Here is a 134,679-nt window from a genome sequence, read left to right as displayed (position 1 = left end):
CCAAAGGGCACGGCTGTGCCTTATTTTGAAGGTGTTACGGATGTCAGTGGGTGCTGGTCACTACTCGAAGAAGTGCCTACGCAAGATCCAGGTCCCGTACTTGACGTCAGCACTGCTTTGTCGCCGCACGAACGAGAACGGCTTTTTACGCTACTGACCAAATTTAGCGACTGGTTTGCGTCGACGTCCAGCGTCGGTCGGACACCTCTAACAAAGCACCTAATAAGTACAGAGGATACGGCAAGACAAATTCACCAAAATCCTTATCGTGTTTTCTCACTGTTAGGTATGGCCGGACGCCACGGGCGATACGTCATCCCCCTACATTCTACTTGGTCGGACACCACGGGTGGTACGTCATCCCCCTAACTTCTACTTGGTCGGACACCACGGGCGGTACGTCATCGCCTTACCTTCTACTTGGCCGGACCCCACGGCGCCGAAGAGGTCATTCACCCGACCTTCTCCCAGGATTCGTCGAAAAGAGGATTGACTTTTCCTTCCCGTGCAAGCTAATGCAGGAGGAGGAGCCCTCTCTCTGTGCCTGTCACGTGTCATCGACGGAAGCAAGATCCCGCCCACACTTGTAGAGAGGCAATTTAAGGGGCTCCGAAATGTTTTTTTGAGATACTTCATACGTCATGCTCTTCTTATTTCCTTTCAAATACCTTTGAATAAACAGTGCAAGTTCCGCACTAGCAAATCGTCTCGCCCTTGCTCGGTCGCCATGGTCTACCGGATGCGTGCAGCCCGTCGACAAAGCCATGTTACCCAATAAGTAATTTCGGTCGAGCTTCGATAGGCAGTCGCCGCTACTTCTCGGCAGCAGTACGGTACGCTACCCTGGAGTACGCAACAAACTGGTTGCTAGCGGTGGGATCACCTACAAATGCAACAAACTGGTTGCTAACGGTGGGATCGCTACAAACGCAACAAACTGGTGGCAGCGGTGGGATACGGAATCCTGGAGACCCCAACTTTGACGACAACTACGAGATCGTAGCCTCTTCGTCCTGGCAACAACGTTCGGAAGGAAGATGTTTGGATCATGACTGCATATGTTGAGTGCACGGCTTTTCTTCACTGAGATATCACTTGGCCTTTACGTATTTTTTGGAATGTACATAGCAGTGATGTTTCTTTAAACCGTTGACGGAAGTTTGAGTACGTCAAGGTTGTATAGAGTGAAGGTTTAGCAGCACTAAGGGAAGCCATGAATTTGAAGGCAATAAAGAAGCCGGAATTCTTGAGCTTGGCCAAAAAATTGGCCAAGGAACTACAGAGGACTGTAGAGACAGCTAGGCCAGCTGGGAATAAATTGACACAGTTACCGCGCGTGTGCGTCGCATCTCATGGTAGCGAGGTCGTTAGTGAGGTACAGAATACTGCGTACTTGACAGACACGAGCACCCATGTCGAGTCAGATCTGCGTGCCGAAGTGAGGTGCCAGATGGACGATGCAGTTGAGAGTAGTTCTCGGTATGGCGAGTTCCGTAGTTCACGAGAGGACAACTGCATTCTCCAGGGATCGGTGCGGCTCTCCGCCAGTCTAGGTAGCCTAGAGATGGATAAATTAATTAGGAATCATTCGGACTGTGTACGTGACGCAGCGCTCGAGACCGACAGGCTGTGTGTCGATGCACAGCGTAAGCTGGGCAATGCAGTAGAGGGCTGTTCGCAAGAGTGCGAGTTGCTTAACTCGAGTAAAGCCTGCTGTATTGTGCCAGAGTCGGTTGAGCTGTCCGCCAGTCGAGGCAAAGATAGAGTCGATTTAAATGATAATCACTCAGACTGTGCGGGCAGAGACCGATCCGGGCCGATGAGATGTGTAACGGCCAGTGCGAGGCGCCAGAAGGCGATGTGAAGGAGAATTCAAAGAGAAAGCGCCGCAGAAAGAAGCGCCGTAAGGATCGGAATGCGGTGGGCTAAAGTAGCGAAGCCAGAAGGCGACATGAAGGAGATTATAAAGAGAAAGCGCCGCAGAAAGAAGCGCCGTAAGGGTCGGAATGTGGTGGCTAAAGTAGCGAAGTCAGAAGGCGGCATGAAGGAGAATTCAAAGAGAAAGTGCCGAAGAAAGAAGCGACGTAAGGATCGGAATGCGGTGGCTAAAGTAGCGAAGCCAGAAGGCGACATGAAGGAGAATTCAAAGAGAAAGCGCCGCAGAAAGAAGCACCGTAAGGATCGGAATGCGATGGCTAAAGTAGCGAAGCCAAAGACGGCAACAGGCGCGATAAGGCAGGGCGCAGCGAAAAGAAAGGTGCGGTCGTCACGCACGATGTTGACGCATCAAACACGTTCGAGCCACCGGTCAAACGGGGACCGAGAAGCATGTTCTGCACGGACGCGGATAAAGGGCACGGGGCAGTTGACTTCCTCGTCGTTGCGTCGTTCTTTCGAAGCTCAGCGTGCAGCACAAAGAAGCGCAAGGTGGCAAGACGAAACCAGGTGGGGAGTAGCGACGCGGTCAATCGAGGTCATGCTGAAAGCGGGGCGCCAGGACGCAAATTGGCAGGGGACTCTAACGTCTCGGGGGAGCTGTTAGTGAGTCAGCCCTTTTGTTGTTCCTCCGTAGCCAGAGTAGCTTTCGGTCCGCGACCCCCTCGAGTACGGCTCAAAGTATGAGTCAGTCAAAAACGTTTGAAACGGGAGACCAAGGGAGCTTCCGTAGAAAGGAAGTGTTTTGTTTTATTTTTGAACATTTGGAAAATTTCGCGATTTGAGACTAGAGTTTCGTTCAATATGTAAGGTATGAGCTCTGTTTGTGTTTTGCTAGAGAAGCTCGAGGTTTGAAAGACACGGTTTCTTGTAAACATGTAGTATCGCGAGGTGTTCATTAATAATTAGATAGGCTTTCATTTTTTGTGTGTAAGTAACCTGAGTGTCAAGGTTATTGTTGAGAGGCCTATGGTAACGCGTGTGTGTTTTAGTTAACCTTCTTCTTTTTATGCGTTTTTATTTTCTAAGGTTAACCGCGTAGGTTTTCAGTGAGTGCATGATTTACACTGAGAAGCGTCGTTAGTTCCGTTAGCCTCTGTCCTGTGTGGACGGAAGGAAGCAGAATTATGACTGGGTTGCTCGTGTGTGTTGAGGGCAGCCGTATTCTGACTTCTTTAGTGAGCGTGCGTAGAACGAGTTGTTAGCAGACGCAATTTTTTAAGGGTTCTGCGGAGTGTGTAAGTTACGCAAGTTTAGTTGCTCGTTTAAGCTACGTGTCCTGTAGGGACTAAAGGAAGAAACGTGAGTAGGCGTAATGAAAAGTTTGCCTACGACGCAAGTACGCGTTCTGAATAGGGACCACAAGGCTAGCGCGCTTGTGATTACGTACTTGTGAAGATGGCCAGACTGTTCAGCGGCACCAACACGTGTGATAAGTACGCCACTGCGATAGGTTGGAAACATGCGGTGCGTGTAGTTTGGGCGGTGCAGAAGCTAGCTATCTATATCGCTACAAGAAGGGTAAGCTTAACGGCAATGCCGACGGTTTAAGTCGTTGCCCCTAGAGTATCGAAAGCCTCATTCTCATCCGTGTTTCCGTGGCATTTTTTTTTCGTTCATTCATATGTTTTTCCGAAGTGAAGCCGGTTGTTAGCTGATTTTAATAACCACGTCCTGAAGCTTTCAAGAAATGGCTGGTTTTAGTGTTGAAGGGGGGAGGACGCGCGTAGGGAATGGGAAGGTGTAGCGGGTTTTCTTCTTTCTTTTAAAGCCGGGTGTGTCTTGGAGGAGAGCGGCCTTGTGCTCGCTGTTTTGTGCTTGTGGGTCTGGCACTGTTCTGGTGTGGTTGATTGCCCACGCAGGAGACGGAGACCTGCTTGCAAGACCAATTTCACCGGACTGGACCATTGAGAAAAGTCACAAGAGCGCCACGAGGACGGATGACCACTCCCAGGAATCAACCTGCTACGAATTAAGGGTTCGTGACCTCTACGGGGAATTCTGATACCGAAACGCCGATCCCTCGCACAGCGGCTGCTGGCCCCTACACGTCGGGATCTTCCTCCCCCGCTGGCGATGCTGTTAGGTATGGCCGGACGCCACGGGCGATACGTCATCCCACTACATTCTACTTGGTCGGACACTACGGGTGGTACGTCATCCCCTTGCTTTCTACTTGGCCGGACACCACGGCGCCGAAGAGCTCATTCACCCGACCTTCTCCCAGGATTAGTCGAAAAGAGGATCGACTTCTCCTTCCCGTGCTTGGTAATGCAGGAGGAGCGGCCCTCTCTCTCTGCCTGTCACGTGTCATCGACGGAAGCAAGATACCGCCCACACTTGTAGAAAGCCTATTTAAGGGGCTCCGAAATGTACTTTTGAGATACTTCATACTCCATACTTCATGCTCTTCTTATTTCCGTTCAACTGCCTTTGAATAAACAGTGCAAGTTTCGCACTAGCAAATCGTCTCGCCCTTGCTCGGTCGCCATGGTCTACCGGATGCCTGCAGCCCGCTGACAACGCCACGCTACCCAATAAGTAATGTCGGTCTAGCTTCGATAGGCAAGCGCCGCTACTTCTCGGCAGCAGTACGGTACGCTACCCTGGAGTACGCAAGAAACTGGTTGCTAGCGGTGGGATCGCCTACAAATGCAACAAACTGGTTGCTAACGGTGGGAACGCCTACAAACGCGACATCACAGAGAATGTGAAGCCATGCAACAAGTGACAAAAATGCTTGAAGATGACGTCATCCAACCATCAATAGTCCCTGGGCATCTCCGGTAGCTTTAGTCAAGAAAAAAGAAGGCAGATTGCGTTTCTGCGTATAGTACCGAAAACTAAATCAGGTGACAAAGACATGTACCCGTTCCCCGTACAGACGATTCACTCAACAGGCTTCGACACGCACGTTACTTCTTTTCAATGGATTTAAAAAGCGGATATTGGCAAATCGAGGTAGACCCGAGAGACCGTAAAAAACTGCTTTTGTGACACCAGTCCTCCTTTACGAATTTAAGAGGAAGCTTTAGCTCGGGCCCAACTCCGGCGTTGCCTATTCAAATACATATAAAACGTAAAAACGTTTTTCTGAGATAACCCCAGTACCAATTTTAATGAAGTTTGTTGCATTTGAGAGAGAAAGTTAAATTCTAGTGACTGCTCGAAACAGAATTTCTATTTAGGGCTTCAAATTTGTTGAAACGACTTTCAAAAATTTGAACGTACGAAAAACAATAGAAGCGTCAAGTTTACAAACAGCTCTGCTTCAAGAACATATCTCGCGTTTCTGTAAGCGCATCCATTAGATCATTCAAAGTGGACAAATTATATTTGTCAATTTATAGCTTACGTGAATTTGTTACGTTGTGAACAAGGGTTCGTCAAAAGCTGTATTTCCGTATAACTAAACTTTTTGAGATTCACGAGTAACATCACTTTTGGCCGCTTTAGATGTACTATTAAATTCAATTAACATAATTGTGATATCGCTTTGCGTTGCTGAGTTACTGAGTTGTAAACTTGCTAAATGTGTTTTCTTAAAATGATCAATTTTTGCCAATCTTTAATAACAAATTAACAATCTAAATCGGAAATTCAAAAGAAACAGTGCTTAGCTTTTAAGTGTTTCTTTTAAATGCAACAAACCTCGTCAAATTTGGTGCAGTGGTTGCCGAGAATAACGATTTCTTCTTTTGCATGTATTTAGATAGGAGCACTCGAGCTAAAGCTTCCTCTTAAGGTCTTGCCTTTCGGCTTGTGCTCTGGCCCTGCTACGTTCCAACGCCTCATGGACACTGCGCTTTCAGGCCCGAAGTGGAAAACCTGCTTAGTATACCTGGACGACGTCATCGTTTTCTCCGCAACATTTCAAGAACACCTCGAACGGCTTGAAGTGGTTCTGCAGTCGATCCTGTCCGCCGTCTTTACCTTGAATCCAGAGAAGGGCCACTTTGGCTTTGCGGAAGTACTATTTCTTGGTCACATCGTCAGCCACGCAGGTGTCCGCCCGGATTCTGAAAAAGATTGCCGCCGTCGCATAGTTTCCCGTACCATCCGATAAAAAGGCTGTCAGGCGCTTCCTCGGGCTCTGTGCCTATTACCGGCGGTTTATTGCGGACTTTGCTCGCATTGCGTCGCCCTTAACTCGCCTCACGAGAGACAACGTTGCTTTTGTATGGGGCGACGAAGAGCAAGGTGCATTCAAAGACTTGCGGCAACGTCTCCAGGCACCTCCAGTGCTTGCTCACTTTGATGAGACCGCTCATACATTGCTACACACTGATGCCAGCAATGTCGGCTTGGGAGCTGTCCTATGTGAGAGCATTCTCGCACACAGAGGCTAATTACTCCACAACTGAGAAAGAATGCCTCGCCGTGGTGTGGCCGGTTGTGAAATTTCGCCCATATTTGTATGGCCGCCACTTTATACTTATCAGCGACCATCATTCACTTTGCTGGTTGACAAACCTTCATGGTCCTTCTCGACGACTGGCGCGTTGGAGCCTAAGGCTGCAAGAGTTTGACATGACTGTCAAGCAGAAGTCGGGGAAAAGGCATACGAATGCTGACTACCTGTCTCGATCGCCAATAGAGTCACCTGCTTCACCTGAAGAAGACTTAGCATTTCTTTTGTGTTCTGGACACATGAGCCATCACACAACAACAACGGGATGACCCTGAGTTGCTTGAACTCATCAATTACATAGAGAACAGATCTGCGAAACCCCCTAGAATTTTCGCAAGAGGACTGTTGTCATTTTGTTTGCGAGCCAAAGTCCTTTGCAAAAGAAACTTTTCTTCGACCGGCTCCCCCTATCTGCTCGTCATTCCTGCAGCTCTTCGCATGGAAGTACTTCAAGCCTGTCACAACTAGGTGAGTACTGGTCCCTTAGGCTACACGAGAACGTTGGCCAGAGTGCAGCAAATGGACTGCTGGCCGAGGCATACCACCGTCGTGAAACATCACGTTCGCACTCGCAGCCAGCCTCCTACAGCCCGTCCACCTTCCTCAAAGACCATTTGATCAAATAAGAATGGATATTTTGGGCCCACTTCCTAGCTGTACTGCAGACATCTCAGATGTTACGCTGAAACAAAGGCAATCCAGAGAAGCACAGCAGCCGAGGTGGCGCGCTTTTTTGTTGGGCATGTCGTGTTGCGGCACGGCCGCGCACCAACCGTCGTTGCTTCTAAGTGGAACGGCTCATCGGTAGTCAACCGCCTACCATTCACAAACCAATGCATTAACACAGCGCCTAAACAAAACAATTGAAGACATGCTCTGAATGTACGTGGACGTTGAACATAAAAATTTGGACGACATCCTACCTTAGATTCAGGCAGATCAAGGGTCAGTATTCACGAGCGCACTGACTTCCACATTCTTGCAGAAGTGCGGGGTAAAGATCATACACAGTTCTGTCTATCACCCTCAGTCCAACAGTGTAGAGAGGTGGCATTCGGTGCTTAAGCGAGTTTTGCGTGCGCTCTGTTACGAGCATAAGGAGGTCTGGGAGAACTGTCAGCCGGGAACTTTGTTTGCTTTGCGAACGGTTCCCCATGAAGCGACGGGCTTCTCACCAGCAGAACTAGTGTATGGGAGGACACTCCGTTCTCCACTGAGAATGTTAAGAGAGATGTGGGAGGAAAGAGGGGAAGGTCCAACAGTGGTTGAATACCTGCTAAATTTACTGGAACGGCTAAGTGCAACCCAAGAACTAGTCGGAAAAAACATGGGAGTAGCTCAAAAGAACGCCAAATTCTATTACGACAAGAATGCGAGGCTTCGTACGTTTAACGCCGGAGACCGGGTAATGATCCTCAAACATTCAAGAAAGAACAAGCTTGAAGTTCACTGGGACGGGCCCGTTAAAGTGTTGCACAAACTTTCAGATACTAACTATGCTTTGAGAATGCCCGGTCGCAGGAAGGAAGTGAGGATATATCACTGTAATTTGATGAAGCCGTATGTAGAGCGGAGCGGAGTCGTTAACTATATCATCAAAGAGCCAGATGGCACTAGTACCAAGTTTGAGTATAGGGCGACCTCCAACTCTGAAATCGGCCTAGAAGAAGTAGTAGAACACTCTGTAAGCTCGCACGCTCTAAGAACCCAGCAGCTAGATGAGCTAAAAGAGGTGTTAGGGGAATATCTCGACAGATTCAGCGATCGGCCGGGTAGAACCGAACTGATAACGCATGAAATTGAGCTGACATCAACCGAACCAGTAAGATCAAAGGCTTACAGGGTGTCTCCAAGACAGAGAGAGATTATGGAGGCAGAGATACAGCGCATGCTAGAGTTGGGAGTTATTGAGCCGGCTGAGAGTGACTACAGGTCACCGCTAATACTCGTAGAAACCCCTAACAAGGACCCTCGTCCGTGTGTTGACTACAGCAAGTTAAGTGCCATAACTAGGGATCAGCTGTACCCGATACCCAACATTGAGGAACGAATTGAAAGAGTTAGCGCTGCTAAATACATTTCAACTATAGATCTCGTGCGGGGGTACTGGCAAGTTCCCCTTTCAGAAAGTGCCAGCCGCTATGCCGCATTCATCTCACCTGTAGGCACTTTTCGCCCTCTCGCACTCAGCTTCGGGCTGAAGAACGCGCCGTTTAGCTTCTCTAAATTAATGGATATTGTCCTAAAAGACTTGCAGGAGTTCGCCTTGCCTTATCTTGATGATGTGGCCATTTTTTCGGACAGCTGGGAACAACACGTATCGCACCTCAAACAGGTGTTCTCACGGTTGAGGGAAGCCGGCTTAACGATGAAAGCGGAAAAGTGTAGGTTTGGTTGTTCGCAGGTTACTTATCTGGGCCATGTTGTCGGTCAGGGCATAAGACGGCCGGCTGAGCTGAAAATAGCTACGATTGGAGAATTTTCTCAGCCGCGCACGAAAACGGACCTTCGTTCATTTTTGGGACTTGTGGGGTACTATCAACGGTACATTCGGAATTACTCGCAATTGGCAAGTCCATTAACAGATGCCCTCCGAAAGGGAGCACCGAGTAACGTACACTGGGATAAGGACAAAGAGAACGCTTTCCAAAGTTTGAAAACGTTATTGGTTTCTCGTCCTGTGCTTCGCGCGCCAGACTACACAAAGGAATTCATAGTTCAAGGCGACGTAAGCGACAGAGGTATGGGCGTGGTACTTAGTCAGGTCGGCGACGATAACGAGGAGCATCCTATCCTCTATGCCAGCCGTAAACTAAATGTAAGGGAGGAAGCCTACGGCGCTTCAGATAAGGAATGTGCTTGTTTAGTTTGGGCCGCCCAGAAGTTGTCGTGTTACTTGTACGGAGCGAAGTTCATCTTCGAGACCGCCCACTGTCCTCTGACGTGGCTCAATCAAATGTCACACAAAAATGGTCGCTTGCTCCGATGGAGCCTCACTCCCCAAGAGTACAACTTCTCCGTTAGATACAAGAAGGGAAAGTTGCATAGCAATGCGGATGGTTTGAGCAGGCTAATTTGAATTCTGCGTCTGAGGGTCCCGCCTAAATTTTAGGGTTACTAGTGTTAATATTATTCAGCGAAGAAGATCCCCTCTCATTTAGCAGGATTCCCACCATGATTGCTGAATTTGTCAGCAGGAATTTGCTTCAGAAATTGGCATAGCGAAATGCAGCATTTTTATTGTTTCTGCACTTATGTAGTTGTTTTTTTGGAAGCCTAGCGGGTCTAAAGTGAGAGCCCATGCACGTCATCTCGGCGCAGAGCCGTGTTGTGGGGTTCATCTTGCAGTTGCCTGTCCTTGTTGGATGTTTTGGGGCGGTGACACCAACACACAAGTGGTCGCTGCGAGCCAAGACATCAATCCCCCCCTGACCACCAGCCGTTCTCTTCCTGCCTAGCGGTTGTCAGCGCTAGACAGTCGAGATTTTTCGGGCCATGGAGGCGCTGTTAAGAATGGCGAGTTGCATTGCAAGATTGCCACCCAGTTACGACCGGGGAACAAGACACGCATCCCCCACTCTCCGTCACTTCAGCTAGGATGCGTTCGATGAAGCAGGCTGATCCTCCAGCCCCATCGCCGTTGTGACGAAACGAGTTCGGCGGGCGAACTATTGTGCCCCAGCTCTCCAGCGCGGACCTGATCTGCTACGCATGAACGGGCTGCCGCGGGAAAGCCGTTTTTTGTTGCTTCCCACGCCCCGATCGGGACGCAAGACAACGAGCTACCCACCATTGGCTCCGAGTTTCCCGGAACGGCGCCCCTCGCACGTCGGCACCCGGACATCGGAATGTGTGTGCCTATGTGTGCGTAAACTGTTCTGCGCAACGGCGCCCCTCTGACATCGGCGCCGGACATAGGAATGTGTGTGTCTATGTGTGCGTAAACTGTTCTGCGGGGCGGCGGCAAGTTGACAATGAGTAAACGAACGTTCGCGTCACCTTGTATCGCGGGAGGACCGAGTGTATAAAAACTGCTGTGGTGCGAATGCTGGACACACTTCTCTTGAGCAGTCATGTTAGACTGATTTAAATACTGTAAATAAACCCATATTCCTCGTTCTCGATGAGAACCAGTTCTTCCCTTCATCAACGTACTCAGCGTGGATAAGTTGGACGACGGCATGGGCCAGCTACCTTCGAATTCATGCCGGACTCCAATCTTGACAAAGGACCACGAGCGCTGGGATTGAGCCCCCAATCCTGACAACCCCGCAGCGGCTTCCGAGAGCGAGATGGCCGCACGCGCTCGTCACGTGACTGCCCCGCTGACGACAACCCGTTTCGCCCCGCGGCGTCCGGTCGTCACATCTGCTTCGTCGAGACGCGCTGGTGCCGGCGTCGCGGCTATGCCCTCTCCCCTCGCGCAACACCTGGCGCGGAAACGCTGCAGCACGTGTTTCCGTTTCGGCCGCTCTGCTCTGCCGAGGCGCGCATGTGACGTGGCGTCACAGACTCTGGAAAGTTAGGTGCCGTTTCGCTGCTATAGGCACCTGCTTTTCCCCCCAATGGCCCGTTTGATGCTTTCGCATCATTACGATCGTGCACTTACGGGCGTCACACCGCAGCTTTCAATAGCATGCGATCTCGATCGGGCTCGACCGTGATCGAAACCACACCGCAAGACACTCGTATTGTATTTAGGTTCACGGTAATGTACACGACCTCAAGATGAATATCGAGCCCCAGTGCTACGGCGACTTCCATAACCCCCTTTGCAGTTTGCGGACAGTAAACCTGACATTTGAAAAAAAAAATCTTCTAAATATGCTCTACCCGTACGCAGTTGAATAAGGGTGCTTCCTAGGTAGTGGATTTACTGCTCCGGGGTTCTTGTGTGGCTGTTAGTACTAAAGGCTGATCAGCTGACATTGTTCTGTGCTCACAAGGGAGAAGCATCGAAAAAATATCAAGTGCCTGTGTTGCACACGCAGCAGCGTATGCAGAATGAGCGGCTCCATAGGAGTTCCATCTTCGGCAACTCCAAGTAGAGGGTCTTCGCAGCGAAGTCTCTTTGCATCGTTATCACGAGAACGACCCAAACGGTCCGCCCAGCGCCGATGGCGAGTTGCGGCTTGTGCTGCTCTCAGCACAGCGGCCTGCCAAGTCCGCCGTTGCCTGGTTGCGTTGGCTCTACGACTCGCTTGTTCTGCAGTGGTTCGTACATTGCGAGGAATCGCCATAACGTGTTCGAAAAAGAAAACACAGATATCCAGACTACGCGGCGCACATGTCACGTCCCTTAACCAGTAGGATGATTCGATGATGTCAATGACGATAATGATGATCATTTATTTACATCTCTTCGGGTACGGGGCGGGGAGAAATAGACACCTAGCCTGCTTGAGTTGGCGAGGTCCAGCTGCATGCCGCAGCTAGATGTCGGGACACCTGGGGCCTTATTCTCAAACGATCCACTTCGGCGATACTATCGCCTCGGTGATAGTGCGCCGTGAGGCGTGCGCTGATCGGTTGCTTTAGCAAAATGTGATTTTGCTAAATCATCCAATCAGCGCACATTTGACGGCGAACTATCGCCGAAGTGGATCGTGTCAGAATACGGCCGCTGGTAGAATATAACATAACTGCAATGCAAAGTTTTCACGTATCTACGCGACACGGTGCCTTTGTCACATCACGTGACAATTGGCAGGATTCGATGCTGTTGACGCTGATGATGATGACTTGTTGGCTTCCCCTTTAAAACAGGATGGTGACAAACAGCCACCTAGCCTGCTTGATCTAATCAGGGGGGCGGGGGGGGGGGCGGTGTTCTCGAAGAGACCAGCTAGCCGTTTCGGCCGTTGCTGATTGTATGCAGCTGTACGAGAGGAGAGTAGCGGCCCTAGCTAACCATCAATGGCCGAAATTGACAGTCCACTGAATGGACTCTTACACAGTACCCCCCGCAGGTTTGCTAAACATGTTTTTTTCTTCATTCTAGCATTTTTGTATACATATCCTTAATCTTCTTTTTCATCTTGAAAACAATGCATCGATTTCTTGGCCAATCCTCCATAGTGGGCAGAAGCCACATACTTGATAGGAAAGAGAAACTACCTCGTACCGCTATCTGTGCATCTTCTACAAGGTGTGCCACCTGCTGTATTAATATGCAACTGCAATGCAAACTGAGCACGTATCGACGCTACGAGGCGCGCATCTGAAATCGCTTGCGAAGGGGCAGTATGCGATGATGGTAATGATGACGATTATTGTTATTTTGATTAATTTGTCATCCACATTGAAGTGGGTGGCTACAAACCGTCACCTAGCCTGCTTTTTTTTAATCCGGTATGCCATACATGTTGTTCATTCTAACATTTTCTCTACATATTCTTCTTCTTTTTCTTCTCCACGACAATCCAACAATTTCTTGGCCAATCCCCCATAGTGAGTAAGAGCCTGGTGATAGCTGCGACACACACCAGTGGTGGGGGCGGACAACATAGCCAACGAAAACACCTTTTATTTATTAATTTATTTATTTACTTATTTATTTATTATTACCCTCAGGGCTTACAAGAAGCATTATTGAGGGGAGGGGCTTTAGTATATCAGTACATATAAAATAAATTGAGCTTGAGAGAATTGAGTTTATCACTCTCAGTGAATTTATCACTGTTTAATGGCGTTGTGCTCACTTTGAATTAGTGTAGCTACAATCCTCACAGGTTTCTTCGTCCTTGTTTCGCAATGTGATAAAGCCGGGTTCAGCTGTAGAACTATCACCATGAAGTGCCACCAGGAACGCTGGAATCGCTTCATTTCTGCGCAATGTAACTACTTCAAAGGTGACAGTGTTTCAATGCAGATAAGTAAAAAGTTTCTTCGGAACAGACTCAGTCTCGAACCTTTTTGATGCCACCTTGTTTATAGTATCCTTTAGCATACTCATATTTCGTCAGGATGATGTTTAAGCTAGCCATTTTATTGAATTTATTGTTTTGCCATTTTCACAGCAGACAATGGTTCTTAAGGAAAAGAAGTAGGTGGTCGTGATTTTAAGGCTAGGGGCCATCGGCACGCTGCAGCTTGCAGTAAGTGGGTTTTCATGTGTAGTAACGCGAGTTTCGCAAGTGTCAATGTGAGTTCTGACAGGTGATAGGTACTGCAGAAGAGACCATCTACTACCGAGAAATAGAGCTCGTAGGCGGAGAAAGGGACGACCATAGGCTCATTACAAATTACAAAAACAGGCCACGTTTGTGTAGGCGTGCCTGAACGTTCACTTTATGAAAGCGGTATATTTTGCCCTGCTGAAGGACTCTCCAGCCCTTGTCGAGGCTCTAGAACTCCGTCAGTTTTTCAATTCTAGCCTATTTTCTCCTCGAGAACGTAATCGGAGCAGCCGCACAAGATCTATAACGCTGAGTACCTTCACGGAGGCCGCAGGCCCCTCCTTCGACAGCAATGAAATTTTTTTTTACACCAAATTTGCCTGGCGCAGGTACGTGACATAGAACAAAAACGCTGAACAGAAAACTGGCCCTGTTAACATACATACATAATTACATACATACATACATACATACATACATACATACATACATACATACATACATACATACATACATACACGCATACATACATACATACATACATACATACATACATACATACATACATACATACATACATACATACATACATACATACATACATACATACATACATACATAGCGTAGAAATTCAGGTGCAGACATTTGCGTTCGAAAATAGATAGGAATACAGTCACACTGCACACATAACAAAATAGGATCACTTCATAAGCCCCCATTTACTTGCACAACCCTATCGTTGCTTTAAACTTTTTCTGCATTGCTTCAACTTGTTCTCGTTCGGAATTGTTCGCGCTGCTATGAAATGCTTGATGTGGTATAGCGTCGTTATATAATGTCTGAGCCACGCCGTCCGTACGAACCATCTTTGCCTGGTGCTCAATATCGTAAACATGTGAACACGTGCATACGTGTAAACGAATCTACAGTCTAAGACAAATGTTTGCAAAGGTATGAATGGGAGCTAAAGAGCATTGAAATTCCGAGCATTTTGCAACCCTAGTCAGTGAAGCCATCACACAGAATGTTGTCCGCATAAGCTGCCACAGGCTGCAAATCGGAATACTAGGCGACATAGACATTATATTTTTTCAGATACCCATGTTTGTGAAAATTTAGTGCCAACTGTAACAGTGACGAAGGTGTCACCGACCACCAACCAGCGTTATCACTCGGTTTCTTCTAATTTTGTTTTTGACGCTGTACAGGCACATGGTGTAACGACAATCTTGACACCGGATGTGGCATTCGCTCAGATGGAGAAACAGGGAAAGTGCTGCCCAGCTGTGTCGATGCTGCAAACGGATGCCTTCCTATGCGAAGAGTAAGCAGGGTTCTAGTATCTCGAATATTTAGTGCTACTAGGGACTGTGTTTTTGTGTGTTGCTGTCGTGCTGCATAATAATAAAGAGGTTTTGTAGAATGAAAATTCCTTCACAGCAGATGTCACAAATCAATTGCTCAAAAAAATTTAAAATGCGTACCTTCGTCAATAAAAAATTCATCGACGATTACGATACTGCGAAATTTGAGCGCAGCTCTATACGTGTTTTCATTTGCCGATTCATTGGCTGGCGCGGACAACTTTTCTCATGCGGCGCGTTGCAAATGATGCGAAGTGCGGTGCGACTGCACCGTCACTCTGGAGAGCCGACGCCGACAGACCTACGTGCGCTACTCTGGCGCCATCTCGTAGCCACTGTCGCCACACTACGCTTTTCTTCGCTTGCTTTCGCAATGCCCTCCTCCGCTTTCCAGCTCGCGGTTCTGCTGCGCCCTCGTCTCCGCTTTCCTCCTCGCGTCTTTCATCACGTGCTGTGCTCCGATTTTGATTTTATCTTTCGTGGTGCTCGTTGGCTCGATTAGGCCGGGCTACGACGCCGAGGCACGCAGACACTCGCCGCAGGTACGAGCGCCTAAAGGCCAGAATACATGGAGCGAATATGCGACGAATAGTCGGCGTTCGACCGGTTCGACGCCCGGCGGCGTACGCGCGACGCGCGGCGGCGGAGAAATCGTCGTTCGCCGCCGATCCAGCTGGCGCAGAAAAGTTCGTCGGGCGGCGACGATACCGGAAGCGGCAAACGAGCGGCGCCCCAAAGCGAGCCAATCAGGTCTCACTATCCGCCCCGACTTCCAGTATAGGCTTCCCCGCTTGTCCGTGTATCCCGATCTCGCTCTATCGTTCACGCCGGTCTCCTGCTTTTCGTACTCATGGCATCCAAAGCGGTTAATAAGTTAATAACAGCCATGGTTAGACAAGCTCACGTGCGCTACTTTCGGGTCTGCTTGCTTCGGCCGCGCGCGCGTTGAGCCTCAGTACAGAGCCGCGGAGTTGGAGGTGCCGAAAGTTGTTTACCCGCCAAGTGTTGCCACAACGCATATATATAGCATCGCCGCTTTCTTTAAACTACATCGGCACATGAATCTCTCAAACACATAAAAAACACTAGAAATCATTTCTAAACAAAATTTTACGCGTTTTTAGAGTGTTCCGCAATTCAAAAGCGATAATAGTTGTCGTTAAAGTTCTTTTTTGGTGTCATGTGTTTCACTACAGCGCATTTGCCTCGTCTATATTTGAAGTAGTGGCTTAGCTCGAATCAAACTGCCTAGCCAAACCGATAACAACGCAGTGACTCACCGGCGGCGGCCGCCGTGTCTTCGCTCTATGTAGCGCAGCCCGACGAACATACGGAGTCGCGGAGCGGCAGATTTTCTGCCGCCCGAACTTCGTCGTGAAAGTTCGCTCCATGTATTCTGGCCTTAAGAGCTGCGCTCTAGAAAAGTTCACCGGGACTACTAATAACTAACAGCCCTGGAATAAAACTTGCAATACTTCTGTCCACTCCATGGTCGTACCACTGCTCAGGCTACCACATTCATGGTCAACGTCATGGCAAAGGCTGTCTGATAGTTTGAACTGTGTTTAAATGTAAGAGCACATACGTTATGTGGTCCCGTTTTTAACGCGTCTAAGTTATCAAATAAATGTATTCCATGCCACGTGATCCCAACACAAATCCCTTGCAGCTCAACATATCCTATGCACTTCAGCCTCTAATCTCCATAACGCCACTACATAAAAATCCCTAACCGCGAATCCTCCTCATGGTCGCCGTTATTTCCATTCAAACTAAGCCAGAAAACTGTCCGGAGAGGTCGAAAAGTGACAACGGCGTTTTCCTGCCGAGCAAGAGATCGCGGGCTTGACACTGCCACGGCTACCATCTTTTCATAGAAGGAAAGGGAGCAACGCTCATTTAGTTAGATTTAGGGGCACGTTAATGAAAACCAGTTGGTCTAAAACAAATCCGTGGTTCCCTGGTGCGGCGTGCCTCATAATGAGGTCGTCGCTATCACACGTAAGAATTCAAATTTATTTTTAAAGGCCAGAAACCATTTAATGCAATGTACGGCGCACGATCGAAGACCTCAGAGCCATGTGATTAAAATGATTCACATTATTTACATTCATACTGTCACGTTGCAGCGACTCTGAAGAAGCCAACATTGACTAAAGTGTGAATTAAGCATCGAACTCCTTATTGACAGGCAGATCTTGTTTCCAATAAAACAAGCAACCTTCAAAGCACAATTCATGCAGCAAGAGCAGTAGTCGCTGGTCTACATATGATACCATAGGTGAAGCGCCGTACGATATTTCCACACTACTCGTAATATCTTCCAGCGTAGTCGCTTGTACTCGCATACGCACGATAATGTGCAACACTACTCGCGTCGCGCGTGTATCTAATTTCACAAAAACCCTTTTTTTTTCTTACATTCGGTGACAATATTCACAAAATTTCGGTGAAGTAGGAGCGCTTTGCGCCGAGTGGTGACTTGGTAAGAGCGGTTAACCGGTGAAAAAATGACCACCAGCAGAAAGCAAAACACCGTACGCGTGATAATATGCTGTAATGCTGACCCTACATTGAAAGTGACTCCGTTTAGTTCGTGATGTTCCGCCAGGGCGTTCGCGGCTGTGTCGCCCTTGGCGACGTCATTCAGGTGCTGTGTTGTGTCATTCACGTGTTGTGTTCCGTCGATCAGGTGTTCTGTGCTTGTTCGTTGTACTACAGCTGCAAAACATTAAGGGTATGCATGCGAAACACCTTTTAGAGCATGTGGGGAACTTCGTCTGTAGCTTACTACGTCGCACTAAGAAAATCACTGCGGGTACCTGCCAGCAATAAGAACGGTGCCTATACAACGAAGCGATCAGCAGTGGTTGAACAATGCATTTGACTCAAGCGAACGTTCCGACAAGGAAAATTTATCGCCCTACTCAATACGCTAGCTCACAACCTATAAAGACAGTCATTATCATTATCGAATTATTTGTATCGATGTTAGAATAAAACAGAATAATATTGTTACGGTGAACTGAAGGAAGAAGATGAATTGGACTAGAGGAAGACGAAGTCTGGCAGTTGCCTCAAGGCCATATACCTTAGTCGTAAATATACATTATTTTACACTCATAGGCCTGCTTTCTTTCTGCAATATTTTGGTGGAGGTGTGGGGTACAATCATGGAACTTCGCAGCGGACGTTATCTACCTGCCGCCGCAATGGCAAATCATATGACACAAGCGACAACGCCTCAGCAGCCCGTGCCAACGGTCATCCTCACTCATCCGCGGGACCCAGGGACATTTTGTGGCACGGACAACGCCGACGTCTAGGACTGGCTTACGATGTAGGAGCGAGTGTGCGAAAACAACAGGTGGGATCCAACAATGATGCTAGCAAACGTGATATTTTATCTAAGAGGAACTGCGAAGCAATGGTACGATACACACGAAGCTGACCTAACGAGCTGGGATGTCTGCAAAGAAAAATGCCAGACCAGTTTGGCAGACCAGTCGGTCGTCAGCTGGCAGCAAAAAAAAAAAGTACTTGGGTGCCGCGCTCGGACGTCCACAGAATCCTATGTCATGTAGATGCAGGATGTGCTGGCCCTCTGTCGCAAAGCTAATAACATTACCGAGGCAGACAAGATTGGTCACATACTGAAAGGTATTGCTGACGATGCCTTCAATCACCTGATGTGTAAGCATTGGGCCCCTGTGGATGCACTTATAAAGGGGTGCTTCAAACAAGCGAAGGGCCGCCGCGTCGCTCAAACTTTCGACCGATTGCCCGATACCGCCGCGACTTCTTCTTGCGAAGACCCGCCGCGGTTCGTTCAGCCCACAGGACCAGAAGATATCACGCGCATCGTTCGCCGTGAGCTTGAGGCCATGGCTCCGGCTTCAGTTCGTCCCGACTGTCGGGAAAGCTTGCCCGCTATTTCCCTTATACAAGCGGCCGCTCTGGAGGAAATAGCGAGTTTGAGCATTCCATCTCTCTGCTCGGTCGACCATACAAACACCTACCAGATTTCTCCAGCCACTCGCTCCCAGACGCAAAGCTTTCGGCCACTCCGTCGCAACCCAGTTGACTGGCACACAGCGTATGATAAACCAATCTGTTTTAATTGTTCCGGTATTCGACACATCGCCCGTTGTTGCCGCAACCACTGGTCGTCGCCCCCTCGGTGGTCGTTTGCGAGTCACTACCGCCAAGTACCAGACAATCGTACTTTCTCGCCCTATACGCCGACTAGGAACATCAACGCCGACAGTGCTCCACCAAGATCCAGCCACTCCCAGTCTCCGCAAGGTCGTAGGTCCCGTTCGCCTCTCGTTCACCGCTCTTCGTCCCCTTCTGCAACCGGTCGCTTCGCTTCGGGAAACTAGGCGGTGTAGCTCCCGGAGGTGAAGCTGCAACTCCGACACGGCCCACAAATCCTATGTTGACCCTGCCTGCAAGTGGAAAACTACTGGACATTGAAGTTGATGACGTTACTGTTAGATCACTCGTTGATACAGGAGTGCAGCTTTAAGTTATGAGCGCTGCTCTCCGCCGAAGGCTCAAAAAGGTTCTGACACTCGCCTTACCGGGCATTGTGCAGGTCGCCGATGGGAGTATTTCACCTGTCCTTGGAATGTGCACAGCACGTGTGACCATTGGGGGCCATTATACCGTTGTTAGATTTATCGTCCTTGAACACTGTCCGCACGACCTAATTCTCGGCCTCGACTTCCTTTCGAAGCACTCTGCCCAAATTGACTGCTCCGTAGGTGTTGTACAGTTAGATCTGCCGCTTCCTGCCGACGCAACAACTTCTGCTTCACACCGCTTATGTTCTGCTGAGTTTGCAAGCCTGTCTCCACAAGCGGTTACAAATGTCCTCTTGACGCCCTGTGCTCCAGTACTTGATGGCGAGTACGTCGTGTCGCCGCTTATCGACGTGGTTTTGTCGCGCAATATTGCCCTGCCGAGCACCTTAATCCGTATCCGCGAAAACTGCACTCGCGTGCCCATCCTCAATTTTGGATTTTCGTCGCATGTGCTGCCACTCGGTATCGCCATAACGCATATCACTTTGGAAGAATTTGAGGTTGTTTCTTTGGCCTCTTAATCCTTCCTCAGTACCAACGGACCTTTGTCACCCACTCCTCCGTTCTCGATGCATGCAGACGATGTTTCTAAGATGATTGCCCCTGACCTTCCTTCCGAGCAAACAGCAGTCTTCGTCACCTCCTGTCATCTTATCGGGACATCTTTGATTTGGACGACCGTCCACTTGTCCAGACATCTGTTCTCACGCATCGCATCAATAGCAGTGACGCCAGCCCCATTCATAGGCAGCCATATCGTCTCTCCACAACAGAAAGGGCCATCATACTGGAAGAGGTAGACAGGATGATGGACAAGGACATCATTGAACCTTCCAGTAGCCCGTCGACATCACCGGTTGTCTTAGTAAAGAAAAAAGACAACTCGTGGCGCTTCTGCGTTGACTACCGTCACCTCAACAGGATAACAAAGAAGGATGTTTATCCCCTGCCTCGCATTGATGACACTCTTGACTGCCTTCACGGGTCCCAATAGTTTTCATCAATTGACCTCCGCTCCGGCTATTGGCAGATTAGCGTCGATGAGAAGGACCGCGAGGAAACCGCCTTCGTCACACCGGTCGGTCTGTACCAATTTAACGTCACGCCCTTTGGAATATGCAATGCGCCAGCTACATTCCAGCGCATAATGGCCTCTCTTGCGCGGCTTTAAGTTGTCTACATGCCTCTGTTACCTCGACGATGTCACTGCTTTTTCGCCGAACTTTGAGAGCCATCTGCGGCGCCTCACAACCGCACTCACCGTGTTTCGCAGGGCTGGCTTTCAGCTAAACTCCTCCAAGTGCCATTTCGGTCGCCGTGAAATTAACATGCTCGGCCATCTAGTGAACGCCGCCGGAATCCAACCTGATGCGCAGAAAGTTCACGCGGTGCAAAATTTTTCTGTACCTTGTTCAATAAACGATGTCCGTAGTTTTCTGTGCTTATGCTCTTATTTCCGGCGATTTGTGAAACATTTTGCCGACATCACTCACCCTCTCACTGACCTTCTCAGAAAGACGCCTCTTTCTCTTGTGGGCCACTGCAGGAGAAAGCCTTCACTACCAAGATTGAGCGGCTTACAACTTCCCCGATTCTATCACACTTTGACTCTTCTGCGCCCACTGAAGTACGAACTGACGCGAGTGGTCACGGCATCGGCGCTGTCCTCGCTCAGCCTCAATAGGACCAAGACCGCGTCATCGCTTACGCTAGGCGCCTTCTTTCCACGCCCGAGCGAAATTACTCCATTACTGAGAGAAAATGTCTCGCGCTCGTATGGAGGGTCGCGAAATTTCGGCCGTACCTTTTCGGTCGGAGGTTCTGCGTCGTAACCGATCATCACGCCCTCTGCTGGCTCTGCTCTTTGAAGGACCCAACTGGACCACTTGCACGTTGGGCATTGCGTCTACAAGAATATACATCTTCTATTATGTATAAGTCAGGGCACCTACGTAAAGACGCGGACTGCTTGTCCCGCAATCCTGTGGATCAACCGGACGATACCGATGCAGACTCGGACATCAGTGTTCTATCCCTCTCCGGCTTCCTCCGTATCGGCGACGAGCGGCGCAAAGATCCTGTTCTTCGAACACTTATGCAACGCCTAAGCTCCTCGCCCAATGACCCGTCCCTCCGGATGTTCACCTTGCGCGATGGAACTTTATACCGTCGTAGCGTTCGTCCTGACGGCCCGAAGCTCCTCCTAGTCGTTCCCAAGCACCTTCGGCTCGCCGTGCTTCAGCAACTTCACAACGCTCCTACTGCTGGACATCTGGGCATCACTCGTATATACGACCGCCTGCGGCGCCGCTTCTCCTGGCCAGGCATTTATCGCTCTGTGTGCCGTTATGTCGCTTCATGCGATCTGTGTCAGCGCTGTAAGACGCCTGCTATGCCTCCCGCTGGTTTGCTGACACAAATTCATATCTCTACAGAGCCTTTCTTCTGTGTGGGCCTTGACCTCCTTGGCCCTTTCCAATGTGCATCAAAGGAAACAAATGGATTGCTGTAGCAACGGATTATGCCACGAGATATGCCATCGCACGAGCGCTACCAACGAGCTGCGCTACAGAGGTCGCCGACTTCATACTATACGACGTCATCCTGCACCACGGCGCCCGTCACCAGTTGCTAAGGGATCGTGGCCGCTGCTTTCTATCGAAGGTTGTCGATGATCTGCTCCGCTCCTGTTCTACAGAACACCAGATTTCTACCGCGTCTCACACTCAAACGAACGGCCTCATCGAGCGGCTCAACCGCACGCTAAGTGAAATGCTCGCCATGTACGTCTCCGACGATCACCGCGACTGGGACGTCGCTTTACCATACATCACTTTCGCATACAACTCGTCCCGCCACGACCCTGCCGGATTTTCACCATTTTACCTGTCTCATGACAGCGACCCCACCATGACCTTTGACACGTTGCTACCTTCCGTAGTACAATCTCCCAGCACTGGTAGCGCTCGCGATGCTCGCCCGTCATCACCTCACAGTCTGGCAAGCTTCTCAAAAGCGACGCTACGACCTTCGGCACAGAGACTCCCATTTTTCACCTGATTCACTTGTCCTTCTCTGGACACCTTCACGTCACGTCGGGTTGCCGGAAAAACTACTTTCTCGTTATTCTGGTCCGCACCAGATCTTATGCCAACTGTCCGACGTGACATACGAGATCGCCCCAGTCGGTCAGCCTTGAGTGCCTCCCAACATCACCTGCGATGTTGTTCACGTCACCAGGCTCAAGCCCTATGTCTCCCCATTAAGTGAGGCTCTATAATTTGCACCGGGCGGAGCTACCCCGCCGGGACAGTGATGTTAATGAAGAAGCTAAATTGAACAAGAGGAAGACGAAACCTGGCAGTTGCCTGAACGCGATATACCTCAGTCGTAATTATACATTATTTTACACTTGCGGGCCTGCTTTCTTTCTGCAACAATATGTATTCATCAGAGAGGTAAAAACTTAAGTGTACACCAGGTTTTTCCGCAAATAAAAAATTATTTACTTTGCACTGATTTTTGTCACCTCATATTTGTACTGGCTTCACATTATTCTGAGCGAGAATTATGCAGGCGTTAGGAACCGTCAATACAAAATTGCAATCCTCACACAAAAACCACACATAAGAGAGCAAGGAAGCAGTCATTGCTTGTTACACAGGTTTACATAAATATTCAGTGAATGTTAGCGTAATTGTAAGTGCGGGGTTAGTAGAGGTTTTTGTTGTAGAAAATGCATGATACAAGTTCTGACGAAACATCACAGGCACCAGCAATTTCGAGCATCAAAACTTCAATTCTTGCGTGCGTACTGATATGCTCTGGCAGTGTCCTGCATTATGGGATACGGCACTCACCAGCGAACAGGACTGGGACGAGGCCACCTCAAGTACCGAACTCAGCATCCAGTCCGCGGCCGTCCAGAGGGCCTGTGAAAGAGCGGAGAGGCTTGGCCTACCTATTACGACATGGGAGCAGCCAGCAGCGAGTCGGGGACCCCGGCGGGTCTCTGCCGGCTTGTCCCTCAGGATCTCAATAAAGTTCTTTGTCTGCCTGTCTCTCTTGCGTGAGTACCGTACTTATAGTTATACGAAAGGACATTATTTATTACACCATTAGGCATAGCTGAAACTTTAACATGAACCATAATCGAGACAAGTACTCACATACCTTGTTCTCGTCAGTGATATAACTTTCTGGCAGCGACCTGATGTACAGCCATTAAATGCCTGATGAAAGCAGTCGCAATGAAACATGCAGCTTTACATGCCTAGTGATCACAAGCTGTGCACTGTTTTCAGTTTCCGTCGCGATGATAAAACTCGTTACAGACCTAGCCAAGTTTGCACGGTCTAATGGTTGCAGCATCGGACTTCATGTCCTGAAAGAACCGTGTTCGAAACAAACTGCTAGGCAAGCATGACTCACTCAATGCGCCATGCAGGGCATGTTCCGCTCTTCAAGGAACATCTGTGACACAAACTTGAGTCATTGGCTATGTGGCACAGGATATGTACCGCTCTTCAGTGAACGTCTTTGACGCCAACTTGAGTCACTCGGTATGTACTACTGTGTACATGCCGCTCTTCAATTAACGAATCTTGCTCGAAATCGAGTCACTGAGTTTGAGTCAGTGGGTATGGGCAGTCTCTAGCTTCGGTGAGAAAAAAAAACTACTATAAAATTTCTCCGCTGCTTGGCGATATGAAACCCACGTCATATACAGTATGCCCAGAGAGTCACGCCTCAATATATTGTGAGTCAGGCCCCCAGTGTGCACATAGTGTGCACATAGTGTGCACATCGTGGCGACAGGGCTAAAGAGCACGCCAAAGAATGCTTCCGAATTAAAAGCCAAGAGCACCTAAGCCCTACACATGGATTGTAAATGCGAAGTCGTGAATATCCAATCGAACGCCGCTGAGCGGTCCTGCGAGGTAGGAACTCCTCGCGAGCACGTTAAGACGCTTGGATACATAGCATAAAGCCAGTGCACTTCTATCTGTCACGTCATGCTACCTTGCCGGACTGGCCCATAATTTATTGGGAACACTCCTGAGTAAGTTGGGGTCATTTGGCATCTCCGCTGTCGTGACAGTGGGCTTGGCAATAGAACTTTCGGCCAGCGTAGCATGACTTCATAAAGCAGAGTGCTCAGGCCTGCTAGCTATGGCTTGGCGCGTTTTGATCTGGCGAGAGCGAGGGTGACTTGCGTCGCTGCGAAGCCCTCTCCCCTAAGGCAACACTTGGGACGCTGTTGCTGCAGTATGTGTTCCCTTTCGCCAGGTCTGCTCTGTCCAGGGGCGCTCACAGAAACTTATGTGGTGTTTTTCTCTTGTGCAGACGACATACGGCGGCTTTTGCGCTCAGTGGGCCGTTTGATTCCTCCGCATGAAAAAAACAAAACCTGTGCTCTCATTACATACTCTTAAACTCTATCTGCTCCTTTTGCACGACAGGCGGCACGTGCCAGTAGGCGTGTGTCGCTCTAAAATGACAGAAACGAAACCTTTAAATGTCTCCAATGCTGGCCTATATCGAAACCACGTCGCACGGGTTCGTCAAGGGCAGCAGCCCAACGTTTCAGTAGGCTACCCCGTAAATGCACTGGGTATAGGCCGCTTTTCAATGGACGTCTTTCATGCCAACGCTTTAGTGAGCTGCTCCATGAACGCTCCAGGTATGTGCCGGTCTTTAAAGAACCTCTCGCCAGCTTGGGTTACCGAGTATGTGCCATTGAGTAGACGGTGAGGGAAGAATTTATCTGCGCTCGCAACAACCAGCGCGGCACGCTTGTCGCCTCGGCTGCCACGCGCGGTCTTCGCGGCAGCGCCACTGCATGGCGGAGCATGCCCAGCAAGTAACGCCATAGGGGACCCCGGTTGCTACATGGCGCATTTCTCAGGCGCGGTACATTTTAGGGGTCACGCACAACCTTCGAGGTGCCGGCGCTAGATCACGCCGAGTATTCCTGGGGAAGCGCAAAAGAGGAGTCCCGCTTCACTACATGGATGGATGGATTTAATAACTTTAATGAAAGGTCCTGCGAGCTACAGGACGCAAGGTCCCATAGAGCGGGCTACTCCCCCGTGGGGACCGGGAGTTGTACACTCCCTGGCCCCATCGTGGGCTCGCTGGACGGCCCAGAGCTGCTCCGCCAGGCCCGTGCTGCGTAATGCTTCTTGTAGCCTGGCGGATACTTAATCCTTGTTTGCGTGGGCCCAACCACACGGCCAGAGCAAGTGATGTACGTCTAGTGTGCTATGGCAATTTTCGCAATATTGTGTTTTGTATAGGTCAGGCATGTAGTGATGTCTGTTCTGCGTGAGGTACGTGTTTGTTTGAAGCATTCTGAACGTGAGGGCTTGAGGCCTGGTGAGCTTATTGTGAGGTGTGCTCTATATTCTGAGGTCTAGATAAAGGTGCTTTGTTATCTCGTTATATGTGGAGGGAGGGTCCCGATTCTCGCTGGGATGGTCACGACCAGAATAGGTGGCGTCGCGGAGGGTTAGGTCTCGCGCGCTCCTGTGAGCCATCTCATCGAGATTGCGAGGGGCGTCCTCGATATCTCCGAGGTGTGCCGGGAACCAGCAGATGGTGTAGTGCGAAGCACTACACCATCTGCTGGTTCTAGCGAAGCACTACAAATAATCTGCTGAACCAGCAGATTATTTGTAGTGCTTCGCTTGCAACTGCTCCTTTCTGAAAGGCTTTGACGGCCGAGCGTGAATCGCTGTGGACGTGGGTGGTGGTCGGGTCTGTGAGCGCGAGTGCGATGGCGACCTGTTCTGCTATCTCGGACTTGTGGGTATTGACTGGGATAGCGTCTGTGACTTGACCTTGCTTATTGGTCGCGGTGGCAACGAAGGCCTTCCTGGTCGGGTACTGTGCCGCGTCTACGAAACAGGCTAAGATCTTACCAAGAATTTCGCGCGGGATGAACGATCCGCGTGCCAGCCTTCTGGGTTGATGGTGCGCGAGGTTCATGTCCCGCGGCAGTGGGCGAACCGTGTAGGTGTTGCGTGTGTCCGTCGGAACACTTTTATATAGATTCTCCATTACTGTGGTGTCATGACCTAGTTTGGCTAGGATTTCTCTACCTGGTTTGGTTCCAGAGAGTCTTGTCCATTGAGCCCGTTCTTGAGCTTCGGCGATTTCTTCAAGTGTGCTTGAAGAACCCCCATTTGCAGCGGGAGCTCTCTCTCGGTGTTCTTGGGCATTCACAGAGCTAGTTTGACTAGGTTCCTCAGTCGTACATTGAGTTTGTCCTTCTCCGCTACCTTCCATCTTTGCATGGCCGCCTCGGAGGTGAAGTGACATAGCGCAAAGGTGTGTGTTAGCTTGAGGAGATCTTCTTCCTTACGGCCGTGTTTTCTGTTTGCTACGCGTCGTATGAGATTCAAGGCATTATTCGATTTTGTCACGATCTTCTCCATTGTCGCGGCGTTAGAGCCGCTGCTCTCAATGAGCACCCCAAGGACACTGATTTTGCTGACGTGTGGAATGGTTCCTCCGTCTTTTCTTCTGAGAGTAATGGAGTGTGTGTCTGATTTCGTTCTTTAGCTTGGGACAGCTTCTCGATGGTTTGTAGAGGAGGAGCTCCGACTTCGTAGGCGAACACCGCAGGTCGGTGGGAGCGAGGTATTCCTCGATCGCGTCGATCGCTTGCTGCAGAGCGCTTTCAATTGATCCCAGGCTATCTCCGGGGACCCAGAGCGTTACGTCATCTGCGTATGTCGTGTACTTGACGTTCTCGATTTGATCCAGATTCTTGCCTAGTCCGGCTAGCGCAAGGTTAAAAAGCGTCGGAGAGATGACAGAACCTTGCGGTGTGCCCTTGTCGCTGAGTTTGTATTTCTAGGACTTGATTTCCCCTAGACGGAGGGTGGCCGTTATGTCGCTCAGGAGCAATTTTGTATAAGCGTACAGTCTCGTGCCGAGGTCGAGGTTGGAGATCGTGTCGAGTATGTAGTCATGTGATAAATTATCGAATGCCTTTTCGACGTCTAGCCCTAGGATTAATTTCGCGTCTCTCGTGTCTCCGTGAATATAATGCTTGAGGAGCTTCATGGCGTCTAGGGTGGATTGCCCGGGTCTAAAGCCGATCATTGCTGCGGGTTAGATATCTTTTTCTTCGAGATGCTTCGAGAGCCTGTTTAGGACCGCGTGCTCGGCTACCTTGCCGACGCAAGACGTCAGCGAGATAGGTCTGAGGTTATTTGTTGGACGTCTGGCCAGGCTTTGGGATGAGCACGATGAGGGCCGTTTTCAAGTCTTCGGGTAGTGCTCCGTTCCTCCAGATTTTGTCGATTTCCTCTGTGAAGGTTTCGATTAAGGTTTCGTTGAGGTTTCTAAGTGCCTTGTTAGTTACGCCGTCCGGCCCCGGCGCTGACCTGCTGTTTAGGTTCTGAAGCGCCGTGCGTATCTCTTCGGTTGAGAAGTCCCGATCTAGCTCTGGTTGGCTTTGCCGCGATATGCTTCGGCGGTGGTGCCTCTAGCATTTTTGACCAGCGGGAGGTACTTGTCGGCGAGACGGTCAATGAGCTCATTTTCCATGGTAATTTTGAGTTCCGCGTGCATGATCCTGTTCAGCGTACGACCCTGGTCCTCTTTGGTTCTGATTCTGTCTAAAAGATGTTTGAGCAGGTGCCACGTCGTCCCGCTGTTGATGCGGTCGGCCGCGGCGTCGCAAACCTCGTTCCATTGCTGGTTAGATAGTTCCGTGCAATATTCTGCAATCAGCCGGTTGAGGAAAGAAATTCTTTCCCTCAGCCGTCGATTGTGTCTTTGTTCTTTCCATCTCGTGGGGAGCGATTGTTTGGCTTCGAGCATGCGAGGCAGTCAGCTGTCCATGCTTTGAACGGGGAGATCTGTCTCTATTTTACTCCTGGCCGCCTTATTGTCGGCCTTTAGTGCCTCACACATCTCTCGTCTTCATGGTTGCAATACGTTGTGTCGATGGCGGCAAAACGTTGTCTGGCGATATTGATTGAGTACTACCCCGTTACCGCCGACGGTCATCGTGAGATGCGTTTGCCGCAATTTTTCGCTATATTAGACCCACTGCTAAACAACGCGTTCATATTATTATTCGTGTACTTGTAGGCATACGTTCTTCTAAATTAGTACTACAATGAAAAATATTTTTACCATAGTATTTTCATGATCACTTTTGCTAATACGCTCTAAAAAAGTTTACACCCTTCTGAGTGTATATTTGGCACAAAATAATATTTGTCATCTGCCTTGCCCGCATTTCCTTTCTTGAAAACGCTGCGCTCGTTACTTTCCTGTCGGGAATACTATGTCATGCTGATAATGCGCATGCCGTTCGTTACTGGAAAGTACCGGGCTCGCCGCGTTAAATAAAGCGAGTGCGGACAAGACAGATGATGATTATTGTTCTGTGGAAAATATACACCCCAAAACGTGCACTATGTTTGGAATGTATCAGCCCGTCAACAGCGCCTTTTTCTTCCTCTTCTATTAGCGCTTTTTCGCCAATGCGCCGTTGGGGGAATGTGTCATTTTCTGGTATTATTATCATCATGAGCATTTGCACTTGAAAGAAGAAGATCTACCTTGGACAAGCATAGGTTGTATTGCTGTGGTTCAAATAGGGGCGAAGCATTTTTCAGGAATGGTGGGCGCCATAACTTCAGACCAAGAACTGAACCCGGCGAAGACGTCGTCGTCCCTACCACGGCGTCAGGATTCCGCTCACGGATTATCCAGCCCAGAGCATGAACCATGCAGCCGAGCATCCGATCCGCGACGCCCAGCATCGGGGTTAAGCCCAGCGACCGGCCTACCCTGTAAGCTGTCTAACTTCGGGAACCCGGACACACTGGCAGCCCTTCAGGACAGCGTTTACCTCGTCCTGGACCATGGCCCGTACCAGCGCCGCATCCTATACTGCGGTATGCTGTGCGTTATCGTGGTGTTGATGCAAGAGTTGGCGCTACGCCTCATCGGCCAGCCTGTGGACCACTGGTGCCGGCCTCCCCCGGAGTACGGCCACCTCTCTGCAAACCAGTGGCGCAACCAGTCCATTCCCGTCGAAGTTGACGGCAGTTTCAGTGCGTGCACGGTGTACGATCCACCTGCACAGGTAGGTGCCGAATCCTCGTAGCGTGGCTCAACCGATAGACGCATTAGTGCCTGTTTTAGTGCGTTACCATTGTTTGGGTACCTCAGGTAGTTTTCGAGGGCTATCTGTCTAGGTTCGTATGTTTGTTTGCATGTATGCTTGTTTCTAACCGTTTCTCTACCTACCTGAGTCACTGGGTATTAGTGGCCGTACGGATAGCGCATGTGGCTGCTGCACAGAGGTAGCGGGGTTCGAAACCAACCATGCGACCCACATGGGTCACGGAGTAGGTGGTAGTGCGTGCATGCGTGCCGCTCTTCAACGAACCTCCTTAATGCCAACGTAAGTCACCGTAGAAGCCGAACTTGGTAGGTACCGCTGTTCGAAGGAACTCTTTGACGCCGACTTGGAATAGTGGGTATGGGCCCCTCGGTTTGTGCTGGTCTCCATTGAGCCTCTTCGATGCGAAGTCGGGTCCCTTGGTATGTGCCAATAGTTGTGTGCCGCTCTTCAGTGACCGCTTTCGACGCGATCTATGGTAACTACATATATGTCACTGGGAATGTGCAACACTGGGAATGTGCCGCTGCACACTGACATAAAAGCTTACCTAAACGGACACTAAAGGCAAATACTAAGTTGACGTGGGCTCTTAAAATACCATTCCAGAAACCTCGCTGTGCTTATTTCGTGCCAAGAAAATACTGGGTTTACGAGAAAACTGCGTCGCAGGGGGCCGCATACCTCTAGCGCATTTCAATTTGCCCGCCCCCGAGTGGGGGAGTGGTGACTTTGCATACATCATCACCGCCTTTTGCTTCCGTCGGTTAGTAAAACGGCGCCTGACAAATGGCGCTACAGTTTCTTGCTCAAAACGAAAACGCATGGCCTCGGAGAAACCGAGCCGAGATAAAGCGTTGTATTCGCCGCTGCAGATGCTCTCCGTCAAGCGGCATCACATGGGCTTGAAATTTTCTGGTACTTCCAGTTTGAGCTAGTTTCGCGAGGCAGGAAAACCAGAGCAGCACTACGCAATAACGAAACTACTGAAATGCGACAGAGCGGGAGGCACAAAGTGGAGGAAACGAAGCCTTTCGACTGTCGCGTCGTCGTCAGGGATAACGCCAATGAGTTATTTATATTTATAAAGATCAAATAGAACTGGAGAAGTAGCATTTTCTTCCGTTTTATACTGCAATACAATTATCTTTTTTTATTACGAGTGGTTGAGTACTAGTGACGGAACTATAATGAGGAGCGCCTTCGTCATCGGGCTAGTTGAATGTCCCTCGGTAGTCTCTAATCGAGTGGTGCACTTACCTAAATATCTCAATTGCTAACGCTGTGTTCACGATAATACTGGCGCCTTAGACAGTCTCTAGCACTAATTTGTCAGTTTATAGTGTGACCTAATATTTGCTTTTAGTATCCCTTTTAGTTTGTCCGCTCCTGAGCGGCATCAAACCAACGTCACAAGGTTTCATCAATAATATCAACCCGACGCGTTAGCACGCTGCGTCCCAAGCGCACTGGGTACGTGCTGATTTTCAATTAACGCTGTTTCCTCATTCCGATTTTCTCCCCTCCCTTGATTATTCAAGAACGTTTTTACGCGCAAGCGTACATACCCTGTCTGTGAAATCTGCGATACTGTTTGTCGCCGCGACGGAAGCGAGCACCGGAGGAGGAAGGCGCCTGAAAGTGGAAAAAATCGTACGGAGACGCTACGAACACGCACAACGAGCACAACGGCTACGGTACCGCGGCGTAAAAGCAGAAACCGAAAGGGCGCGAACGTGGTCGGTGCCCCTACATTGATTAGGGTAATTAGGGTACTTTGATGCGTGCGCCCCCCTCCGCCACCGTGCAGGGTGGAGTAAACCGTGTCTGCTACGGCGTCCGCGATTACGATGCCCACCCCGTAAAGCCAACGGGCCTTGTCAACCGCATGTAAAGTTTGTTGTGATAAAACTTGTGCTGCTTGAATGATATGGCGAGAACACAAAATTTTCGCATCGGTAGCGTGACGGTCACAAATTTATGTTGCGCGATGTTTATTTTTAAAGAGGAATTACCGACAGGACTAGCTGACAGCAGAAAACTACCGTCCACGCAAGCCGCGTAAAGACCTTAAGAGAACCTCTCGTTGGGCTAGTTGCAAACTGTTCATCCTGGTTAGAGGCGCGAAACACGCACAGACACGAGTCCAGTCACCTTTCGTTGTGTTTGTGTGTGCTACGTGTCTTGAACAAAATTGTAAAGACCGCTTCGCTGCTGGCTGAGAGATGAATCTGACTAGCAAACCGCGTGCCCTCACAAGACAAACGGAAAGCCGTCACCGCACACCCTACTTTTAAATCTTGTTTTCGAATCATTCATCATCTAGCCCGTTTACGTACTGAATTCTGGAAGGCGGAATAGAAGGCAATTATCTTTATTGTGAAATATTCACTCGGCGGTTGAAAAGAGGCCCTGTGTAAGTGACATTCTATTAATGTTTAATGGTTGTTCCCGAGGTCACGGAAACTGCAGGGAAGGCGGCAGTTTTTCGTTTGAGGCTACGTTACTTGCATTGTATGCTGATATTTAAGCGCGAAAGGTAACTTGGGATAGCTTAATAATTATTGGTGCACTTTAGGTATGAGGCAGGTTGCAAACACTTCTAACTTTTCTACTGTTCCCTAATAGCCCTACTCGATACTGGCGCTGGAACCCTGCACTGCTCACATTCGAGAATTTTTTTGACATCGGACATTTCAGCCAATATCACATTCCCGGCGCTTCGTGATCTCGCGATATGAGCTGTGACGGAGCCGTGGTGGAGGACATCGTAAATTTCCTCCAGCTGAGGTTTTAATAACGTGCGCCGATATCGCACTAGTACACGGCACCGTGTGTTTCACCTATGTCGAAACTCAGCCGCCGCAACTGGGTCGCAGCTGCGTCCTCAGGGTTAACAGTCGAGCGCAATAACCACCGGCCCAGTACATCCGGTGGCGCTTTTATTGTTTCATTGCAGTGCCAAGCGTAGTTTATATTTTCCTTTTTGTGGGACGTGGCACACTGCTACTACGAAATGAACCATTGCTGGCACAGTTTTATGTTAAGCTTCAGTATTAGTGGCGAGAATTTAGAGTGGCGCCCTCACGCGAGTGACTTCACAGGCAAGGGACCGCTTTCTCCCGCTCGGTCGGCTGTCGCGTGCACTCGTTCGCTTCGTGTATGCTTGGGGTATGGGTGGCTCGAGCCATACTTATTGAAGCATATGTGGGCTTCTTTCTGCTGCCATGCCTGAACCACAGTTTCTTCTTCAAAAGCGCGTCAGTCCAGAAAATTTGCTGCTTGAATATCACAAGCTATGTAGCGTTCAAGGGGGCTACTGGTATTGCGATGCCCATATGTGCCATGTCTGTCCATAAATGTTGAGTAAAAAGAATGTCTGCAAATTCAACACGCGAAGTTGAGTATGATGCTTCGATAAACTGTTAAAATTTCTTTAGTGCTTAGCCATGAGAGGCATTGCATTTTACACGGAAAAAGAACCTTGGTGTTTGTTGTCAACATGTTATCCGTGTTAGAAAGACACTGCCCAGGGAAGCTCTCATCATGATTCTTATTACTCTGGTGAGTTGTTCTGGTCAAATGTGGCCCCTTTGTCAATGCGTAAAAGAAAGAGTTAGGCGCGTATTTCGTATGAAAAAGTTTGCTGCTACTTTCACCGCTCTCTAAAACACGCCTCCAAAAAACGAATTGATCATTGCTGCTAACACGACGGCTCGTCATGTAGAGTATTTACATAGTTAATTCACAAATACCATAGCAGTAATCACCTGAAAGAAACGTTTAGTGGTCAAGATTGTGAGCCAATCAATTGCAAGCGATGAATTGATTCATGGTGGCCCTCAATAACCTTTATCAACTATATGGCGCACCGCCACGCAACCATAGCAAGAGACTGTAGTTATGGCGAGGTGCGCATTCTTCGCGATACCAGTTAGTTCACTAGAACTTCGAATTGAAACCATAAAGCAGGTTTTACAGTGCCAATTGCAGTTCCTAAAGTATACTCGTGGTACTATACTGCGGAGCTTAGGCTGCCTAGAAAAGCAAAATTCAAGCACCTTCTGTCTCATCACGTATCGATCCAGCGTTGTTTAATTATAGAAACGCAGAACTATTCGTTTCGTCAGTACATAAAAGAGAACCTCGTAAAGCTTCATAAGATACCACAAGCCTTTCATATGTCACTTGATTTTTGACCCACCATCGCGGAATTATATCTTCAATATGTCCCATACTATTATTGACTGACGCTTTGGCTAATTACTGGCTGCAGCCATACGGTATAAAAGGCATGTTTTGCTAAAATATTTGGGCGAGCAGCCTGTGTCACTTCGCCAAACAGATTCCTGTATATTCCTCAAGCAATAAGCCCAGGTAAATTGCTCAATTGAGTTGAACGTGTAGCACGGAAAAGGCAATATTGACACGTGTATTTATATTTATCGGGCGACCAGGTTTCACCGCCTAACAAATCTTATCGCGCAGCGCGGGACGCGCTTGCATGTATCCGAAGTTTCTGGAAAGTTATCGATGCTTCTATCCGCGTGTCTGTTGTCGCCGAACCTTGTGTTATCAGATTTCATCGCGTGACATGAATGGTGTAGAACTTTGTGGAAGACACGCGGGTCCCATCAGGTAATCTGGAACATTCGACGACTGATCTATAAAAGCCGACGCGCTTGACCCGCTGATCAGTTTTTCCGACGATCGCCGACCGTGTTCGCCCCTATCGTTGTGCTATAAGTGTAGCCTGTTTTTGTGGGCACAGGTTCGCCCAATAAAAGTTAGTTTTCTCGTTCACAGTATTGCTACTGTGTTATTGCTTCTTTCTTCACCGTCACTACCACGTGACATCTGGTGGAGGTGCTTTTCGTCCATGTACAGGACGCCCCCGACAAGCCGTGATCCCAGCCCAGACCGCGAACAGAACACCAACGTAATCCCGGACCACCGAGCAAGCCGCCGTCTTCAAGAGCTGCCCCCGGAGCACGGACTTCTACCTGAGAAGACCAAGAAGATTGTGGCCAAGGCAACCGCAATGGCAGCCCCAGCGTCCCCCATCGTCCTGCAACGCCAGACAAAGAACCACCGACCTTGACGTGCTTCTCGACGGCCACGCAGTCACTGCCTTAGTCGACACAGGGGCCGATTACTCCGTAATGAGTGGACGCATCGCCGCCCAGTTGAAGAAGGTTAAGACTGCATGGGAGGGCCCCCAAATTCGGACCGCTGGAGGGCACCTCATTACGCCGACTGGAATCTGCACGGCAAGAATTACCATTCATGACCGGACTTACCCTGCCACCTTCGTTATCCTGCAACAGTGTTCACGAGACGTCATTCTCGGCATGGACTTCCTGAACCAACACGGCGCCATCATCGACCTGAAGTCGCAGTCAATAACGCTGTCGGAAGATCAAGCGATACCATCGGAGCGCCCTTGTAGCCACCACGCCTTGAGTGTGCTCGAAGATCAAGTGAGCATCCCGCCTCGCTCCAGCATCGTTATTTCGGTCGGCACCGAAACACCCGCTGACGTAGAAGGCGTCATCGAAGGCTACGAACGTCTACTACTCGACCGTGAAATTTGCGTCGCAAGAGGGATCGCTCGACTGCCCGGAGGAAACACGAGAGTGTTGCTGACAAACTTCAGCCAGGAGTTCAAGCACATCAACAAGGGCACGACGATCGCATTCATCGAGGAAATACAGGAAACCAGCGATGCCTTCGTCCTCTCGGATTCTGTTGCATCTACCCCGACGACCGTAGTTCCCGAGCCAGACTTCAACATAAATCCAAGTCTCCCCGTGATTAAGCAGCAACAGCTCAGAAGTCTGCTTCGACGATACAAAGACTGCTTTTCGACGTCATCAAGGATTCGACAAACACCAGTCGCAAAGCATCGCATAATCACCGAAGAGAGCGCTCGACCACTACGCCAGAGCCCTTACCGAGTTTCGACGCGAGAACGCGAAGCTATAAGACAACAAGTCGACGAAATGCTGCGCGACGACATCATCCAGCCGTCGAAAAGCCCGTGGGCGTCTCCAGTTGTTTTAGTGAAGAAAAAGGACGGAACCCTACGTTTCTGCGTCGATTATCGTCGACTGAACAAAATCACGAAGAAAGACGTATACCCCCTCCCACGGATAGACGACGCATTAGATCGGCTCTGCAATGCTAAATATTTCTCATCGATGGACCTCAAGTCTGGCTATATACTGGCAAATAGAAGTCGATGAAAGGGATCGCGAAAAGACCGCCTTCATCACGCCAGACGGCCTCTATGAATTCAAGGTTATGCCGTTTGGACTGTGCTCGGCGCCTGCAACGTTCCAGCGCGTGATGGACACGGTTTTAGCAGGATTGAAGTGGCAGACCTGTCTTGTTTACTTGGATGACGTCGTCGTCTTCGCCGGAAATTTCGACGATCACCTTAAGCGGCTTGCGACAGTATTAGAGGCCATCAAGTCATCAGGGCTCACCCTGAAGCCGGAAAAGTGTCACTTCGCTTACGATGAGCTTCTATTCCTAGGCCATGTCATCAGCAAATCTGGAGTACGCCCCGACCCGCAGAAGACAGCTGCCATCGCAAAGTTCCCGCAGCCAATCGACAAGAAGGCAGTGCGCAGATTCCTTGGCATGTGTGCCTACTATAGGCGCTTTGTCAAGGACTTTTCACGCATCGCTGAGCCGCTGACGCAGCTAACTAAATGCGACGTCGAGTTCAAGTGGGAAACGCCGCAGGCCGAGGCATTTCAAGAACTCAAACGACGCATGCAGTCGCCGCCCGTACTTGCGCACTTCGACGAACACGCCGATACCGAAATCCACACTGACGCCAGTAGCCTAGGCCTCGGCGCCGTCCTGGTCCAGAGAAAAGATGGACATGAACACGTGATAGCTTACGCTAGCCGGTCGTTGTCAAAAGCGGAAGGCAATTATTCTACAACCGAAAAGGAATGCCTCGCCATCGTTTGGGCTACAGCGAAATTTCGCCCTTACCTATATGGCAGGCCATTCAAAGTCGTCAGCGACCATCACGCCTTGTGTTGGCTAGCGAATTTAAAGGATCCCTCAGGACGGCTGGCACGGTGGAGCCTCAGACTACAAGAATACGACATCACCGTAACATACAAGTCCGGACGAAAACACTCAGACGCCGATTGCCTATCCCGCGCCCCCATTGACCCGCCGCCGCAAGATGACGAGGATGACGACGCCTTCCTTGGAATAATAAGCGCGGAAGACTTCGCCGAACAACAACGAGCGGACCCGGAACTTAAAGGCCTCGTCGATTATTTGGAAGGGCACACCGACGTTGTCCCCAGGGCATTTAAGCGCGGATTATCTTCCTTCACGCTTCAAGACAGTCTACTCGTGAAGAAGAACTTCTCGCCAGTCCGCGCCAATTACCTTCTTGTTGTCCCGTCAGGACTTCGTCCAGAAGTATTGCATGCCCTACATGACGATCCGACCGCTGGACACCTCGGATTTTCCCGGACACTATCAAGGATACACGAAAAGTATTATTGGCCGCGCCTGACCGCCGACGTCGCCCGTTATGTCAGAACATGCCGAGACTGTCAGCGACGCAAGACACCGCCGACAAGGCCAGCCGGATTACTACAGCCAATCGAGCCTCCTTGCCGACCATTCCAGCAAATCGGGATGGACTTGCTGGGACCCTTTCCGACGTCAATAACCGGAAATAAGTGGATCGTCGTGGCGACGGACTACCTCACCCGCTTCGCTGAAACAAAAGCACTGCCGAAAGGTAGCGCAGCCGAAGTGGCGAAATTCTTTATCGAAAACATCCTGCTGCGACATGGCGCCCCAGAAGTCCTCATCACCGACCGAGGAACGGCCTTTACAGCGGAGCTCACCCAAGCCATTCTGAAATACAGTCAGACAAGGCACAGGAGGACAACGGCTTACCACCCGCAGACGAATGGTCTTACGGAGCGGCTGAATAAGACCCTCGCCGACATGCTAGCGATGTACGTCGACGTCGAACACAAAACCTGGGATGCCGTCCTGCCGTACGTAACATTCGCTTATAACACGGCGGTGCAAGAAACAACACAGATCACGCCGTTCAAGTTGGTTTACGGCAGGAACCCGACGACGACGCTCGACGCCATGCTGCCGCACGTAACGGACGAAGAGAATCTTGACGTCGCTACCTATCTCCAGCGCGCCGAAGAAGCCCGACAGCTCGCCCGCCTGCGAATCAAGAACCAGCAGAGGACCGACAGCCGACACTACAATCTCCGACGACGCTTCGTCGAGTACCAGCCCGGCGACCGTGTTTGGGTATGGACCCCTATACGCCGACGAGGACTGAGCGAGAAGCTTTTGCGTCGCTATTTTGGACCGTACAAGATCATCCGACGTATTGGTGCACTGGACTACGAGGTCGTGCCAGACGGCATTTCGCTGTCACAGCGGCGCCGCTCACGACCTGAAATTGTCCACGTTGTGCGGCTCAAGCCGTACCACCAGCGTTGACGAACTTTGGGACTTCGCGTAACTGACCTTTGGACTTTATTTCTTTTCGTTGTTTTGTTACTTATGTTTAATAAGTGTCCCTTTGTGTTTCGCTCTCTTTGTAGCATCGGGACGATGCTTTTTAAGAGGGGGGTATTGACACGTGTATTTATATTTATCGGGCGACCAGGTTTCACCGCCTAACAAATCTTATCGCGCAGCGCGGGACGCGCTTGCATGTATCCGAAGTTTCTGGAAAGTTATCGATGCTTCTATCCGCGTGTCTGTTGTCGCCGAACCTTGTGTTATCAGATTTCATCGCGTGACATGAATGGTGTAGAACTTTGTGGAAGACACGCGGGTCCCATCAGGTAATCTGGAACATTCGACGACTGATCTATAAAAGCCGACGCGCTTGACCCGCTGATCAGTTTTTCCGACGATCGCCGACCGTGTTCGCCCCTATCGTTGTGCTATAAGTGTAGCCTGTTTTTGTGGGCACAGGTTCGCCCAATAAAAGTTAGTTTTCTCGTTCACAGTATTGCTACTGTGTTATTGCTTCTTTCTTCACCGTCACTACCACGTGACAATATATATTGGTACGTTCCTTCTCGTATTCTGCAAACAGCTGTAAGCCTTAATTAGCTGCAATTCAAGTTGCCGCCACTTAAAATAAACACGTGAAGAACCGCCTAATCTTGAGAAGCAGTTAAAGAAGCAAATGCTGCTGGTAGTATCGAAACCGCGGTGTAAAGTTCCCGTGTTACTGCCGAACGTCTCTGTGAACAAATCCAAAAATTCGATATTATACCATGAACAAGTCGTCCTGAGCAAACCTGTTTTAGCGGAATAAAATCAAGGTAACTGTTGTAGAAGTCGTACGTAGCCAGCCTTTGTGACATACTTGTTCCACCGCGGCAGGTATCGTAATATTATTTAATTATTATATGCTATGTCTTTTTTTTTTGCGGTTCTCGATTCGCGCATGAAAAACCTGCAATGGGCTGGTCTGCGCTGTTTCAGCTTGCACTGTAGCCTTAAGTGTATTGTCGTCTATGAAATAAGCTCTTTGAATAAATTTTTGCGAACGAACACGTCATAAAAATACATTTGAGACAACCGCTATAAGTATACAAGCAGATGAAACGAAGGCGAACAACCGAAAAAATGTAGAAGCCGCCCGGACGCCGCCCGAAATGCAGCAGACGAGAAGCGTCAGTCCGTGCCCTGACGTCACGCGAGCGGCGTTCGCAGTGTCCCTGTAGTTCGTTCTCGGGGCTAATATAGTACATACTTCCATTTCTCGTTGCAAATTATTTTGTGGCCGTTTTCTGTTCAGCAAAGTGTTTCCTTAGTTATTCTGAATCTTGTTTTGATTTCTTTAACCTTAATGTAGATATGCAGTTGAGGTAAGAGATGTTGAATACATATCAGATTACTTTGTGCTTTACATGTGGTTGCTATAGCATTATATCATGATTATCACGCAGTCATTGACTATGAAGCCCTGTTTAGCATGTCTTCTGCAAGAACGTAATCTAAACTGGTACTTCTTAAAGGTTTCATCAACGTCGCTAAAATGAATCGCCCACGCGGCTTTTCCACCATGAGAAAGCAAGTTGCATTCAAGGGGCAGCGATTTCCGATGTGATAGCTTGTTTATTTGTTCTGAAACTTTAAAAGCCTTCAAAGAGAACAAGCGCTACAACTAACTGAAAATTAACTGCAGCGCATGTCTTGCTTCCGTGCCCACTGATTCTCGCGTTTCGAGCTGGCGCAGGTGAATGCGTAGCCTTAGGCCCAAACAATGTTCTCCTCCTTACCTATGTAAGGAAACTCATTGCTGTGAGGCCACCTTATGTCCCTCTGAATGCTTCCTTACTAAGGGGACCTCGGTGAAGTCTTCCTTGGTACTTCCGTAGCCTAAGGTTGCTCCGAAGCCACCTTCATACGTTGTTGTGCTGCTCCTGGCCTTGAATGAGCGCTTCAGCTCACTTGTGGCCCACGTGATCTTTGCTCGCGCATGCGCGCTGTCGCCCGCCTGCGGAGAAGTGCCAGCACAACGACAGAGGTCAGCGTTCGTTTCGGTCGCACGGTCGGCACGAGTGGCGTCTCGCAACGCCGGTGTGCTAGTGTTGCTGGAACGTTTCGAACAAATTTCGCCCTCGGTGGTTCCTCGCGTTGAGTATGAGACGCGAGCGTCGCTCCTGCTCGAGCATACGTGCCTTAGCATCGCTCCAGGGGAAAGACCCGAATGCCGACTTATTCGACAAGGATGATTCCTCAGACACAACTCCCCTCGTCTAGTACATTATCCGAAGATTCTGGCCCAATTCTGTCGTGATCGAACCAACGTACTGTGACTTTCTGTGCTTTTGTCACGGACCTGGCAGGGCGCCCAGCTAGCCCTAACGGCTGGGAGAATAGGCCTACCGTCAAGTAGAGTTGCTGCGAATGCCGCAGAAGCTTCAGCCATCTCGCTAGCTATTAAAACTAAGGACGCTCTGGGACAATCGTCGATAACTCTTACAGATTCCCAAGTCGCATGTCGACTATTCCTCACCAGGAGGCTACCACACAGCACCACTCACCTTTTAGGATCCAACCTAACGCAGAAACACATGATCATCTGGTGCCCGGGTCACGCAGGACTCGAGGGCGATGAGAGAGCGGACGGCGCCGCTCATGCTTTTGTCAACCGAGTGGTCTACCACGCTGACGAAAACCCCTTTTTACAATGAGACATCCTTGAGCACCAGCGGCGCGAGCGAAGAAAGCACAGTCCACCACACCCTGACCTATCCAGGCAGGACTCTTGTGACTGGCGCCGAATACAGACGCACACATTTCCAAACCTTTATTTGAAAAATGCTATTCACCCAACGCTGTACACCGTTCGCTGTCCTTGGTGCGGAGGCCGGCCAACTCTCGCCCCCATTACGTGGGACTGCCAGAACAGGCCACCCAAAATTATAAACACCAAAAATAGCCGGCAAAGATTCCGGAGGTGAGCAGTGGGAGACTTGGCTCACCAGCGAGGATCGGGAGATGCAACTAGCGCTCCACGACCAAGCACGGCGGACCACTCGAGCTAGTGGGGCCCTCGACTAGGGGTTCCACCCAGTCGCTTCTGCATTTTTTTTCTTTTAAATAAACGTTTTGATATATACCGTCAAATACGCCAAAGGCCCGCACTCCTGCAGCAGCAATGGCCCCAAAATTCGTCACCGACGCTATGTAGCAGTCCCGAGATATGCAGCACGTTGCAACGCACATTTTGCGTTTGCCAACTGGCCTTTTCCTACCTCAGTGGACCCGACGAACGCTTGACGCCGCGCCAAACGTCTCAGCGGCCCTTATCGTTGCAGAAGCTCGTGCCGCTACAGTAGATATAAAAGATTTTGGCTATAGTAACTAGTGATGACCCCTCGGTGACAGTAAAGCTCCAGGGCATTAACGAAACCACTCTTAATGGCAAAACGTACCCTCTCCACATTGATATCACATCGCCCCAGAACTCCTGTAGAGGTGTGACTCACAACGTGGAATTGAACACCACCACCGAAGAACTGATGTGAGAACTCCGAGACCCAAATTATGAAACTATTGTGGCCCTTATGATGGGTAAAACAGCCATTTCAATTATAACTTTCAAGGGCTCGCATGTACCTCGCCAGGCCACCTTCGGCAGAGGTGTATACAGCTGCGTCCCTCACCACTCAAGGCGCAATTTCGCTCAACATGCTTTGCTATAGGCCACTGATCACACGTTTGTCACCACGATGAAAAACGAAGGTGCAGAACATGTGGAAAATCTATCCGGGATCCTGTAGAGAATCATGACACCAAACCAGGCTGCCCTAGCTGTGACAAAGACCACAAGGCCGATGGCCCAGCTTGTGAAGTTCGACGAGCAGCTGATAAAGCGGTCAGAGAGGCGGCTTACCTGAAGCGTCTGCAACAACAAAAGGACGACAAGCAAATGAAAACAGTCACCATCGCAAGCCAAAGCCCAAGCCCAGAACACTGCTCCGGCAACACATCGAGACAGAAGTAGCTCCAGAAGCCGTCAACAGTCCAGAGGCTGCAGCCGATCGAGAGGCTGCTACCGATGCAGGGGTCGCAGCCGATCTAGGGGCCGCAGCCATTCCAGGGGCCGCGGCCACTTCGGGAGCCATTGCCAGTTCGGGAGCCAAAGCCAGTCCGGCAGCCGTCACCAGTCCGGGAGCCGTGGCTAGTCCAGGGACCGCAGCCGGCCCGGCGGTCGCAGCCAGTCTCCTGATCACAACTTTTCCCGAGACCAACAAAGAGAGCAACTCGCAAACGCGGTGGTCATCCGGCACCTCCCATTCTCTCCCCGTGACCTATGCATCTAACATTCAAACACGAGCTCATGAAGTAGACAAGCAGCGCTCAGCTTAAAGGTATTCTTGCCGTCAACCTCAAGGAAGCTTTTAACAATGTTAACCACGAGGCTATGCTGCAAGAGTTCGAAGCTACTGGCTGCGGAACCAAGCTTTATAATTATACTAGGGACGTCTCACGGAATTCTACGTACCCGCTAAGAGTAGTCGGTATCTCTCAACAGTATCCACAAGCGCAGAGAGGTATCCCGCAGGGTTCAGTGAGCTTCCCCACGCTCTTTAATCTTGCCATTTGCGTAGTCCATAGAGCGCTACCAGACATCCACGACATCAGATATGCGACCTGCGCAGATGATACCACTATCTGGATCAACACGGATTCGCCAGGATACATCCAAAAAACTCTCCAACAGGCTATGAACAGGGTGCTGAGGCTGCTCAAACTATTGGCCTTAGATGTGCGCCGAAAAAATTTGAGTTGCTACTGGTCCATCACAAAAAACGGCGACCGCCCACCATACAGATTGTAAACGAAGGCATCCCGATTTTCCAACCAAACTGCATTAAGATACTCGGTCTCCATATCCAGAAAGATGGAGGTCCCGCTGCTACGGTGCAGCACCTGCTCAAGCAAGAACAGGTCCTGCACATGATGCGTAGGGTCTCCAACGAGCCACTGGAGTGAAAGAGGCGGATATGCTTCAACTACGAAACGCCCTGATTATGTCGCGCCTGCGCTATCACCTGACCTATACCAATCTCCGTCAGCAAGATATCAATCGCCTTGATGCGCTCATCCGGAAGGCGACAACGTTTAGTGCCAGCACTCAGCTCCTCCTTGACATCGGTTGCCAGAACACAGTGGCGGAACAAGTCAGTATTCATTGTCATCGCCAGGAACTGCGTTTTCAGCGCACGTGTCAAGGGACGCACATCCTTCATAGCATCGGTCATCATCAGAAGCTGCGCCTCTTGTGGACACGCACCCACTTCCCCCGAAACGACGCGAACTCCTAACCCTAGCTCCATAGCCATGCCACATGAATCAAGAACGAGGCGAGGAGAGGCGAGGCCAGCGTGTTGCCTACTTCAAGAGGTAAACAGCCAGACACCCTGACAGCACATATTTCTACGTTGATGTTAGCGTTGGTGCGCAGGGCTCCGCCATAGCAGTCGTAAATAACGACCTCCAAACTGTACATACGGAGGTACTACCAGAGACTGATCCGACCTTAGCGGAGCTGACAGCCATTGCAATCGCGATAACACATGGCCTCAAGCAACTCAGTCCACCCAAGAGTCATATTTGCCGACTCCATGGCGGCTTGCAAGAAATAGTTGCACAACGATCTCTAGTCCCACATTTCGAAACTTATTCGAGAGCACCTTCAGGGTCATCTAGAAAGCATCTGGATACCTGGTCATGACGGGCTGCCGGCAAATAAAACCTAATCATCTCGCCTGCGAGACTTTGAACGAGGCACCCTGAATTCCGCGACCAGCCCAGACAAAAAGCTGGGTTCCCCTGCTTCGTTATCGAGAGGCAAGGTGCAAGTTCCCCAAGCTCAGCAAAGTGCTCAGCCGTGAACAGGGTATACTGATTCGTCAGACCCAGACTGAAACAATCCCTTCACCAGCGCGAATGCACCTTCTCCCCACCCTGCCGTTACTGATCCCCGCCGTGCCCCATTCCACCCTGCCGATACTGTGGCGAATAGACCAGCTCTGCTCCTGTGGACCACCCCCACCTCCCCTAGCTGCCCCTACAAATTTTTCCCTTAAACCCCATGCCGGGTGGCTGAAAGAAGCAACCAGTGCCGACGACCAACGGTACTTTGCGGCGTTCATTAGTGCTGCACTGAAGAATGCCACAAGCGAGGCTCTGGACTGAGGGCCTTTCACCACACCACCCAACATGAAAATTAAGTTTTTTTCTCTCGCGCGCGCGTTCTGTAAACAAAACTGCACGAAAGCGTCCAAGCGTCTCCATTTAGAACTTTGATTGACCAAATATGTGAGCACCCAACTTTCCTTTTATTCAATGAAGGTGCTCGTGTAAAGCTTATAAGAGATGCTCTCGAACCCAGGTGTACCGCAACCGTTCCTTACATGAGGGTGGGCGAAGAGAGCTTTCAGATTACGCTTACTTTCTCCATCGCTCCTTGCACTGTGAGGAGGCTTCGCGTAATGTTAGGAATCTGTCGAAGAAAAGGAAGGTTTCATTCTTTGGGCCTTACTCTCGCATAACTTGATAACATGTTTTCCACAGAATCCTTGTGTCGCTGGCACGCCTGCACACGGCACTTAGTCATTTTGATGAAATATTCTCAAACAGCCTTTGAGGAGACTTCAAAGTGAACAGGTTGTCTGTCTAGGACATGATTCCTTTAAATTGTTCTTGGCAAGATTTGAGCAAGCTCATAACCTCACCGCCGGGATAACGCAAGCTCTTGCCACCCTGACTGAACAAACTCTTTTAGTGCAGTTAACTATGCATGCACATGGCTCACCGAGCTGCGCATTGCGGTCCTGCGCTACTCGGAGTTCTTTTCTACAGCGAAGTTGTCTATTATAGGATCTGGAAAAAAATCTGTCGCGAGCAGTGCACAAAATGAAATCGTCATGTGCATCGATTCTGGTGTCTGCAGAAAGGGTCCAAGCTCAATGGCACATACCGCTGTGGGCTCCGGGGCCCATAACGCGCCCTTGAACTACACTTCTCACACGTGAGACTGGAAGAGGTCCCAGGCCCAAGGGTAAGAAGAGATGTTTTCAAAAAGTTACGTTACTCCCCTGCCTTTACCTCCCTGCTTTTCTTTGCATTATTTTCTCTCTCTCTCTCTCTGCCAGTTCTATTCTAGCTGTAGGGTTAGAGGCTTTCATACATTGGCGTTTCTTGATCAGATCTTTCGTCTCCTGCGATAGCTTACTGGTATCCTGCCTTGCGAAGCTACCACCGACTTCCATTGCACACTCCTTAATGATGCCCACAAGATCGTCGTTCATTGCTTCAACACTAAGGTCCTCTTCCTGAGTTAAAGCCGAATACCTGTTCTGTAGCTTGATCTGGAATTTCTCTATTTTTCCTCTTACTGCTAACTCATTAATCGGTTTCTTATGTACCAGTTTCTTCCGTTCCCTCCTCAGGTCTAGGCTAATTCGAGTTCTTACCATCCTGTGGTCACTACAGCGCACCTTGCCGAGCACGTCCACATCTTGTATGATGCCAGTGTTAGCGCAGAGTATGAAGTCTATTTCATTTCTAGTCTCGCCGTTCGGGTTCCTCCACGTCCACTTTCCGCTATCCCGCTTGCAAAAGAAGGTATTCATTATCCTCATATGATTCTATTCCGCAAACACTACTAATAACTCTCCCCTGCTATTCCTAGTGCCTATGCCGTATTCCCCCACTGCCTTGTCTCCAACCTGCTTCTTGCCTACCTTGGCATTAAAGTCGCCCATTAGTATAGTGTATTTAGTTTTCACTCTACCCATCGCCGACTCCACGTCTTCATAGAAGCTTTCGCCTTCCTGGTCATCATGACTGGATGTAGGGGCGTAGACTTGTACAATCTTCATTTTGTACCTCTTATTAAGTTTCACTACAAGACCTGCCACCCTCTCGTTAATGCTATAGAATTCCTGTATGTTACCAGCTATATTCTTATTAATCAGGAATCCGACTCCTAGTTCTCTTTTCTCCGCTAAGCCCCGGTAGCACAGGACGTGCCCGCTTTTTAGTACTGTATATGCTTCATCTGGCCTCCTAACTTCACTTAGCCCTATTATATCCCATTTGCTGCCCTCTAATTCCTGCAATAGCACTGCTAGACTCGCCTCACTAACGTTCTAGCGTTAAACGTTGCCAGGTTCATATTCCAATGGCGGCCTGTCCGGAGCCAGTGATTCTTAGCACCCTCTGCTGCGTCGCAGGTCTGACCGCCGCCATGGTCAGTTCCTTCGCAGCTGCTGGGGACTGAGGGCCGGGGTTTGATTGATGTGTTCATATAGGACGTTGTGGCTAAGTATTGCACCAGGGTGGCCGATCCTGCTCTGGTGAGGGAATGTGTTACCGGTTCTGGTCACCGGGATCAGGCCACACTCAGTGACCAAGTGACCATTGTCGGCGTGAAAAAGGTTAGTTGAACAACGGCACACACTTACACACTGCCGTATACTCAGGTAAACAAGTCGGTCCGATAGTTGTATCCGAACCCTGCTTCCTCAGCACACAGCTTATGGACTATTAGACTATGGACTACCCAGTTACCGAGGTAGGTGGGAAAGCGGTTAGATATAAACATAGATAGGTACCTATATAGAAACATAAATAGATGACCCCCGAAAATTGTCTGACCTATCCTGAGAATGCTAAAGTATAGTTACATGTCAACGGAGAAATGTTTCTTCTGGCAACTATTTCATCGGTTTTGGGAGGTTTGTTGCAGGCAAAGATAAAACGTACTCTACCAGCCGTCCGGAGTACATACACACGCTCATGTATACACGCAAGCACACATGTACGTACAAAAAATCGTGACCAAGCAAATTCAAATACACGCGCAGAAACAGGCATGCACATTCAAAGCTAGCGAAAACACTCGGCAGAAAGGTTGTTCAAACAAAAACAAGAGCAGGACACGAGCACACAAGAGAAAACCGATGTGGCGCGAGTGCCTTTGTAACAACGCGAAGATTGGGTCAAAGATTGTATTCACCCTGTACGACGGCGTTACTACAGAGGCACTCTATCCCCACTGAACACACTGCGTCCGCACTGGGCGCGCGTATGAATATACATGTTCAAACAAGATTATCTAAATTTCTATGTCGCTACTTCGATTCCACCCACCACCGGAGCAATTTAAACGAGTTTTTAGCATTGAAGAGAGGCACGTTACAAAATGGTACACACACAGTGCCCCATGCTTACATCAATGGGACGGCATTTATTAAGTCGCACATATCTAGTGACCCAAGATGGATTAAAGCTTTCTTTCAGTGAGGCATATGCCCACTGTCGCATACCCTGTAACCCGTGTGGTCCCGACGGTTGCTTTCGAACTCGATTCCCCAGGCACATCATCGAAACTCTAAGCACTACACCACAGACTACCCAGTGACCCAAGTTGTCAGTTTCAACAGATATAGCTGAGACTCAAAGCAAGGTCTCAGAAAAGCTAAAGCTAAGAAAAGCTGCTGGTCCTTTCACTTCGGCTTAACTAACGCCATTCACCAAGGTCTCAGAATAGCTAAAACTCAAAAAAGATGGAGGTTAGTTCACTTCGGCTAAACTAACGCCATTCGTACTCTGTTTGGCGCAGGGCGAGCACCTCGCGAACCGAAGTATCGTGAACTGCCAAGAGTGGGATTACGACATCCGCGACCGAATGGACATCATCGTGAACCAGTTCAACCTAGTCTGCGACCACATCTTCCTGTATGGTTTTTCTACGCTGCTGGCTATTATCGGTTACATGATCTTGTCTCCCGCAGCCGGAATCGCGTCATACGATATCCGATCGTTAGAACTTGTCCTTCTCGAACGCTGTTCATCAATAAACCCCAAGCAACAAAGCCACTGCTTCTGCGCTTTCAAGAGATGCGCCGCAAACTATATTTATTGAGCACGTTGCCTGACACAAAACCAAAGTCCGTCGCAATTTCTTCAATGTTACACTTTTCCGTCAGTGTTGGATCTCACCCTTACACTATATAACAAAAGACAAATTCTTCGAGAACCCTTCATACTAGAATATTTCGCACATTAAGAAAGATACGATAACTGCACTGAATTTTTCATAGATAGTTTCAAGGCCGCAGCTTACGTTGTAAGTGTCGTAGTTCAGAGGAACTGCAAAAAAATGGCTACTTCTTTCAGTATTCGTCAATATTTACTGCTGAGTGTTACACTGTGTTGGTTGCTGTAAAGAAAATAATAAGCGAGAACATAGAGAACAGCATTATCTACATTGGTTCCCTCAGTGTAATCCGAGCACTACACACTGGAAATGCAGTCATGACGTTACGTGTGGAAGTAACAGATAATATAACGTGAATCACAAAACAAGGACATAACATAAAACACCTTTGGGCTCCGAACCGCTTAGGAATTGATGGCAATGAGAGAGCAGACATGCGCTGCACAAGCTCGCAACTATGAAAGAGAAAAAAGCATGTCGCATGATCACAGCATTAAGTTAAAACACGCCAAACGCAGGGACAAATGGTAATCTGCACAGAGTAATCAACTAAATACCAATTTAGAAAGATAAACCCATCTTAGGAGAACAGAAGTAATGCACACATCAGGAATTGATTTTTGAAGTTACGTCCTTTGCGCATGGGACACATGCACGTCAGATACAAATTCATTCTGACAAAAGGAAAGAAGCTTGATTATCGAAAATCCAGAAATGAACTAACAATAAATCACAGCTTATTGGCCTGTACAGAACTTCAAACACCGAGGAAAAAACATTTTGCCGCATTTTACGACGGACACATTCCTTTTCGACCTGCATCAATTTTAGGGGAAAACGCGCGCGTTGATATCACACCTGTCTTTATCTATTTAATGGAAGTTGGGGTGCTTGAAAAAAACTCTAAATGCTGACCAATTCTTTCGTTACATATTGCGGTACACCTTATCCACCTTCTTATGTCTTCGAATATGGCTGAGGCTTTTATCTGATTTGTTGGGATCATCAGTGCCCTTAGCCAGATAAGAACTCGCTGAGGGGACCGAACCCCTTTAATGAAACTATACTTTGTGTTCGGCTCATTGTAGCCTTAGTTGCTTGTGAGCCACTAAGCCCATCACAACGCAACACATATTAGAGGCCATAGAATTCGGCGTGCTACCAGTGTTCGATTCCTGGGCGTCACCATCGACAGCACGCTGCTATGGCGACGTGCGGTTGAAAGTGTTGTGGCTCCACGAATGCAGAGAGTCAACGCACTTTATGGCGTGGCTAGTGTACTTTTGGGGAAAATAGCATCTCCATGCGTAAACTGAACCCTGCATTGATATGAAGCCGCCTTCTCTATCAGCTGCCGCTGATACCACCATCACCGAGTCAATTCAAGCGCTTCGACGCAGTTCACAGAAGCGGACTTCGCTTGGCAATGGGAGTACCTAAGGCGGCTTTAAACAAGAAAGTTAATTCTCAAGCAAAGACTTTTAGCAAAGACACAAGCAAAGACACCGATTTTAGCATCTCAGGCCTTGCTGACACAGTTATTAGAGCTGGGCGAGTCCCCCGTAGGCATGGCGTTTCTGCGGCGAGTAAAGGCAAGAACTTGCTTCCATTTCCAAGCGGCGCAGAACACCTTGACATTTTTAGGATTCAAATGGCCTAAACGGAGTCACCTCGAACCACTAGTGGCTTTTTGGGACGTTACCTGGATCTTCAGTATAGCGCACCTACCACCTAAACGCACCAATTCAGCTGCCGGGGCGACGTTCCTTGTACTGGACCAATTGAAGAAACCGTTTCAAAGCCACTTATAAGAGTATACTGTCGGGTAGTTGTGCGCACAAAAAAATAGCTGTGCGAAGGCATTCTGCATACCCTCCCTTAATGCGTTATGATCCTGCCGCCTGGATCGCCTAGTTTCGTCTTCAACAGTAAAAATTACCCTGGCTTTGAGCAAACTACGCGCCTATTCAGGAATAGAGGTCGTGGTGCTGACGGACTTAAAGTCAGCGTTACAGCGATTACACCGTGACCTACCTCCAGAAATGTTTACGAGAGAATTGCTAAAGCTGCTTAAAAATCTAATGAGCAATGGAGTTAAGGTAAAATTTAAGTGGATCCCATCCCACGTAGGAATGAGAAGCTGCCGCTCTTGCACGCCTAGCAGTGACATGTCTCCCAAAAGTGAGAGCGCCGAACATCCTTCAAAACTATAAGGATGCAATCCTCAATAACTTTAGGCCGATTCACAAGGCTGCAGCAAAGCCTGTGGGACCCATGCAATTACTCGCGAAGAAACAACGCTGTTGTAACGCAGCAGAACCGAGTCAGCGTCGCCAACGTCTTGATTATTCAAGACAGCACGATGCACTTGCCCGTACAGTGCCTTCTGAGGTGATATCGGTCACAACGAACATTTCATTTGGCGATGCTTGTAGTATGACGCAGAAAGAAAAGGGATGGTTGACAGCCTGCAAAAGAATGATGTTTCGCGCAGGACCATTGAAGACGTCGTTTTCTACGGAGGGCTCGCTGTAATGATGAAGAGTGCAGCGACTGCTAGTTGCCTTCAGGCGAGACACGGGGCTCTTCGACACCTGGTGACACATCCGTGTTCTCAACTCAGAGGAAACTCATTCGGAAGAATTGCCTGCTGTGTATGCCAGGCTAGCCCTCCCCACCCCCCCTGCTACTGCACCACCACCACCGCCACCAACAATGACATTTTTATTGCTAAATTATGACGACGGTATAACGACAACAACGTGACGACATCGACACAAGACAAATTAGATTGCAACCACGTATGACGACGATGCCGAGACGACGACGGTGTGAAGACAAACAGATGAGGCAGGAAAGAATATTGCGTGAAGAAGACAGCATGACGACGAGCGTATGACAAGGAATGCAAGATAGCGTCGGTGCGACGATGACATGACGAATATTACATGACAACGGAGGCATATCAAGACTAAGCCATGACAGCATCGATAAGATAAATCGACGAACAATAAATTACATCCGTGGATCGATGTAAGTGGTACGACTATGACGGAATGGCAACAATGGGACGACAATACCGAAGTGATGACGATGGTGAAACGGTAGCTTGACGATAACGAAAACAGCACCACAACTGCAGCACGACGACTGTCTGATGTGTAAGCTACGTACAATGATGACGATGCCACGACCGCGACAGTATCCTTACGACGGCACGTTACCGAATGCATGAACCGGCTGTATGACTGCGATGCAGAGAAGACAACGGCAGAACAACGGCATGAGAACAATTGGATGACTAGTCTATGATAAATATGGCTTGAACATGGCTATATCGTGAAACCTGTATAATGACAGACTGACGACGACGGCATGACGAGAGTCGGATAAAGGAGCTGGAGTGACGACAATGACGCCACTATGATGACATTGGAGGCATCAATATGCAAGCATCATGGCGATTGTCTGCCATGACCGTATTGCAATGACGGCATAATGCAGAGTGAATGACAACATCATTCCAATAAAATAGCGAAGAAAGATTGGCATCGATAGAACCACTAAGACAGTATGGCGACCACGGTATGACGACAATGGGACAAAGTAACCGATTGAAAACAGGGATGAGAGCGTCACGAAGCCAGCATAACAACTCTGTGAAGGTGATGGCGTGTTCGTGGCGGTGTGATGATGGATTACAAAGCTGCAATGACGACGATGCAACGGCCAGGACTCCACCGCGACACCGAACACATAAAGTGACCCAAGCTATTAGACAACTTGGATCACTAGGTCGGAGCAAGTGGGACAACTGCAGCATGATTCGTCATGCGGTCGTCGTAACGCATTCTCCTGAAATGACGACCACTGAAACGATCTCGCCGGCATCACTGTGGCAGTGTGGAAAAAAATGCATGACGACTGCATGGCGATGATGGTGTGACGAATGTCGGATGACATAGCTTGAATGACTGCGTTGAAACGACCACGAGGGCATCGCGGCTACGAGTCCATACCTAATGGCCGAAGCTGTTAGACATACTGGTCCCCTGGGTCAGGGTAGAAGACGTGCCGACGACGGCATGACCAGGACAGTAATATCACGAATATCGAATGAAGGCAATGTATTCAACACGACGGCTTCACAACCACAAGCACATATGCGTACTATTTATGATGTAGTCAATAAGATTATGCTATTATGTCTCTTCACTGCATGAGAATTAAATTTAGTAACAGTAAGAAAATTTGATGCCGCGTGCAGTCAACCTGAGTGGTTTTGTCTCTGGTTTGTTAATGTTTATCTTCCACTCATAGCACCAATGCCTAAGTTTGTCCAGAACACTTTGTAATACCAGGCACTCATTATTATTGCTGATGAGGCAATAGGAAATACAGATTTCTGCAAATGATCTTATGGACAAACTTATATTACCAGATACATCGTTACTACAACATAACAACAGCGTGGGCCTCAAGAGGGTGCGCTAGGGAACACCAGATTTAAAAGGTTAATATGTGGACTACTTGAAGCAATTAAAACGACAGACACCGACCAAAAGGAATCCTAAAAATGAACAATTCTTTAAGACGTTTCGGCTGCTCTACGGAAGCCTTGATCACAAGGCGGTGAAGGACAGTTTATGGAAGCTTATGTATTCTTATGTATGTATTTATGGAAGCTTATGCACGTAAGCAGCGCGTGTACGACAGGGGTAGGCTTCCCTCACTTCGATTGAGCGTGTGACGTATTTTCTACATCTCCAACAATTCCAGATACGACCGCGATTTCAAGTTTCTTTCTTGACCCATAATTCTTGAGTTTCCCAGTCAATCTTGTCGACCGTCGCATCCGTGTACTCGGCAAGGGCATTCGAAACTGTTCGTTTCTTAAGGCCATCGTTCTCTCGTTTGCGCCTTCGTCTCTGTCTAAAGTTGCCCGATTCACCGGTGTATGCGTAGTCGCAATTTGCGCAGGATATATTGTAGACAACGCCAGGAAACGACTATATTGGAAGCCTGTCTTTACCGCCCACGAGTGCGTGCATCAGCTTACACACAGGCACGTTTGTCACCTCAATGTCATAACTGCGCAGAACGCGAGACAAGATTTGGCTTATCCCCGGAACGTAGGGTACGGAAGCAAGCTTCTAGGTCGGGGATTAGGCGGTCAGACGGAATTAGACACGCGGCATTCCACAGCAGTTAAAGGAGACGTCGGACAGGCGCTTGCCGAGAGATCGCCTCGAACGCGGTCCAAGTCGGTGAAACGACCTTCTGCTTTGGTGCAAATGTGGTTCGCACAGTTGAACAGGGAGTCATCAGCCGACCTTTTGTGAGATCAGGATGAACGGACTGGACGTTTAGGTAGAGGCCAGCGTGAGTGTCTTTTCGGTATACGCTAAACGAAAGCAATCAATCACATCTGTTGACAAGCATTTCCAAAAATGGAAGTTTGCTGTCAACCTCCTTCTCAACTGTGAATTGGATGGCCTTTTTCTGACTGTTTTGGTGTGCAGTGAACGAAGCCAAAGCGCTGCGCCGAATCACGCAAAGACAGTCGTCCATATAGTGCACCAAAACTCTTGGCCTAGGACTGAAGGACGCGTAAGCACCGACTTTCCAGCCATTCGATTGTAAGATTGGCAGCAGTAACAGAGACAGAGGCAACCATTGCCATACCGTAGACTTGCCTGTAGAAGACCTTGGCGAAACAGAAGTACGTCTTTACAAGGCAAAAGCACAGGAGCCTCTTCAAATTGGAAACGTCAATGGGCGACCTGACTGGCAAAGCCCTGTCGGATTCCACACCCACGTCATTCGCAATTGAGCCAAACAGCGAAACCAGGTTGAAAGAAACCATCACCTAGTCGTAGTCTAGAGACACGTCACGAACATTTTCAATGAAGTCGCAGGAGTTGCTCACCTGTGTGGAGGACCACTGCCGGTTGATTTTTCAAGCATTCAGTTACACGCGAACTTGCAAGTCAATGTACTCGCCCGTCAGTCCGAGTTGGTGCATAGTGTCAAGCGTGACAGACTTTGGGAAATTGCCAGGCCATATCAGCCGCATAGCAAACCTACCGTGTACAACCTTTCATCGCACATTGTCAACCCTGCCGACGGTCAGAAAGGTTGCGTGTGCGGTGGAGTGCATGGTTAACCAAGTTGACCCTTCCCGCCATGACGAGTCTCTTACCCACGCTATTGGAGTCAGCGAACACTGTTTAACTGCGCGAGCAAACGAACCACAAAGACAGCGAGGGACAAGGACGGGCGCAGGTCGCGTTTCGCTTTACAAGGTTTTACTTTTCTTTTACCTTGGCTTTTTTCGCGCACGCGCAGTGGTGTACGTCGGGTGTGTACTTATATATGTACGTTGTAGAATAAACACTAGTTGCAAGTCTGCGCCCGTCCTTGACCCTCGCTGTCTTTGTGGGTCTTTGTGGTTCGTTTGCTCGCGCAGTTAAACAATGTTCGCTAATATCTACCAACTCGCCCAACAACAAGTTCTACTAAACTATTGGAATCATTTCTGGACTCCACCAGCGGAAGTTCGTTTCCCCTCTTTCTGCTCAGGAACGGAAGGCTGTCAAGCGTCTTCAGGCGAACGCTGGAATCGTGATTATTCCCGCTGACAAGGGGAATGGAATGGTACTATTTGAAACAGCAGTCTAACAAAAGCAAGATACTGGCCCTGCTTGATGACTAGGACACATACGTGCGGCTAACTCGGGACCCAACCTTGAAGGTAAAGAGGGACTTTCAGGCTGTCCTGGCGGACGTGTTCCGCTTCGTAGCTCCCGATCAGAAATATCTGTGCTATAGGCTTCGCTGTCATAACGGTGCTGCAGCTGCACTTTATGACTTGCCGAAAGTTTACGAGCCTAATGTCCCCCTGCGTCCAACCGTTGACTACGCCCACTCATCTCTCTGCAAATTATCCGCTTACTTGCACCAGGTTTTGTCTCCATCCTGCAAGAATCGGTTGCCGCCACCACATGTGCTGGATGAGGTTTTGTGCAAACTTGAGTGAGAATCCCCGTGCAGTAGCTCCACCGGCATTTAGTGCGAACGCATATGAGGGCACGCTTTTCTAATTATAGAGGCGTCCTTAAGTTTCTGTACGCGAGGACTGCGGATAAAAGGTTAGAGAAGAATGTTAGTAAAATCAAGAGACATTACCCTTAGCAAAAGTCAAAATCAACAAATATTACTTGACAGAAAGCCCGAAAGTTTACAGCCAGCAGTTACCTGGGCGTAGTCTGTTTGCGTTGCCGAAATACAGAAATACAGAAATACAGAAATACCTGGGCGTAGTCTGTTTGCGTTGCCGTTGAATTTCAGGTTGCTAAACTCGAGTATCCACGTTAGATGCATCATCGCTCCATTCTTTTACCTTTTTTTTTTGCTCTGTAGTAACTTGCCTGAGGTGACTAAAGCCTTTTCAGCTACTTACATCTGACAATGGCAAGATCACAGCAATCAGGACGTCCTCACCCCTATTTGACCGCCACGTCCCATGAAACGTGGTGTCATGCGTTTAAGGACGTTTATTGCGCCGTTTTTAGAGCAAATGTATGTGAATGTCTTTACATGTGCTCTCTAGCGCATGTTGTGACAGCGCAATAAACTTAAACGCACTACGCGGTGGTTCCATGGATTCATCTATCGGGCTGCTATGAGGATGCACTGCTTGCCTTCATCTTACCCTTCAAGTCGCAAAAGTGATTTACGTTACGTCAAGCGAACTGCAGAGGAGAAGCAAAAATGGACTAGAAAGCTGTATTTTGTTGGCATCGAATCGAAGTACCCGAGCCTAGCAATCGGAGATTCTACAGCAATGCTAAGTACGGGCCACTTCCAACAATTTCTGTACTCGCAATATCAACCAGTAAACTGCACACTGGTAAAGCATGTGCCACATGACTTTTACTGATTTCGGAGCCCAGGTGTTGCACACTTAATGTACCTTCCTGTGTAACATTTTATCTATAACATATAGAACGTTGACAGACACTTCTAAACGAAAGTTTATCTAGAAAAGAGAGACGTAAGCAGCGCTAAGATACTGCATATAAATTCTCTCTCACAATTGCGCAGAAGGCTGTCAATCACATTGAACAACTTCAACAAATAGAAGAATCATCAAAGCGTAAGCACCTACACACACCCTAGCGTGCTTTTAAACGCATGCATAAGGACGACGTCTGACAAAGCGCTGTGTACAGGCGCTAGCAGTTTCTGAGTTTATACTAGTGGTCTACACGGCAGTGTGAACACAGCACTACCTTCGGCAGAAAAAAACATCAACTGAATGCTCTTGATCGATAAAATAAACGGAACGATAAGGGTCACACTCGCGAGTTTGCGAACGAAAACAGAAGGCTTGAAGAGCTGTCAGCAGAGGTAGCTCTACAGTGGAGACTTGCGCTTGTCAACTTAGGGTTAGTTAGTACTTCCGTCAATTTGCGCATCGTAGTTTAGACTTCTCGGTAATTGCAAAACACCCGAAGAAAAGCCACATCACGCGGACATCTACATGACAGCGGATTTGTCAGCGTCAGTGGTTCCTTTGCGAAATGCACAGGTTCTCATAGTATCACACTCCTATGTCAAAGAAATTGGTCTTTCTATCGCACCAGAAAAATCAGAATATATTGTAGTTACGAGCCAAAGAGGTCACTCAGCAAACCACTAACCCAACCTCATCCATCTCCGAATTGAAAATGAACCAATTCCAAGACGCAAAACAATTCGCATTCTCGGATTCCATATCCAAGATGATGGCAAGGCCAACACTTGGATGCAAAAAACTACCCAATAACTTCACCAATTTAAACGACTTCTATACCACATCTCACGGAGGAACAAGGGAATTCGCGAGCACCATCTACGCAGAATAGTTACAGCATTTGCAGTACCCGCTATTCTATAGCAACTGCCATACCTTCACCTCACAAAAACACAACGCGCGAAACTAGATAACATGTACATGCAACTCGCCAAAATCACTTGAGGACATACCAAATACGCGCCAAATCACAAAGTAATCCCAACCGACGTACTTCCAAATCTTAGCAGACTATTGGACCTTCCACACAGAATCACAAGTAAATAGATTGAAACGATCCCACCAAGGTCAAGCGCTGCTTAAAGATCTTGGACATTCTTCAGACAACATGCCTCAAATAACGCTGCCACCTCCACCGTGGCAATCGTTGAACAACATTCACAGGCTGCCAATCCCCCGAAGCATGGACCCGCTAACAGACCAAGAAAACAGACAAGCACGCGCTAAACGCACCCAACATAACCCCCGGACACAACTGTGTACTACACAGACACATCCCTGACTACGGACACCACAACATATCGCACGGCGAGATACAACGCCGTGACCAATGCGTATACGCAAGTCCTGTACACAGGCCTCCCTAGCCAAGTAACAGCTGAAATAGTGGCAATAACTGAAGCAGTCGCAGCGCCACAGCACACACACACCAGCATCCTGATTCGCACAGACAGTCAAGCAGCATGCCGAGCGTTCCTCACGGGAAACCTGCGCAACCCCATCCGCGAAACCTTGCATCGATGTACGACGAATAATCTAGCACACCACATCACTATTCAATGGGTACCTAGCCACTGTAACATCGAGGGAAACGAAAATGCCCACGCTCTATTCCGCGCAAATATTCTGGGACCTCCTCTTCAGTGGACAGACGCAATCAGTTCTACAGAGTTAAAACAAGTAGCTTCAAATACGCGACGCCTAAAATTAGAGGAAAGGCATGAACAAGAAACTACTCTCTCAGCTCCACCACACTCCTTAACACGCGAGGCCGCTGCCCCTTGGCGCCAAGCCCAAACGCACTGCCTACCCACACAAAACTTCTGCACTACATAGCTGGAAAAGAAGGATTCCCCAAGTGCACACAGTGTGGCGAATACCCCAATACACTCCATACACTCTGGGACTGCCCGGGAAGCCAACACGCACTTCAATCTATACTTAGCACGCTACCAAAAAGACCACACACATTAGAGTGGCTGGCTGACCCAACCCCACGTATTGTTGCCGCGTTAACGGAGCTTACCATGGCGCTTGGGCTTGGAGTACCACAAGAAGCGGACCCAGCCCAATCAAGAGCCGACGCCACCAACGTCGCACCTTCGCGCCCGTTTCCGGCAGCCTCTCACCACCGCCCTAACGCCCAGTAGCCCCGGACAGGGGGCCGGAATGAAATAAATGTTTCTCTCTCTCTCATAGTATCGCATGGAGAGGCCCCGGATCGGAATGACTATTTCTTTCTGCGAAGGTGCGCACCATCTCTGTGGAATCAGATGCGGCAGTTGCTGCAGCAGAAATGAGTACGTAGATCTACGGCAGCGCTGCTCACTCCGGCGGGCTCCACCGCAGCACACGCATGAAGAATGTTGGCGCATGGGAAGCGCCGATTTATCAGTTGTGAATGTTAAAGACTGAGGTATCTTAATGTAAAACCTGCCATAACAATCGGGATACATATTCGTTCTGCTATTGAGATTACAAATTATCAGGCGTTATGACCACTGTCAGAACTTAATGCCACAATGTCGGCCTTGACATTCATATGCTCCCAACTACACCTGCTCTAGCGAGTCATCGTAAGTGACACTCAGGTATCTTTACGGAGCTTTGATTCCACATGCATTCGTCAAAACATCCATGCTATTATGCAGAAAGCACAAAAGATGCATAAAAAAGGCGATAGACTTGCAATATGAAATTTGACTCAGTGGATTCCAAGTCATTGTGGCATTCGAGGCAACACAAAAGCAGACAGTTCAGCACGTGCGACGTATACTGAAAATGAAACTCAAACTATACCTCTCTGTTACAGCGATACACGGAACAGGTTGCGACAACTTTCTGTCTGATTACTTGAGGGACATAGGCTTGAAATTGGCTGCCGAAACTCCATTTTATTTCAAGTTGACCCGAAAACACAGTTGGCAATTTCAGTAACGGGTACATGTTTTCTCGAAACAATATCACACAGATTGCGTCTAGGTGCAGCGCACACGGTGCTTTTTACGCAGAACAGGACTAGCAGAAAGTGCGGTGCGTTCTTGCTCGGAATGAGATATTGAACACGCCTTGTTGTACTGCAGTATTCATGCTCATTATACTAAAATATTACGAGATATATTATGAGTTCTGAACGATTGGTTACTCTCATTTGGGAAAATATAGGGGCCATACTCCTCCATTAAGCTAAAGAAGCGCGCAGTTAGCGCCTCGAAGAAATTTTTTCTTGAAGTAAAAACAGCTTAAGAAAATTACTAGAGCGTAGTAATTATGTTCTTTCGTATAATATTTTTACGAAGTACCCTTCACTTTCACTTCGTTACAACCTGAGGTGTAAGCTTACATACTGTTGTATGGTACACTGCGTTCCCTAGACATACAAGGGGGGGGGGGGGAGTAAGTGTTCTATATTCCTAAATGACATTGCTGCAAAAATTCTGTTTTGACTTAGCACGCACCAATGTGAAATTGATGCGAACACTGCGTTGGCCCTTTCGGACCTATAATAACTGCCTATGTTGATATTGTATTTCGTTTTTATTTTGCCTGTTTTATTTTGGCCTAAAAGGTTTGTTACGTACTGTCCGTATTTTGTTCCTCATTTGCTTCTTCTAACTGGTCAATCATTTATAAATATTGTGTAACTAAAAAAAACGATTAGCATGCATCGCCGGTGGCGCAAAACTCTCCTACACACATATTTCACCAAAAAAAAAATTTCCAATAAAAACTGCGGGACTTACGAACCTGCAAAAGTGTTAAAGGGATACCTTGAGCGGCACATTAGCCGGAGGCTTTAATAATAGCTCAATACTTCAAGCTAGCTTACCCACGCCTATGCAAAGGCATTGTCGACAATTTGACCTGGCATTTCCAGAATTAACTAGGTATGCTTCAGAGGCTTTTACAGGCATGTACATGTTGGAATCAATTCAAGTATACCTTCTGGATTTGTACATAAATGTCTCTAAATAATATTCTGGTGCTTCTTACCCAGGTTGCTGGGCATGTCCAGGTGTCCTGTGCGCCCTTAGCGCGTTCGTTCTTATTTTTTTTTTATTCACATACCCTAAATTCCCTTTACAGGCATTAAATAGGGGGTTAAAAAATACAGTAAAGTGATCATATTGCATAAGACAGTGAACAATTAGTAAAGCGTAAACAAACATGCGCTCAGGAAAACAGGGAACATATCTGTATAAAAGCAAGTGTTTGAGAAGACGCACACATGTGGACCACAATTCTGAAGACAATGTAAAATAATACACTTCTGATAATCTATATTAAGGACCAGCACAGAGAAGCACTTCAGTTTGTTCACAAATGTGTCGTAATTATTTTCAGAAACGATTTCTGCAGGTAGTTTATTCCAATGATAACTGGCAAGGAACAATGGTGAATCACGCATAAGTTTGGTGTGAGCTATCTTGGGTTGCACTTTGAGGCAGTGGTCTAATCGGGAGAAAATGCGATGTGCTGGTTTGATATGAGATTCTGTGAACGTTGAAGGATTGTGATAAAGCTTGTGAAAGTGACATAGCAGGGTGACAAGTCTTCGCTTTTCATGTGAGCTTAAATTTAGAGATGATTTAATATCTGTGATGCTGCAGTAGCGAGCGTATGTCCTTGTGATAAACCTAGAAGCCTTATTTTGAAGTGATTCCAGTTTATCGGCAAGATAAGCTTGATGCGGGTTCCAGATGAAACTGGCATATTCTAGTTGAGAACTGACTAAAGTTGTGTATGCTAAGGGTTTGGTTGCCTGATTTGCAAAGTACAAGTTACGCCTAATGAAACCGAGGGTTTTGGATGCTTTGGTGGTTATATATTTAATGCGTTTGTGCCATGTCAAATCAGAAGTAATGTGGACACCTAGGTATTTGATTGCAGGAACTTTTTCAATGGCCACGTTACCGATAGAATGAAAGATGGGTTCCTTGACTCTAGCCATCGTAAATGTTACAAGTTTAGTTTTTGAAACGTTTATTTCCATATGCCATTGTTCGCACCACTTAGCGATTTTGTCAAGATCTGATTGCAAAGCATTAGTATCATGAGGGTCAGTAATCTTTCTGTAAATAACACAGTCGTCCGCAAATAGTCTAATTGTAGAAGTGAGGTTGCTGCTTATGTCATTAATGTAAATAAGGAAGAGGATCGGCCCGAGCACCGAACCTTGAGGCACACCAGACTTTACATGGGTTAGTGCGGAGCAAAATTCATTGGCAGACACGAACTGCTGTCTGTTAGTTAAAAAGTTAACTATCCAGTTCAAGACATTGTTGTTTATGTTTAGATTTCCAAGTTTAAATGTAAGACGATTGTGAGCAACTTTGTCGAACGCTTTGGCAAAGTCAATGAATACGACATCAATTCTCATTAAATGATGTATAGCGTCGTGCAGGTCGGCCACGAGTTCAAATAGCTGTGACTCGCAGGAACGGCCACACAAGAATCCGTGCTGGTTTCCTAAAAAAAATTTCTGCTGACTGAGGTACTTCATTATTGCTGATGATATGATGTGTTCCAGAATTTTGCAAGGTATACTCGTTAATGAGATGGGCCTGTAATTTGAAAGGACAGAAGAATCTCCAGATTTAAATATAGGTATAATGCGTTCCGATTTTCCAAGCGTCAGGCACAATTCCTGTATCAATGGATTGCTGAAAAATTGGGACGAGTATGCGAGCTATCACTGGTTTCATTAACTTGAGCAATTTTGGACAAATGTCATCGGATCCGGGGGCTGAATTATTCGGTAAACGATCAATAGCTTGCTCAATGCCTTCCTGCGTAATTAGGATGTCATTCATGTCCGCGTTTATACTAATATCATTAGAACTTGTGGGAAGTGGCGTATCCTTAGTAAACACGGAACTAAAAAATAGGTTCAATTCCGTGGCAACCTCAGATGGCTGAATAAAATCACCGTCTTTTACTATTGTTATCAGACTAGATGAAGGAGGCTTGCGATTGATTACATCCCAAAACTTTTGAGTGTTGGTTTTAAGCAAAGTTGATATGTCATGATTAAAAAATTTATCTTTGGCTCTCTCAATTTCTGCTTGGCATATTCTCGACTGCGCACGGTAGTTATTCCAATCGCCCTCAGATTCCGAACGTTTTGCTTTAGTATAAAGGCGCTTTTTCTTCCCGATGCAACGTTTACCATTGGAAGTGAACCATGCGCTGTGTGATGACGTTGTGAGCGTGATTTTTGGAATGTGTTTGTCTTTTAATTTTTTCAGTTCAGCGCTCAGTAGATTCCAGTTGTCATTTGAACAACGGCTTGATATCGATTCCAGGAACTGCTCACTGAACAATGACAGTTCACTAACCAATCCTTCAATATTTGCCCGTGCGTAATTGTAAATAGTTTTCCTACGAATTTCCGGCTTCTTTTTTCTAAGGTGTATTCGCAGTGAAGAGCATTGTGGTCACTGACACATTCCAAAACATGCACTGTCATTTTTTCAGGTTGCGTTGTCAAGACAAGATCTAGGACCGACTCGTCACGTGTCGGAGCAGAAACAATCTGTGACAAACTGAACTGAGATATCAAAGGAATTCTTTACATTCATTTTTCCTTGCAGTGCCTGCCTGATACTGCATGACACAGTATCGCATTTAGCTTCAACCTCTTCAACCTGTACATAAAGCTAGCCCCGAGTTTTAGCCCTCTGTTCATCGTTTTGAACAACCGATTACCTGAACCGGCAACCGGATACTTATACATTTTGCATTCCCTTGCATACAACCGTTACCTAATAGGAGCTTGCTAATCCTCAATGTCTAAGTTTTGTTCTTTCTGTAGCATCTAAGCAGCAAGAAAAACTTGGCCGCTTCGATGCTTAGAAAAACTAGCAGCACATTGAAAAAATTCCCATTCAAGCCATATGACTTCTAAGTGCATGCTATTGAAATGGGCCTGAGCTGCAGTTGAACCACTAAGCTATAATAAGTACACGCACAAACAACCACAGTTTCAAAACTGCCTAAAGGGTTCAACAAATCCGTAAAATTCAGTCTTCTACGACTCCAAACGGACGCGTCAGCTTGTTTCTTCCACCAATTTTTTAGAGTGCGGCTGTTCACCTGGGTATCTCATACACACGTGCATGGGGGCACACACATGTACAGCCCAATTAGCAGATTATTTCTCAGTGTCGCCGAGCAGTCGCGACGAATACCCGTAGAACCGTGAAGCCATTTCCTGCCTTCGGTCGAAACCTGCAACCACTCTCTCCTCAGCAGCTGCCACACACTGTGCCGCTCACTGTCTGTGCTGGGAGTATTTCAGACGACGAACGTGTTCGACTTGTTCAGAATTTTTTTGCCCACCATAGCCAAGTCACGATGACTACAGTAGACGCGGCTATGTACGGACGGCTCGCTCTGGTGACAGGAGGTGCGAGTGGTATCGGCAAAGCGGTCTGCCAGTTACTTGCCGCCGATGGGGTCACCGTGGTGGTTGCTGACATACAGCTCGAGGCAGCAGAGAATGTTGCACGATCTCTGCCAGGTAGGTTAAATAGAAAGTTGCGGAAAATTCAGCAGCAATTTTGATACTTAAGGAATGCCAGTAATATCAAGTTAGTGGCGAACGCTGTTTTGAAGGCAATTTTAGTAATAAATCGAACCTCCGTTTGTGTTTTCGGGTTAAACTGGTCAAAAGTCCACACAATTGGCACACGTCGATTTATGTAGAATATTCTAGATGTGCCCGCTGCTCAGTGCCGACACGTATTGTGATTAGCGTTGCTTAGATATAGCAGCTTTGCCTTAAAAATTATGTTTTTCTCCCGTAACAGTAGTGTGGAAGCGGCACTAACATAGTCCAGCCAAATTACTTACAGAAATCGCAGGGTGTTATTGAACGATGAAGTGCCGGTGGTGAGTAATTTTATCCGTTATGAGTATAATTCTTCTAGCCGAAGATGCAATTGGTGCCAATTTGCTTAAATATTTTTTTTCAGTCTGGTAGAGTTGTGCTTTTTATTTTCTACAATTCCGCCATAACTCCTCTCACTGTAGTAAGCAGTAGTTGAAGTAAGTGAACGAAGATAAATGCAAGTGAGCATATTATGTTGTATCCTTCAAATGCCTGTATGCCTCAGGTGCTCCTAATTGGAAGAACAAGAACATGAATATGCAAGATGCATTTGCTGTCTTCTCACAAATGATGATTAACTGCTTGCAGCCGGACGTGGCTGTAGAAAATGTCTTTCCTTCGAATCGGTAGGCGTCGCATTAGCATGCGTTCAGGGGCATTCCACTACTCAGCAGCAAAAATAGCGCGGATTAGTCTAGGTGGCCTCGTCCCTAAAGCACTATCTCTAGTCTATTGGGTCAAATATATTTAGAGGATTGCTCTGACTGAGTGACCCGCAACCGGAACGCTAAGTAAGCTTTACTCTGCAACAGAGTGTGTCAAGTGACCAGCAAGAGGCGAATGACGAAATATAGATAGGCTACAAGCGTGTGCGATAGCGGATCATTCTGTCTTCATTCTTCGCCACTCGCTTGGCGTAAACAAGCAAAATGAAACAAAAGAACAAAGCCGTCATCTAGGTCCTAAACAAACCATGCGACGACCGCGCTACACCTAAAGTAGCGGTGCGAGCGAGCTCTGACGAATCCGCAAGCCCTGTTTAACATATAAGACCTGCTCGCACAGATAATCGAGCTAGCACTTGCTTTCTGTAAACATCGCGAATATCCCTGGTACGAATTATGCTTTTGATCAATACGCTACAGCTTTCCGCCCGCCTGCTTCAATGCCCTTAGGCGGTCCTTCTTTCTGCAGAAAAGGAAACGGTTCTCGCACCTGCGGTACGCCTAACAAGGGCTAGGTTACTGCGCCAAACGCCATTCACACATCAAACGCCGAGTACACGACAAAACTGCGAGCGGAAACTGTGTTTTTAAGTTAGACCAGTGCGACACAGGCCAGATCTACGGGGACTACTGGCAGCCGCGGCAAACTGCGCGGAAGAGCGAGGAGGGAAGGCGACACCAGACGAGGAGGAACGTCGCTTGCCCTTATAGACGCAGCGACATTCCTATTCGCCAAATCTGTATCAGAGCTCCCCACCTCCAAACACATGAACACGCCAGGCGACCCGCTCAATCAGTATTCTCGACTACCTCCGACAAGGAAACTCGCGAGTCACTTCTAATGTTTAAGTTCAGCACACATTCTAGGGGAATTATTGAAAACATAGGTAGGCTGACGTGTATGCCAAACTAGCCAGCTACTCGTGTGCAATATTGCTTATACAATTTTGGCACCAATGAAAATTGTTGCTGTTTGTTCCGTCCGTGCAATTGCCAAGGGTTATATATATGATATAATATAAAGCACGAATATGAACCTATGTAATTTTTTCCACATCATTTATTAGAAATTCTTTTCGCCCTTCAGTTATGTCGATGATTAATACTTGATTTTGTCGTATACCTTTTCATGTATTTTTTATATGTTTTTTCCACACACGCATATACATTGCATAAAAAACACTTGCCCGCAGTCACAAAAGACACCACCTGTGCAAGAATGCAATATAATGCAGTTCGCAGAACTCAGAGGTTGGTGGAAGCCAAGCATGGGTGTGAAATAATCAGGTGGGGGTGTATTGACCGTCTTCGGCATATGACAAAAGTTGCAGTAAAACTAAGAACACAGGGAGCACTCTTCTGGCAGCTGTGAGCCCTGGCATGCTCTATAATAACATATGATCCTCTCCGTCATAATCCACTGCCTGTGTCTTTCCATCTCGCATTTCTTAAGCCCCTCCCTTGTGGACTCTACTGAATGTGCGCGCATTTGGAGTCACAGACTAAGCTCTATTTCTTTTTAATTGAGTGAATGCATGTGTGTTGGTGTTTTCGACGTCCTACGTGTTGCCTTCTTGTTTTATTTTTGGTGTGCTCCGTTCACCTTACGGAGAAAATGCATCGATTGAGCTGTGCATGCTCGTAATATCACTCTTGGTGAATGCTGGACCCGCCCGCAACGTCAAAATTAAATGTCTGTTCGACCTTGTCTAGGTGCATCTGCATTTCTTTCAATTTATTCAACAGCGGAACCCATGGTCGACTTCCTTCATATATGTATATATGTATATATATATATATATATATATATATATATATATATATATATATACATATATATATATATATATATATGTATATATATATATATAGATGAATTGATATGCGTGAATGTCACTGAAGCGTTGAATCACAGACTCCGGCATTAAAACAGGTGACCAGATGAAACACGTAGGAAAAATACCAGGATTTTACTGCCGATTCGGACGGGTAGTGGCCTTCACTCAAACGGAAACAGGAGTTCGGAGGATACGCCAGTAACATCCTCTTATTCTTTTTCTACGTGCTTCTATTCTTTGTTGGCTTGTTCGCTCTCGGTTTCCCTTCCCCTAGTTCATATTATATATAAGCGAGGGGAAAGGAAATCAAGAGGCCCCATACATCTGAACGAGAAGGCAGGGATTAACGGAGGGGCCCTATTTTTATTAAGCATATCATAGGAAGCCAACAAACAGCGACACTAACGGCAACATAGGGGAACTTACTTGTACGTAGTAATTGAATTGAAGAACGTTTAAATTATTAGAGCTGAAAGTTTATGAAAAAACAACTTGCCGCAGATAGGAAACGATCCTACGCCATCACATTACACGTGCGATGCTCTACCGATTGAGCTACCGCGGCGCTGTTGTCCCATCCACTTTCTTGGGTACATATGTTCCTTCTTTACTACTTGAACTAGCCGTGGGAGTCATAGCCAGCGCCACGACGCGCAAACCAATCGTTTGTTGGCTTATTCCGATATATATATATATATATATATATATATATATATATATATATATATATATATATATATATATATATATATATATATATATATATATATATATATCGATATATATATATATATCAGTGTGTGATGGTGTGTGCATGTGTTTGTTGCGTTTGTGCCGTCGTGAAAGGGATTGTGCACGGTCCTAAAGTTCTAGAATCTTCTTAATCACTACCATAGAGAGCGAGCAGACAACGAAGCCAAAGAAAGCATTTATGAAATCACCTGCTCTGGTTCAAATTTAAATCTAGAAGTTATCTAGAACAACCTCCGGGTGGAAGAATTAATTTTATGGTTTCACACCTGCTTACCAACATTGACCAAAATGCATGCATATTTCGTATAACAATGCACCCATAACGCACAACAAAACGAATGAAAATTAGCTGGTAAGCTAAAGAAACCAAGGTGGACCTTCACTGCTCAAATTCGTAAATTGGTCTTAGAAACACTGGTGAGTCGGGGGCTTGAGCATGTAGCTCCTATTTGGTCGCCCTACCACCATAATCAAATTAACCCTATAGAATCTGTGCAGAATGGGTCCACTGGCTTTTTTTCGAATACATGGTTATCAATTTATCATAACGGACATAAAGCTCGTTCTTTCACTTCCATCTTTAAGCACCCGCGTGACACCACGCTTGTGCGCTTGAATCACAAATAGTTTTACAGTGCCCGCACCCTGCGACGTGACAGGGTGAAGTCAGTTTCTCGAGAAACTGCATGCTTTATTGCAAACATGAAACACTTAGCTCTCGCTGTACTGCAGTGTACTCTTTCCTCCGTGCGCTTAGCAGATCATTCACTGCGCACAGGTGACGCCAAGCACCAGGCCATGCACGTTGACGTGGGTGAACCGTTGTCCGTGGAGCAGCTCTTCACTGGCATCAGGAGTGCGTTCTCCGAACCACTGAGCTTCGTCATCCACTGCGCCGGTATTCTGCGCTGGGCGCCACTCTCCCAGTGCACGGATGAGCTTTTCGATGAAATTATCAAGATTGAACTTAAGGTGAGACATCGGTCGGTGAAGGTAATGCGAAGCATCTTGAGCCCGGAGTAAACGCCCTAGTTTCAAAATTCGTCACAAATTTACTATTACGGCGAATAATGCCTTGCCGCTTCCAGCGACACGTAGTTATCTTGCAGCACTTCGCCGTGTCGGATAAGAGTGCGGAGGTGCAACAGCTTGGACTAAAGATGTCGCAGGGCCTTTGAAATAAAGCATAGCCGCTCATGGTGATTAGTGAGCACAGACACACACACAGACACCCTTCTGCTCCTCTTACACGTCGTGCCTTGTGGTAACGAAAATTAAATTATGGAGTTTTACGTGCCAAAAACACTTTCTGATTATGAGGCACGCCGTAGCGGAGCACTCTGGAAATTTTGACCACCCGGGGTATGCTAACGTGCACCTTAATCTATGTGCACGGGTGTTTTCGCATTTCGCCCCCATCGAAATGCGGCCCCCGTGGCCGGAATTCGACCCCGCGACCTCGCACAAATGAGCTGGGAAATGGTGCCTGTTGTGAAGGGGAGCAGGCTCGTGTTTTGTTTTGTTTTGTGTTTTGTATGATGTATGGGACTGAGTCTTTGTTAAATAATATTATGCAACATAACAGATTGTAATTGTGTACTTGGAGTTATTTGACACAACTGTATTATAACTAGTTTTTATGTAATAACACGAAAATGTCTATGTAATTCTGTTTAAAAATACTCTTATATCCACACTTTATGATTGCTACACCAGCCACTACCGTGCCTATCTGGGGGACCGGAGCTTTGTCAAGCCGAAGAATTTTCGGCTTTTTTTCCGCTCTCTTTTTTTCACCTTGTATCGAGTGGTGAAAATAAAAAAATATTATGAAGAAGAAGATGATGATATTCGAAGACAGAAACCGACGAAAGTGAGTAGTGCCTTCAAGTGGTTCAACGCGCCACGATGAGACGTGTTTTTCTTTCTGTTGTTGAGTGAAAAAACAATGACTCAAGCAATATTCCAATCATTATATTCAAGAGAGAGAGACAAAAAAGAAGGAAAGACATGGAGGCTAGCCAGTGTACGTACCAGCTGGCTACCCTCTGCTTGGAAAAGGGGTAAAGGGAAGTAAAAGGTTACTCAAGTCACTACAAATCACGCAATTACTGACGCCAGGGCGTCGCCTGAGCATTGCGAAAACTGAAGATTACTTTTGTCCTTATGATATATAGAAGGGATTACCAAACTTGTTTCTGGTGTTTTCAGGGCACCTTCCTGGTGAACCGTGCAGCTATTCGTGATATGCTGCAGTCTGGGAAACCGCTTTCCGATTGGAGAGGAGCCATCGTGAACGTTTCCAGCCTTGCAGCCAGGTGCGGCCCTGTGCAGCCGTGTGCGTACGCCGCTGCCAAGGCCGGCGTCGTGGCTCTAACGAAGTCGGCAGCGTCGGAAGTGGCGAAGCATGGCATCCGCTGCAACGTTGTAGTACCCGGATGGGTGGATACCCCGATGATGGCCGAATTTGTCGAAAGCAACAAGGCGATAGTTATCTCGAACACACCGCTCAAGAGAACCGGCCAACCAATGGAGATAGCAGAGGCCATCAAGTTCTTGTGCTCGCCCAGAACGAGCTCCTTCATCACGGGAACTGTGCTTGAAGTCACTGGGGGATTCAAGATGTGAATTATTTTTATTGCATTTGGAACACTGACAAGCCACAATAAGTATACACCCAATGCGAGTCTGTTAAATATCTCGTGTAAACCTTCCAGGTCTGAATTTTCTGGCACTTGCTCGAGTGGCTTGATAACAAAGTGGATGTAAGCATTTGTGTAACCTTGGATAAAAAGATAGGACCACAAGGTAATAATGTTTTCTTTAGGTTGTTAATAATTACCGCGATGACGGCTGAATGAATACAGGTTCTGCCTTTGTTGTGGCAGTCTGATTTTCAAATTTGTAATAAAGATCAATGGAGGTGACATTCAATTCTTGCCGTCATAGGAGTGTCATGGGCACCTGCTTTGTGTAGGTGTCTGGGGTGTTGCAACACCACGAACCGAAGCGTACGTGGTAGTAACATACCACACATGGCTGTGTCCTGTTTAGTCGCATCTTGGAAAAGATTACATGCCTCTAGATCAAGACACAACTTCAGCACAAAATATTTGCATGAGAAAACATCATCGAAGCCCACTTTCATTACTGCAGCCAATTGTTATTAATAATTAATAGAAAACGAGAGCGAGTCTACTATATGAGCAACGTTTTTAGAAATGAGCAAAAGCCGCCTAAACAGAATTTGGGAAAAACACGGAAGAGTTTTACCAGACTGAAATGGTGCTACGCCTGCAATCTATCATATAGGTTTTACCTTTCAACCAGCTTAAACTTAAAGCAATAATTAAGAGAGAAATATGCAGCAAATTTGACAAATATAGGTATATAAACTTGAGAAAGAAGACGACCACGGGAGTGCGGACGTGGCTACGTGTCGGCTCCGATACTTTCCTATGTTATTGGCGGATTACCGAACTTCTCGTGGAAATTCTTCTGACCAACGATTCGCGGAAGCTTCAGGACTCCCCCGACACCAAGTTTTCCCAGGTGGGCCCATTTTGTGGACGATAAGCAGCGCCTTCTGTCCCGCCACGGAGGCGGGGCAAGCTAAGCCTAGCATCTTCACGTACGCCAGCATTGCCCGGCCGCCGCGGCGGCGGGTCGTGCAAAGCCTAACGTGCCTTCGGAGCTCATTGGAGCTCCCCGTCACTGACGGCAACGTGCCAGGCCTTTCCCGGCGTTAAATGGAAGTTGTCCAGGATAAAGGAACAGAGATTAGGCCGGAACATTTCGGCGAAGGAGCGGGGTGGTGTGATGTCAAGAGGAAGAAACAGGCCGACGGTGCGACCGAGTCGGCGCATAACCAGCAGGTGCCCATGCAGCAATGGACGGTAGCCACGTCGACTACGGGAATCATCACAGCGCAGTACAAAAAGAAGTACGGCCGTCAATTGCAGCCGATTGCCATGACAAGCCGAATGCCAGAGTTACCACCGGACGATTGCAAAATCGTCGTACGCCCCCGAGGTGGTTTCAACATGCGCGATTACGAGACAGATAGCATTTACTGCTGCCTACGCAACGCGGCTGGTGTAAACATAGAAGGGGCCGGGGAAAACAGCATCTGCCTCAACGTTACACAGAACGTCGTGGTGCTCAGCACGCCATCTGAAGACAGAGCTAAACGTTACGGAGTCATAAACAAGCTTTGCATCGGAGACCGAGAGTTCGAGGCGAACACCTTTCAAGCTGCCCCTGAGAACACGTCCACACTTACGAGGGCCTGATTAAGAACATTTCCAAGACCGAGAGCCCGATAGAGGTCATGGTTAATCTAGTTACGTAGTGCAACCCCGGAGTGCTGAACGCCAAGCGCCTGAGCAACACGGCCAACATAACCGTTTTGTTCGACGGATTCCGCGTACCGAGATACGTATATTACGGACCTGTGCTCGTCAGATGCTCCCTCTACAGGAAGCAGATTGACGTGTGCTTCGAGTGCGGGAGGATGGGACACCGCGCCGACGTGTGCCTCAATCCGAAGGACGAGATTTACCGTGGATGCGGACGCAACAACGCGTCTCCTGACCATCGATGCGAGCTGTGGTGTCGACTGTGCGGCAAGGGACACTTCACGGGAGACTGCAGGTGCAAGGCGAGATACAACACCCCGTACATAGTCAAGCGTCGCCAACTAGAGGAAAAAAAAAACAAGAGAAAGAAGCGGCCGCAGCGTACGGCAGCGGTTACAACAGCAGCAGCGACTGTAATGGCAACAGAGGCTATTACCTCAATTACCCTGACATAGTCCGTCATTGAGTCACCGACAACCGAAGAGGAAGCTCGACTAACCGCGGAGGGTCGGATCCCGATCCCTATTCCGCTCACGCAACAGGGCACAGAGGCCGAGAAGCACGTCGGTCCGGGCACCGCAGCTGTCGGCCGCATCAATCAACAAAGTCAGCAACGGCAGCCGTGGCAGCAACAAGGTCACAGGAGTACTGGGCAGTAGGTGAGCTGGGCAGCTGTCGCCGATTCTCCCGGCGGCGGAGGGCTCCAGCGGGCCCGCCGTCGGCGGCGTGCGAGCGATAGAGCGAGTACTACGACAACGCCCAGCACCATTAGAATCGATGATTGCCGAGCTTAAATGCGAAATTGCGTTCCTCAGAGAGGAAAATTTCAAATTGACAGGCGAGGTTCCGCGACCGCAACAACATCAAACGACGATGCCGCCGACCTTGGCACCTCGATCGCCGACTCCGACACAGCCTGAGCCGGCCGGGATGGACACGGCCGACGACAGCAGCTCGCTGGAGACAGCGGACGAACGCGAGCATCGTCCAGTTACCGCGAAAAGGATCGCACTAGATTCCGCAAGACCCGACACCAAGCAGCGATGCGGCCGTTACGAGAAACTACAGAAACGAGTAGACAGCATCGAGAAGAGCCTCGAGGAACGTTTTGCAAAACAGACGGCACATATAAACAAAATGTTCAATAACGCGGTAGCTAAGCTCTCTGAGCAAATAATGCAAATGTTCGCCGCGCACTTGGCGCGCACAGACGACATATAGAAGCAAGGCTGCCGCTAGGTGCGGGCAGACCAATAAGAACAATGGGCAAGCCCTACGCTAGACAGCAACAACAGAATCAGCAGCAGGAAAACTCGCTCACAGACGTAGATACACAACCGCAGCAGCAACCGAAGCAGCAACCAAGTCGCCTCGATGACGAAAGTTTAAATTAAACACAAGCATCACCATGGCTACACACGCAGCGAACCACACTAACGCTGAGAAACAGCAATACACAATCTGGCCGTGGAACTGCCGTGGCTACAGGATGTAATCTCCAGCAATTCATACGCAGCCATGAGACGAAACCGGACGTGATACTTTTACAGGAGACAAACCATCCGGTCAAACTAGCTGGCTACAAAGCCATAGACGCGACTGCGACCGACAACAGGCAAAGAAGGAATCGGGCTACACCCCGCGTGATGGGTGGCGCGGGGCCGGGGGCGGTGGTGGAGCGCAGGCCGTCGCCCCCACCACGTCTGTCGATAGCCCACGTGTTCGCAGAATTAATTCCTAAGAGCGGCCGAGGACTCTCCGTCCTTAGCGAGCAGAGCAAACCCACGCTGTAGCACCGATTCGGCGACCTGCTGCGGGGGGCACGCGCGGCTTCCGGCGGCGAGCCTCTACTTGTTGCGGGGGAGTTGAACGCGCCCCACGGAGCTTGGGGCTACGCCCGAGAAACACCAAAGGGCAAACACCTTCTGGAAGACACGCAAGACCGAAGGCTTGAACTGAATGCGAATCCCGCTGATCCTACACGCAGGTGGAACAGCGTGAGTGTCGACACACTTCATGACCTCGCATTCGTTCCGAATGTAACCACAGCGCACTGGCAAAATACGCAGGAAGATTTATGGAGTGACCACACGCTGACCGAGATCACGATAGGCACGGACTCGAGCGGTCGTGGGACTAACTTTGAAAGCAAAGGCCGTAAACTCAAACTTGTGACGTGGGACACGTTCCGGAAGAAAAGAGAAGAAGCAGGGCGAGGCGTTGAACCGATTACGGAGATGGACAAGTGGACCGAGACTCTCCGAAGGGACCTAGACGCGGGAACGAGCGACGTTCCACCTGAGGCGAACCTTAAAATGATGTACAGTAGGCTCATACACAGTGGAAAGCAACGCGAGCAGTCCTAAAGAGATGGAAATGTCATAATAAGGCGTTGCGCAAACGCATAGCACAATTACACAGAGACACCGAAGGACAAATCGAGCGTTTGGCGCCTCTTTCGACACCTATTAGGTCCGGAGGAGACTGGGGCCGCCCAAGTCCACAAAACTCTTAGACTAGTAAGAGATTATAAAGGTGATAACTTCCTCGACGCAATACGTGACCGTTACTTTAATAAGGCCGAAAGCATCCAACGCGCCGAATTCGACGGCGTCGCAAACGAGAAACTGGACGCGGAATTTAGCGAAGCGGAAATTCAGATAGTCCTGTTCGAACACCCGATCGGCGCCCGGCTCGGACCGGATTACCAAGACTCTACGTAACCTAGACGACGAGTCAATCTCCCGCCTCACGACCTACGTCAACGAGTGCTGGCGAGGAGGTTCCCTTCCCGAAGCATGGAAACGGGCCCGCTATATCATGATTCCAAAACGCAGCAAGCAAGTTCCGTTCGATAATCTAAGACCGATTTCGCTTACGTCTTGCGTTGGCAAAGTCATGGAACACGCAGTTCTCTCCCGCGTGACGGTCTTTCTCGAAGACCATGACGCGTTCCCGGACACCATGATGGGATTCCGCCGCAACCTCTCCTCACAGGACGTATTGCTTCAGTTTAAACACCAGATCGTAGACGACACTACCAGCTCCACTAAGGCAATCCTTAGCCTAGATATTAAAAAGGCCTTTGACAACGTTAAACACGAAGCAATCTTAAAAACATTTAGAACATTAGGACTAGGCCAAAGAAAGTATATTTACGTTAGAGATTTCCTCGCGTGCAGGCGTGCACGCATCGTCGTTGGCGACGAGAAATCACCGGAATTTGAGACGGGTCCGTGCGGCACGCCGCAAGGATCGGTCATATCACCATTACTCTTTACTTTAGTTCTACTCGGTCTAACCGAGAACTTAACAGAAATAGAAGGATTGCATCGCACTCTCTACGCGGATGACTTCACTCTCTTTTTTTCCGCGGGAGGATGTGACTGTTGTAGTGATTGGGGTTGGGCATGAAATAGATGGTAGCTGGTCCCTGCCGTCGTCCAACTCATCCACGCTGAGGACGTTGTGGAAGGGAAGGACTTGTTCTCATTGAGAACTAGGAATATGGGATTTATTTAGAGTATCTACATGGAGAATGTTACAGTTCATCAGTCTAGCATGACTGAAAGAGAATGCACATTGAAGAGCCGACAACGGCCGCTTATAAACACTCTGTGCTCCCTAGATCCCTAGGTGAACGAAAACGACCGTTCAACCTTCGACTAATTGGGAGCGTCCAAAGTCATCGCGCCTTTGAGGGGGAGAGTTTACACACTCACTTCCGCACAGGTTTCACTGACCACATCAATGTGAGAGGGTTTTCACAGACACGGGTCTTGCCCTGAGCAGGCGCCTCTTGATCCGCGAGTTGACCCCGCAGACAGTAACCGCCGGGTCTGTCCATTGATTGACGACTTCTAAGGCCCGTGAGACGGCGCCGCAAAACATCTACCAGGAATTCCCCCGCTCCAAACAAACCGTGACGGTGACGGCGAATCCACCAACAATACTTGGTCCGCCGACTACGTCTAGATGCATACTGCGCCCTTCGCATGGGGATGTGGCGCGTTGCCGTTCTTACAAAGCGAGTCGCCGCAGCGGGCCGGGCAGGTTTCGACAGGCGCTTCCCCAAAGAACGCCAGCCCCCGCAGGTCGAACGTAATACGGTCAAGTCGAGGGAACGCTACAGGCAGGAGTATATGCGGTCAAGAATTACTTGCTTTGAACAGGCCTCGTGTGCTCGGCTACCAAGTCCGAAATATTAATCTACAAACCCACAAGGAAAGGTCGTAAATCCCTGCGCGACGAGGAACGGGAATATTGCAAAATGCACGTTATATTGGCAGATGGAACTCCCGCAGCGCACGAAAACAAAATTAAAATCCTGGGGTTATGCCTGCAGGCAAATGGCTATAACGGAGAGACGCTACGAAGACTTCGTCGTTCCGTAGATGACACGATCCGACTCTTGCGTAGCATCACGAATAGACGCGATGGTGTGCGTGAAGACTGCGCGATCGGTCTCGTGCAGGCGCACGTGATAAGCCGCATAACGTATGTTGCCCTTTACCTGAAGTGGATAGGGTGCGAAAAAAAACAAGGCCGAATGCATGATACGAAAGGCTTTCAAGAGTGCGGTCGGCGTTCCACTCAACGCGAGCACCGACAAGATTCTAGAGCTCGGACTTCACAACTCACTTGACGACTTAATCGAGGCGCACGATGGTGCGCAATACAAACGATTATCTAATTCAAAGACAGGCCTACGCATCCCCGAGTCACAATTCATCACGTACCACACACAGCATGAAGAAAAGACGATGGTTCCGGCCTCGGGCCTCGACCGCCTGATCATCCCGCCGCTTCCCAAGAACATGCATCCAACGCACCACGACGGGAGACGCAACAAACGAGCAAGAGGCCTTCAGAAGAAGTTTGGCAACAGCTACTAGGCGGTGAACGTAGACGCTATGTGATATGGAGAAGGGAGAAGCACACACGCGATCGCTGTTGTAGACCGCACGGGTAAGTGCGTCGCCAGCGCCACGGTGAGAACGGGACACACGGAGGCGGCCGAAGAAGCCGCCATAGCCCTAGGACTGGCCGCGGTGCCGAACGCTGCGATCGTGATCAGCGACGCGCGGGAAGCGGCCCGCATACTCCAAATTCATGACGACGGTGACTCGTCATCGCCCTCGCAACCCCAAATTTCTACGGTCTTCCTCCTCTGGATCGCGGCACACACTGATGTCCCGCTCGAGGGCAACGACGCGACCCACACCACGGCTTGAGGTCTCACACGCCGAGCCGCTGCAGATTATTAGGCCGCCGCCCACGCCCTCGAGAGCGGGACATCGGATCTGCCGGATCGGGACACTGAAACAGAAATGCAGCAACACGAATCATAATTGGCGTGAGGCGATCGCCTCACCAGGTTCATAGGCCTCACCCAACACTACAGACTCGAAAGACGCACATTTCCGCCACCACACGATAAATTAAACAAGAATGAGGCCCTAACTTTACGCTTGCTCCAGACACACACCTACCCTAGCCCCGCTGTCCTACATCACTGCTACTCCTATTTATATCCAACATATGCCTGCAAAGCTTGCGGACAGAGAGCAACGCTGCGACACATGCTCTGGGAATGTGCCGGCAACCACGGTAATGAGATCGCCTCCGTTCGCGACGCGTCCGTAATCGCGGCCGTTGCCAGAGTTCAGGAAGCCTCGAGCTCGCTTCTTCCTGACGCCACCCCGGCTGCGGCAGCCGCCTGGGACCTTCTCCGTCAGCGTCGCCGCCGCTGTGAGGCGGCTCTCAAAAGTTCAGAGTTGCAAGACCAGCTCTGGGCCGTCTGGTAAGCCGAAGATGCCGCCCGAGTCCAAGGACTTCGAGTCGCCGTCTGAGGCCACCACAACAAAAACTGCCGGACCATTCATTAATAAAGTATATTTTTCTTTATATAAACTTTCTTTATATAAACTTTATATAAATTGAAGCACTGGACTTAATGTGGTTTTGGTCCAATGTTTGTGGGAAATGAGTTTTAAAAACGGTGTGATTTCACTATAAGAGCCAATAAAACATTGACAATTAAGGATGCTGCTATGCTGCTATAACCACTGGGAAGAAATCCGAAGTGGTCAAAATTAGTCTGAAGTAACCCACAGCGGCGTGGAGCATAATTATATCGTCAACATGGCACGTAAAACGCTACAATTAAAAGTAAATAAAGAGTACTGGAAATATTATGAAAAAGAATTGGTTTATCGCGAAAGCATAAGCAGCCTCTTTTGTATTCTCGCATAACGCTTTTTTTGGTGAGCACGACTGAAGCCAGGAAGAATATAATCAACACAACTTGCAATGAAACAACCTTGCTGGCTCCCTCCCATTATTTTTATAGCGCTCTTCAATTAGGCGGGGACTCTGCATAATTTTGAACCGTACAATAGCAGTATCTGGCTCATCTTTGATTAAAGATACAATCTGCGCACAGAGCTCGCTTGCGCTATTTGTCCTATTTTGTTGCGACCCCGTTTCTAGAAAAACGTTGCCTACTGTTTGTTGTCATTGCAGCTATATGTGACATAGTTTCGGTTTTTCGATTTCGGTCATTTCGAAAAAAAGCTCTACACACACACACACGCACGCACACACTCACTTATATATAGTTGAAGAAACGAAGGGGCATACTTACGAAAACTTTAACGTTTCGGCCGAGCCACGGCCAGAACGTTAAAGCATAAACATGCAATTTTGGTATGTGTGCCCTTGGTTTCTTGAACTAGCTATGCACCGGGCCTACCGAACTTTCTCTTGAATTATATATATATATATATATTGATGCGTATATTCTATTCAGAAGACAACGACGATGGGGGCGTTAACGGACTCCGTCTAGTGGGTGCCTGAGATTGGGCGAGTACGAAGAAGACGTGTCTCGATTCCGTTTGTTTTTGAACAGGTTGTCCTGTTCTTCTTGAAGAACGTCTCCCTGGCTTGTGTCCGCGTTGTACCGCGACACTGGTGGAGGTTCGGGGTACTGAGCTCGCCTGATGCTCCGGAGTTCTTCTAGGAGTCGTTCTTCAAGCGCGAACGCATTGTCACCAGTTAAGACATCCGTGCATCGCTTTAGTCGTCGACTGCTAGGCCTTGCCCCGGAGTTCTCCCCTCTTCAACCACCTCTCTCCAGGAGCTCCGCAGATCTCGCTATGGCCAAAACCAGCCCACCGCAAGCACCCCAAGCCGGTTTTCCAGTCCACAAGAGTTAACCGTTCTGCGTTCATCGCGGTAGTCTTCGAAGACATTGAAGACTGGCTTGACAAGTATGAACGCGTCGCACAGATTAACCAGTGCACTGAACAGCACAAGCTCTCAGGGTTTATTTCGTTTTTGACGACAGTGGCCGTACTTGGTACGAGAACCGTGAAGCTTGCCTAACGACACGCAATGACTTTAGGCAGAAGATCACGGATATATTTGCAAGTGCCGACCGACGCGACCACGCCCAGCAGGTGATAGAGCTACGGGCGCAACAACCTAATGAGTCAGTCACAATGTTCGCCGAGGACATGGCCCGCCTCTTTCGTAGAGCTGACCCGAACATGACCCAAGATAAGAAGTTGCGCGACCTCATGCGAGATGTAAATGAGCAGTGGTTCGCGGGGCATGTGCGAAATGCACCAGTCGCCATCGCTGACCTAATCAAAGAGGCTACGGCTATTGAGCGGGCCCTTCATCAACGGTGCCGCCAGTACGATCGACTATCCACCAGCACTGCAATCAATGCCGCCGCAGGGACTGCCCAGTATCAGAATTCGTTGCGTGAATTGATCAGAGAGCTTGTCAGAGAGGAAGTGCAAAAGATTCTGACACCGCCATTAGACAGACCCGTAGCATCAATCGCCGAAATGGTGCGAGACGAAATGATGCATGCGTTCCCGGCAGCTGATCTTCAAAATTACCAGCGCCCCATCACTTACGCCGCCGCTGGCCGACGTCCACTACCCGTCTCTACCACACTCCCATACCACCAGCCTCCGACAGCCGCTCCTTGGCCACCGCCGCAAGAGGAGGCTTCGAGGCGCACACCCGTTATGCCGCTGCAGTTACACTACCAGCCGTCGTTCGCGGTGCCTTGGACAACGCCGCAAAACGACGCTACGGGATGGCCGCAGTGTTGGAGAACCGACGTATGGGGCACGGTCTATAGGCGACCATTTTGTTTTCACTGCGGAGGCGCCGGCCATATTTCGCGTAATTGTTAGCATCACGACACATCATTTCGACCTCATCGTCCGTGGTGCTATGGCCGACGTTCCTTGCTGCGCCGCGACGACATTGCTTTTCGGGGTCCTCCAATACCGCATCCGAATGACGAATCCGTGCTCAATGAGAGGTCCGATTTCGGCCATCGGTCGCGCTCTCTAACCCCTCCACGTCAGATGGCTTCACCTACTGGACGTACTTTAGCTTACCTTCGAGGACGAAGGTTGCCTAGCCCACGCCGGGGAAATTCAAGGCGGTGACCTCTGGGGGTAAGTTTGCAGGCCCGCCGCAAGGCAATAAAAAGCGCCCAACAGTCTCGCACCAGAACGCTGTGAAGCCGATAACCAACGAAAGAATTGTGAGCGCCGACATTGATCTTTTCTTGGACGGGGAGCCGGTGACAGCGTTAGTCGACACTGGTGCCGACTTCTCTATAATGAGTCAGGAACTTGTCCGCCGCCTGAAGAAAGTAAAGACGCCATGGCCGGGACCTCACATAAGGACGGCATCCGGTCTATTGCTGATGCGGAAGATGTATTTCTAGAATTAATATCGGAGATTCTTCTTTCGTGTACGCTGTCATCGTTCTTCCTGTGTGCGGTAAAGATTTGATTAATGGAATGGATTTTCTGAAATAATACGGTGCCGTAATTACCATCCCGGATCGCATGGTGACGTTTTATAGGAGTCCTTGTTTACCCATTGCTTATCTCCGCAACACCATTCCCTTCGTCTAACCGAAGACGACGTTGTCATCCCACCTCGATAATGTACGCTTGTTTCGGCAGCATGTGAGGTACCGCGTCATTGCGAAGGCGTTGCCGACCAATTAACCACGTTGTCCACTCATGGAATCTCAGTTGCACAAGCAATCGAAAATGTCACCAGGGCACGGCTGTGCCTTATTTTGACGGTGTTGTGGATGTCAGTGGGTGCTACGCAAGATCCAGTTCCCGTACTTGACGCCAGCACTGCTTTGTCGCCGCACGAACGAGAACGGCTTTTTACGCTACTGACCAAATTCAGCGACTGCTTTGCGTCGACGTCCAGCGTCGGTCGGACACCTCTAACAAAGCACCGAATAAGTACAGAGGATACGGCATGACTAATTCACCAAAATCCTTATCGTGTTGCTCACTGTTAGGTATGGCCGACAGCCACGGGCGATACGTCATCCCCCTACCTTCTACTTGGCCGGACACCGCGGGCGATACGTCATCCCCCTACCTTCTACTAGGTCGGACACCACGGGCGGTACGTCATCCCCTTACCTTCTACTTGGCCGGACACCGCGGGTGGTACGTCGTCCCCCTACCTTCTACTTGGTCGGACACCACGGGCGGTACGTCATCCCCTTACCTTCTACTTGGCCGGACCCCACGGCGCCGAAGAGGTCATTCACCCGACCTTCTCCCATGATTCGTCGAAAAGAGGATCGACTTCTCCTTCCCGTGCTCGGTAATGCAGGAGGAGGGGCCCTCTCTCTGTGTGTGTCACGTGTCATTGACGGAAGCAAGATCCCGCCCACACTTGTAGAGAGGCTATTTAGGGGCTCCGAAATGTACTTTTGAGATACTTCATACTTCATGTTCTTCTTATTTCCTTTCAACTACCTTTGAATAAACAGTGCAAGTTTCGCAAAAACAAATCGTCTCGCCCTTGCTCGGTCGCCATGGTCTACCGGATGCCTGCAGCCCGCCGACAACGCCACGCTACCCAATAACTAAGGTCGGTCGAGCTTCGATAGGCAGGCGCTGCTACTTCTCGGCAGCAGTACGGTACGCTACCCTGGAGTACGCAACAAACTGGTTGCTAGCGGTGGGGTCGCCTACAAATGCAACAAACTGGTTGCTAACGGTGGGATCGCCTACAAACGCAACAAACTGGTCGTAGCGGTGGGATACGGAATCCTGGAGACCCCAACTTGGACGACAACTACGAGATCGTAGCCTCTTCGGCCTGGCAAGAACGTTCGGAAGGAAGGTGTCTGGATCATGACTGCATATGGTGAGTGCACGGCTTTTCTTCACTGAGATATCACATGGCTTTTACGTATTTTTTGGAGAGTACATAGCAGTGATTTTTCTTTAAACCGTTGACGGAAGTTTGAGTACGTCAAGGTTGTATAGAGTGAAGGTTTAGCAGCACTAAGGGCAGCCATGAACTTGAAGGCAATAAAGAAGCCGGAATTGTTGAGCTTGGCCAAAGAATTGGCCAAAGAACTACAGAGGACTGTAGAGACAGCTAGGCCAGCTGCGAACTAACTGGCGCAGTTACCGCGCGTGTGCGTTGCATCTCATGGTAGCGAGGTCGTTAGCGAGGTACAGATTACTGGGGACTTGACAGACGCGAGCACCCATGTCGAGTCAGATCTGCGTGCCTAAGTGAGGTGCCAGCTGGACGATGCAGTTGGGAGTAGTTCTCGGGATGGCGAGCTCCGTAGTTCACGAGAGGACAACTGCATTGTTCAGGGATCGGTGCGGCTCTCCGCCAGTCTAGGTAGCCTAGAGATGGATGATTTAATTAAGAATGATTCGGACTGTGCACGTGAGGCAGCGCTCGAGACCGACGGGCTGTGTGTCGATGCACAGCGTGAGCTGGGCAATGCAGTAGAGGGCAGTTCGCAAGAGTGCGAGTTGCTTAACTCGAGTAAAGCCTGCTGTATTGTGCCAGAGTCGGTTGAGCTGTCCGCCAGTCGAGGCCAAGATAGAGTCGATTTAAATGATAATCACTTAGACTGTGCGGCCAAGAGACCGATCCGGGCCGATGAGATGTGTAACGGCCAGCACGAGGCGCCAGAAGGCGACAGGAAGGAGAATTCAAAGAGAAAGTGCCGCAGAAAGAAGCACCGTAAGGATCGGAATGCGGTGGCTAAATTAGCGAAGCCAGAAGGCGATATGAAGGAGAATTCAAAGAGACAGCGCCGCAGAAAGAAGTGCCATAAGGATCGGAATACGGTGGTTAAAAAGTAGCGAAGCCAGAAGGCGACATGAAGGAGAATTCAAAGAGAAAGCGCCGCAGAAAGAAGCGCCGTAAGGATCGGAATGCGATGGCTAAAGTAGCGAAGCCAAAGACGGCAACAGGCGCGAAAAGGCAGGGCGCAGCGAAAAGAAAGGTGCGGTCGTCACGGACAATGTTGACGCATCAAACACGTTCGAGCCACCGGTCAAACGGGGACCGAGAAGCATGTTCTGCACGGACGCGGACAAAGGGCACGGGGTAGTTAAATTCCTCGTCGTTCCGTCGTTCGTTTCGAAGCTCAGCGTGCAGTACAAGGAAGCGCAAGGTGGCAAGACGAGACCAGGTGGGGAGTAGCGACGCGGTCAATCGAGGTCATGCTGAAAGCGGGGCGCCAGGACGCAAATTGGCAGGGGACTCTAACGTCTCGGGGGAGCTGTTAGTGAGTCAGCCCTTTTGTTGTTTCTCCGTAGCCAGAGTAGCTCTCGGTACGCGACCCCCTCGAGTACGGCTCAAAGTATGAGTCAGTCAAAAACGTTTGAAACGGGAGACCAAGGGAGCTTCCGTAGAAAGGAAGTGTTTTGTTTTATTTTTGAACATTTGAAAAATTTCGCGATTTGAGAGTAGAGTTTCTTTCAATATGTAAGGTATGAGCTCTGTTTGTGTTTTGTTAGAGAAGCTCGAGATTTGAAAGACGCGGTTTTTTTTAAAACATGCAGTATCGCGAGCTGTTCATTAATAAGTAGATTTTTTTGTGTGTAAGTAACCTGAGTGTCAAGGTTATCGTTGAGAGGCCTATGGTAACGCGTGTGTGTTTTAGTTAACCTTCTTGTTTTTATGCGTTTTTATTTTCTGAGGTTAACCGCCTAGGTTTTCAGTGAGTGCATGATTTACACTGAGAAGCGTCCTTAGTTCCGTTAGCCTCTGTCCTGTGTGGACGGAAGGAAGCAGAATTATGACTGGGTTGCTCGTGTGTGTTGAGGGCAGCCGTATTCTTACTTCTTTAGTGAGCGTGCGTAGAACGAGTTATTAGCAGACGCAATTTTTAAGGGTTCTGCAGAGTGTGTAAGTTACGCAAGTTTAGTTGCTCGTTTAAGCTACGTGTCCTGTAGTGACTAAAAGAAGAAACGTGAGTAGGCGCACTGAAAAGTTTGCCTACGACGCAAGTACGCGTTCTGAGTAGTGACGACAAGGCTACCGCGCTTGTGGCTAAGTACTTGTGAAGATGGCCAAACTGTTCAGTGGCACCAACACGTGCGATATGTACGCCACTGCGATAGGTTGGAAACTTTCGGTTCGTGTAGTTTGGGCGGTGTGGAAGCTAGCTTGTTATATCGCTACAAGAAGGGTAAGCTTAACGGCGATGCCGACGGTTTAAGTCGTTGCCCCTAGAGTATCGAAAGCCTCATGCTCATCCGGGTTTCCGTGGCATTTTTTTTTTCGTACATTCATGTTTTTTCGAAGTGAAGCCGATTGCTAGCTGATTTTAATGACCACGTCCTAACGCTTTCAAGAAACGGCTGGTTTTAGTGTTGAAGGGGGGAGAACGCGCGTAGGGAATGGGAAAGGTGTAGTGCGTTTTCTTTTTTTTTAAGCCGGGTGTGTCTTGGAGGAGAGTGGCCTTGTGCTCGCTGCTTTGTGGTTGTGGGTCCGGCACTGTTCTGGGGTGGTTGCTTGCCCACGCAGGAGACGGAGACCTGCTTGCAAGACCAATTTCACCGGACCGGACCAGGGAGAAAAGTCACAACAGGACCACGAGGACGAATGACCACTCCCAGGAATCTACCTGCTACGAACTAAGGGTTCGTGATCTCTACGGGGAATTCTGATACCGAAACGCCGATCCCTCGTACAGCGGCTGCTGGCCCCTACACGTCGGGATCTTCCTCTCCCGCCGGAGATGCTGTTAGGTATGGCCGGACGCCACGGTCGATACGTCATCCCCCTACCTTCTGCTAGGCCGGACACGGCGGGCGATACGTCATCCCCCTACCTTCTACTTGGTCGGACACCACGGGCGGAACGTCATCCCCTTACCTTCTATTTGGTCGGACACCACGGGCGGTACGTCACCCCCCTACCTTCTACTTGGTCGGACACCACGGGCGGTACGTCATTCCCTTACCTTCTAATTGGCCGGACCCTACGGCGCCGAAGAGGTCATTCACCCGACCTTCTCCCAGGATTCGTCGAAAAGAGGATCGACTTCTTCCCGTGCTCGGTAATGCAGGAGGAGGGGCCCTCTCTCTGTGCCTGTCCCGTGTCACCGACGGAAGCAAGATCCCGCCCACACTTGTAGAGAGCCTATTTAAGGGGCTCCGAAATATACTTTTGAGATACTTCATACTTCATGCTCTTCTTATTTCCTTTCAACTACCTTTGAATAAACAGTGCAAGTTTCGCACTAGCAAATCGTCTCGCCCTTGCTCGGTCGCCATGGTCTACCGGATGCCTGCAGCCCGCTGACAACGCCACGCTATCCAATAAGTAATGTCGGTCGAGCTTCGATAGGCAGGCGCCGCTATTTCTCGGCAGCAGTACGGTACGCTACCCTGGAGTATGCAAGAAACTAGTTGCTAGCGGTGGGATCGCCTACAAATGCAACAAAACTGGGTGCTAACGGTGGGATCGCCTACAAACGCAACATCACAGAGAATGTGAAGCCATGCAACAAGTGACAAAAATGCTTGAAGACGACGTCATCCAACCATCAATAGTCCCTGGGCATCTCCGATAGCTTTAGTCAAGAAAAAAGAAGGGAGATTGCGTTTCTGCGTATAGTACCGAAAACAAAATCAGGTGACAAAGAAAGACATGTACCCGTTCCCCGTAGAGACGATTCACTCAACAGGCTTCGACTCGCTGGTTACTTCTTTTCAATGGATTTAAAAAGCGGATATTGGCAAATTGAGGTAGACCCGAGAGACCGTAAAAAACTGCTTCTGTGACACCAGACGGCCTATACGAATTTAAGAGGAAGCTTTAGCTCGGGCCCAACTCCGACGTTGCCTATTCAAATACATGTAAAACGCAAAAACGTTTTTCTGAGATAACCCTAGTACCGATTTTAATGAAGTTTGTTGCATTTGAGAGAGAAAGCTAAATTCTAGTGACTGCTGGAAGCAGAATTTCTATTTAGGGCTTCAAATTTGTTGAAACGACTTTCAAAAATTTGAAAGTACGAAAAACAATAGAGGCATCAAGCTTACAAATAGCTCTGCTTCAAGAACATATCTCGCGGTTCTGTAAAGGCATCCATTAGATCATTTAAAGTGGTAAAATTCTGTTTGTCAATTTATAGCTTACGTGAATTTGTTACGTTGTGAACAAGGGTTCGGCAAAAGCTGTATTTCCGTATTACTAAACTTTTTGAGATTCACGAGTAACATATCAATTTTGGCCGCTTTAGGTGTACTATTAAATGCAATTAACATAATTGTGATATCGCTTTGCGTTGCTGAGTTACAGAGTTGTAAACTTGATAGTTGCGTTTTCTTAAAATGATCCATTTTCGCCAATTTTTAATAACAAATTAACAATCTAAATCGGAAATTCAAAACAAACAGTGCTTAGCTTTTAAGTGTTTCTTTTAAATGCAACAAACCACGTCAAATTTGGTGCAGTAGTTGCCGAGAATAGCGATTTCTTCTTTTGCATGTATTTAGATAGGAGCACTCCAGCTAAAGCTTCCTCTTGAGCTCTTGCCTTCCGGCTTATGCTCTGCCCCTGCTACGTTCCAACGCCTCATGGACACTGCGCTTTCAGGCCTGAAGTGGAAAACCTGCTTAGTATACCTGGACGACGTCATCGTGTTCTCCGCAACATTTCAAGAACACCTCGAAGGGCTTGAAGCGGTTCTGCAGTCGATCCTGTCCGCCGTCCTTACCTTGAAACCGGAGAAGAGCCACTTTGGCTTTGCGGAAGTACTGTTTCTTGGTCACATCGTCAGCCACGCAGGTGTCCGCCCGGATTCTGAAAAAAAATGCCGCCGTCGCATAGTTTTCCGTACCATCCCATAAAAAGGCTGTCAGGCGCTTCCTCGGGCTCTGTGCCTATTACCTGCGGTTTATTGCGGACTTCGCTGGCATTGCGTCGCCCTTAACTCGCCTCACGAGAGACAACGTTGCTTTTGTATGGGGCGACGAAAAGCAAGGTGCATTCAGAGACTTGCGGCAACGTCTCCAGGTACCTCCAGTGCTTGCTCACTTTGTTGAGACCGCTCATACATTGCTACACACTGATGCCAGCAAAGTCGGCTTGGGAGCTGTCCTTTGTGAGAACACTCTCGCACACAGAGGCTAATTACTCCACAACTGAGAAAGAATGCCTCACCGTGGTGTGGCCGGTTGTGAAATTTCGCCCATATTTGTATGACCGCCACTTCATACTTATCAGCGATCATCATTCACTTTGCTGGTTGACAAACCTTCATGATCCTTCTCGACGACTGGCGCGTTGGAGCCTAAGGCTGCAAGAGTTTGACATGACAAGTAGAAGTCGGGGAAACGGCATACGAATGCTGACTACCTGTCTCGATCGCCGATAGAGTCACCTGCTTCACCTGAAGAAGACTTAGCATTTCCTTGTGTTCTGGACACATCCGCCATCACGCAACCGCAACGGGACGACCCTGAGTTGCTTGAACTCATCACTTACTTAGAGGACAGATCTGCGAAACCCCCTAGAATTTTCGCAAGAGGACTGTTGTCATTTTGTTTGCGAGCCAAAGTCCTTCGCAAAAGAAACTTTTCTTCGACCGGGTCCCCCTATCTGCTCGTCATTCCTGCAGCTCTTCGCACGGAAGTACTTCAAGCCTGTCACAACTAGGTGAGTACTGGTCCCTTAGGCTACACGAGAACGTTGGCCAGAGTGCAGCAAAGGGACTGCTGGCCGAGGCATACCACCGTCGTGAAACATCACGTTCGCACTCGCAGCCAGCCTCCTACAGCCCGTCCAGCTTCCTCAAAGACCATTTGATCAAATAAGAATGGATATTTTGGGTCCACTTCCTAGCTGTACTGCAGACAATTGCTTTGTTATCGTCGCAAACCGACTATCTCAGATGTTACGCTGAAACAAAGGCAATCCAGAGAAGCACAGCAGCCGAGGTGGCGCGCTTTTTTGTTGGGCATGTCGTGTTGCGGCACGGCCGCGCACCAACCGTCGTTGCTGCTAAGTGGAACGGCTCATCGGTAGTCAACCGCCTACCATTCACAAACCAATGCATTAACACAGCGCCTAAACAAAACAATTGAAGACATGCTCTGAATGTACGTGGACGTTGAACATAAAAATTTGGACGACATCCTACCCTACATTCAGGCAGATCAAGGGTCAGTATTCACGAGCGCACTGACTTCCACATTCTTGCAGAAGTGCGGGGTAAAGTTAATACACAGTTCTGTCTATCACCCTCAGTCCAACAGTGTAGAGAGGTGGCATTTGGTGCTTAAGTGAGTTTTGCGTGCGCTCTGTTACGAGCCTAAGGAGGACTGGGAGAACTGTCTGCCGGCAACTTTGTTTGCTTTGCGAACGGTTCCCCATGAAGCGACAGGGTTCTCACCAGCAGAACTAGTGTATGGGAGGACACTCCGTTCTCCACTGAGAATGTTAAGAGAGATGTGGGAGGAAAGAGGGGAGAGCCCAACAGTGGTTGAATACCTGCTAAATTTACTGGAACGGCTAAGTGCAACCCAAGAGCTAGTCGGAAAAAACATGGGAGTAGCTCAAAAGAACGCCAAATTCTATTACGACAAGAATGCGAGGCTTCGTACGTTTAACGCCGGAGACCTGGTAATGATCCTCAAACCTTCAAGAAAGAACAAGCTTGAAGTTCACTGGGACGGGCCCGTTAAAGTGTTGCACAAACTTTCAGATACTAACTATGCTTTGAGAATGCCCGGTCGCAGGAAGGAAGTGAGGATATATCACTGTAATTTCATGAAGCCGTATGTAGAGCGGAGTGGAGTCGTTAACTATATCATCAAAGAGCCAGATGGCACTAGTACCAAGTTTAAGGAGTATAGGGCGACCTCCAACTCTGAAATTGGCCTAGAAGAAGTAGTAGAACACTCGGTAAGCTCGCACGCTCTAAGACCCGAGCAGCTAGATGAGCTAAAAGAGGTGTTAGGGGAATATCTCTACAGATTCAGCGATCGGCCGGGTAGAACCGAACTGATAACGCATGAAATTGAGCTGACATCAACCGAACCAGTAAGATCAAAGGCTTACAGGGTGTCTCCAAGACAGAGAGAGATTATGGAGGCAGAGATACAGCGCATGCTAGAGTTGGGACTTATTGAGCCGGCTGAGAGTGACTACACGTCACCGCTAATACTCGTGGAAACCCCTAACAAGGACCCTCGTCCGTGTGTTGACTACAGCAAGTTAAATGCCATCACTAGGGATCAGCTGTACCCGATACCCAACATTGAGGAACGAATTGAAAGAGTTAGCGCTGCTAAATACATTTCAACTATAGATCTCGTGCGGGGGTACTGGCAAGTTCCCCTTTCAGAAAGTGCCAGCCGCTATGCCGCATTCATCTCACCTGTAGGCACTTTTCGCCCTCTCGCACTCAGCTTCGGGCTGAAGAACGCGCCGTTTAGCTGCTCTAAATTAATGGATATTGTCCTAAAAGACTTGCAGGAGTTCGCTTTGCCTTATCTTGATGATGTGGCCATTTTTTTCGGACAGCTGGGAACAACACGTATCGCACCTCAAACAGGTGTTCTCATGGTTGAGGGAAGCCGGCTTAACGATGAAAGCGGAAAAGTGTAGGTTTGGTTGTTCGCAGGTTACTTATCGGGGCCATGTTGTCGGTCAGGGCATGAGACGGCCGGCTGAGCTGAAAATAGCTACGATTGGAGAATTTTCTCAGCCGCGCACGAAAACGGACCTTCGTTCATTTTTGGGACTTGTGGGGTACTATCAACGGTACATTCGGAATTACTCGCAATTGACAAATCCATTAACAGATGCCCTCCGAAAGGGAGCACCGAGTAACGTACACTGGGATAAGGACAAAGAGAACGCTTTCGAAAGTTTGAAAACGCTATTGGTTTCTCGTCCTGTGTTTCGCGCGCCAGACTACACAAAGGAATTCATAGTTCAAGGCGACGCAAGCGACAGAGGTATGGGCGTGGTACTTAGTCAGGTCGGCGACGATAACGAGGAGCATCCTATCCTCTATGCCAGCCGTAAACTAAATGTAAGGGAGGAAGCCTACGGCGCTTCAGAGAAGGAATGTGCTTGTTTAATATGGGCCGCCCAGAAGTTGTCGTGTTACTTGTACGGAGCGAAGTTCATCTTCGAGACCGCCCACTGTCCTCTGACGTGGCTCAATCAAATGTGACACAAGAATGGTCGCTTGCTCCGATAGAGCCTCACTCTCCAAGAGTACAACTTCTGCGTTAGATATAAGAAGGGAAAGTTGCATAGCAATGCGGATGGTTTGAGCAGGCTCATTTGAATTCTGCGTCTGAGGGTCCCGCCTAAATTTTAGGTTTACTAGTGTTAATTTTATTCAGCGAAGAAGATCCCCTCCCATTTAGCAGGATTCCCTCCATGATTGCTGAATTTGTCAGCAGGAATTTGCTTCAGAAATTGGCATAGCGAAATGCAGCATTTTTTTGTTTCTGCACTTATGTTTTTTTTTTGGAAGCCTAGCGGGTCTGCCGCTAGGCTTCCAAAAATCAAGAAAAAGAAATGGGCATGGGCAGGACATGTAATGAGGAGGGAAGATAACCGATGGTCATTAAGGGTTACGGACTGGATCCCAAGGGAAGGGAAGCGTAGCAGGGGGCGGCAGAAAGTTAGGTGGGCGGATGAGATTAAGAAGTTTGCAGGCACGGCATGGCCACAATTAGTACATGACCGGGGTTGTTGGAGAAGCATGGGAGAGGCCTTTGCCCTGCAGTGGGGGCAACCAGGCTGATGATGATGAAGATGAGCGGGTCTAAAGTGAGAGCCCATGCACGTCATCTCGGCGCAGAGCCGTGTTGTGGGGTTCATCTTGCAGTTGCCTGTCCTTGTTGGATGTTTTGGGGCGGTGACACCAACACACAAGTGGTCGCTGCGAGCCAAGACATCAATCCCCCCCTGACCACCAGCCGTTCTCTTCCTGCCTAGCGGTTGTCAGCGCTAGACAGTCGAGATTTTTCGGGCCATGGAGGCGCTGTTAAGAATGGCGAGTTGCATTGCAAGATTGCCACCCAGTTACGACCGGGGAACAAGACACGCATCCCCCACTCTCCGTCACTTCAGCTAGGATGCGTTCGATGAAGCGGGCTTTGAGCTGACTCTGCCGACTGATCCTCCAGCCCCATCGCCGTTGTGACGAAACGAGTTCGGGCCTTATTGGGGCCTGGGGCCTTATTCTCAAACGATCCACTTCGGCGATACTATCGCCTCGGTGATAGTGCGCCGTGAGGTGTGCGCTGATCAGTTGCTTTAGCAAAATGTGATTTTGCTAAACCATCCAATCAGCGCACATTTTACGGCGAACTATCGCCGAAGTGGATCGTGTCAGAATACGGCCGCTGGTAGAATATAACACAACTGCAATGCAAAGTTTTCACGTATCTACGCGACACGGTGCCTATGCCACATCACGTGACAATTGGCAGGATTCGATGCTGTTGACGCTGATGATGATGATTTGTTGGCTTCCCCTTTAAAACAGGATGGTGACAAACAGCCACGTAGCCTGCTTGATCTAATCAAGGGGGGGGGGGGGGGAGTGTTCTCGAAGAGGCCACCTAGCCATTTCGGCCGTTGGTGATTGTATGCAGCTGTACGAGAGGAGAGGAGCGGCCCTAGCTAACCAGCAATGGCCGAAATTGACAGTCCACTAAATGGACTCTTACACAGTACCCCCCGCAGGTTTGCTAAACATGTTTTTTTCTTCATTCTAGCATTTTTGTATACATATCCTTAATCTTCTTTTTCATCTTGAAAACAATCCATCGATTTCTTGGCCAATCCGCCATAGTGGGTAGAAGCCACATACTTGATAGGAAAGACAAACTACCTCGTACCGCTATCTGTGCATCTTCTACAAGGTGTGCCACCTGCTGTATTATTATGCAACTGCAATGCAAACTGAGCACGTATTGACGCTACGAGGCGCGCATCTGAAATCGCGTGCGAAGGGGCAGTATGCGATGATGGTAATGATGACAATTATTATTATTTTGATTAATTTGTCATCCACATTGAAGTGGGTGGCTACAAACCGTCACCTAGCCTGCTTTTTTCAATCAGGTATGCCATACATGTTGTTCATTCTAACATTTTCTCTACATATTCTTCTTCTTTTTCTTCTTCACGACAATCCAACAATTTCCTGGCCAATCCCCCATAGTGTGTAAGAGCCTGGTGATAGCTGCGACAGACACCAGCGGTGGGGGCGGACAACATCGCCAACGAAAACCCCTTTTATTTATTTATTTATTTATTTATTTATTTATTTACTTATTTATTTACTATTACCCTCAGGGCTTACAAGAAGCTTTATAGAGGGGAGGGGCTTTAGTATATCAGTGCATATAAAAGAAATTGAGCTTGAGAGAATTGAGCTCATAACAGCTTTCACTGTAAAATTATTTATTACTGTTTAATGGCGTTGTGCTCACTTTGAATTAGTGTAGCTACAATCCTCACAGGTTTCTTCGTCCTTGTTTCGCAATGTGATAAAGCCGCGTTCAGCTGAAGAACTATCACCATGAAGTGCCACCAGGAACGCTGGAATCGCTTCATTGCTGCGCAAGGTAACTACTTCAAAGGTGACAATGTTTCAGTGCAGATAAATAAAAAGTTTCTTCGGAACAGACTCAGTCTCGAACCTTTTTGATGCCACCTTGTATATAGTATCCTTTAGCATACTCATATTTCGTCAGGATGATGTTCAAGTTAGCCATTTTTATTGAATTTATTGTTTTGCCATTTTCACAGCAGACAATGGTTCTTAAGGAAAAGAAGTAAGTGGTCGTGATTTTAAGGCTAGGGGCCATCGGCACGCTGCAGCTTGCAGTAAGTGCGTTTTCATGTGTAGTAACGCGAGTTTCGCACGTGTGAGTTCTGACAGGTGATAGGTACTGCGGAAGAGACCATCTACTACCGAGAAATAGAGCTCGTAGGCGGAGAAAGGGACGACCATAGGCTCATTACAAATTACAAACACAGGCCACGTTTGTGTAGGCGTGCCTGAACGTTCCCTTTCTGAAAGCGGTATATTTTGACATGCTGAAAGACTCTCCAGCCCTTGTCCAGGCTCTAGAAATCCGTCGGTTTTTCAATTCTAGCCCTATTTTCTCCTCGACAACGTAATCGGCGCAGCCGCATAAGATCTGTAACGCTGAGTACCTTCACGGAGGCCGCAGGCCCCTCCTTCGACAGCAACGAAAATTTTTTTACACCAAATTTGCCTGGCGCAGGTACGTGACATAGAACAAAAACGCTGAACAGAAAACTGGCCCTGTTTACATACATACATACATACATACATACATACATACATACATACATACATACATACATACATACATACATACATACATACATACATACATACATGCATGCATACATACATACATACATACATACATACATACATACATACATACATACATACATACATACATACATACATACATACATACATAAATACATACATACATACATACATACATACATACATACATACATACATACATACATACATACATACATAAATACATACATACATACATACATATACATATACATATACAAATTCAGATGCAGACATTTGCGTTAGAAAATAGATAGGAATACAGTCGCACTGCACACATAACAAAATAGGATCGCTTCATAAGCCCCCATTTACTTGCACAACCCTATTGTTGCTTTAAACTTTTTCTGCATTGCTTCAACTTGTTCTCGTTCGGGAATTGTTCGCGCTGCTATGAAATGCTTGATGTGGTATCGCGTCGTTATATAATGTCTGAGCCACGTCGTCCGTACGAACCATCTTTGCCTGGTGCTCAATATCGTAAACATGTAAACACGTGCATACGTGTAAACGAATCTACAGTCTACGACAAATGTTTACAAAGTTATGAATGGGAGCTAAAGAGCATTGAAATTCCGATCATTTTGCAACCCTAGTCAGTGAAGCCATCACACAGAATGTTGTCCGCATAAGCTGCCACAGGCTGAAAATCGGAATACTAGGCTACATAGACATTATATTTTTTCAGATACCCATGTTGGTGAAAATTTAGTGCCGACTGTAACAGTGACGGAGGTGTCACCGACCGCCAACCAGCGCTATCGCTAGGATTCTCCTAATTTTGCTTTTCAGGCTGTACAGGCACACGGTGTAACGACAGTCTTCACACCGGATGTTGCATTCGCTCAGATTGAGCAACGGGGAAACTTCTGCCCAGCTGTATCGATGCTGCAAACGGATGCCTGCGAAGAGTAAGCAGGGTTCCAGTATCTGGAGTATTTAGCGTAACTAGGGACTGTGTTTTTGTGTGTTGCTGTCGTGCTGCATAATAATGGAAGAGGTTTTGCAGAATGAAAATTCCTTCACAGCAGATGTCACAAATCAATTGCTCAAAAAATTTTAAAATGCGTACCTTCGTCAATAAAAAATTCATCGACGATTACGATACTGCGAAATTTGAGCGCAGCTCTATACGTGTTTTCATTTGCCGATTCATTGGCTGGCGCGGACAACTTTTCTCATGCGGCGCGTTGCAAATGATGCGAAGTGCGGTGCGACTGCACCGTCACTCTGGAGAGCCGACGCCGACAGACCTACGTGCGCTACTCTGGCGCCATCTCGTAGCCACTGTCGCCACACTACGCTTTTCTTCGCTTGCTTTCGCAATGCCCTCCTCCGCTTTCCAGCTCGCGGTTCTGCTGCGCCCTCGTCTCCGCTTTCCTCCTCGCGTCTTTCATCACGTGCTGTGCTCCGATTTTGATTTTATCTTTCGTGGTGCTCGTTGGCTCGATTAGGCCGGGCTACGACGCCGAGGCACGCAGACACTCGCCGCAGGACGAGCGCCTAAGAGCTGCGCTCTAGAAAAGTTCTCCGGGACTATTAATAACTAACAGGCCTGGAATAAAGCTTGCAATACTTCTGCCCACTCCATGGTCGTACCACTGCTCAGGCTACCACATTCATGGTCAACGTCATGGCAGAGGCTGTCTGATAGTTTGAACTGTGTGTAAATGTAAGAGCACATACGTTATGTGGTCCTCTTTTTAACGCGTCTAAGTTATCAAATAAATGTATTTCATGCCACGTGATCCCAACACAAATCCCTTGCAGCTCAACATATCCTATGCACTTCAGCCTCTAATCTCCATAACGCAACTACATAAAAATCGCTAACCGTGAATCCTCCTCATGGTCCCCATTATTTCCACTCAAACAAAGCCAGAAAACTGCCCGGAGAGGTAGAAAAGTGACAACGGCGTTTTCTTGCCGAGCAAGAGGTCGCAGGCTTGACACTGCCACGGCAACCATCTTTTCATAGAAGGAAAGGGAGCAACGCTCATTTAGTTAGATTTAGGGGCACGTTAATGAAAAACAGTTGGTCAAAAACAAATCCGTGGTTCCCTGCTGCGGCGTGCCTCATAATGAGGTCGTCGCTATCACACGTAAGAATTGACATTTATTTTTTAAAGGCCAGAAACCATTTAATGCAATGTGCGGCGCACGATCGAAGACCTCAGAGCCATGTGTTTAAAATGATTCACATTATTTGCATTCATACTGTCACGTTGCAGTGACTCTGAAGAAGCCAACATTGACTAAAATGTGAATTAAGCATCGGACTCCTTATTGACGGGCAGATCTTGTTTCCAATAAAACAAACAACCTTCAAAGCACAATTCCTGCAGCAAGATCAGTAGTCACTGGTTTAAATATGGTACCATAGGTAAAGCGCCGTACGATATTTCCACACTACTCATGATACTTTCCAGCGTAGTCGCTTGTACTCGCGTACGTACGATAATGTGCAACACTACTCGCGTCGCGCGTGTATCTAATTTCACAAAAACCCTTTTTTTTCCCTTACATTCGGTGACAATATTCACAAAATTTCGGTGAAGTAGGAGCGCTTTGCGCCGAGTGGTGACTTGGTAAGAACAGTTAGCCGGTGAAAAAATGACCACCGGCAGAAAGCAAAACACCGTACGCTTGATAATATGCTGTAATGCTGACCCTACATTGAAAGTGACTCCATTTAGTTCATGATGTTCCGCCAGGGCGTTCGCGGCTGTGTCGCCCTTGGCGACGTCATTCAGGTGTTGTGTGCTTGTTCTTTGTACTAGAGCTGCAAAACTATAAGGGTATGCATGCGAAACATCTTTTAGAGCATGCGGGGAATTTCGTCTATAGCTTACTACGTCGCAGTAAGAAAATCACTGCGGGTACCTGCCAGCAATAAGAAAGGTGCCTATACAATGAAGTGATCAGCAGTGGTTGAACAATGGATTTGACTCAAGCGAACGTTCCGACAAGGAAAATTTATCGCCCTCCTCGATACGCTAGCTCACAACCTATAAAGACAGTCATTATCATTATCGAATTATTTATTTATTTATTTATTTTCACATACTGTCAATCCCTCATGGGATTATAACAGGAAGGGCAAGTACATAGGGTAGTGTTTGCGAACAAGGAATATAAATAGATTATATAATCATAAGTGTGTTATTGCAAAGGCTTTGGTTTCACTAAACAAAAGAAATAAGTAGTTCATCACAAATGCAATATTTAGGCACAATATACTATAACAAGGAAGAATCTGAGAAAACAAGAAACCAAACAAGAAAAAAGAAGAAAAAGACACCTGAAAGCACATGTGATATACAATACCTAATGAACATGACAAACAGGATGCAGTCATGCGTATGATGCATCATACAAAAGGCACACTCATAGATTAAAGTGTTAGGCTATGAAGATCGGTAACAAACCTGGCTATGTGTCAGAGCTGTAAGGCAAGGAGGTGTTCTTCCACTGAATTAGCAAATGTATCTAGTGAGGAGCTGTTACTAATGGATTCACTAAGTTTATTCCACTCTCTTATCGCTAAAGGAAAGAAGGAATTCTTAAAGCAATCGGTATGAAAAGAATGCTCATTGAGTGTTTGTGTGTTTTTATGCCGCGTCGATTTGTATCGATCTTAGAATAAAACAGAATAATATTACGGTGAATTCAAGGAAGAAGATGAATTGGACTACAGGAAGACGAAGTCTGGTAGTTGCCTGAACGCCATATACCTCAGAGAGAGAAATAACTTTTATTGATATAGCCGGCAGATTCGTGGGGGGGCCAACCCCGCCTAGATGGCGGCCAGAAGCCCTTGAGCTCTAGCGGCATCCTCGGCCTGCTGGACAGCAAGCGAAATACATCATCCATATACCTCAGTCGTAAATATACATTATTTTACACTCATAGGCCTGCTTTCTTTCTGCAACAATATGTATTCATCAGAGAGGTAAAAACTTAAGTGTACACAAGGTTTTTCTGCAAATAAAAAATTATTTACTTTGCACTGATTTCGTTACCTCATATTTGTACTGGCTTCACATTATTCTCAGTGGCGGTTGTGGACGGCCGTGGATCCACAAGATATGCAGCCACGGTAATTGCAAAGAAGCCTGAACAGGCCGAACAGGTTGCGATCGCTGTTGCGCTCACTGACGACAATCTTTCCTATATCTACAGCGACTCAATAGCCGCTATCAGAGCATTCCAAAAGGGCACGGTCTGCGCACAGGCACTCTGGATTGTTTCAAAGAAAGATATTAAGAACCACTTCATATACTGGTTCCCGGCACACTTAGGACCAAAGATCGGCGACGTCCCCAACCTTAACGAGGCGGCACACGAGGCTGCGCGCGCGCTTACAGACCGCGCGGCTTCACCCAACCACTCGGAGAATAAGGACGCGCCCACTACATACCATGAAATCACTAAACACTACTACCTACAACGCAGACAGTATAGCACGCCACACCGCACGCTCACTCGAGCTCAAGGGGTTACACTCAGAATGCCACAAACAGACACATACCCCACTCAAAACAGATTACACCATTACATGCCTGAGCTCTACGACAAGTCCCATTGCACCAATTGCGATACATCCCTTAACGTATATCATTTACTCTGGCCGTGCTCGCAAGCTCACGTAAACTACGACCAGGACAAGCACAAGTTTGAAGAGGCAATCCGGAGTGAAGAACTCGCTCTCCAACTCTGGGCCGTCCAGCAGGTCCACGACGCCGCCAGGAAACTCAACCTCCCGGTACCGTCGTGGGAGACGCCCACTCCATGAGAGCCCAAAGCTCTCGTGGCCTGCAGGACCTGAATAAAGTTGATTTCCTTCCTTCCTTCACATTATTCTGAGCGAGAATTATGCAGGCGTTAGGAACCGTCAATACAAAATTGTAATCCTCACACAAAAACCACACATAAGAGAGCAAGGAAGCAGTCATTGATTGTTACACAGGTTTACAGAAATATTCAGTGAATGTTAGCGTAACGGTGAGTGCGGGGTTAGTAGAGGTTTTTGTTGTAGAAAATGCATGATACAAGTTCTGACGAAACATCACAGGCACCAGCAGTTTCGAGCATCAAAACTTCAATTCTTGCGTGGGTACTCATATGCTCTGGCAGTGTCCTGCATTATGGGATACGACACTCACCAGCGAACAGGACTGGGACGAGGCCACCTCAAGTACCGAACTCAGCATCCAGTCCGCGGCCGTCCAGAGGGCCCGTGAAAGAGCGGAGAGGCTTGCCTACCTATTACGACATGGGAGCAGCGAGCAGCGAGTCGGGGACCCCGGCGGGTCTCTGCCGGCTTGTCCCTCAGGATCTCAATAAAGTTCTTTGTCTGTCTGTCTCTCTTGCTTGAGTACCATGCTTATAGTTATACGAAAGGGCATTATTTATTACACAATGAGGCATAGCTGAAACTTTATCATGAACCATAATCCAGACAAGTAGTCGCATACCTTGTTCTCGTCAGTGATATAACTTTCTGGCAACGACCTGATGTACAGCCATTAAATGCCTGATGAAAGCAGTCGCAATGAAACATGCAGCTTTACTTGCCTAGTGATCACAACCTGTGCACTGTTTTCAGTTTCCGTCGCGATGATAAAACTCGCTACAGACCTAGCCAAGTTTGCACGGTCTAATGGTTGCAGCATCGGCCTTCATGTCCTGAAAGAACCATGTTCAAAACAAACTGCTAGGCAAGCATGACTCACTCAATGCGCCATGCAGGGCATGTTCCGCTCTTCAAGGAACATCTGTGACACCAACTTGAGTCATTGGCTATGTGGCACAGGATATGTACCGCTCTTCAGTGAACGTCTTTGACGCCAACTTGAGTCACTCGGTATGTACTACTGTGTACATGCCGCTCTTCAATTAACGAATCTTGCTCGAAATCGAGTCACTGAGTTTTTGAGTCAGTGGGTATGGACAGTCTCTTCGATGACAAAAAAAAACTACTATAAAATTTCTCCGGTGCTTGGCGATATGAAACCCACGTCATATACAGTATGCCCAGAGAGTCACGCCTCAATATATAGTGAGTCAGGCCCCCAGTGTGCACATAGTGAGCACATAGTGTGCACATCGTGGCGACAGGGCTAAAGAGCACGCCAAAGAATGCTTACGAATTAAAAGCCAAGAGCACCCAAGCCCTTCACATGGATTGTAAATGCGAAGTCGTGAATATCCAATCGAACGCCGCTGAGCGGTCCTGCGAGGTAGGAACTCCTCGCGAGCACGTTAAGACGCTTGGATACATAGCATAAAGCCAGTGCACTTCTATCTGTCACGTCATGCTACCTTGCCGGACTGGCCCATAATTTATTGGGAACACTCCTGAGTAAGTTGGGGTCATTTGGCATCTCCGCTGTCGTGACAGTGGGCTTGGCAATAGAACTTTCGGCCAGCGTAGCATGACTTCATAAAGCAGAGTGCTCAGGCCTGCTAGCTATGGCTTGGCGCGTTTTGATCTGGCGAGAGCGAGGGTGACTTGCGTCGCGGCGAAGCCCTCTCCCCTAAGGCAACACTTGGGACGCTGTTGCTGCAGTATGTGTTCCCTACGCCAGGTCTGGTCTGTCCAGGGACGCTCGTGACGCGGCATCGCAGCCAACAGAAACTTATGTGGTGTTTTTCTCTTGTGCAGACGACATACGGCGGCTTTTGCGCTCAGTGGGCCGTTTGATTCCTCCGCACGAAAAAACCAAAACCTGTGCTCTCATTACATACTCTTAAACTCTATCTGCTCCTTTTGCACGACAGGCGGCACGTGCCAGTAGGCGTGTGTCGCTCTAAAATGACAGAAACGAAACCTTTAAATGTCTCCAATGCTGGCCTATATCGAAACCACGTCGCACGGGTTCGTCAAGGGCAGCAGCCCAACGTTTCAGTAGGCAACCCCGCAAATGCACTGGGTATAGGCCGTTTTTCAATGGACGCCTTTCATGCCAACGCTTTAGTGAGCTGCTCCATGAACGCTCCAGGTATGTGCCGGTCTTTAAAGAACCTCTCGCCAGCTTGGGTTACCGAGTATGTGCCATTGAGTAGACGGTGAGGGAAGAATTATCTGCGCTCGCAACAACCGGCGCGGCAAGCTTGTCGCCTCGGCTGCCACGCGCGGTCTTCGCGGCAGTGCCACTGCATGGCGGAGCATGCCCAGCAAGTAACGCCATCGGGTACCCCGGTTGCTACATGGCGCATTTCTCAGGCGCCGTACATTTTAGGGGTCACGCACAACCTTCGCGGTGCCGGCGCTAGATCACGCCGAGTATTCTTGGGGAAGCGCGAAAGAGGAGTCCCGCTTCACTACATGGGTGGATGGATTTAATAACTTTAATGAAAGGTCCTGCGAGCTACAGGACGCAAGGTCCCATAGAGCGGGCTACTCCCCCGTGGGTACCGGGAGTTGTACACTCCCTGGCCCCATAGTGGGCTCGCTGGACGGCCCAGAGCTGCTCCGCCAGGCCCGTGCTGCGTAATGCTTCTTGTAGCCTGGCGGAGACTTAATCCTTGTTTGCGTGGGCCCGACCACACGGCCAGAGCAAGTGATGTACGTCTAGTGTGCTATGGCAATTTTCGCAATATTGTGTTTTGTATAGGTCAGGCATGTAGTGATGTCTGTTCTGCGTGAGGTACGTGTTTGTTTGAAGCATTCTGAACGTGAGGGCTTGAGGCCTGGTAAGCTTATTGTGAGGTGTGCTCTATATTCTGCGGTCCAGATAAAGGTGCTTTGTTATCTCGTTATATGTGGAGGGAGGGTCCGGATTCTCGCTGGGATGGTCACTACCAGAATAGGTGGCGTCGCGGAGGGTTAGGTCTCGCGCGCTCCTGTGAGCCATCTCATCGAGATTGCGAGGGGCGTCCTCGATATCTCCGAGGTGTGCCGGGAACCAGCAGATGGTGTGATGCTGCAGCGGTGCGGATCTATTGATTATTTGTAGTGCTTGGCTTGCAACTGCTCCTTTCTGAAAGGCTTTGACGGCCGAGCGTGAATCGCTGTGGACGTGGGTGGTGGTCGGGTCTGTGAGCGCGAGTGCGATGGCGACCTGTTCTGCTATCTCGGACTTGTGGGTCTTGACTGGGATAGCGTTTGTGACTTGACCTTGCTTATTGGTCGTGGTGGCAACGAAGGCCTTCCTGGTCGGGTACTGTGCCGCGTCTACGAAACAGGCTAAGATCTTACCAAGTATTTCGCGCGGGATGAACGATCCGCGTGCCAGCCTTCTGGGTTGATGGTGCGCGAGGTTCATGTCGCGCGGCAGTGGGCGAACCGTGTAGGAGTTGCGTGTGTCCGTCGGAACACTTTTATATAGATTCTCCATTACTGTGGTGTCATGACCTAGTTTGGCTAGGATTTCTCTACCTGGTTTGGTTCCAAAGAGTCTTGTCCATTGAGCCCGTTCTTGAGCTTCGGCGATTTCTTCAAGTGTGCTTGAAGAACCCCCAGTTGCAGCAGGAGCTCTGTCTCGGTGTTCTTGGGCATTCACAGAGCTAGTTTGACTAGGTTCCTCAGTTGTACATTGAGTTTGTCCTTCTCCGCTACCTTCCATCTTTGCATGGCCGCCTCGGAGGTGAAGTGACATAGCGCAAAGGTGTATGTTAGCTTGAGGAGATCTTCTTCCTTACGGCCGTGTTTTCTGCTTGCTACGCGTCGTATGAGATTCAAGGCATTATTCGACTTTATCACGATCTTCTCCACTGTCGCGGCGTTCGAGCCGCTCCTCTCAATGAGCACCCCAAGGACACTGATTTTGCTGACGTGTGGAATGGTTCCTCCGTCTTTTCTTCTGAGAGTAATGGAGTGTGTGTCTGATTTCGTTCTTTAGCTTGGGACAGCTTCTCGATGGTTTGTAGACGAGAAGCTCCGACTTCGCAGGCGAACATCGCAGGTCGGTGGGAGCGAGGTATTCCTCGATCGCGTCGATCGCTTGCTGCACAGCGCTTTCATTTGATCCCAGGCTATCTCCGGGGACCCAGAGCGTTACGTCATCTGCGTATGTTATGTACTTGACGTTCTCGATTTGATCCAGATTCTTGCCTAGTCCGGCTAGCGCAAGGTTAAAAAGCGTAGGAGAGATGATAAAACCTTGCGGTGTGCCCTTGTCGCTGAGTTTGTATTTCCAGGACTTGATTTCCCCTAGACGGAGGGTGGCCGTTATGTCGCTCAGGAGCAATTTTGTATAAGCGTACAGTCTCGTGCCGAGGTCGAGGTTGGAGATCGTGTCGAGTATGTAGTCATGTGATAAATTATCGAATGCCTTTTCGACGTCTAGCCCTAGGATTAATTTCGCGTCTCTCGTGTCTCCGTGAATATAATGCTTGAGGAGCTTCATGGCGTCTAGGGTAGATAGCCCGGGTCTAAAGCCGATCATTGCTGCGGGTTAGATATCTTTTTCTTCGAGATGCTTCGAGAGCCTGTTTAGGACCGCGTGCTCGGCTACCTTGCCGACGTAAGACGTCAGCGAGATAGGTCTGAGGTTATTGATTTTGGACGCCTGGCCAGGCTTTGGGATGAGCACGATGAGGGCCGTTTTCAAATCTTCGGGTAGTGCTCCGTTCGTCCAGATTTTGTCGATTTCCTCTGTGAAGGTTTCGATCAAGGTTTCGTTGAGGTTTCTAAGTGCCTTGTTAGTTACGCCGTCCGGCCCCGGCGCTGACCTGCTGTTTAGGTTCTGAAGCGCCGTGCGTATCTCTTCGGTTGAGAAGTCCCGATCTAGCTCTGGTTGGCTTTGCCACGATATGCTTCGGCGGTCGTGCCTCTAGCATTTTTGACCAGCGGGAGGCACTTGTCGGCGAGACGGTCAATGAGCTCATTTTCCATGGTAATTTTGAGTTCCGCGTGCATGATCCTGTTCAGCGTAAGAACCTGGTCCTCTTTGGTTTTGATTCTGTCTAAAAGATGTTTGAGCAGGTGCCACGTCGTCCCGCTGTTGATGCGGTCGGCCGTGGCGTCGCAAACCTCGTTCCATTGCTGGTTAGATAGTTGCGTGCAATATTCTGCAATCAGCCGGTTGAGGGAAGAAATTCTTTTCTTCAGCCGTCGATTGTGTCTTTGTTCTTCCCATCTCGTGGGGAGCGATTGTTTGGTTTCGAGCATGCGAGCCAGTCGGCTGTCCATGCTTTGAACGGGGAGATCTGTCTCTATTTTATTCGTGGCCGCCTTAATGTCGGCCTTTAGTGCCTGACACATCCCTCGTCTTCATGGTTGCAATACGTTGTGTCGATGGCGGCAAAACGTTGTCTGGCGATATTCATTCAGTACTAACCCGTTACTTCCGACGGTCATCGTGAGATGCGTTTGCCGCAATTTTTCCCTATATTAGACCCACTGCTAAACAACGCGTTCATATTATTATTCGTGTACTTGTAGGCATATGTTCTTGTAAATTAGTACTACAATGAAAAATATTTTTACCATAGTATTTTCATGATCACTTTTGCTAATACGCTCTAAAAAGGTTTACACCCTTTTGAGTGTATATCTGCCACAAAATGATATTTGTCATCTGCCTTGCCCGCATTTCCTTTCTTGAAAACGCTGCGCTCGTTACTTTCTTGTCGGGAATACTATGTCATGCTGATAATGCGCATGCCGTTCGTTACTGGAAAGTACCGGGCTCGCCGCGTTAAAGAAAGCGAGTGCGGACAAGACAGATGATGATTATTGTTCTGTGGAAAATATACACCCCAAAGCGTGCAACTGTGTTTGGAATGTATCAGCCCGTCAACAGCGCCTTTTTCTTCCTCTTCTATTGGCGCTTTTTCGCCAATGCGCCGTTGGGGAATGTGTCATTTTCTGGTATTATTATCATCATGAGCATTTGCACTTGAAAGAAGAAGGTCTACCTTGGACAAGCATAGGTTGTATTCTATTGCTGTGGTTCAAATAGGGGCGAAGCATTTTTCAGGAATGGTGGGCGCCATAACTTCAGACCAAGAACTGAACCCGGCGAAGACGTCGTCGTCCCTACCACGGCGTCAGGATTCGGCTCACGGATTACCCAGCCCAGAGTATGAACCATGCAGCCCAGCATCCGATCCGCGACGCCCAGCATCGGGGTTAAGCCCAGCGACCGGCCTACCCTGTAAGCTGTCTAACTTCGAGAACCCGGACACACTGGCAGCACTTCAGGACAGCGTTTACGTCGTCCTGGACCATGGCCCGTAACAGCGCCGCATCCTATACTGCGGTATGCTGTGCGTTATCGTGGTGTTGATGCAAGAGTTGGCGCTACGCCTCATCGGCCAGCCTGTGGACCACTGGTGCCGGCCTCCCCCGGAGTACGGCCACCTCTCTGCAAACCAGTGGCGCAACCAGTCCATTCCCGTCGAGGTGGACGGCAGTTTCAGTGCGTGCACGGTGTACGATCCACCTGCACAGGTAGGTGCCGAATCCTCGTAGCGTGGCTCAACCGATAGACGCATTAGTGCCTGTTTTAGTGCGTTACCATTGTTTGGGTACCTCAGGTACTTTTCGAGGGCTATCTGTCTATGTTCGTATGTTTATTTACCTGTATGCTTGTTTCTAACCGTTTCTCCACCTACCTGAGTCAGTGGGTATTTAGTGGCCATACGGATAGCGCATGTGGCTGCTGCACAGAGGTAACGGGGTTCGAAACCAACCATGCGACCCACATGGGTCACGGAGTAGGTGGTAGTGCGTGCATGCGTGCCGCTCTTCAACGAACCTCCTTAACGCCAACGTAAGTCACCGTAGAAGCCGAACTTGGTAGGTACCGCTGTTCGAAGGAACTCTTTGACGCCGACTTGGAATAGTGGGTATGGGCCCCTCGGTTTGTGCTGGTCTCCATTGAGCGTCATCGATGCGAAGTCGGGTCCCTTGGTATGTGCCAATAGTTGTGTGCCGCTCTTCAGTGACCGCTTTCGACGCGATCTATGGTAACTACATATATGTCACTGGGAATGTGCAACACTAGGAATGTGCCGCTGCACACTCATAAAAGCTTACCTAAACGGACACTAAAGGCAAATGCTAAGTTGACGTGGGCTCTTAAAATACCATTCCAGAAACCTCGCTGTGCTTATTTCGTGCCAAGAAAATACTGGGTTTACGAGAAAACTGCGTCGCAGGGGGCCGCATACCTCTAGCGCATTTCAATTTGCCCGCCCCCGAGTGGGGGAGTGGTGACTTTGCATACATCATCACCGCCTTTTGCTTCCGTCGGTTAGTAAAACGGCGCCTGACAAATGGCGCTACAGTTTCTTGCTCAAAACTAAAACGCGTGGCCTCGGAGAAACCGAGCCGAGATAAAGCGTTGTATTCGCCGCTGCAGATGCTCTCCGTCAAGCGGCATCACATGGGCTTGAAATTTTCTGGTACTTCCAGTTTGAGCTAGTTTCGCGAGGCAGGAAAACCAGGGCAGCACTACGCAATAACGAAACTACTGAAATGCGACAGAGCGGGAAGCACAAAGTGGAGGAAACGAAGCCTTTCGACTGCCGCGTCGTCGTCAGGGATAACGCCAATGAGTTATTTATATTTATAAAGATCAAATAGAACTGGAGAAGTAGCATTTTCTTCCGTTTTATACTGCAATACAATTATCTTTTTTTATTACGAGTGGTTGAGTACTAGTGACGGAACTATAATGAGGAGCGCCTTCGTCATCGGACTAGTTGAATGTCCCTCGGTAGTCTCTAATCGAGTGGTGCATTTACCTAAATATCTCAATTGCTAACGCTGTGTTCACGATAATACTGGCGCCTTAGACTGTCTCGAGCACTAATTTGTCAGTTTATAGCGTGACCTAATATTTGCTTTTAGTATCCCTTTTAGTTTGTCCGCTCCTGAGCGGCATCAAACCAACGTCACAAGGTTTCATCAATAATATCAACCCGACGCGTTAGCACGCTGCGTCCCAAGCGCACTGGGTACGTGCTGATTTTCAATTAACGCTGTTCCCTCATTCCGATTTTCTCCCCTCCCTTGATTATTCAAGAAAGTTTTTACGCGCAAGCGTACATACCCTGTCTGTGAAATCTGCGATACTCTTTGTCGCCGCGACGGAAGCGAGCACCGGAGGAGGAAGGCGCCTGAAAGTGGAAAAAATCGTACGGAGACGCTACGAGCGCGTACAACGAGCACAACGGCTACGGTACCGCGGCGTAAAAGCAGAAACCGAAAGGGCGCGAACGTGGTCAGTGACCCTACATTGATTAGGGTAATTAGGGCACTTTGATGCGTGCGCCCCCCTCCGCCACCGTGCAGGGTGGAGACAACCGTGTCTGCTACGGCGTCCGCCATTACGATGCCCACCCCGTAAAGCCAATGGGCCTTGCGCAACCGCATGTAAAGTTTGTTGTGATAAAACTTGTGCTGCTTGAATGATATGGCGAGAACACAAAATTTTCGCATCGGTAGCGTGACGGTCACAGATTTATGTTCTGTGATGTTTATTTTTAAAGAGGAATTATCGACGGGACTAGCTGGCAGGAGAAAGCTACCGTCCACGCAAGCCGCATAAAGACCTTAAGAGAACCTCTCGTTGGGCTAGTTGCTGACTGTTCATCCTGGTTAGAGGCGCGAAACACGCACAGACACGAGTCCCGTCACCTTTCGTTGTGTTTGTGTGTGCTACGTGCCTTGAACAAAAGTGTAAAGACCGCTTCGCTGCTGGCTGAGAGATGAATCTGACTAGCAAACCGCGTGCCCTCACAAGACAAACGGAAAGCCGTCACCGCACACCCTACTTTTAAATCTTGTTTTCGAATCATTCATCATCTAGCCCGTTTACGTACTGAATTCCGGAAGGCGGAATAGAAGGCAATTATCTTTATTGTGAAATATTCACTCGGCGGTTGAAAAGAGGCCCTGTGTAAGTGACATTCTATTAATGTTTAATGGTTGTTCCCGAGGTCACGGAAACTGCAGGGAAGGCGGCAGTTTTTCCTTTGAGGCTACGTTACTTGCATTGTATGCTGATATTTAAGCGCGAAAGGTAACTTGGGATAGCTTAATAATTATTGGTGCACTTTAGGTATGAGGCAGGTTGCAAACACTTCTAACTTTTCTACTGTTCCCTAATAGCCCTACTCGATACTGGCGCTGGAACCCTGCACTGCTCACATTCGAGAATTTTTTTGACACCGGACATTTCAGCCAATATCACATTCCCGGCGCTTCGTGATCTCGCGATATGAGCTGTGACGGAGCCGTGGTGGAGGACATCGTAAATTTCCTCCAGCTGAGGTTTTAATAACGTGCGCCGATATCGCACTAGTACACGGCACCGTGTGTTTCACCTATGTCGAAACTCAGCCGCCGCAACTGGGTCGCAGCTGCGTCCTCAGGGTTAACAGTCGAGCGCAATAACCACCGGCCCAGTACATCCGGTGGCGCTTTTATTGTTTCATTGCAGTGCCAAGCGTAATTTATATTTTCCTTTGTGTGGTATGTCGCACACTGCTACTACGAAATGAACCATTTTTGGCACAGTTTTATGTTAAGCTTCAGTATTAGTGGCGAGAATTTGGAGTGGCGCCCTCACGCAGTGACGTCACAGGCAGGGCACCGCTTGCTCCCGCTCGCTCGGCTGTCGCGTGCGCTCGTTCGCTTCGTGTATGCTTGGGGTATGGGTGGCTCGAGCCATACTTATTGAAGCATATGTGGGCTTCTTTCTGCTGCCATGCCTGAACCACAGTTTCTTCTTCAAAAGTGCGTCAGTCCAGAAAATTTGCGGCTTGAATATTGCAAGCTATGTAGCGTTCACGGGGGCTACTGGTATTGCAATGCATATATGTGCCGTGTCCGTCCATAAATGTTGCGTAAAAAGAATGTCTGCAAATTCAACACGCGAAGTTGAGTATGACGCTTCGATAAACAGTTAAAATTCCCTTAGTGCTTAGCCATGAGAGACATGGCATTTTACACGGAAAAAGAATCTTGGTGTTTGGTGTCAACATGTTATCCGTGTTAGAAAGACACTGCCCAGGGAAGCTCTCATAATGATTCTCATTACTCTGGTAAGTTGTTCTGGTCAAATGTGGCCCCTTTGTTAATACGGAAAAGAAAGAGTTAGGCGCGTGTTTCGTATGAAAAAGTTTGCTGCTACTTTCACCACTCTCTAAAACACGCCTCCATAAAATGAATTGCTCATGGCTGCTAACACGACGGCTCGTCATGTAGAGTTTTTACATAGTTAATTCACAATTACCATAGCAGTAATCACCTGAAAGAAAAGTTTAGTGGTCAAGATTGTGAGCCAATCAATTGCAAGCGATGAATTGATTCATGGTGGCCCTCAATAGCCTTTATCAACTATATGGCACACCGTCACGCAACCATAGCGACAGACTGTCGTTATGGGGAGGCGCGCATTCTTCGTCATACCAATTAGTTCACTAGAACTTCGAATCAAAACCATAAAGCAGTTTTTACAGTGCCAATTTCAATTCCTAAAGTATACTCGTGGTACTATACTGCGCAGCTTAGGCTGCCTAAAAGTAAGGCCCCGTCACTGTAGTGCATATGTTAAAGTACCGGGCCCCGTCACTGTAGTACAGATGTTAAAGTGCCGGGCCCCGTCACTGTAGTCACTACCTTTGCTAAAATATTTGGGCGAGCAGCCTGTGTCATTTCGCCAAAGAGGTTCATGTATATTCCTCAAGCAACAAGCCCAGGTAAATTGCTCAATTGAGTTGAACGTGTAGCATGGAAAAGGGAATATATATTGGTACTTTCGTTTTCGTATTCTGCAAACAGCTGTAAGCCTTAATTAGCTGCAATTCAAATTGCCACCACTTAGGATGAACACGTGTAAAACCGCCTAATCTTGAGAAGCAGTTAAAGAAGCAAATGCTGCTGGTAGTATCTAAACCGCGGTGTTAAGTCCTCGTGTTACTGCCGAGCGTTTCTGTGAAAAAATGCAAATATTCGATATTATACCATGAATAAGTCGTCGTGAGCAAACCTGTTTTAGCGGACTAAAATCAAGGTAACTGTCCTAGAATTCGTACGCAGCCAGCCTTTGTGACATACTTGTGCTACCGTGGCAGGTATCGTAATATAACTAAATTCTTATATGCTATGTCCTTTTTTTGCGGTTGTCGATTGGCGCACGAAAAACCTGCAGTAGGCTGGTCTGCGCTCTTTCAGCTTGCAATGTAGCGTTAACTGCATTGTCGTCTAAGAAATAAGCTCTTTGAATAAATTTTTGCGCACGAACCCGTCATAAAAATACTTTTGAGACGACCGCTATAAGTATACAAGCAGATAGAACGAAGGCGAACAAACGAAAACAATGTAGAAGCCGTCCGGACACCACCCGAAATGCGGCAGACGACAGGAGCGATTGATTGATTGATTGAAAACTTTATTGCTCAACCGAGTTGGGGTGCCCGCCTCTTAACCTACACGTAGGTAGGGGGGGAGGACGAAGCAGTCCCCGCGCGTTGAGGACGGCGAGTCTTCACGGCCTCAACGGCCAGACGGATTGCTCGACGCTGGTCTCTTCAGCCTCGCTCTGGAGCAAGGCCTCCCAGGCTTCTCTGCTGTCAATGTTTTCCTTGGCCCCTGGGGAGCCAGCACGCTCCCATATTATATGGTCTAGCGTACCTTTTTGCTTACAAATTTTGAAGAGGGAGTCGTTATAGTCCCTGGTCTGTGTTAGGTAGATCCAATGTGGTGATGTATAATTGTTTCCCTGGAGGCGTCGCCAAATGCGAGCGTCCTCCAGAGAGAGAGACCGATGCGGAGGCGGAAAGATTCTTCATTCGGCTTTGTAGCGATCGACAATTTCCCTGTACCTGATCATGCTATCTTTTATCCCTGGAACTGGCTGCTCTAGAGTTGCCCGGTGGTAGAGTGCTCGGGCGAGCTCGTGAGCGGCTTCGTTGCCTGGGACTACTTCATGGGCCGGTACCCAAATAAAGTTATGTCCCTCCTTGGAGGGTTTTTCAGTAGAATGTGGAGGGCTTCTTCCGAGATTCTCCCTTTCTTAAAATTTCGTATAGCTAATTTCTTATCGCATAATATTACTCCCGCTTTTGTACCCGCACAAGCGAGCGCTACTGCAACCTCCTCGGCTGTACAGGCGTCCCTCGTGCACGTGGAGCATGCTGTTTTAACGCACGCGTCGCCATCAACCACCTTCGATACCACAGCCCCGTCTCTGCCGCAAGCGGCGTCCACGTACGCTACGTTATCCGCCGGTGTGTCTTTAAGTTTATTTACTAGAGCCTTAGCCCTGTGAGCTCTCCTCTCTTTGTTGTAGATAGGATGCATATATTTAGGTAGGGGGGCGATTCGGAAGCGTTTACGCACGTCCAACGGAATGTCTTTCTTGTCAGTCGGGGCACCCCTGTCACATTGAATTCCTACCCATTCCATGATTTTTCTCCCTGTTTTAGACTGGCCTAATCTTTCCAACTGAGACACTCGTACTGCCTCAGTGAGTTCAACTAGCGTGTTGTGAACCCCCATTTTGAGGTGGAGGTCTGTCGAGGTCGAGTCTGGCAGCCTTAGGGCTCTCTTAACGCTCTTCCTAATGATCGCATCTATTTTATCCTTTTCTTTTCGTCTAAACACAAGATACGGTGTGGCATACGCTATACGGCTGGTAATGAAGGCTTGCATGAGTCTGAGGAGGCTGTTCTCTTTGAGGCCCCTGCCTTTGAGTGAAATTCTCCTAAAGATCCCCGTGACCTGCGCCGCGTATCCTTCTAGCTTTTTGATTGTCGTGAGGTTGCATCCATTTCTCTGCATATACATGCCCAGAATTCTTATGTCCTCCATCTTGGGAGCCTCATTTCCGTTTACGAAAACAGTGATGGGTCTCCTGCTTCCAGCGTGTCTCCTTTGATGTTTGGCTCAATGATTAACAGCTCCGATTTCTGTGGCGAGCACGCCAAACCTCTGCTGGCCGCATACTCTTCCACCATATTCGCCGCTATCTGTAGTTTAAGTTCGATGGCTGCGTCACTCCCGCTGTTAACCCAGATGTTGATATCATCCGCGTACATGCTAAATTTAATCGATTTAATCTTATTGAGTTCCGTCGGCGGACCCCTCATCACTATGTTGAATAGGAAGGGTGAGAGCACTGACCCTTACGGGGTCCCCTTGCTCCCAAGTGTGATGGGAGGGGATTTTACATCCAGAAATTTTATATTCGCCTCCCTCTGTGACAGAAAGTCTTTGACGTATGCATATACCATGTGTCCCACACATAGCTCTTCGAGGCCTACCATGATAGCCTTATGGCTAACGTTGTCAAATGCCTTGGTGAGGTCGAGACCTAGGATCGCCCTGGAGTCAGTTGAGTCGTATCGGTCTAGGATATCATGCTTAAGTCTGAGCATGACATCTTGTGTACTAAGCCCTGGCCTGAATCCAACCATTTCATGCGACCAGAGATCATTCCCCTCCATGTACCTGGTCAGCCTCGTTTGAACATGCTCCATCAATTTCCCTACGCACGAGGTGAGGGAGATTGGTCGCATGTTGTTCAAGCCGGGTACTTTGCCTGGCTTGGGACTAAAGACTACGTCCGCCTGTTTCCATGTTTTTGGGAGTTCTCCTTTCTCCCACACCTGGTTCATGAATTTGGTTAATGCAATGATGTACTCATCGTCTAGATTTCTAAGAGCTCTGTTTGTTATGCCGTCCGGACCGGGGGCCGATTTCTTTCTCAGGTTATTAATCTCTGCTCTAACCTCTGTCGTGGTGATGGGAGCATCGAGACCTGGATTGGGAGGTCCCTCGTAGTCCCTAAACACCTCGCTCTCTGCTTTTCCAAGATATGTCTCTTGGAGCTCGCTAATGAGCTCGTCATCTGTGCCAACAAAGCCATGCCTCGCTCTCACCTGGTTTGTACTAGCTTACATTTTTGATTTACTGGGGTCGATTAGATGTCTGACAAGGCTCCATGTTTTGGAGAGACTCATATTGGCTTCCAGCTCATCGCACTTGCTGTACCAATTTTGCTCGTTGAGCTTAATCGCACATGTTTCTATTTCTTTGTTGAGTCTGGCTAGTTCGCGCCGGATATTCCTGTTCCATCTTTGTGCCTTGAGTCTTTTCTCCAGATTACTCTTTCTGCTCCACATGTTCAGCAGTTTGCTGTCTAGTGCTGGAGGTGCGTTCTCATCCTTTATAATTGTAGTCGCTTCCCCTATATGCGTTTTAAGGAGGTGTGACCACTCGTCGATATTGTAGATATCGTCCGGCAGTGAGGCCTCCTTTCTTATCTCTCTGAATTTATCCCACTCCGTCAATTTCGGTTGTTTGATGAGGCGTGTTTTGACGCCTTTTCCTAGCGTGAGCGAAATAATAAAGTGGTCGCTGCCTAGATTTTGTCCTGTGGTTTTCCATGTTACTGTTCCCGCCATAAGGCTTATCGTGAGGTCGGGTGCTGTGTCCCTGGTTATACTGTTGCCTGTGCGCGTAGGGACACATGGGTCAGTATGTAGAGTAAGCCCTAGCGTTTGTATATCTTGCCATATTCGCCTACCTTTGGGGTCCCTGTGTGTATATCCCCATTCCTCGTGAGCCGCGTTGAAGTCTCCCATAATGATGAGAGGTCTCCCATCTGCGGCTCTGAGTGCTTTGCGGAATAAAGTAATGAATCTAATTTTCTTTTGCTTGGGTGTGCTGTACACATTCAGCAGGAATATGCTATCTCTATTTTTCTTCCCTGTGATAATCTCAACAAGAACAGCCTCTGCCTCGCTGGGGGAGACATGATGGACAATGGTTGCAATGTCTCACTTTACGAAGGTGGCGACTCTGCATTTATCTCCCTTGCCGCTGTCAAAGCTTTGGTAACCCGATAAACTAACAGGGGCCTTTCCCGTTTCCTGCACGATTATGGCTACGGGTGCTTCCTGTTGCAGCTCGAGGTATTGTTGCAGCAATGCTCTTTTCCTCTGGTACCCCCTACAATTCCACTGCCAGAATGTGGAGGCATTTTTCTTAACCGAATTTTTATCCATTTTTATTAAGAATCGCTTCTATGGCGCCGCTTTTCTCGCACAGCCTAGCTATTGTCGTGCCTAAGGTATCCATCGACGTGCTTAGGGCGTCTATTTTGCAAGATTGTTGGTTCACTTGCGCCTGTAATAGCGCAATTGCTCCTCCATTTTGTAGCTATCCTGCTTTCATGGTTTCGTTCTCCTTGTCCATTTTCATCAGCGACGTTTCAATTTTCTTTTGCCAGCTCGCCAGCGGGTCGGTCTCCCCCGCCTTACGTTTGGAAGGGGGTTGTCTCGTAAAATCCACATTCATATCCTCTTCCTCCTGACCAGATGCAGCTGGCACAGGGGCAGGAGTAGTGATGTGGGTGTTGCATTTTTTGGGAGCCTCTGCAGGTACCCTCTCTGTTTTTAGCGCGCTCAGCTGATTTTGGGTTTCCCTCAGCAATCGTTCTAACCTCATGTTTGCTTTCTTCTGCTCCTCTATTTCTTTCTTAAGCAAGCTAATCTCATCTTTTTCAGCGTGGGAGCCCTTGCTACCGAAGCTTACCAAGTGGGTATTTTCTTCTTTCTTCTTTTTTCCCCACGGGTCCTTGGGGTCCCTGGGCGGCAAGCCGGGTCCCCGGCCCTGATTAGCAGGTCCCCGGCCCTGGTCAGCAGGCCACTTGGCTGAAGTCTGCTGGCGGCCTCCTCTGGACCACGAATTGGACCTCCTTCCGGGTCTCGAGCTAGATCTCGCTCTCGACTGCTGCCCCGCCTGGTCTCTGGTAGCATCCCTTGCTCTGCCTCGGTGCTCCTCTCTAGGTGCCGAGGTGGTGGCCTGGGGCTTGCCTTGAGTTGGGGCTTGCACCTGGAGCTTCTCTTGTTCTTTCTTCTCCCATAGTTTTTTCTTGATGATGTACGGCATGCGATATATCTCCAGGCACTTGTCGCCTAGGAGGTGGGCTTTCTTACATAGCAGGCATCGAGGCTCGCAGCTGTGTACTGGTTCGGGGTTTTCGGCTCCGCACCCCCGATATCTGACGTCGTTGGGGTTCGGGCAAACATCCGCCCGATGTCCAAGTTTTCCGCAGGTGACGCACACTTCATATTTTTTCTTGTATAGGTAGCAGCGTGTGGGGAAGCATCGGAGGTAAACTTGCATCGGCACTTTCCCGTCTTCAAACAGGATCAATACAGATTTGGATTTCGCCCCAAGTCTTCTGACTCCAATGATCGATGGGTTTTTCTTATTTCTTCTGAGTGCATCGAGGATTTCCTCGGGAGTTGCATCCAGCGGGACGTCGTGGATAACTCCTTTGCCTCCGCTTTCCGGCATGGCAATATACGCCTTCGTCTCGACCATCGATCCACCGATGCGAAGGGCCGCGATCGCTGCGTACTTGCTTGCCCATGCCGCATCTAGCGTAGCTATCATGATCGACTGCTGCGTCAGGTTTGGTGATGCTACGTCTTCGTCTGCAGCCTCCGGGTCGACCCCGGCTGCCTGGGACAGGTAGACATGCATGCGCAATCTTCCAACTTCCTCCGGGATGCGATTGATACCTCCTTTCGGGCGAATAATAATTTTCTCAGCACCTTCCGGAACCACCGCGCGCTGCTTCTCGACTGATCTCGCAGCCAGCTTCTTCCCCAGCCGGGGGTTGGGCCTCGTACCGCTCCCCCGTCGGCTCGCGCACGGCGGATGCGACGCTTTGCTCGGGCGTGAAACGGCCTTTTCTCCGAATAAACCACGTTCCCCCGCTTGAGAGCTCGTCCGGGGGAGCAGCATCGTCCACGGTCTCCATTTCCAGGCCCCTGTTACCTTGCGAGCGCCGGACGGCCTCGCCTAGGCTTCGGCTCGGTCCCTTCGCGCGTGGAGCTCGGTTAGGCCTAGCACTCAGCTGGCCGAGTTGGAATTTCAAATCTCCGTAAAAGTCAAAAAAGCGGCCTACCGCCAGAAATCCGGTATCCCCATGTTTCTTGTAGGTTCCGTCGATCGCTTGTATGAAGAATTTGCAGGAAAAGTTCGATAGTCCGCCAAAGCACAGGAAAATAGCAGAGCCGGCACGAAGCACGTCCGCACTTCGTGGTCTTCTTCCTCTCCCCGACAGGCGCGAGTCCGTGCCCTGACGTCATGCGAGCGGCGTTCGCAGCGTCCCTGTAGTTCGTTCTCGGGGCTAATATAGTGCATACTTCCATTTCTCGTTGCAAATTATTTTGTGGCCGTATTCTGTTCAACAAAGTGTTTCCTTAGTTATTCTGAATTTTGTTTTGATTTCTTTAACCTTAATGTAGATATGCAGATGAGGTAAGAGATGTTGAACACATATAATATTTGTGCTTTACATGTGGTTTCTATAGCATTAAATCATGATTATCACGCAGTCACTGACTATTAAACCCTGTTTAGCATGTTTTGTGCAAGAACGTAATCGAAGCTGGTACTTGTTAAAGCGTTCATCAATGTCGCCAAAATGAATCGCCAACCCGGCTTCTCAACCTTCAGAAAGCAAGTTGCATTCAAGAGATAGCGATTTTCGATGTGATAGCTTGTTTATTTGTTCTGTAACTTTAAAAGGCTTCAAAAAGAACAAGCGCTACAACTAACTGAAAAAACTGCAGCGCATGTCTTGCTTCCATACCCACTGATTCTCGCGTTTCGAGTTGGCGCAGGTGAATGCATAGCCTTAGGCCCAAACAATGTTCTCAGCCTTACCTGTGTAAAGAAACTCATTGCTGTGAGGCCACCTTGTGTCACTCTGAATGCTTCCTTACTAAGCGGCCCTCGGTGAAGTCTTCCTTGGTACTTCCGTAGCCTAAGGTTGCTCCGAAGCCACCTTCATGCGTTGTTGTGCTGCTCCTGACCTTGAATGAGCGCTTCAGCTCACTTGTGGCCCACGTGATGTTTGCTCGCGCATGCGCGCTGTCGCCCGCCTGCGTAGGAGCGCGAGTACAACGCGAGGGGCCAGCGTTCGTTTCGGTCACGCGGTCGGCACGAGTGGCGTCTCGCAACACCGGTGTGCTGTTGTTGCTGGAGCGTATCAATTTTGCACTCGCTGGTTCCTCGCGTTGAGTATGAAACGCGAGCGTCGCTCCTGTTCGAGCATACGTGCCTTAGCATCGCTCCAGAGGAAAGACCCGAATGCCGACTAATTCGACAAGGATGAGTCCTCAGACACAACTCCTCTCGTCTAGTACATTATCCGAAGATTCTGGCCCAATTCTGTTGGGATCGAACCAACGTACTGTGACTGTCTGTGCTTTTGTCACGGACCTGGCAGGGCACCGAGCTAGCCCTAACGGCTGGGAGAATAGGCCTACCGTCAAGTACGCCAAAGGCCCGCACTCCTGCAGCAGCAATGGCCCCGAAATTCGTCACCGACGCTACGCAGCATTCCCGAGATACGCAGCACGTTGCAACGCACATTTTGCGTCTGCCAATTGGCCTTTTCCTATCTCAGTGGACCCGACGAACGCTTGACGCCGCGCCAAACGTCTCAGCGGCCCTTACCGTTGCAGAGGCTCGTGCCGCTACAGTAGATATAAAAAAGAAAGACTTTGGCTATAATAACCAGTGATGACCCCTCAGTGACAGAAAAGCTCCAGGGCATTAACGAAACCACTCTTAATGGCAAGACTTACCCTCTCCACATTTACATCGCATCACCCCAGAACTCGTGCAGAGGTGTCATTAACAACGTGGAATTTAACACCACCACCGAAGGACTGGTGTGAGAACTCCCAGCCCCAAATTATGGAATTATTGTGGCTCGTATGAAGGGCAAAACAGCCATTTCAATTATAACTTTCAAGGGCTCGCATGTACCTCGCCAGGTCATCCTCGGCAGAGGTGTATACAGCTGCGTCCCTCACCGACCCAAGGAGCCATTTCGTTCAACATGCTTTGCTATAGACCACTGATCACACGTTTGTCACCACGATGAAAAACAAAGGTGCAGAACATGTGGAAAATCTATCCCGGATCCTGTAGTGGATAATGATAGCAAACCAGGCTGCCCTAGCTGTGGGAAAGACCACAAGGCCGATGGCCCAGCTTGTGAAGTTCGACGAGCAGCTGATAAAGCGGTCAGAGAGGCGGCTTACCTGAAGCGTCTGCAATAACGAAAGGACGACGAGCAAATGAAAACATTCACCATTGCAAGTCGAAGCCCAAGCCTAAAACACAACTCCGACAACAAATCTAGAGACAGAAGTAGCTTCAGATGCCGTCCACATTCCACGGGCTGCAGCCGATCGAGAGGCTGCTACCGATGCAGGGGTCGCAGCCGATCTAGGGGCCGCAGCCATTCCAGGGGCCGCGGCCACTTCGGGAGCCATTGCCAGTTCGGGAGCCAAAGCCAGTCCGGCAGCCGTCACCAGTCCGGGAGCCGTGGCTAGTCCAGGGACCGCAGCCGGCCCGGCGGTCGCAGCCAGTCTCCTGATCACAACTTTTCCCGAGGCCAACAAAGAGAGCAACTCGCAAACGCGGTGGTCATCCGGCACCTCCCATTCTCTCCCTGTGACCTATGCATCTAACATTCAAACACGAGCTCAAGAAGTAGACAAGCAGCGCTCAGCTTAAAGCTATTCTTGCCATCGACCTCAAGGAAGCTTCTGACTATGTTAACCGCGATGCTATGCTGCAAGAGTTCGAAGCTACTGGCTGCGGAACCAAGCTTCATAATTATATCAGGGACTTCTTACGGAATTATGCGTACCCGCTACGAGTAGTCGATATCATCTCACAACAGTATCCCCATCCGCAGAAAGGTATCCCGCAGGGTTCAGTGAGCTTGCCCGCGCTCTTTAATCTTGCCATTTGCGTAGTCCATAGAGCTCTACCAGACATCCTCGACATCAGATATGCGACCTGCGCAGATGATACCACTATCTGGATCAACACGGATTCGCCAGGATACATCCAAGAAACTCTCCAACAGGCTCAATCTATGGGCCTTAGATGTGCGCCGAAAAAAACTGAGTTGGTACTGGTCCATCACAAAAGACGGCGACCACCCACCATACAGATTGTAAACGAAGGCATGCCGATTTCCCAACCATAATATATTGAGATACTCGGTCTCCGTATTCAGAAAGATGGAGGTCCCAACAGCCAACCGCTGCTACGGTGCAGCACCTGCTCAAGCAAGAAGAACAGGTCTTGCACATGATGCGTATGGTCTCCAACCGAGTCAATGGAGTGAAAGCGGCGGATATGCTTCAGCTACGAAACGCACTGATTATGTCGCGCCTGCGCTATCACCTGCCCTATATCAATCTCCGTCAGCAAGATATTAATCGGCTTGATGCGCTCATCCGGAAGGCGACAAAGTTTAGCGCCAGCACTAAGCTCCTCCTTGACATCGGTTGCCATACCACGGTGGCGGAGCTAGTCAGTATTCATTGTCAACGCCAACAACAGCGTTTTCAGCGCACTTGTCAAGGCACGCATATCCTTCATAGCATCAGTCATCATCCAGAAGCTGCGCCTCTTGTCCCACTGCCCCCGAAATGACGCGAACTCCTAACCATAGCTCCACAGCCATGCCACATGAATCAAGAACGAGGCAAGGAGAGGTGAGGCCAGCGTGCTGCTTACTTCAAGAGGTAAACGCAAGACATCCTGACGGCACATATTTCTACGTTGATGTTAGCGTAGGTGCGCAGGGCTCCGCCATAGCAGTCGTAAATAACGACCTCCAAACTGTACATACGGAGGTACTACCAGAGACTGATCCGACCTTAGCGGAGCTGACAGCCATTGCAATCGCGATCAAACACATGCCCTCTAGCAACTCAGTCCACCCAAGAATCTTATTTGCCAACTCCAAGGCCGCTTGCAAGAAATTGTTGCACAACGATCTCTAGTCCCACATTTCGAAACTTATTCGAGAGCACCTTCAGGGTCTTGTAGAAATCATCTGGATACCTGGTCATGACGGGCTGCCGGCAAATAAAAAAGCTAGTCATCTCGACTGCGAAACTGAACGAGACACCTTGAATTCCGTGACCAGCCCAGGCAAAAAGGTGGGCTCCCCTGCTTCGGCGGCCTTATCGAGAGGCAAGGCGCAAGTTCCCCAAGCTCAGCAAAGTGCTCAGCCGTGAACAGGGTATTCTGATTCGTCAGACCCAGACTGAAAGAATCCCTTCACCAGCGCGAATGCACCTTCTCTGCGGCCTCTTACCTGAAGATCCCCACCCTGCCTATACTGTGGCGAATACCCGAACGCATCCCATATCCTCTGCTCCTGTGGACCACCCCCACCTCCCCTGCCTGCCCCTACAAATTTTTCACTTAAACCCCATGCCGGGTGGCTGACAGCAGCAACCAGCGCCGACGACCAACGGTACCTTGCGTCGTTCATTAGTGCTGCACTAAAGAATGCCACAAGGGAGGCTCTGGACTGAGGGCCTTTCACCACACCACCCAACATGAAAATTAAGTTCCTTTCTCTCGCGCGCGCGTTCTGTAAACAAAACTGCACGAAAGCGTCCAAGCGTCTCCATATCAGCAATTCGATTTACCAAATATGTGACCACCCAACTTTCCTTTTATTCAATGAAGGTGCTCGCGTAAAGCTTGTAATAGATGCTCTCGAACCCAGGTGTAACGCAACCGTTCTTTACATGAGGGCGGGCGAAGAGAGCTTTCAGATTACGCTTACTTCCTTCATCGCACCTTCGATGTGAGGAGGCCTCGCGTAGTGTTAGGAATCTGTCGAAGAAAAGGAAGGTTTCATTCTTTGGGCCTTACTCTCGCATAACTTGATAACATGTTTTCCACAGAATCCTTGTGTCGCTGGCACGCCTGCACACTGCATTTAGTCCTTTTGATGAAATATCCTCAAACGGCCTTTGAGGAGACTTCAAAGTGAACAGGTTGTCTGTCCAGGACGTGATTCCTTTAAATTGTTCTTGGCAAGATTTGAGCTTTATTGCAGTTAAATATGCATGCACATGGCTCACCGAGGTGCCCATTGCGGTCCTTAACTACTCTGTGTTCTTTTCTACAGCGAAGTTGTCTATTATAGGATCTGGAAAAAAATCTGTCCCGAGATGTGTACAAAAACAAATCGTCATGTGCGTCGATCCTGGTGACTGCAGAAAGGGTCCAAGCTCAATGCCACATACCGCTGTGGGCTCAGGGGCCCGTAACGCGCACTTGAACTACACTTCTCACATGTGAGACCGGAAGAGGTCCCAGGCCCAAAGGCAAGAAGATATGTTTTCAAAAAGTTACGTTGACAAAACAATGCGCCGGAGCGATGAACGCTCTTGCTCAAAGGCTAGTCCATGACGAAGCGTGTCGGAACGTCAGTGTATATGTATAAATAAAAAATAAAAAGTGAGACATAAAAATTAAAAATTATTAAGAAAGGAAAAATAGATTGAATTAAAAGAAATAAAAAGTAAAAACGAAAAATATATATGAAGACGAAACATGCAACGGAGGTATAAGTTAGTGCCTTTCTTCAACCAATATAGCATAAGCAACATATATTACTTAATACGGCTATTGAGTAATATATCTTCGCTGGTCTTCCATCTTCACATAGGGGAAGGTCTCTGAATTTTTTTTGAATATTTCTTTCACAAGAACTCCACCAATATGGTGCAAATTGCTCTATACAATTGAAGTCAGTGCATCAATGAAAATAATTTTTCCATCACCAGTGTCCTCTCAACATCTCAACCGCACCATATTTTTCCTTGTGAAGTCATATCAGCCAGCTACACAGAATCCACCTACGGACTTCAGGTCGCTGACGTGTGTGAAAATTCATTGACACACACAAGCGCGCATTTCTTGTCGTATGCGTTTAGAACGGGTTTCTCCTGACGCACAATAGAAAAAAGGTTTTCCAGGCACTCCTGTCGCAGACGCCAAGTCAGAAAGAACTTGTAGTCATTCATTTTAAGCACATGTTGCAAACGAGCCACCACTGCTGTTTCAATCAGGAGGCCTGCGTGTGAGGGCTTCCACTAGGATGTGCTGCCCATTTTCATGCCTTGAATTGTTTCCACTACCAGGTGCAGCATGCCCATGGCTTCGTGGTACTTTGCCATGTCTCGCCAACTAAGTGCAGCTGATGGATCTCGCGAGGACATCAATTTGTACCATTTTGCGATGAGTTTCAGGAACCATGCTGTAGTTTCAGCTTCCTGTTCTAGTACTTTCTCTCTTGTTAGCCGACAAATGGCAGCTGGGGATACCTTGAAAAACTGAACCGCTATGCCGACCTACATTTCAGTGAAATTACCTTTGTTGACCGGCGCTTCAGCGAGTTTGGGTGCAATTTTCATCTCTTTGTCAGAGTCATACACTGTGACAGCGCGCACATGCTCCAGCTTCATTTTCATTGAGGGTAAGCCATGATGGTAGACAGTGGCATCACTCAGTGTAAAGTCAATAGTGTTCAAAAGCTGACCTAGAATATTTTTTATCACGTGTGCAGCATCCACGGTAAAATATAGTTCCTTTCCCTGAAGCATCGCATGAGGTATTGAGCACAACGGGTTAGAATTCTTCTGACTAGAAAAACCTAACTCGTGCAACATCGCTCTGCTAGAGGCTTCCATTTCAGAGGTCACCGTAAGCACTCAGAAAAATGTATCTGCGAAGCTGCACAATTTCCATCACAAAGTTCTTGAGCAGACAGCCGTCGACAGAAGTTCCCGTAAAATTTTACGCGATTACGTGCTACCACCTTTAGTTCAATCCTCTGACAATAAAGGCTAAACAATGACAGGCAGGTCCATATGGCCCTCCTGCGAGTGCTTCATATCCAAATACGACGTCTTCAGCACGATCGAGCTCATATCCGTAGGCAATTTCCATTTCATTGAGATAAAGAACACAATCTCTTTCAATGCCTTCAATGCCCTCTGCTCTTGCTCTGAGCACATCAATCAGGCTAAAATTGCAGGCAGGAATTTGAGCCCTTCAAGATGATGGACAACAGTCCCATTATAAGGCAACCCGTACCCAAGTTCTCTTATCGTTTCATAGCCTGATGTTTAGGAACCTCAATTTCTGACGTAAAATCCCGCACGCATTTTGAAACTTTTGATGCTTTTTTTTATTGACCAATTTGTAGCACTTGCCTTTTTATGAACTTTCGCATATTTGTCTTTATGTTCTATAGCTGTTTATTGGCTGCAGCACACGAGCTGTCACACCACTTCTTTCTCAACAACTCGTCCCGGTTTCCATGAAGTGGGCAGGTAACTAGCAGAAAATCATCTGCGGCGGGATGATAATTTCTGTTGTGGAACTTGGGCGGGGCAAGCCGCTCATGTGACCTCATCTGGCTCGGCACTGGCTGCAATTCTTCATTTCCTGCCTGTTGCATACCAGCCATGTCGTTGACGACTTTCCCTTCCCCTAGTGCAGGGTAGCAAACTGGAGACTTTAACTCTAGTAACCTCCCTGCCTTTCTCTCATTTGTATCTCTCTCTCTCTTGGTCCCGACTTTCTGTCCGTGAGGTGCCAGGAGTACTGGGTTGATGCTGCAGAGTACTTCATTCTGCTGTCGCACGAGCCCCTTGCGGTAAACGGCTGTGTTTTGGCTGCTTTCTGTGCTTAGGCATCGCTGAAAGAAAAGAGAAAGCACAGATGTTGCATATCAGCTGGCACATTCTTTTGGTATTATGAACGAATATGCTCTGAGCTTTGCTACGTATAGAAATAAAATAAAATAAAATACCAAATGGTCAGTAGCATGCATCTGGGTGGAAGACGCTGTTGATTCACCTGGAGGAATCGAGCTATTCTTTGACCGAAGCTATGAAGAGTGTTTTGCTCTAATGTGCGTTTGGTTCTGTCTCCGAATAAACACCTGAATAGTCGCTCCATGTGGCTCTAACGATGGCCGGTAATAGCAATCCTAAGCTAGGGCAAGTTGGCTAAGATTAGAAGAAGGAACAGTATTAGACAACAAGCCTCGCATTCTTTCGTTAACGTAAAAATATGTAATTTACCTCTGAACGAAAAGAACCTTGGCAGGGCATTGCGCTTCGATTTTTTCCAACCGTTCGCTCTGCAGTCAGCCTGTATCCGAGCCGCAACGCACGTTGCAGAAATGGCCATGCTGTCCAGCGGCTGACTTGCGCGCGAGCCGCCGTGCTTGGCGCATATACAATCATTAGCCAGGCCACGAATGGTGCTTCGCTGAATAGCTTACCGTGGAGACGCCTTGCCCTAGAGGCTCTATGCTCGCGGCAAGGGGTTACACAGCAGGCCAAGCCACGCTCCGAGCTGCAGTACCCGTGCTGGCGAACGCCTTGGTTACGGGCAACGGTCACGCAGCAGCTCCGTTAGCGGTCGTGTCCCCTGAAGCCTTGAGTGCCTTGAGCGCCGGCGTCCGGGATGTGAGCCTGCTGGCTGCCGTTTCCCGCTGACTAAGCGCATGTCTCGTCACCTGCTCGCTGTAGATGGCCTAATCATGGTCCGACGGATCATAGGAATGACACAGGGCCATCGTTGACACGGTGAGATGATGCACATGCGTGGTCCAATGGCGAAAGAACCCTTGCGCGCATCGTCGTCGTCGGCATCGTTTTGTCTCATCACATTTTCTCTACCCTTTTCGCCATTCGCACTGTAAATCATGCTACATCCCTATCAATATCATCAACAATTTCTAACTAACCATCGGAGCGTTTGCCGGCAAAAAATATACGCGATAAATATCCGCACTGAAGCTTTTAGGAGAAACTTAATTCAGCAGCCCCTGCCCGAAAATTGCGGCGGAAACCATCTCACGTTAACTACCTACAGTTTTGCGTTTAGCACTTGATCAACATACCGACATCACGTATTGCCACCGTCGAAACGAGTTACGAGTTACTGCAGCGGGATTCCTCTTTCGCGCTTCCGTATGAACACTCGGCGCCACCTAGCGGCGCCGCCTTGAAGCCTGCGGTTAGTCTACAGAATTGATGGCTCACCGATGCGTGGGCGCGCTGAGCAACGCTTCTTGCGGCAACCGGGCTCCTTTCTCGTGCTTCCTTCTGGGCACGCTGCCCCATTTAGTGACACTGCTGAGAAGTTTGCGTGTGGTTTTCGAGACAAGAAGCGTGGTGCGCCAGTGCCTATGAACGCTGAGAACTGTTCTCTCACTTGTCGCATACTCAGTGGCATATATTCAGTGACTCAAGTTGTCGAGATGTTCATTGAAGAGCGGCAAATACCCAGTGCATTTTTGGTGCAGCCTGCTGACGCGTCCGGTTGTTTGGCTTGAGGAGCTCTTGTGACATGCCTGCAATTCTGCTCAGCGCCGGAGAAATATAATGGATAATTTTTTGTCATTGTAGAGCGGCACATTCTCAGTGGCACATACCTTGTTACCGAAGTTTACGTCAGAGATGTTCATTAATGCAAAGCACGCATCAGCTGGCACGTAACCGGTGACCTAAGTTGGCATCAAAGTGGTTCATTAAAAACAAGCACAGTCCGAGTGGCACATATATAGTGCTCCAAGTCGGCGTCAAAGACATTCTTCGAACTGTGGTACCTACACAGTTCCGCATCTAAGTGACCCTTGCCGGCGTGAAAAAGGTTAGTTGAACAACGGCACACACTTACACATTGCCGCATACTCAGGTAAACAAGTCGGTCGGATTTAATTTCATTTATTTCATTTATTTTACTCTCAAGGTACATAGTACATTATAGAGGGGAGGGGCTAAGAGAATACAAAGTAAACATCGGTAAAAGTAACTCAAACAAACAAACAAAATAATTATACCAGCAGTAATAATTCAAAATTTTGAGTTGACATCTGATGATAATAAACAGAGGTACAAAAGATACAAATACAAATGTGATGTACACAATGCTAAAGAGATTAAAAAACATTATATGTACAGTAGGTTTACAAAATGCATTGTTAACTTTTTGATCATGATGCTGATGAAAACTTATGAAAACGCTGCAATAGAGAAAGGTACATACACATAGGCAAGACAAATGGTAAGTACATTACAAAAGTTCGTTTTCAAGTGCGTTTCTAAACATAAGTGGTATAATTATACCTGTTAATGAAGGGGATAAGCTGTTCCAGTCTTTGCTAGTCATTGGTAAAAATGAATTTGCGCCCATGATAGTATTGAAATGAGATATGCTAACTTTCTGATTATGATACGGCGAGAAGAAATGAAACGTGCTGGCCTGATCCAAAGAGTGTGTAAAAAGGTGTTATGATAATAGATTTTGTGAAAAAGAGAAATGCATGAGTGTTTTTGGCGGTCGGATAAGAGAGGCAGGTTTAATAAGCATTTCATGTGTGTTACGCTTGCTGTCCGATTGAAGTTATTTAAAATGAAACGGGCTGAACTGTTTTAATTAGCTTCCAGCGTATGTATTAGTGTTGAATGCCAGGGATCCCATATTGATGAACCATACTCAAGTTGCGAGCGAACGTAAGTGGTATATAGTAATGGTTTTAAAGATGATGGCGCACGAGAAAAATTTCGGCGCAGGTACCCTAAAGTGCGGTTAGCTTTGGACACTATGATATCAATATGCGATTTCCAAGACAAATTGTTGGTTATAGTCACTCGATCCTAAATAACGATACCAGGTGACACATTCAAGTGATGTATTAGTGAGAGAATAATTTGAATAGTTCAGTGAGAGAACTCGAACTCGAACTCGGTTGAACTCGAACCCTGCTTCCTCAGCCCAGCCCGATGCGCTAACCATTAGACTATGGACTACCCAGTTACCGAGGTAGGTCGGAAAGCGGTTAGGTACAAACATAGGTACCTAGATACAAATGGTGATAGATGACCCCCGAAATGTGTGTGACGTATCCTGAGAATGCTAATGCTGAATTATATGTCAACGGAGAAATGTTTCTTATGGCAACTACTTCATCGGTTTTGGGAGGATTGTTGCATGCAAAGATAAAAAAGTACTCTATCAGCCGTCTGGAGTACGTACGCACGCTCATATACACAAACAAGCACGCATGTACGTACATAAAAGCGTGACCAAGCAAATAAAACACGCGCGCAACAACAGGCACGCATATTCGAAGCTAGCGAAAACACTCGGCAGAAACGCGTTCAAACAAAAGCATCAGCAGGACACGACCACACCAGAGAAAACCGATGTGGCGCCGGCGCCTTTGCAATAACGCGAAGATTGAGTCAAAGATTGTCTTCACCGTGTACGACGGCACCCTATTCCCTGTGAACATGCATGCTGCGCTATCTAGAGGCGCCACCACCAAGTCCGCACGGGGCGCGCGTATAAATATATATGTTCAAACAAGATTATTTGAACATATATGACGTTACATCGATTCCATCAACCAACGGAGAAATCTCAACGAGTTTTTAGCATTCAAGAGAGACACGTTACTAAATGGTACAAACGCAGTGACCCAAGTTTACATCAATGGGACGGCATTTATTGAGCGGCGCATATCTAGTGACCCAAGTTGGAGTAAAATATGTTCTTTGAGTGAGGCAAATGCCCACTGTCGCATACCCTGTAACCCGTGTAGTCCCAACGGTTGCTTTCGAACCCGATTCCCTCAACACAGCATCGAAACTCTAAGCACTACACCACAGACTACCCAGTGGCCCAAGTTGTCGGTTTGAACAGATATAGCTGAGACTCAAAGCAAGGTCTCAGGAAAGCTAAAACTCAAACATGCTGGTGGTCCTTTCACTTCGTCCTAACTAACGCCATTCGTATTCTGCTTGCCGCAGGACGAGCACCTCGCGAACCGAAGTATCGTGAACTGCCACGAGTGGGATTACGACATCCGCGACCGAACGGGCAGCATCGTGAGCCAGTTCAACCTAGTCTGCGACCGCATCTTCCTGTACGATTTTTCTACGCTGCTGCCTATTATCGGTTACATGATCTTGTCTCCCGTAACTGGAATCGCGTCAGACCGGTTGGGTCGGAGACCAGTCACGCTGGTCTGCGCAATCACTGTGCTCCTTGTTTCTCTCGGCAGCAGCCTGCAAGCGAGGTACGCCTACTTCGTCACCATGCGCATACTGGCCGTTTCCTCAGCGAACGCCGCGTACCTCCTCACGTTCATACTCGTCTACGAGGTAACGGGCAAAGCGCGTAGGCCGTTGTTCACCTTGTTGCATTACGCCGTGGCCAGCACCGTCGTGCCGCCGTTCCTGGACACCATTGCTCTTCTGAGACCGAGCTGGATTCTCTCGCACGGATTCCTCGCTGTCCCCACGCTCGCTTTCGTGCTTTGGTGTTTGCACCTAGGAGAGTCCCCAGTCTGGCAGCTGGCCACTTGGCGCCTGCACGAAGCTGAAGTGAACGTCTTGGCAGCCGCCAACCTCAATGGCGTCGACATGGTCACGGCCAAAGCGGCTGTCCATAAAATACTTCACCGGCTCAGGAAGATTGAACGCAACCTCGAGGCCACAACATCCACCATGGTGGCAAGCGACAGCCTCTTTCAGACGGCTCTCATGCGACGCTGCGCGATCGCCGCTTTCTTCGCCAGGTTCTCCACGTGTGCCATCTACTACGGCATCATGGTCACCGACGAGACGAGCGACCACCTCGAGGAAGCGGCGCACGTGGTCCTTACGACGTCCACCTACGTAGTCATCGTGCGCGCCATGTCCACGTACGGCATCCGAATGACGCTCACGGCCATTCTCTCCGCCCTCGGTTTGAACGGGTTGGTCGAGGCAGCGCTGACGGCGGGCGGATACGGCGCGGCGATTGCCGTCGCGCATGCCGGCACCAAGGCTCTAGTATCGTGCGCCCTTGGTTTGGTGCTGTGCTACACGGGCGAAGTATTCCCCACGCACCAGCGCAGTGCCGGTGTCAGCATGGCCCTGTTTTTCGGAGGCTTGGGCGCGCTCACGGGCACCGCTCTCGTGAAGTCCGTCGGTGAAAAGGCTGCTCCGGTGTTCAAAGCGTTCTTTGCCGTCATGGCGCTGTTCAGCGTGGTGGCTATACAGTGGTTGCCTCAAGTGTTCATCGAGAAGATAAAGAAGCGTAAATCCGCAGCAGCCCTTAGCGCACAAGAAAAAAAGGCTGCCCTCAGAAAGTCCCTAGCACCACATGGCCGGAAGAATATGCGACACAAGAGCAAAAGCGTCAAATCGCCGAAATCTGCAAAGTCGCCGCAGTAGTCTTTCAGGTACAACTGCCACCGCGTGATAATCCAAGTGCTTAAAATACATATGGCTTGGACACAAGAGGAACATATTTACTGATGGTTAGTTCTCAAGAATGTTTTTTTGTGTGTGTGTGTGCGTGTGTGTGATAAATGATCTGCTGGGGTGCATTTATTGCTTTCTTTTTGCCTTTAGGAAGTAAAATGAACCATCAGATTACTTTTACATGATAGTTGAAAGACCCTAAATGACATGAACGATGGACTTCGCCCACTTCCTTGTATATTCTTTGGAAACTATGCCGTTAGCTGAGGTTTGAAATTATGTATATGTTTAGTCCGACCTTGCACAATTCTTGGGAACTCATTGCCTCATGCTTTTTTCTGTGGGCTACAATCCCAGTGAGCACAAGACGTCTTGTTAAGCTGTCTTTTGCTTGGATGTTGCTAAAATGGTTACATAACGTTTTGAGAAAATGACTGGAAGGTATGTGTGCTGATCCTTATCTGGATATAAGTATAAAATATAAATTTTCGTGCTTTCCTCGTATTTATATGGTACTTAGTTATTACACAGCCTGCACCAAATTACACGTACATGCGCTTTGTTTCTTTCAGTTTGTCATTTTATTATACTTAAAGGCACACATTTCCGTTAGCCGCACATAAGTCGCTGCGCTGTCTTTCCACTCATGGCGTCTATACATATTTAACAAAGAAAAAACGCGAAGCAAACACGAGAAATAGCGCTAGACTCGAGTGAAAAAGCGTATGCAAGCACATATATTTGACCCAAAGCCTTTAACCATGTTTAACAAAACACAAAATATTTAAAATAAATTCAGGAGATTTGCGTGCCAAGAGCACTGTCTAATCATGAACACAGTAGGTGCAGACTCTGGATTAATTTAGACTAGCTGGGATTTTTAACGTGTACCTCAATCTAAGTACACAAGAGTTTTTGCATTTTCCTCCCATCGAGCCCGCGACGTTGAGATAAACAGCGCGACGCTATTGGCAGCTGCGGCTAAATTCTCTCCCCCGAGCGACCACACCGAGAAACAGCCCTTCCAGGTTCAAGCCTGAAGCGAAAGAGGGCTTCCTATCATGGCAAGCGCTGAATGCCCCGTATTTCTCTAATCGTCGCGATTCCACCACGCACAAGCCCGAATATATATATATATATATATATATATATATATATATATATATATATATATATATATATATATATATATATTGTAACGAAGAAGAGTAGCAGCCTGCGCCACAGCACCATCGCTGCCGGCATGGGCTCGTGGTTGCCGTTTTTCGCCGAACGCCTGTGACGGCTGCCCGTTCGCGCCCGTTGCTAATAACTCTCTTAGCAAGTGGTGGACGTGCTGGGTTTCGACCACCCTGGAACTTCGGAGTCGCACTCTACCCCCCCTCATGCCCGACGACGCACGCACTCCTCCAGCTCCTCCAACGGCACCGGCCACCTTGGTTTGTGCCGGTGCCTTGCGTCAGCGAGATCCCCCTATGTTCTCCAGCACAGATGACAAAGACGTTGAAGATTGGATCTCGTCTTATGAGCGAGTGAGTGCCCATAACCAGTGGGACGACGTTACCAAGTTGAGAAACGTCGCATTTTATCTTACGGACGTTGCAAATCTATGGTTTCTAAACCATGAAGCCGACCTCACTTCGTGGTTGGTCTTCAAGAAAAACTTTACCCAAGTTTTCGGTCGGCCTGCAGTACGAAAGCTTCGTGCAGAACAACGTTTGCGCACACGATCCCAAGAGACCGGAGAAAACTTCACTAGCTACATTGAGGACATTGTCGACCTTTGCAAACGGGTGAATGCGTCGATGTCAGAGGAGGAGAAGATCAAACATATAATGAAGGGTATTCAGGACGACGCATTTCAAATGTTATTATCGAAGAGTCCTCACATTGTCGCTGAAGTGATCGAATTGTGCCAGAGTTACGACGAGTTGCACAGGCAACGGCTTCGCACCCGACGTCCCACCCCGCCCGCCGACTCTCTACCAAGCCTTGGAGTTGACGACAATCATGCTGCTCTCTTCGTAAAAATCCAGGAATTCGTTTGCGCAGAGGTCGCCCGCCAGCTATCGTTGATCTCTTCTGTCCAGGAACCACCCCCTGCTTTGCATCCTACGATCCGCGACTTCATTCAAGAACAAGTCTCTCAAGCCGTTCCTCCAGCCGTTGAGCAGCCATCAGTCACGGCTCCTCTCACTTACGCTGAAGCAGTTTCCCGATCTCGTCCACAAGCGCCCCTGCCGCCCTCTATGCATCGACCACCAACATTTTTGCCGCCATCTATGCCGCTTCACGACCGCCGGCATTTTCCTCCTGTGCCGCTGCCCGACCGACAGCATTTTCCGAATCCTCAACCGCGACTCGGACCTTACCCCCACCAGTGGCGCACCTTCGATGACCGCCAAATATGTTTTGCTTGCGGTGGTGCTGGTCACGTGGCGCGCCATTGCCGTCGTGGCATGCTTCCTTTTCAGAACATCCGGCGAGCGCCACCTTTCCCCGCTCCGTTTTCCTCGTCGCCTTCCGGCCCTCCTACCTCTTCCTTTTCCCCTGACCACCCAACCGCCTCTACTCGCCGCTCACCATCTCCCCGTCGTCGCTCGCTTTCTCCGATGCGGCGTCGTCCTGTGTCCACCGAGCAGGAAAACTGATGGCCGCAGTTCCCGAGGCACGAACTGCGTCCACGTCGCAATGCCCAAGTCCTCGTCCCTCTCCAGCCAACGTCATCGAAGTCTCTGTCGAAGGAATCGCCGTCCTGGCACTTGTAGATACAGGAACCGCCGTATCCGTAATTTCCGCCGAACTCTGCCGCACACTACGAAAGGTTTTGACGCCTCTCTCCGACTTCTCCATTCGAACCGCGAACGCTCAAAATATAACGCCTCTCGCTGCCTGTACTGCTCGCGTCTTCATTCAAGGTCTACTGTATACCGTCGAATTCGTCGTGCTGCCCACTTGTTCCCATGACATCATATTAGGCTGGGACTTCCTTGCAAATAAAAACGCCGTTATTGACTGTTGTAACGCCGAACTCGAACTTTCTGCACTTCCCGACGTCGAGCCTATCGAAAACGACCCTTCCAGTGTTAAACTGTGTGTTTCCGAAGACAATTCCGTCCCTCCACGCTCTTCCCTGCTTGTGCCTGTGTCGTGCGCCGCTATTTTTGATGCCACTGTTCTCTTTACGCCCTCTGAGCTGTTCATTCGCCGCCGATGTTCTCCGCTGCCCTTTGCTCTCCTTACTCTTCGCAATGGCGTCACGAAAATGGTCGTCGCCAATCCCACAGCCTGCCCTTTAGCTTTATCTCATGGTGAATACCTAGGCCTTGTTCAACCGGTCGACACCTTTTGCATCTTTGACACTCCTGCCGTTTCTACTTCTGCGGGCCTTGGCGCACTTACTTGCGACTCTGCGGTTGATCAGTCACTCCTCGACGCTTTCCACTGCTCCATTGACGATGGCACGTCATCTTCAGAACGAAGCCAGCTTATTGCTCTCCTGCAGAGGTTCAGCGCTTCTTTCGACAGCCATGCTTCCGGTTTGGGCCGCACATCGACCGTTTTTCACCAAATAGATACCGGCAGTCACGCACCTTTACGGCAGCGCCCTTACCGAGTTTCCGCCTCTGAGCGCCGTGTCATTGACCACCAGGTTGCTGACATGCTCAAGCGTGGCGTTGTGCAGCCTTCCAACAGTCCCTGGGCATCACCGGTCGTCCTCGTTAAGAAAAAGGATGGCTCTATTCGATTCTGCGTCGACTACCGACGTCTGAACAAGATAACGCGCAAGGACGTTTACCCGTTACCGCGCATTGACGACGCCCTCGACTGTTTGCAGGGAGCTGAATTCTTTTCTTCACTGGATTTATGTTCCAGATACTGGCAAGTCCCCTTGGCACCATCTGATGGACCTAAAACAGCATTTGTAACACCTGACGGATTGTACGAATTCATCGTAATGCCTTTCGGCCTGTGCAACGCTCCAGCCACTTTTGAGAGAATGATGGATAATATTTTACGCGGCCTCAAATGGAACACATGTTTATGCTACCTGGATGACGTAGTTGTCTTTTCCGCTGATTTCCGAACCCATCTCAGCCGTCTCGAGCAAGTTCTCAAATGCCTTACTGACGCGGGTCTTCAACTTAACCTAAAAAAATGTCGTTTCGGCGCCCGAAAGCTCACTATTCTTGGCCATGTTGTATCACGAGACGGCGTCCTTCCGGATCCAGCCAAGATCCGCGCTGTCGCCGACTTTTCGCAACCACAGAAGTTAAAGGAGCTTCAAAGTTTCCTTGGTTTATGCTCATACTTCCGGCGTTTCATTCGAAATTTCGCTTCCATAAGTGCACCCCTGACAGCCCTTCTAAGTGGCGACAAAGAACTTTCCGCTTGGTCACCCGCCTGTGATGACGCCTTCACGAAATTACGCCGCCTGCTAACCTCGCCACCTATCCTCCGCCACTTCGATCCTGCAGCGCCCACAGAGGTCCACACCGATGCCAGCGGCGTCGGACTTGGCGCCGTACTCGCACAACGAAAAGCGGGCTTTGATGAATATGTCGTTGCCTACGCGAGCCGAACTCTGACAAAGGCCGAGGCTAATTACTCTGTTACAGAGAAAGAGTGCTTAGCCATTATTGGGGCCCTTGGCAAATTCCGCCCTTATTTGTATGGTCACCCTTTCGATGTCGTCACTGACCATCACGCCCTTTGTTGGCTGTCTACCCTTAAGGACCCATCTGGCCGACTTGCTCGCTGGGCCCTTAAGCTACAGGAGTACGACATCCGCGTCCTCTACCGTTCCGGCCGCAAACACACGGACGCAGACGCCCCTTCTCGCTCACAGGTCTCCGCTGACAGCGCTTGTCTATCCGCAGTTGAGCCCACAGTTCCATCTCATGCACTGCGCAACATGCCGTCGGAGCAGCGCAAGGATCCCTGGATCAGTGCTCTCATCAGCATCCTTTCTGATCCATCCACCTCTTCCCCATCTCGCGCTCTTCGGCGCCAGGCTACCCACTTCTGCATTCGCGACGGCCTTCTTTATCGTCGTAATTACCTCTCTGACGGTCGCAAGTGGCTTCTTGTGATACCCCGCGATCTCCGTGACCTTATCTGCGACGCTTTCCACGCAGACCCTCAGTGCGCACATGCCGGCCTCTTCAAGACCTATGCTCGACTACGCATCCCATTTTATTGGCGCGGCATGTATAACTACGTCAGAAAGTTCATTCGCTCCTGCGCTTGGTGCCAACGCCGAAAATTACCTCCCGGACAAGTCTACGCGTCACAACCCCTTCCCTGCCCTCGTCGGCCTTTTGATCGTGCTGGCATAGACATCTACGGACCGCTACCCTCCACACCAGCAGGCAACCGTTGGATTATTGTTGCAGTGGATCACTTGACCCGCTATGCTGAAACATTTGCTCTGCCGACTGCCACCGCCCGCGACGTTGCCTCGTTTCTGTTACGACATTTCGTTCTTCGCCCCGGTGCCCCTCGTGAACTTCTGAGCGATAGAGGCCGCGCCTTTCTTTCCGATGCTTTGAAGGCACTACTCGACGAATGCCGAATCGTTCACCGCACCAGTGCAGCGTACCATCCGCAAACTAACGGCATGACCGAGCGCTTCAACCGTACTCTTGGCGATATGCTCTCCATGTACGCCGCCTCTGATCATTCAAACTGGGACCAAGTTCTCCCTTTCGTGACCTATGCGTACAATACTGCGACCCAAGAAACTACTGGTTTTTCCTCTTACTTTCTCCTATACGGACGAGAACCTTCTACTACTCTCGATACCATTCTGTCATATACACCTGACGCGTCCGAAAGTACTCCGCTATCTGAAGCTGCTCGTCATGCCGAGGAATGGCGCCAGCTTGCCCGCTCTTTTTCCACCGAGGACCAGTGGCAGCAGCAATCCCGTCAACCTGCCGGCCGTTCTGCACCAACTTTTTTGCCTGGCTCTCTCGTATGGCTTCGGGTACCCGCTACTACACCCGGCCTCTCCTCAAAACTTGTCGCAAAGTACCTAGGACCCTACCGCGTTCTCGAGCAAACGTCCTCCGTCAATTACATCGTAGAGCCCCTCACGCCATCGACGGACCTACGCCATCGACGGACCTACGCCATCGCGGCCGCGAACTTGTCCACGTCTCTCGCATTAAGCCGTACTACGACCCAATAGTAGTCCCTTCGCCTTATGCCGCCAGGATGGCGCCTTTTCCTGCGGAGGGCGATTGTAACGAAGAAGAGTAGCCGGCTGCGCCACAGCACCATCGCTACCGGCATGAGCTCATGGTTGCTGTCTTTCGCCGAACGCCTGTGACAGCTACCCATTCGCGCCCGTTGCTAATAAATCTC

The 134,679-nt window shown here is 48.8% G+C and overlaps 2 protein-coding genes and 1 non-coding gene across 5 annotated transcripts; 2 read left to right on the top strand and 1 right to left on the bottom strand.

Moving 5' to 3' along the window:
- Window positions 1–28,993: 28,993 nt before the first annotated feature.
- LOC135901820 (carcinine transporter-like) lies at window positions 28,994–128,803 on the top strand. Of its 2 annotated transcripts, none has more exons than XM_065431669.1 (2): window positions 28,994–29,528; window positions 126,871–128,803. In XM_065431669.1, exons 1-2 carry the CDS (start codon window positions 29,058–29,060, stop codon window positions 128,278–128,280), a joined length of 1,881 nt encoding a protein of 626 aa, XP_065287741.1. In that variant the 5' UTR covers window positions 28,994–29,057; the 3' UTR covers window positions 128,281–128,803. The 2 variants fall into 2 exon arrangements, with proteins under 2 accessions (XP_065287741.1, XP_065287742.1); XM_065431670.1 differs by lacking the exon at window positions 28,994–29,528 and adding an exon at window positions 104,047–104,617.
- On the top strand, window positions 63,544–70,058 carry LOC135901822 (estradiol 17-beta-dehydrogenase 8-like). 2 transcript variants are annotated; one of them, XM_065431671.1, is made up of 3 exons: window positions 63,544–63,725; window positions 67,910–68,103; window positions 69,343–70,058. In XM_065431671.1, exons 1-3 carry the CDS (start codon window positions 63,560–63,562, stop codon window positions 69,757–69,759), a joined length of 777 nt encoding a protein of 258 aa, XP_065287743.1. In that variant the 5' UTR covers window positions 63,544–63,559; the 3' UTR covers window positions 69,760–70,058. The 2 variants fall into 2 exon arrangements, with proteins under 2 accessions (XP_065287743.1, XP_065287744.1); XM_065431672.2 differs by lacking the exon at window positions 63,544–63,725 and adding an exon at window positions 66,899–66,968.
- TRNAT-UGU (transfer RNA threonine (anticodon UGU)) lies at window positions 66,872–66,943 on the bottom strand. Its single transcript has one exon. It is a non-coding gene; the product is annotated as a tRNA-Thr (tRNA).
- Window positions 128,804–134,679: the final 5,876 nt, after the last annotated feature.

The sequence above is a fragment of the Dermacentor albipictus genome, chromosome 2 (assembly GCF_038994185.2).
Source record: "Dermacentor albipictus isolate Rhodes 1998 colony chromosome 2, USDA_Dalb.pri_finalv2, whole genome shotgun sequence".
Taxonomy (NCBI): domain Eukaryota; kingdom Metazoa; phylum Arthropoda; class Arachnida; order Ixodida; family Ixodidae; genus Dermacentor; species Dermacentor albipictus.
Note: the sequence above shows the minus strand (reverse complement) of the source record. Positions and strands in the feature narration are given on the sequence as shown.

Coding starts and splice junctions, on each gene's coding strand:
- LOC135901820 (XM_065431669.1), top strand. CDS start 29,058: ATGGTGGGCGCCATAACTTCAGACCAAGAACTGAACCCGGCGAAGACG. Junction 29,529..126,870: donor TGTACGATCCACCTGCACAG/GTAGGTGCCGAA, acceptor TGCTTGCCGCAG/GACGAGCACCTCGCGAACCG.
- LOC135901822 (XM_065431671.1), top strand. CDS start 63,560: ATGACTACAGTAGACGCGGCTATGTACGGACGGCTCGCTCTGGTGACA. Junction 63,726..67,909: donor TGTTGCACGATCTCTGCCAG/GTAGGTTAAATA, acceptor CACTGCGCACAG/GTGACGCCAAGCACCAGGCC. Junction 68,104..69,342: donor TTATCAAGATTGAACTTAAG/GTGAGACATCGG, acceptor TGGTGTTTTCAG/GGCACCTTCCTGGTGAACCG.